The sequence below is a fragment of the Akebia trifoliata genome, chromosome 3 (genome assembly GCF_017979445.1).
Source record: "Akebia trifoliata isolate Shusen 1 chromosome 3, ASM1797944v1, whole genome shotgun sequence".
NCBI classification, from domain to species: domain Eukaryota; kingdom Viridiplantae; phylum Streptophyta; class Magnoliopsida; order Ranunculales; family Lardizabalaceae; genus Akebia; species Akebia trifoliata.
Window position 1 is genome coordinate 44239399 of NC_141377.1, and position 143186 is coordinate 44382584.

The 143186-nt window shown below is 34.5% G+C and overlaps 11 protein-coding genes and 1 long non-coding RNA gene across 20 annotated transcripts in view; 4 read left to right on the forward strand and 8 right to left on the reverse strand.

Moving 5' to 3' along the window:
- Positions 1 to 3819: 3819 nt before the first annotated feature.
- LOC147407220 (vacuole protein) lies at positions 3820 to 7682 on the reverse strand. The gene is made up of 6 exons (XM_086435678.1): positions 7140 to 7682; positions 6966 to 7061; positions 5718 to 5758; positions 5496 to 5613; positions 5095 to 5175; positions 3820 to 4180 (listed from the first exon to the last, which is right to left on the reverse strand). Exons 1-6 carry the CDS (start codon positions 7326 to 7328, stop codon positions 4124 to 4126), a joined length of 582 nt encoding a protein of 193 aa, XP_086291804.1. The 5' UTR covers positions 7329 to 7682; the 3' UTR covers positions 3820 to 4123.
- Positions 7683 to 8767: 1085 nt separating this feature from the next.
- LOC147407221 (L-Aspartase-like family protein) lies at positions 8768 to 16512 on the reverse strand. Of its 3 annotated transcripts, XM_086435681.1 has the most exons (8): positions 16368 to 16512; positions 15994 to 16249; positions 15078 to 15341; positions 13374 to 13490; positions 12210 to 12358; positions 11038 to 11329; positions 10707 to 10875; positions 8768 to 9277 (listed from the first exon to the last, which is right to left on the reverse strand). In XM_086435681.1, exons 2-8 carry the CDS (start codon positions 16177 to 16179, stop codon positions 9033 to 9035), a joined length of 1422 nt encoding a protein of 473 aa, XP_086291807.1. In that variant the 5' UTR covers positions 16180 to 16249; positions 16368 to 16512; the 3' UTR covers positions 8768 to 9032. The 3 variants fall into 3 exon arrangements, with proteins under 3 accessions (XP_086291807.1, XP_086291806.1, XP_086291805.1); XM_086435680.1 differs by lacking the exon at positions 16368 to 16512 and having other exon boundaries at positions 8768 to 9281; positions 10711 to 10875; positions 15994 to 16361; XM_086435679.1 differs by lacking the exon at positions 16368 to 16512 and having other exon boundaries at positions 15994 to 16361.
- A 9830-nt stretch (positions 16513 to 26342) lies between these two features.
- Positions 26343 to 37839, forward strand: EX1 (UvrB/UvrC domain protein (DUF3506)). 5 transcript variants are annotated; one of them, XR_015176720.1, is made up of 13 exons: positions 26343 to 26844; positions 28534 to 28650; positions 28719 to 28784; positions 31677 to 31783; positions 33088 to 33169; positions 33443 to 34162; positions 34614 to 34737; positions 34970 to 35139; positions 35362 to 35436; positions 35538 to 35630; positions 36570 to 36715; positions 37047 to 37155; positions 37499 to 37839. XR_015176720.1 is itself a non-coding variant. In XM_086435684.1 (11 exons), the coding sequence occupies exons 1-11, from the start codon at positions 26428 to 26430 to the stop codon at positions 36660 to 36662; spliced, it is 2064 nt and encodes a 687-aa protein (XP_086291810.1). In that variant the 5' UTR covers positions 26343 to 26427; the 3' UTR covers positions 36663 to 37009. The 5 variants fall into 5 exon arrangements, 1 of the variants encoding a protein (XP_086291810.1); XR_015176721.1 differs by having other exon boundaries at positions 37502 to 37839; XR_015176718.1 differs by lacking the exon at positions 37047 to 37155.
- A 1615-nt stretch (positions 37840 to 39454) lies between these two features.
- CSLD1 (cellulose synthase-like D1) lies at positions 39455 to 46477 on the reverse strand. Its single transcript, XM_086435682.1, has 4 exons — positions 44814 to 46477; positions 42792 to 43602; positions 41432 to 42207; positions 39455 to 40728 (listed from the first exon to the last, which is right to left on the reverse strand). Exons 1-4 carry the CDS (start codon positions 45452 to 45454, stop codon positions 39762 to 39764), a joined length of 3195 nt encoding a protein of 1064 aa, XP_086291808.1. The 5' UTR covers positions 45455 to 46477; the 3' UTR covers positions 39455 to 39761.
- A 1004-nt stretch (positions 46478 to 47481) lies between these two features.
- Positions 47482 to 55149, reverse strand: LOC147407224 (U-box domain-containing protein kinase family protein). Its single transcript, XM_086435683.1, has 8 exons — positions 54688 to 55149; positions 54471 to 54583; positions 53899 to 54026; positions 53324 to 53747; positions 50541 to 50681; positions 49932 to 50462; positions 47884 to 48612; positions 47482 to 47762 (listed from the first exon to the last, which is right to left on the reverse strand). The coding sequence occupies exons 1-8, from the start codon at positions 54839 to 54841 to the stop codon at positions 47568 to 47570; spliced, it is 2415 nt and encodes an 804-aa protein (XP_086291809.1). The 5' UTR covers positions 54842 to 55149; the 3' UTR covers positions 47482 to 47567.
- Positions 55150 to 57500: 2351 nt separating this feature from the next.
- On the reverse strand, positions 57501 to 80808 carry LOC147407225 (uncharacterized). Its single transcript, XR_015176722.1, has 3 exons — positions 80050 to 80808; positions 78273 to 78430; positions 57501 to 58527 (listed from the first exon to the last, which is right to left on the reverse strand). It is a non-coding gene; the product is annotated as an uncharacterized LOC147407225 (long non-coding RNA).
- A 4800-nt stretch (positions 80809 to 85608) lies between these two features.
- LOC147407226 (uncharacterized) lies at positions 85609 to 99032 on the forward strand. 2 transcript variants are annotated; one of them, XM_086435688.1, is made up of 16 exons: positions 85609 to 85852; positions 85959 to 86008; positions 86724 to 86784; positions 87269 to 87364; positions 87490 to 87639; positions 89127 to 89258; positions 90967 to 91094; positions 91240 to 91282; positions 92994 to 93077; positions 94831 to 94875; positions 95264 to 95334; positions 96595 to 96648; positions 96729 to 96834; positions 96956 to 97024; positions 97319 to 97462; positions 98608 to 99032. In XM_086435688.1, exons 1-16 carry the CDS (start codon positions 85721 to 85723, stop codon positions 98857 to 98859), a joined length of 1617 nt encoding a protein of 538 aa, XP_086291814.1. In that variant the 5' UTR covers positions 85609 to 85720; the 3' UTR covers positions 98860 to 99032. The 2 variants fall into 2 exon arrangements, with proteins under 2 accessions (XP_086291814.1, XP_086291816.1); XM_086435690.1 differs by having other exon boundaries at positions 85610 to 85852; positions 94834 to 94875.
- Positions 99033 to 100160: 1128 nt separating this feature from the next.
- On the reverse strand, positions 100161 to 102889 carry LOC147407227 (Haloacid dehalogenase-like hydrolase (HAD) superfamily protein). Its single transcript, XM_086435691.1, has 4 exons — positions 102616 to 102889; positions 101175 to 101346; positions 100609 to 100725; positions 100161 to 100451 (listed from the first exon to the last, which is right to left on the reverse strand). The coding sequence occupies exons 1-4, from the start codon at positions 102723 to 102725 to the stop codon at positions 100329 to 100331; spliced, it is 522 nt and encodes a 173-aa protein (XP_086291817.1). The 5' UTR covers positions 102726 to 102889; the 3' UTR covers positions 100161 to 100328.
- Positions 102890 to 103108: 219 nt separating this feature from the next.
- On the forward strand, positions 103109 to 114070 carry LOC147407228 (mechanosensitive ion channel protein 2, chloroplastic-like). Of its 2 annotated transcripts, XM_086435687.1 has the most exons (15): positions 103109 to 103331; positions 103604 to 103689; positions 104277 to 104513; positions 104625 to 104684; positions 105862 to 106019; positions 106524 to 106647; positions 106757 to 106854; positions 106955 to 107068; positions 108165 to 108225; positions 110668 to 110817; positions 111008 to 111118; positions 111366 to 111533; positions 111656 to 111769; positions 112635 to 112691; positions 112889 to 114070. In XM_086435687.1, the coding sequence occupies exons 3-15, from the start codon at positions 104433 to 104435 to the stop codon at positions 113828 to 113830; spliced, it is 2238 nt and encodes a 745-aa protein (XP_086291813.1). In that variant the 5' UTR covers positions 103109 to 103331; positions 103604 to 103689; positions 104277 to 104432; the 3' UTR covers positions 113831 to 114070. The 2 variants fall into 2 exon arrangements, with proteins under 2 accessions (XP_086291813.1, XP_086291812.1); XM_086435686.1 differs by lacking the exon at positions 103604 to 103689.
- A 5517-nt stretch (positions 114071 to 119587) lies between these two features.
- On the reverse strand, positions 119588 to 126792 carry LOC147407229 (O-fucosyltransferase 31-like). The gene is made up of 10 exons (XM_086435692.1): positions 126497 to 126792; positions 124669 to 124731; positions 124481 to 124562; positions 124257 to 124327; positions 123799 to 123887; positions 123504 to 123707; positions 122122 to 122392; positions 121136 to 121363; positions 120847 to 121044; positions 119588 to 119960 (listed from the first exon to the last, which is right to left on the reverse strand). The coding sequence occupies exons 1-10, from the start codon at positions 126698 to 126700 to the stop codon at positions 119751 to 119753; spliced, it is 1620 nt and encodes a 539-aa protein (XP_086291818.1). The 5' UTR covers positions 126701 to 126792; the 3' UTR covers positions 119588 to 119750.
- Positions 126793 to 136039: 9247 nt separating this feature from the next.
- On the reverse strand, positions 136040 to 137517 carry LOC147407230 (putative pectinesterase/pectinesterase inhibitor 20). Its single transcript, XM_086432823.1, has 2 exons — positions 136848 to 137517; positions 136040 to 136731 (listed from the first exon to the last, which is right to left on the reverse strand). Exons 1-2 carry the CDS (start codon positions 137398 to 137400, stop codon positions 136040 to 136042), a joined length of 1245 nt encoding a protein of 414 aa, XP_086288949.1. The 5' UTR covers positions 137401 to 137517.
- Positions 137518 to 141240: 3723 nt separating this feature from the next.
- The window catches only part of LARP6C (RNA-binding protein), a 4148-nt gene continuing 2202 nt past the window's right edge, over positions 141241 to 143186 (forward strand). Inside the window, exon 1 of the mRNA XM_086432824.1 lies at positions 141241 to 141587. Coding sequence (XP_086288950.1) covers positions 141318 to 141587 — 270 coding nt within the window. The 5' untranslated portion in view covers positions 141241 to 141317. The remainder of the gene's footprint in view (positions 141588 to 143186) is intronic.

The window sequence follows — 143186 nt, forward strand, 5'->3', positions numbered from 1 at the left end:
TACTACTCATTTTAAGCACTCCCTTCGAAAGATCTGAAATCCATTTTGCTGACGCTATCCATTATTCGGAGTTTACCGAGGATGGAGAGCTTTCATTGAAAGAGGGTCCAGAGAGTGCCACTACCTGGGAGGACTTAATGAAGGAAGATGCAGAGAAGTCCAGCGAGAGAGTTGAATTCAATGCGAGTCACCAATTACCTAAAGATGGATTCTATTTTTATATAATTTGGTGGCTATGATTGTCAATTTGAATGAGAACTCTCAAACGAATCTAATGTCTCAAATGTTCTTTACATGTATTAATTTATATTATTTTCCATTACATGAAAACTTAATTCTGTTATATTGGTTTAATAAATTGATAAGGGAAGAAACTCATTTATTTTCTCCCCTCTATTTCTCTTTAGTGCAATGTTTTAAAATAAGACAAGACATTGACACGTATGAATGGGTCCAAAGCAATCCGACTGATGAATCTAACTGATTGAACCCAATTAAAAAATATTCAATAAATATTTTTGATTTCTTCCTAAAATCAAGTAACAAAACTTTAAATACGTGATCCATTGTCACATGCTATAATGTTTTAAGAATGTTTACCCAAAAAAATAAAATAAAAAAGAAGTCTTAAAAACTAATAACAATATAATAAATAAATAAAAAAGAAAACTTTCACATATTTGAATGTGAAATTTAAATGTAAGAATTTAGCGAAGGTTCATTTGAGTATGGATCAAGAGATGGTCATGCATTGTCAGCATGCGGAACTAACAATTAAATCTTACTTAACTTTGTGTCATTCCTCAAGAAATATACTTTTATAACCCTTCCTTTATTTTTTTAAAGAATTTATATATCCCAATTGAAAATATTTGAATTTCTTCTTCTCAAATTTTCAGAAATTTTAAATTTATATTCTCAAATCTTAACACTCTTTCAAAAGTTTCAATGTACAATTTTTCTTATTTTTCAAAGACTTTGTTGTTTTCTTGTTAAAAGCATGCAAGTTTCTCATTCTAAGCTTTTCGAAAAAGAAAGAGTTCCCTTTTCGAATTCCAACATTCTTTCAAAAGTTTTGAAAATACCCATTATTCATATTTCAAAATTTTAGTTGTTTCTCTTTTGAAAGGAAATGAGTTTTTTGCAATTTTTGAAATGGTAGATTTCTCCTCTAGAGTCCAACATTCTTCTATTAGTGTTGGTGTTACCATTTCTTAATTTAAGAAAACTTTGTTTTTTCTCTTTTAAATTTTTTGTGTTTTCTAGTTCTTACTTTATTTCAAAAGTTTTAGTATTACTCAAGTTTCATTTTTCAAAAGTTCTGGTATATCTCATTTTAAAGCATTCGAACTCTCTTTCTGAGTCCCATGGGTTTTTCAATTCCAAAAACTATGTTTTATTATCTTTCAACAAATGCTGTATTATTTCACTTTTAAAAGCATTTGATTTTCTCCTTCTAAGATTTTCTTAAATGGTAGATTTGCCATTCGAGTTCCAACATTTTTTTAAAGTGTTAGTGTTTCTTGTTCTTTACTTTTAAAAAGCTGTCCTTTCCTTTTTTTTAAAAATTGTTAAAAACATTCCTTATGAGATTTTCGAAATTGATCAATTTCCCTTTCTAGTTGAAATATATTTTAGAAATGTTAAAAACATCACTGAGTACTGAAATATAAAGTAAAAGGAAAGCTCTCAAACTGTGCAGATATTTCTCTCTCCAGCGACCAATCACTATTTCTATTTTCAGTACACATGGCGTGTTGCCATTGGTTCATCAGCTTAGTACATAATTTTAACAGCAAATCGTTGTTCTTCAATTGGAATCACTTGTATAAGAATTGTGACCTGATGGGTATTATTAATTTTTTTTAAGCGTCCCTGAAGTGCTCTTCTGGCTCAGAAGCACTTTTAGAAACTTTTGCGTTAAGTAAAAAAATTTAGGGCCTGTTTGGATACCAGGAGCAGAACTACTCTTCCAAAGAACAGGAGCTGAAGTACTCTATGGAGGAGTTGGAAAAGTAATTATGTGCAGAAATGGCGTTTGGCAATCAACTCTATGAAGTACTGGCAGAAGTACTTTTGTGCTGGAAGTTTGTTTGGGAACCATACTGACTTCTCATGACTTCTAGAAAAAAGACTAGAATACCCTTATATTATACCAGTTACTGTTTTTTATCTTTTAGTGTCATAATATGCCTTCAAACTATATTGTTTTTTACATTTTAACTATAAATATTAATATAATATAATATAATATTTTAAATATTAAATATTAATATAATATGTTTAAATCCATTATACTTAAAATTAAAAAAAAAAAAAAATTGACTGACTGTTTTTGACATAATATGACATAATATTAAAAAAAAAATTTGACAGACTGTCTTTTAGTGTCATAAGATGCCTTCAAACTATACTGTTTTTTACATTTTAACTATAAATATTAATATAATATAATATAATAAATATTAATATAATATAATATAATATTTTAAATATTAAATATTAATAATATGTGTTTAAATCCATTATACTCAAAATTTTAAAAAAAAATTGACAGACTGTCTTTTAGTGTCATAATATGCCTTCAAACTATATTGTTTTTGACATTTTAACTATAAATATTAATATAATATAATATAATAAATATTAATATAATGTGTTTAACTATAAATATTAATATAATATAATATAATAAATATTAATATAATATAATATTTTAAATATTAAATATTAATATAATGTGTTTAAATCCATTATACTCAAAATTAAAAAAAAAAAAATTAATATTAATAAATGTTTCTTTTGTTTGATTTAAGGGCAAATGAATTAGAAATATTTTCATAGAAAATTAATAAAGTTAGGGGTATTTTGGTAAAACGAACCGCTAGATTTTGACTCCCCGCAAGAAGAGTTTTGAGAAATAGGTTTTCTTGACTTCTTCATAAAGAGTAATTTCTTGCTCTTGCGCGGAGTAGCTCTTCGAAAGAGTAGTTCATACAAACGCATCCAAACGACTTCTAACTCCCCGCAAGAGTCAGAAGTAGCCAAGGAGTCCTATCCAAACGCCTACTTAGCTTCTAAATGTCTAATCTTCATTGCATGATCGTCATGTGTCATGATCTCTCAAATTAGTGCTCATTGATCTCTTATCTATCAAATTGTTTTTTTTTTATTTTATAAATAAAAAAAATACAAAAGTATAAGATCTTGAACATGTCATACCTGCGATGCATCTTGTCTTTAGTTGCCCCTGACTCCGGAAATCATCAGACTCAAGATTTAGACTAGAGGTTTTGATCAACTTTGAGCTTGGGTAGATATCGGCTTTCGGATAGTTGATCTTCTTCGAGGTTGAGGTGGTGTATCTGACTGCCTTTGAGCTCAAAACCGGGTAGAAATCAACTTGGGGCACAAGACCAGATAGCTGACCACCTTCAGGCCCAGAAGCGGACAGCTGACCATTGCCTCGGGACTGGTGACCCAGTAGAGGTCACCCTCGAGCTCAAGACCAGGGTCTTCGAGCCTTGGATTGGCCTAGTTTTATGAATTACAATTTTCTTATACAAATCTAACCAATAATTGAATTAGCTTGAATTCTTTTGACATTACAATACAGTGTCATGTCTTTCTTATTGAGTTTTATTTGTATATTGAGGTTCCACCTATCTATCTATTTTAGATTAAGCAAAATCTTACATCACCCACAATTAGCCCCTTCTCAGTGGTGGATCACAGCACAATCATGGTCTGCAGTCGAGAGTATTGATTTTTTTTGTCAATGAGAAGTAAATATGCATCTCGCACAAACCTATTAGCAGGTTTAGCACAAACCTTCTGAATGATTTATATTTTACTAAATACACAAATTACAAAGAATAGGTTCTTGATAAGTATCCAATCTTAAAAAGGCATATCATAACAGAAATTAATTGAAAGAAACATAAGCAATTGCATTAGACACACTTTCAGTACCGCTGATTGTTGTTTGATAGGTCAAGATAATGAAATTTTCATTAAAACGGCGGTTGAGATGACCACAAAAGATACAGTGGCCAAAGTACATACTACTCAACCTGGAGATCCTGATTTTGGATTTTAGAGTTTGGCTATCATCATTAGTTGTTCAAGTCCTTTCTGTGATTAGCAATGCTTGAAGTTCCTCTCTACGCCGCTCCAATTCCTTCATGAAGAGAAAGTTAATAGGCAAATTGACTGAAACAAAATAGAAAAAGTAACTCCAGAAGAACTGGGCATAAAATAGTCAAACGAAAATGATGTTTTCTTTTTGAAAAGCAGCATAAAAAATTTAAAATGGTTGAGATCTCAAGCTTGATTTTGGAATGTTTGCATAGTGGGAACTATGGATAGAGAATAATTCCAAGGTCTTTAGTGAAGAAATGGAGCACATGCATTGGAATTCTTGAGGAAACTACACTTGAAGAAATGTACTAGTGCAGGGAATAAGTTTTTCTGGCCACAAGTACTACCGGGGATGCCTTGCTACCATGGAACAGAAATGATGTCAAGGTTCAAGATACAAAGGTAAGATCTACTCAGTTTCTATCCTTTGCAAAATATTGGTGTACCCCACTTTCCATCCTTTTGAGCTACTAATAAGGTTTACCTCCCACTGGTTAATTTGCACTTGGTCTCCTTTGAACATATAACTGTTTGCCCCTCATATTATAGTTTCTATTATATTTTTTTTGGCATTACTAATATAAAAAAGTTAAAGGATACTTTTCACAATTAGAGTAATGAGGATGTAAAGGCAATACAGTTCACTTATATTCTATGCTCCTATAAGACACTGAATCACCTAAAAAATAGATTCCTCATAGTCCATCTTTAAGAAGGATTTCTGAAATTGGAAGTGTCGACTATATGTGCGCTCATCCGTGAAACTAATGCAGAAGCTATAGGCATTGTCAATCTCCTAAACATATCAATCCAAAACAAAACAAAAAAATCTCCAAACCATACTCATCATTGATGAAATAAAGTCAAAACAGGTAAATAAAAAAAGACTGTAGCAAACTCCAGACTGTCTAAAGCATGCACACCTTCTGAAACAAAGGATGTAAAAAAGATTACCTCTAGATCCTTAGCTGCCTGCTCCCTTGTGATTTCTTTGTGTTGGCGAGCACGTTTCAAAAGGCCGATGCAAAACACACCCTAAGGATTGATATTTCAACATGTCAAGAGTATCCGAATTTTTAATTTTACAAAAGATAACTAGGCAAGAAGAGACAATAAACAATTAAGATTATTCAAATCATCACACATAACTAGCATTAACCAACTCCAAAAAGACTTGAAGCTAATGGAAACTTGTGAAAAGTTCTCATCTGAAATTGACTTTCTGGTGAAATAGATTTGATTGGATGAGTACTTAAAACAATGCCTAGGATAATAAAATAGCAAAAAACAACAATCAAATATCATTGTGTCTAATCTTGCGACAATTAATCCTTCTTGTCAAAACATGATCTTACAGAAATAATGTAGATCACACCACAAGCAAGAAGGAAGTAGCTTGCAATATTTTGAAGGAGCACTAGATCTTTCCGCTCTCCACTATAATCAGGGAAAGCTCTTGTCATCACAGCAACACTGAAAAAAAAAGTCATCATGGTTTCAATATGTGGTGAAATTTGATCATTAATTGTACAAAATAATTTTGAAGGTATAAAAAAATCCTCTACATAAAGACATACAAAATCTGCAGCATGCCCCTACCAGCCCAATACTCCAAAACCTGAATGTAATCATTGAATATGATGTCAAATGATGCATTTGTAAGAACCAAATGTGAAGAAAGCATATACATATGAACAATAGAATTCAACAACGTAAGAATTAGAGCCAAACATTAAATCTTTCCCAATGAAAAGAGAGATGGCCTCCACCATCTATCTGTATGGACTGCATGTCAATGTGGCACCCAAAAACACAATTAGGTGCCACATGGTTACAGAGCATAAAATTCTAAGAACTTTTTAAACAAACAATTTTGAAAAAATACTTATTTTCACCATTGGATTCCAATTTTAAATATAGGAGTTCAGCAGCCATCCATTTCCAAAGTCTTGGATCTCATAAAAAAACTATTTTTTATAGGAAAAATAATCAGACCGATTCTAAACCATTAATTGTGGAGGACTGATATGTCATTTGAACCAACATGGTAGTGGCTCAAATGAGGACCTCAGTGCAGGCCCTACATGGTCCTTCGGTCCATATACAACACACAGAAATAACACATCCTATACATATAAGTCGGGTTCCATTCACCCAAGAAATAACACATGATCTTGACCGTGGAAACACAACATCCAATGGTTGAGGGATTTCATGTGTATCCCTATAATACAGATCTCGAGGATAATTTTCATGTAACAATCTGATAGACAACCATTTGTCCTATATGGGTTAGAAATTTTGACATGTGGAGATCCTCCTCATAAAAAATCAGCCCATTTCGGAACTTCTGACCTTGTCAAAAGTGGTTAACGGTAAGAATTGATGCCAAGATTCTCCAACTTATAAACCACTTTTGATGAAATTAGAAGTTCTAAAATGAGCTGATTTTTTGTGAGGGTGATCTCCTTATTATATAAATAAAACATAATTTTGAGGTTAAACATCTTCTAATCTCTCTTATTTTATTAAAAAAATATTAACTTTTTTCATTTAAATATATATAAATAAATCATTATAAACCAACTTAATCGGTTTATCTCGTCCAAGGCAGCTAGGTCTAGTCCATGAACGAGACAAGTTGTCTCGTTCAACAATGAGACAAATAACGATGGTTTTAAATCTCGTCTGATACGTTTGACTTGTCTATCCGTCCGTTGGTGGACGTTCGTCTCGGTATCGGTGTAATACTCCTATTATGAAATTATTAGTTTCATAAATAAACACTAAAAAAACAAACATAGCGGAAATCAAACGTAACTAACCCTAGAAAACTTGAAAAAGAATCCCCATTCTGTCTCCGCCATAACCACAAAGAGAGCGATCAGAACAGCATAGCAACGAAAGATCCCATCGAAGATCTGCACAACGAAAGAAAAAATATATAAAAATTAAACGAAAAAAAAACAAGAAAATCAAGAACTGAGGAGATTGCTTACGTCCAATCGATTCTTGAAAGATCTAACGGCAGAGAGAATATTGACGAAAATGCATAGAATCGCCGTTAAAGACGTTATAACGCTGAAGCATCTACAGACGACCAAGAAAGGGTCAGTTCTTGCCCTAAGTCGAGCGGACGACATGGAAGGTTTCTGCGAGCTCCCTTCATCTCCACTGTTTCTCGCCATTAGAGAGAGTAGAGACGAAGCTTTTTAGGGTTTCTCTGATTCGTGAAGAAATATCGCAAAAGCGAAAGTAGTTAATTTTTATGTTCACTTGTATATTTTGCTTATTCTCGATTGGAGCTTTGATGTTGGAGTTTGTGAGGGGAAAAGAAGAAGAAGACATTGCTGCTTGTGCTTGGCGCGCTGGGTTTCTTTCTCCACTCGAGAACGAGATTCCTTACCTGCCCGTCAAAGAAAGAAACCGTTTCAGGTTCAAACGTGTCAATTTAAAGGAATGAACACGTCATCTTATTTTTCTTCGAATCTGGGTTTTGTAGAGGAAAGTGGTGAGTGAGGTTAGAGCGGATCCGGTCAGAATCAGATGCCTCTTTTCCTCGTAATAATAATAAATAAATAAATAAAAGGATAATGTTAATTTTGAGATGCTCCTTTGGGTCCTTTGCTTGAATTTGACCAAGCAAAATGCTCCAAAGAGTTTGACTTGACTTTGATCTTCCATCAAAATGATCAAAATGCCCCCCCCATCTTCAACATCTTGCCTAGGGGTCTCAATGGGTACCCACTTACCCGAAATTGAAAAATCCCAATTTTGATTTCTTTTTATTGGAACGAAACCATTAGATTCTATCCGATATTAGGAATCAATTTATTTTATCATTTACATTTACATGATTAAAGATTTTCTAATATACATTATATAAAGTTCTTCAAATTTTATGTAAACTAAATATTGGAACTTAAAAAGGAACATTTCTTCTTAAATTTAGTACATGAATTTTAATTTTTGAAAATAAAATTTATTAAATCATTTTTTTTACTGGTATAAATTATTATTATTAAGTTGATATTTTACAAATAATATGTTATTTTTTATAATAATTTTGAAAAAAAAATAATCCCATTCGATCCTTGAGAATCGATTTCGACGGATACCCGTGATTTTTTATGATTCTAATTTCACTTATTTTAAAATCAAAACATAAAATATATAATGATTATGGTTCTAATTTTCATAAGAACTAAACCGACACAGAACCAAAGACACCCCCAATCTTGAATAAACTTTGATGCCTCCAACCCTATAAGGAAAGAAAGAAGAAGAAAAAAATCTACCCTCATTTTCAACCTCCACGTCAAACCTAAACAAGAAGTTAGGATTTTGAGGGAGGGAAGTTCAATACCATTCATTTTTTATTTATTTATTTTTCTGAGGGGGAGGGGGTTGAAGATAAGAATTAAGAACGCTTCAGTCATTTTGCTTTAATCTACCATGAAAGACCAAAGTCAAACAGGCATGTCTCCTTAGTCATCAAAAGCTAGAATTTCCACCATTTTCATCATTATGGATTGTGTATCATGTTACGAGAAAGCATCACAACTGAGAAGTCCTTGCGATCAATAGGCTCTTCCACAACTCCATTAAAAAAAAATGGACAAAAACCTATAAAAAGAAATTGTTATTGTGCCTATTCAAAAGTAACAATACCACTACAAGAAATAAAAATGTCTTGATATGTCTTGAGAACTGTAAAACCCAAACATCCCTACGTTGCAGGTTTCCTGATAGTATAAACAAACCTAGGTGACTCTTCTTTCTTGTGATATTTGAATCCACCGACTTCCTGGGTTCTCAAAAATGATTTCTTGAAACAAACATTTGGTCTGTTTCAAGAAATTATCTTCCATCAGTCATTACTGATCTCTGTCTCAGTTGATGCCGAGTGTCTTAGACCAGAAGCCAAGTTGAGCCGCTACACATTCTGAACCTGTAGACCCATAAGAGCAGAACTTCTTGACACAGTTTTCTACTCCAAGAAACTCGTATACATCCTCCTCAAACACTGGATTTATACTTTTCAGCTCATCAAGTGTTAGGTCAAGAAGTTGGCACTTTTTAGAGACGCACAATGTAACAGACCTTCCAACGATATCATGGGAAGTCCTAAATGGCACTCCCTGCACAATAACAAAGACAAACAAAGCGGAGAAGTCATCCGAACCGCAATATTCATCAAAATGGACAGAATCAAGAGAGTGAAAAATTATAGACTAATAAAACAATTGAACTACAACATGACACTAACGGAAAGTTATCATAAAGTGGGAAATGAAGGAAATTGCAACTAGTTTATTGTTGTACAAAGGGGGAAGAAACTGAAAGTTTGGACATTTATAATTCAGAAAGTTTTTAATGTAGGATCATGGATCATGTGAAGTGGAAAACAACTCACGGTTGTTTGGTCATGGGTGCCACCATGCAGAATCTCGCACAGATCTTTCTTTTGTATAGGTTTTAGCTGTGAAGGTGGGGCCTTGATCTAAGGTCTGTATTATTACCATGCAGACTTTGCCACCTCATAGAGGTGGCACCTTCACCTTGTACAATCTCTTCACATTATATTTTGAACATTCCAGTTTCCCTAATGCACATTGTCTATTATCATTGTTCCGGAGTGCCTAGAGTTGGCGGCCACCATGGTTTTAAATCTCGCCCAAGACTGAGATGACTCGTTCAAGTCATCTCGGTATCATCCATGAGCAAGATGGATGGACTTGGCATCTCACATTTGCAGAATCTCGCGAGACAAACGAGACAACTCGGACAATATTTTGAAAATTTCATCCAAGTCAGTAAAACTCATCCAAGTCAACCGGGATTTTATATATTTTAATAATAGGGGAAATTATCAAAAAAGGGCCAAATATTTCATTAATTATCAGAAAAACACTAATTTTTTAAAATTTACAAAAAAGAATTAAAACGTTGGACTGTTCTGCGTTTTAGTAATTTGTTGGACAGTCCAGCCTTTTATATTGTATTTTGCATTAAATACCAAAAATGTCCCTCTACTAGTAAGGTCTTTAATGGACATTTTCGTCATTCAAATTCATAAAATAACATAACAAGTTGGACTGTCCAACGAGTTACTAAATTACTGGACAGTCCAGCGATTTATCTTTTTTTTGGATAAATTTAAAATATATATATATAATTAAGTGAGATTTTGGACCTTTTTGGGTAATTTTCCCTTAATAAAAATATTTATTTAAAAAAAATTTAAAAATTATTATCTAAATAAAATATGATTTTATGACTAAACATCTTCTAATCTACCTTATTTTATAAAAAAAACTATAATTATTTTCATATAAATGAATAATTAATTATAAACCAAGTTAAATGATTTATCTCATCCGAGACAACTTGGTCTCATCCATGAACGAGACCAGACGTCAAACCAAGTTTTGAAACCATGGTGGCCACATCTTGTACTATAACATAATAGGGGGGGGGGGGGGGGGGGGGGGGGAATATTAGTTTGAAGGGATGAACATTTATGTTTCCACTACATGAAAAACTAAGATTTGGAATAAACCAACTTGCCTTCATCACTAGATAATCTGCAAGTGTAGTTGCATCAAGATGCCCAGCAGGTAAAGCCTTCTGTATCCTCTCCCGATTAAAAGTTATGTTCTGTGCAAATTCTGCTGATACTACTAGCATCCCTGTGAGGGCTTTAACACTGTCAAATAAAGGCTCCTTGTCTTCCTGTTCAAGAAAAATGTGATCACTTCAAAAATTAAAGGAAAACAAGAAAGATCACACGTGTACCAATCACACATGTACCAGTGTGATTGGTACACCTGTTCTTGCAGTCTGACAAGTGCTATGAACTTCTTTTCAGTTAATGAATCTAACAAAAAACTCCACCTGTAGATCACGATTGTAAGCCTGTGGAAGTCCCTTGCAAAGAACAAGAAGGGTGACGAGGTCTCCTACAATCCTAGCGGATTTCCCGCGAACAAGTTCCATTGGATCAGGATTTTTCTTTTGAGGCATGATGCTGCTTCCAGTTGAGACAGAGTCACTTGGGGTGAGGAACCCAAACTCTTCCGATGCCCACAAAACCCATTCTTCGCCAAGCCGAGAAAGATGAATGGCTGCGATGGAATTGGCAGACAGGAACTCCAAAACAAAATCCCGGTCTGAAACTGCATCAATGCTATTTGAAATAATGAAAACACAACAAATCATTTGACGAAAAGAAATACCAAGACTTAGTGGGAAAACACATGAACAATCTTATCTCATTAGGAGTCTCTAACCCTCATTATCATCAAAACCTAATCCCAAATGCATTCATTTATGACACCAGTGATGCACAAACATTAATCCAATTGTCACTTGGACAAATGTCCTTGCAAGCACGAGCATTAATCCAAGGATGATCTTGACCATCCAATAAATGGACTTTTAAAGACTATCTAAAGTTCGGAGAAGAAAAAGCCCACTTATCAGATGGTTGGGATCATTATACGGTTGATATTTGGGTTGCCCATTCCAGATTGCATACCAACAGGATGGTCCAGCCCCCTTGCAAGTGTTGTACTGCATTAAGAAGATACGAGTGAAGCATCTATGCTTCTAGGCACACCTCCACGTCAGCTCGGTGTCAAACGCAGTGTCCTGCACAGTCACTCTAACATTGTTCTTTTTTTTAAGCTAGGACATTTAGAAAGAAAAAGATTGCTAACTTGGTCATTAGGCAAAAACTAGGGGTATAGCTATGTTTAGTAATTTTCCTAACAAAGGGAATCAAGCTTAAATCCCTATATAATTGTACTGACTCCAAGAGAGAACAATATAACGATTAGGCACTTGAAAAGGGTTTAAGCATTAACTGACACCTTAAAACCTCAGTGTCAATGGCAGAAATCTTTGAAACAGAGCTAGAAACCCTAGACGAAATGAGCAGCAGAGGAGAGGAAACTAAACCAGATACCTTTATATGGAGAGGAACATAGGGCACTACAAAATGAACAACGTTGGTTACCGTTGACCTTCTGCAACACTACGAAGATACAAACAGTTTCAGTATATACCTGTTCCTCAAGGGTGCAGTAAACCCTAAAGCTTCCGAAGTCATAGCTCTGTTAATGGGAAGGCCAGTACCCGCCAATGCACATGCACCAAGGGGGCAGAAGTTCAACCGACTTCTGCAATCTATTAAACGACCAGCATCGCGTTCAAGCTATAAACATCATTATTGCCAGAGTTAACTTCTCAGAATTTTAAATAAACAGAAACATGACAGAATCCTAAATAAAAGGAGAGGCAAATTTCTAGGCTTGCAAATGGATTTCAAAAAATGGCAGCAAGGAGGTAGCAAGACCAAATGCATGAAGTCCATATTTTTTATAGGTAAAATATCATTTGATTAAGGCAGTCGAGATGAGCAGCGAAAGGAAATATTACGAACAGACCAACTTAAAAAAACGCAATACAACAGATTTGATCCCACCTTATAAAAAATTCTTCGAAGAAGACCCCCCTAAATTCATTAAACACCTTACACAAAAAGAATAACAATCCCAAAACTGACATTACAATATTCTCAGTCATCTCGCTCCTTCCTTCAAATACACGGTTGTTACGCTCCTTCCAGATCCCCCAAGAAATTGCAAAAGGGGTGACAATCCACAGAATTCTCTTCAAGTCCCCAAACGAGTTGCCCCACACCGCCCATGAGATGGGATGAATGTAGACCTCCCATAGGTAAGTTTCCGATAACACCCTCATTCAAGACAAAGAGAACATATTAATTGAACACCAAATGCAGCCAAATTCTGACCCTCAAAAGTCTGTAAATACTGGAAATAGGTGTTACCCAGAGAGGGATAAATGAGTTCAACCAAACCAACAACCAAGATAATGCTACTTATGGAGGGAAATTTGGATAGTGTGAACAAATCATGGCATGTTTAAGCAACTAAACAAAATCAAGTTTTCTAATTGGGCTCTAGACTACCCCTAATACCTGAATAGCATAAGTAGCTTCATTCTATGTATTAACTCATTATGTGGAACAAAATTTGAAACTGATTCCAGTGTTGCTTTGAATGTGAATTAGAAAGTTATAGAAGAACTACCATAAAAAAGGTAAAACATAAACCTCTGCATTCTGTTCACTGTAGTCTGTTCAACCAAAAACAAATATATACACTTCACTGAGAGGTAAAGGAATGTATGCAAGTACTGATTCGAACCTGCTCAACATATGACAATAGAAGATGCTGCAATAGAACAGGTTGGGCCCTTTGTAAATGTGTATATCCTGGAACAATCAGGCCTTCATTTTTCTTAGCCAAAGTCACAAGTGCAACCTGTAAATTACATAACAGGACTTGTTTAATGGATGGGAGAAGGAAAGGGGAATCACTTTATGATAGAGAGAACAAGGGAGCATAATAAATAGAGTCATCTACAACAAAGTAACTAACCGTCAATAGTGACAAAGGTAGTAGGTCCTACACATTAAAACAAACCAAAGACACGAACAAGACAAATAAAACATATCCATCATCTTGTAATAGTGTGATTTGGGCATCTTCTCTAACATAGTGCTAACCGAGTTTGAGTAAACAGAGATTCTCAACGGGATATCGAAAAGATCATTTTCCACTGTGACCAAACTACCTATATGTCATCATGTTCTTTCTTGCGGCATATGCAGTCAACAGTTTGGGCCTTTATACAGCCTTTTCTCAAAGTTGTATCTCTTAGGCCCTGCTTGGTATGCTGCAATTCATTTGCAAATGCAAATAACTTTCTGAAATCAATTTTACTGGTGCTTGGTTACACAATACAAATGATTTGCATTGCAAAAAATTTGCATGGATCACCTAAATTCTTAAGAAATTTCAGTAAATGATTTGCAGCACAAAAAATACCGCATATTTTACAAATTCACAATGAAATCTTGTATTGCAAAAACCAACCAATCACAAAAATATATATATATATTCAAAAGAGATTTCCCAATGATTACCAAGCAATAGTAAATCATTCATTGCAAAGCATTTGCAAATGCAAATGATTTTTAGTGTACCAAGCAAGGCCTTAGTTACAGAGAGTTGGTGGATTAAACCAATACAAGTTTTACATGAAGTTGAATTGTTCACACAGCAATGCATCAATGCGCATGTTGTCATAGGTCCACTTAGAATTAGAGTAAAAAGTAAAGTGCTTGGACAGAAGCCAACATTTTTTTTTTTTTTTTTTGATAAATATAAATTATATAAATGAAAAAGAATAAAGGGAGGCTGAGTTAGCCCCCAAACAACTACAAAAGAGAAACAACAAGGGAAAAGAAAAAAGAAAGCAAAAATACAAGCCCAGTGGGAAGCTAATTGTTACAAATGATATCCCAATTAAAAACAAAATCTTGAAAACACACTCCCTCAAAGTCTTTACTCTTCTTTGACCAAAGGAAGAGAAGCCCCAAAATCTCTAAGATCACTGTATGAGACGAGCTCTCCTTGCAATGGAATATCCTGTTATTGCGCTCTCTCCAAAGGCCCTAAGCAATGGCGAAAGGAAGGATAGCCCAGAGAAGCCTCTTTCTAGAATAGAAGATATTGAAACTCCACCCCTCCAGAAGTTCAAAAAAAGATAAGGAAAGAGACCAATCCACCTGGAAACGAGATAAGAAGAAGCCAACATTCTCCTTCTCCTTATTTGGAATGATATTGTAATTCTATGACACTCTTGTGAAAAGAAGCAGACGATTAGTGAGTATTTGAACACTCAAACAGAATTACACGTAAGAGCACTAACTTAGACAAGGTGTATCATTTGAGGGGATAAAACATAAGCAAATTTTACTCGAGGATTTGTCTTTCCAACACAAATTAGAAACCCAAAATTACATAAAAATGCCAAGAAGGAAAATAGGGAAAGAGAGAGAGAACCTGAAGGTATTTGATATTTTCTAGGATCTCATCGATAGCATCACGGCACCACAAACGAAGATCTGTTACAACTTGATCATTCCGGCTCCTAGCAGTATGAAGTTTTTTAGCAGGTTCACCAACCATTTCAGTAAGTGCTGCTTCAATGTTCATGTGCACATCCTCCCTATCTGTCCTCCAAACAAACTTCCCAGCATCAATGTTCCTCTTTATTTCATCAAGTCCACTCAATATGCTATCCCTATCACTGTCAGTCATCAAGCCCTGCATCATGTAAAGAATTAGCAAATGCAAATCCATCTTCTTCTTTTTTTTGTAAGGGTTAGTAGTTAACAAAATGAAGTTGGGTTCAAGGGATTTGAAACTAGGACATGGGAACAACACTCCAGCATATCTTACCAACTTGGCTAAGTTGGCATCTGTACTAAGGATTTTTGCATCTTAACTTTTGTCTTTCATAGATAACATATGTAATATGGGTTTATATGAAAAATTAAGAAACCCCAAAATTTTCAACAAAATTAAGAAATCAAGATACAGTTTTTTTTTCTTCCTTTCCTTTATTATTTGCTAATTCTGCGTGGTCTAGACATGATAACTATTTTGGATGTTTAAGGATATATAATCTTAAAAATCTGAACTACTCTAGTTAACTGATTTGTCCCTATTTCCCAATGAAATATAATTAAGATAATTTAATTATGAAATTAAGGAAATCCTCTTCTGGATTTATAATAATTGGATGGTTGAAACCAAACTCAGATGTACCTAATTATCCAGTAATCGTGTTTCGTATTTCGTGTTTCTCTAATAGAACCGTTTCTGAATCTCGAACCACGCCAACACTACGAAAAATAAATATTTTATTATACAAATAAAATGATAGAAATTGAGAGAATAAGAGAAGTTAGAAGACCTGATGAGCGAGCATTTTAGCATGAGCTTTACTTCCCATTATATCTTGCTTGTAGAGAGCCTTATCGAACGAAATCGACTCGCTGAACTTCTCAACAGCGTCTGTAACACTTTCTTCAAATCGGCCGCCCCACAACTTCACCTCTTTCGACTTTTTAACCGATAAATCTGTAGTAGGTCCGTTCATGGTTTCAGAAGTACACGAAACCTTAAACTTCAAATGGCTTTTCCTGACGCAACCGATACGAATCGAAGGTCTTGCAAAAATGTTTTGTTTCGGAAAAGAAGGTGAGAAAGGCGAATTAGTTGAATTTAAATAGGATTCACAGAATGATTCCATCGAGGGAGAGAGAGAGAAATGTGTTGTAGACTTACAGATGGGGATAGAAGTGGGCTAGCGCATATGAGATATCGGGTCGCAACTGGCACGCGAGGTAAAAACAGAGTGGTGTCCCTGCTTACCAAGCTTTGTTACACATTGCAATAATGCGTTAGGGCAGCTTTTTCTTTTGGAAGTTTCAGTACTACCCCTACAACACAGAGGAAATTATAATATCTTTGCCGTTTATAAATTTATTAATAAATTTTCCTTGAGCATCATGACCCTAATCTTTATGGAAAATGCTAAAATGACACAAAGTATTTACTGCGATTCTCAGAAGTCAGACGTGGTATGTGCACATAACCATAGATGTGTTTCCTCACAATATAAGTAAAAACCATCTACGATTATGTATGCATGTCCATGTCAGAATTGTGAGAATCATATTAAATCTTGTGTCACCCCAACACGACTCAATCTTTATCCATGTTTTAAAAATTGAATCAATACTACAATCAAAATTTTACTTAATTGCTTGGAACGAGGTTCAACCGGGGTGTAATTCGGTCGAATCAAATATTTAATTATATGGGGTTATTTGGACCGAATGACCATCTATCTCTATGGACCATGTGTGAACGTGGTGCCCAAAAACAACATCAAGTACCACATGTATTGAGAACATAAAATTTTATCAACTCCCAAAAATATATAGAATTAAAAGAAGAGATCTTTTCACCCATTGGATTTAAATTTTAAATCTAGGATTTCAGTGGCCGTCCATTTTCAAATTCTAGATCTCGTTAAAATATTTATGTTTCTGTCTTTTATTTTTCAAACCCAATCTAGAACACTGACAACAAAGTTGAGCTGTCATTTGAACCAACAAGGCATTCGTGAGGCCCAAATGTGGACCTTGGTCCATGGTCTGCATGGTTTCTCGATCCATGCAACATTTTCATATATATATAATGCCCGAATGTGAACCTTGGTCCATGTTTTGCATGGTCTCTAGATCCATGGAACCTTTTCCTATATGTATATGCCCGAATGTGGACCTTAATCCATGCAACATTTACCAATATATGGGGGGTTCATGGGACAACAATTGTGATAATATATATGACAATGATTTTTGTCTTATATGGGTAAGAAGTTTCGGAATAGGTTGCTTTTTTGTGAGGATGATCTGCTCACTAAAGAGATCATCCTCACAAAAAATCAGTTTATTCCGAAACTTCTAACCTCATTAAAAGTGATTTAAACAAAATAAACGGTCCACGGTTCTTCAACTTGTAAATTAGGCTTAGAAATTTCAAAATTGGCTGATTTTTTGTGAGGATGATCTCCTCACCATAGATACCATCCTCGCTAAAAATCAGCTCATTCAAAAACCTTCAAACCCTATCAAAAACGGTTTACAAAAAATCGTTGTCATGGATGTTGTCACAATTGTTGTCCCATGATATATATATATATATATATATTATATATATATATAGAGAGAGAGAGAGAGAGAGAGAGAGTTCCCCGGAGCCTACACGGGCATCCTCTTTCAAGTTAAGATGGTAAAATGGAAAAAAATAAAGTTAGAGGTGTATTATTAAAAAAAAAAATGAAATTAAAACGATAAAAATTAAAAACAATAAAATGGGTAAAAGAGAAAATATAGTGAAATTAGAGAGGATGAAGAATAAAGAGAATAAAGTGGGACCCACAAAATTATATCTTGATGGGATATAAAACTATAGTTGATGGGATGTTTATCCTCCATAAAATTATAGTACTTATGAGCACTATCGTTGTGTTTTATTATATATCGTATATGGGCAAGATCGTGATACAATGTTTTATCCAAAGTGTTTTGTAAATTGACATTAGAAGTTTTAGATTGGACTCCTTTTTTTGTGAGGAGATCATCCTAATTAAAAATCAGTTCATTCTGAAATTTCTAACCCCATCTAAAGTAGTTTATAAAAAAAATGGACAGTCTAAAATTCTTCAACTTGGAACTTGGGGTTAAAAGTTTCGAATTATGATGATTTTGGTGAGGTTGATATCCTCACCATAGAAATCATCATTGCAAAAAATTAGGTCATTCCAAAACTTCTAACACCAATTTACAATACACGTTGGATCTTGATCCTGACCCATATATATAAAGAGTTATGGGGTTATATGGACCAAGGGACCATCCATCTCTATAGACCACATGTCAATGTGGTACCCAAATACACCATCAATTGCCACATGTATATAGAACATGAAATTTTATGTACTCTTAAAAAAAAAAAAATCCACCGTTAGATTTAAATTTTAAAATGACCATCCATTTTTAAATTCAAGATCCACCATCAAAAAATAGTATTTTGGGGAGGATTTTTTTTCAAGCCTAATCTAGATGACAAACAAGAGATTGAGCAGTCATTTGGACCAATGCGATAGTCCACGTAGACCTCGATCTATACTCTACATGGTCCATTGGTCCATGCAACTTGTTCCCATATATATATACTAGAGTTGGTCAGTGTCTACGACACGGGCATCCTATTTTGGGTTAAGGGGTAAGAGTAGGATAAAATAAAGTTACTAAGATTTTATTAAAAAAATTGAGGTTAAATGGGCAAAAGATGGAAAAACAATAAAGTAAGTCAAAGAAGTAAAAGAAGAAATATGGTAAAGTTAGAAGGGGTGAAGAATAAAAAAATAAATAAAGTAAACCCCACAAAACAATTGACTTGATGGGATGTTTATCCCACAAAATTGTAGTTGAGGTGAGGTTTATCCTCTACAAAACTATAATAGTTGTGGGGCCTATATTTGTGTTTTATTATATATATATATATATATATATATATAGGGTTAGGTTCAAACGACAACCATTTCAACACACATATAGATAACGTGTCTTGTCTTATATGGGCAAAAATATTTGGAATGGGCTGAATTTTTGTGAGAATGATCTCTGTGGTGAGGAGATCATCCTTGCCAAAAATCAGCTCATTATGAAACTTCGAGACCGTCCAATTTTTGTAAATCAATTTTGATGGGGTTACAAGTTTTGGAATGGGATGATTTTTTGCCAGGATGATCCCCTCATCATAGAGATCATCCTCACAAAAAATCAGCCCATTCCAAACATTTTTGCCCATATAAGACAAACACGTTGTCTATATGTGTGTCTCACTGTGTGTCGCAGGAACCCGACCCATATATATATATATATATATATATATATATATATATATGGGTCTCGTTCAACATCCAATGCCAGGGAGCCAATATGGGTTATAAGTTTTAGATTGGTTTGATTTGTTGTGAAGATGATATCTATGATTTTGGATCATCGATTTTTTATCGTTAATTTGTAAATCATTTTTGATGGGATAAGAAGTTTCAGATTGGGTTGATTTTTTGAGAGGATGATCTCCTAATCATAGAGATCATCCAGATTGGGTTGATTTTTTGCGAGGATGATCTCCTAATCATAGAGATTATCCTCGCAAAAATAGTCCAATTCAAAACTTTTAAGCCAAATAAGACAAATTTTGACTCCCTAACGTTGATCGTTGAACGCTACCTTATATATATAAACACAGGGGACGATACAAATATTGCGGCAACGATTTTTTTCCTATATGAGTTAGAAGTTTCGGAACTAATTTTTATTTATTTTTTATTATTATTTTTTTGAGAGGGGGGGGGGGGGATGATCTTCTCACCATAGAGATCATCCTCACAAAAACCAGTCCATTCCAAAATATCTTACCCAGCTCATAAAGTTGAAAAATTATAAATCAACAATTATTTGTAAACCACTTTGTATGGGGTTAGATGTTTTAGAATTGATTGTTTTTTTGTGTGACAATGATCTCCTCACAATAGAGATCATCCTCACTAAAAATCAGCCTATTCCATAACTTTTAACCCATATAGGACAAAAATCGTTGTCACAATGTTTGTCCTTTGAATTGTCTTGATATAGAGTTCGTTCGTGCCGTAGTGGGTTTTGGGGGGGGGGGGTTAAAATAGGAAAAAGGTAAAATTAGAGAGGTATTATTGAAAAATATTTGGGGTTAAAGGGACAAAAGATAAAAAATAATAATTAAAGGAGGGGAAGAGGAAATATAATAAAGTTAAAGGAATGAAAAAAGAAAATAATAAAATGGGGCGCCCACACAAAGAGGTGGATGAAATGCTTATCCCCCATAATTATAGTGGAGGTGGGATCTACGATTGTATTATATATATAACGAATCGAAAATCCAATGAAAATTTTCCTTAGTTTGTCGAATCCAGGTGTGATATGGGTTCAATTCCTTGATGCTTGTTATATATATAAGATTTAAAAAATTAAAAATTTCTAAGTAATATAAGAATCTAAAATTTAATATTATTTAATAAAAATTATAAATGATAACTACATTAAAAAATTAACAAGCATGATGGACAAAATTTCATGATTTCATAACATATTTTGATAACTCGCCCTTTTAATTACTAATGTTTCTGTAAAAGGTCCTTGCATGTATTAGTAATTCACCCTACAATTAAGAAGCTTATTGTAAAAAAATATTTAAGAAAATTAATGAGTCACGGACGTGCGGTTGTTTAATACTTTAATTTAAGAAGGTTTGTATGGAAATCCGTGAAAAACGAAATGATTTTGTACGTAGTTCAATACCAAAGGCCAAGGTTGACGCTGACTTTTCTTTTGATTTAAGAACCGATTTGAATAGAATTGTCAATTTAAAAGACGATCCTAAAAAATCGGACTGATCTTTCTAAAATTTTTGGTCAGACCCAATAGGACCATCGGTTTAGTCCAATTTTTAAAACACTAGTCCTAACTATCGTAATGAAAGAAGGGAACTAGAAGTGGTTTGACACCAAGATTTGGATCCCACAAAGACCATCTTTTACATTTAAACATAATATAATTAAGGTTATTTTAGTTCAAGATCATGAAAATTTCAGCACACGACCATAGAATGATATTGGTTTTCAAAATTATAAATATATCTATTTTATTATGTAATATTTAAAAAATTTAGAATTAATATTTTAAATTACAAATAAACCCTTTTGATACATTTGCATTTGCACATGCCACCTTCTAACGTGTCTAGCAGGAGCTCCACGCATCAAACTTTTCACACTCAAAAAGGATCACTGGGGAGAGATTTTTGCTCACATTTATTTTTATTTTTTTAATTTTTATAGTGCTCAAGGCTCTTTATTGCATGCCTCGACAAGTTTAACGACAATAATTTTGTAAAATAGGAATGTCGTTTAATACACGGGGACTCATGTGATTAGTGGATCTTGATCCTGTGAGTATCGTGAGCATAAAATTCTATCATTGAGGTGTGGAAATTTATTTTTAGACCCCCTACAATTGCATATCTAATATGGAGTGAGCCACCGATGAAAAAGGGTACCTACTACCATAGACTTTGCCCCTAAAAACAACATTGAAAAAGAATGACACTCAAGTAAACAATGAATTTGTAAGTTTTGAAAAACAAGGAAACCGCAAAAGAAGGATTTATGTCGATAGTTACGCCATGATTAAGATCGAGATTGAATTTTGTTGTTTTCAAATAAATAACAAATTTATTGTCTTATAATAGGATTTTTAATTTATATATATATATATATATATATATAATATATATATATATATATGAATTAATGGATTGATATTGAAGACAATAATGAATTGTTGCAGTTCAAAAGTGATGAATTCCATATTTTTTTCAAATGCATCAAATTTTTTGTTGTTGTTCTAAAATGGCAAATCCAATCTTGATCTTAATCCGGGCCTCTATAATTTGGAAGTTCATTTGGTAATTTATTTTACTTATCTCAAGAAGTTCTATTAAGTGGCGAGTTTGCAACTTTATTTATTTAAAGGTATTAAATATTTAATCCTTAAAATGCATTGAATTCACCACTCTTGAATAATAGAGAATTCATCATTGGATAAATTTTAAATTTGGGACTCGATAGACATCCATTTTCAACACCTTGGATCAAGGTAAAGAATATATATATTTTTTTTAATGTGAGTTTTTTTCCATGAAATCTAGGAGGTTGTGGTGTTGGATTTCCAATGTAATAATTCATGTGGGTCTAATAAACATTAGTAAGATTTGAAATCTTAGCAAGTTAGTAAGGTTATCCTGGCTTTTATATAACTGAGTGTAATTTTTTTACAAACTCAAGTAAAATCATTCTTACAATTATTCAAAAAATTAATGTAAAATATATGCACTCATAATCAGGACTGAAAACTAATATTACATCATTAATTGAAATTGGAGGTAGCAAACATTTCTAGCACATTATTCACTAGTCGCGATTTGTTGAATAAAAAACGAAGATGAAATATGGCTAATAAAATTAATAATTTTGTTACGGTACAGACAAAGATGCCAGACATGACTAACAGTCATCCATAATGCAATATTTTGTAGCAAAATTTATTTAATACATCCTAATATTGGATTTTCCTTGCTAAAAGGATTTTTCATAAATGACATCTCGTTAAGAAAAAAATATTTAAAAGGAAGAGATTAGTTGCAGATCACCCATTATCAATTGCACTCTATTGCTTAAAAGATTCTTCTTGCACTTTATTTGTATGATTGTATGTTAAAAAGTAAAACCATACACATGGAGTGCAACTAGTCGCTCCCATATGAAAAATGTTGCACTCATATTCTCCTTCTTCTTCCTCATTAAACATGCCCACAAAAATAGTTAGTCTCTCTACCTATACCTTACCTTCTGCTTAGAAATGTATCTCACCACTATTAGATCAGCCATCTCTTAAACAAATTACAAAGGTAGTTAGATTAATGTAAAACCTACAAAGATCCTTTACATTAATCTCTACGAAATTACTTCTCCGATTCTTGAAACTGCTTAGAAAGTAACATCTTCTATGAAATCCAATACCTTGTGATTGTCGCCTAATGAAGCACAAGTAGGATTGATCATAGAGAGAGAGAGGAATGAAAACAAAAACACGAGCAAAACAAAAGCAAAGGAACAACGGGAAGTTAAACAACCATATCACCTTAATGAAGTGCAACTTATATATTAAGATATAGACTACAAAAGAGGTATTTTGTAAGTTTGGGGTACAACCGATAATTAGTGATTTGCAACTAGTTGGTCCCTTTTAAAAATACCTTTCCACATTTTTTACCATGAGATTTCCATTGGTTGTTGCCATACATACATACATTCCAGCAATTAGAGTGTATTAAATATTTTTTTCATATTTTATATATACACGTAACAATCTATTATAATATCAAATGCCAATACAGTCTTGCATTGTGTATATGCCAATGAAGTCTTGTAATGTATGTTATTCGAGAAACATGAGAACGTAGGAAATGGGCTCCCTTTCATTCTTTTCCTCTGTGTTTGATATAGAAGAACATGGAAATGATATGGATAGCAATGAACATGAGAGAGGAGAAAAAAGAATATGAAGGGTGGAGAACATGGTTTAGAAATTATGGAGATGACGTGATTTGAGTGAGTCATCTTGGTCTCTGAGACAATCAGACGAGATACTCAACGTGAATCATTCATCTCATTGACTCATCCAAGATTCAAGAAGATTCATTCAATATTATGAAATCATTGATCAAGATTTCATAAACTCGATTGAGCCAACTGGTTTTAGTGTTATTTATTTATTATTATTATTTATATCTAAAATACTTACTTGTTTAAATGTTTGTAATCTATAAAACAAAAAAGGTTTTGTGAATGAAAAGCATCTATGGTAATGTACACGACACCACATCATTGTGTCACCCCAGCACGACTCTGTGCATTACAGAAAAAAAAAGTTATTTAAGTATATATTCGTATATATACTAAAATTTAATTTAACCCAATTTTGTATGTTTGAGAAGAAATGACTCAGACAAGTCAAAGGAATACCTACAAGGGTTGAGACGAAACAAAATATCGGGACCAAAAACCATGGTAGAGATAGAGCAAGGACAGATGAGAGAAAGAATAAAAGGAGCACATTTTCAAAGAATGAATGGGTTGCAAGAGATATGTATAGGGCAATAAACTCTTAATTACGATTTTTTTTCCAATAACTTGTTTGTATGGATAAAAATCTTGTCCAACTTCAATTTCCCAGAAATATGATTGTTGAAGAATTCCAATTGCTATTTTCTAGCCTTGGTGACACTCCAAATTCACTCCAACGCCGAAGATAGTAAAAATCCCAACAAATGTTGAATCTCCTCACATTCGTTGGTAGCTCGTATATAATTTTTTTGAATCACTAATTGAGTAATTGTATCATATGTCTTCTTGCCTATTTTGAATTTGGAAATGTCAACATATATATAAATTATATAGGCAAAAAGGTTTGAAATGGTTTGATTTTTGTTGAGGATGATCTCTTTACCATAGAGATCATCCTCGCCAAAAATTAGTCCATTCCGAACCTTTTGCTCATATAAGACAAAACATGTTATGACTTTATGAGTAGCTTTGTGTGTCAATAAGTCCTGACCATATATATATGTATAGGGTAGCGTTCTCCAACCAACACTTATGGAGTCAACATGGAGCCAATGTTTTGTCCTATATGGATTGAAATTTTGGGAATAAACTGATTTTTTGTGAAGATAGTCTATATGGTGAGGAGATCATCAGCACAAAAAGATCAATCTATTTCAAAACTTCTAATCCCATAAAAAATGATTTACAAGTTTTGAAGAGTTGTGGATCGTCGATTTTTACTACTAATTTGTAAACTACTTTTTTGCTTGTATTAACTTTGGAAACGTCGACATATATTTGTTTTAACTGATATTGTTAGTTAGGATGCGGGGGACTGTGCCTATGTTAGGATGTAAACTTCTTTCTTCTAATATGGTGGGTTGTGGCTAGCTTAAACTCATTATTACCTTAATTAAAAAGAAAAAGCAAAAGGAAGTTCAAAAGGAGAAACCAACCTTCCCAATTTCAATCATTGGATGGTATTGGAGATTGATGTTGTGTGAACCTAAAGGATCATCCAACGGTCTAGATTTTGAAAACTATTTCATTCTTCATTGAGTGATGGAATACATTGGGCTTCTTGCAAGGTTGCAAACTAGCCCTGATAACCATTTACTCCACAAATGATAACACACACCTATTGTGAAACTACAACAAATGGTATGGCTCCTAGGGGTGCTAATTGATATGGTTCAAATTAAGAATTGAAGCAGACAATTAGCTTTAAGTTGGTTTGGTTCAATTTGGAATAAATTATGATTCGATTTTTGATTTAAAAAATAAGAATCAATGCCTATAAAATACATAAATATATATTAATTTATAATAAATTATCTTAGACCATTCATCCAAAAGAGTATTTTATGACCCCATATAAAATTGAAAACTCTGAAAAGAATTAGAATTTTCCCTCTTGATTTTTTTATTTGGCTTTGAGTATGGACATATATTAATGACTTATCATATTAAATATTTAATGTTTATTATTTAGTTTAATATTTATAGTTTCCAAGCATATTTTTTAGATATTGGTAACTTATAGAGAAAACCAAATCGACCCTAATTCAATTTGATTTAATTGATTCTGTTATATGGATAATTCAATTTGATTCCGATTCTTGTTTAGTAGATTCGGTTAGGCCAAACTGTCTCTATCAAGCTGGACCCCCTTTTATCTGTGTGCTGTTCCAGCAATTGGTGAGTGAGTTTTGGCTCACAAAATTTTTCGTCACAGTACTTACAGACTCTCCAGTGCTTGACACGAAAAGCCTAGAAATGTAGTTTTGTAAATAATTGGGGATATTCAATACACGCGGTCTCACATGATTGGTGGAAGCCTGATTCTTTTAGCAAAATTTTGTGAGCAAAATTTTTGCAACTGATAGGCGTTCGTGGATCAGTGGGCCCACAAGCATTTAACACGTGTCATCCTCGGAGCTGGGATGTGGTCTACTGTGATTTAAGCCGTTCCCACCTCTCTCTCCGAAGTGTCTCATCTCATCTGTCCAACTTCTCAATCTCATCCTCATCTATTAACTGAAATCTCTCTCTTTCTGTCTCTCCATGGCGTCAATTTCAGCTCCAACATATCCTTCACCCTCCACTAACACTGATCGAAACCCTATATATTTATCCCCCAAAAACCCTAAATTCGTGGTTTCATCTTCGGGATACCCTCCGCCACTAAGGAAACTATCTTCTAGGGCTTCTGATTATGTTCCTTGTCGATGCCAGAATCGATCCGATCTTCCATCTCCACCCGAAGATTACTTCCACGGAAGATGGGATTCTTTGTTGCAGGAAACTGTGAAAAGCGCCATTGAAAGGCTCGCAAATTTCGTGAATTCTCACAGGAATCCATCAAAAAACCTTCCGAGTGTGGATTTAGCAGAGAAAACAGTGGAAGATTGGGATTGGGATCGATGGATGGAGCATTTTAACGAGATTGAAGAGCAGGAGAAGATAATTTCAATTTTGAAGGTAATTTGAACACTTATTATGTAATTTATTTTACTCCATTGTCGAGGTTTTCATGGTAGTTAGATGTTACCTCTACTGTTAAATTAGCTTGCATAGTATCGATTATAGTACAGCTTGGCGTCTTGCATGATAATAGAGTTGGAGAGAAACGTATTAATGTATAAAGTCGACCATGTAATGTCTATTCTGGGATTCTTTAGATTCTTATATGTATCAAAATAGGCAATTTTGCCACTATGATTGTTAATAAGCTGCTTGAGCGTCAATTTGTTTTAAGTGTAGGCTATAGTTGTCTAGATGGACGACTATATTGACTGACATTATTAAAGGCATGCATGAGAGAGCTGGGATAAGTCCAAGAACAAATGGTGAGGAAGCACATAAGTTCATAGTTAGACTTGTATTTTCCTTAAATCAGGGATTGACTTTTAGTCTGTATTTATTTACTCTAATTATAGATGAAGTAATTGCTCATATTCAAGAGCAACTCTCTTGGTATATGTTATTTGCAAATGTTATAGTGTAGTTCGACACTGGAGATTTGCTATAGAGTCCAAGGGATTTAGAATACCTAGAACCAAGCAGAGTGTAATTCAGTACTGATATCTGTTGAGAGGAAGGATTAGTACAAATTGATGGCCAAGAAATACCTCAAGTGACCATTTTTGTTACCTTAGCTCAAGATGAAGAGGTTTAGAAGGATGTTGTCCACAAAATTAGAGTTGGATAGTTAAAATTGAGGTGTGCTGTTGGAGTGTCATGTGATTGACCCAACCCAATCAAATTAAAAAGGAAATTTATAAGATATGACAATAAGATGGGATTCTATTTGTGACGCATAGCTTTGTTTTTTGTTTTCTCTTGTTGTTTTGGCATTTGTTTTTTTTTTCTTTGTTTGGGGGTTGTCTCAGCCGCCTTCTTTTGTATTTCCTTATCTTTTTAATAAATTTTTATACTTATCAAAAAGAAAGAAAGACTGGTTATGCTTGGTGGAGCTGAATATTGGGTAGTCAAGAAACAACATGTTCATTGATTAGGCTTGGTCCCTTAGTAAAATGAGGTTGCTGAGGTGAATTTGTGGAAAAACTAATAAAGATAAAATTAGTAATGAACATATTCGTGAAAATGTATAGCCTCAATAGGTGACGAACAAAGGGAAAGTCGATTGAGATGGTTTGGTCATGTATAACAAAGGCCAGATACGGTCTTCGTTAAAATGTATGGGAGAGTAAGATAAAAAAGAGCATAGATTGAGGTAGTGGGAGTGGATATGAACAAACTTGAATGGAAGAAGACATAGATTTAGACAATTCAATGGAGGAACAAGATTCATTTAGCTCACCTTGATTTTTGGGATAATTCTATAATGATGATGCGACGATGATGATATAGTTATAGCTTACGTGTCATTGTGTTAGGTTTTCCAAAGTAGAGTTGTTTAACACCTTTTATCCTGTCCAGCACGGACTCTAAAAAACACACGGCAATGCCAAGTTACATAGCTTTAAATGTTTACACGTGGATTCTATGTATGTCAAAATTACACCTACACTTTTGTTTGTAGATTTCTCAGAAACTTTGATGGTTGGAGAATAAAATATTTGACTGGCATGGGACTTATTTTTTCCCCGTGTTTTTTTTTCTAGTGCTTAAGTAAAAAAATTTTATTTTTATTTTTCTTCTCAACAGTCACAGGTAAGTGAAGCCGTTTATAGAGAAGATTACAAAGATGCAGCTAGACTCAAAGTGGCAATTGCTGCTGCAGCTACAAACGATACCGTGGGCAGAGTGATATCTCATCTCAATGTAAGAAAATTGTCTTTTATTCCATTTTCTTTGCCTAAATATGATTCTAGAATCTTTTGTTATCGTAGAGAGCCGTGGAGGAAGAGCATTATCAGGATGCAGCTTATATTCGAGACTATGCTGGTGCTGGATTGGTAAGTAAAGTTATCTACCATGAATGAACACATAAACTTAATAAACTTTGTAATGGTTCTCATACTTCTTGTTCGGTGCACATTTGACTGATGTGGATGCAGGGCCAGTCTCTTTACTTCCATAAATGTGATCAGTTTCATTTTGATTGTATTTGTAAAGATTTTAACAACCGACCATTTACAATATCAAGGTTGTCTTTTCCCAAATAAGCGTGTGGTCTTTTTTTCTATACTTTATTTTCTTGCAAGGATGTTTGGAGTTCTCTTGTTGATCTTGTGGATATTTGGTATACCAGCCTTGATGCTACTAGCAGCCATTTTGGTGTCTTGACCATTTGGCATAAGTGAGTATTTTAGCGAAAGGTGTCATTCTTGGGGACTCTGGAATTTTTTTGATTTGGTGGTAGTGGAATAATACATTTCTTAGGTCTAAAGGTACATCCATTTTTATAATATGATTGCCGATAAAAGGTCTTGTGAGGTCAAGGATGTTATTTATTCACTTGATGGTTACTTGGTTACATGGCTGATGGTCACTAATTGGTTTATTTATATCCCTAATTATGTAAATAAACAGATGATTAGAATTCTGATCATGCTGACAGAGCAAAACTAGAGGCTTAACATAAGTGTCCTCTTATTTAAGAACTCTCAAGGTCCCCATAAGGTAAAGTCAGGTTATCGAATCTATTATATAGTATTTGACCATTACCCTATGTCTTGTTTCCACCCCCTCTTTCTTTTTGATCAACATAAATTTTATTAAGAAAAGTGGAGGTCAAGAAGACCTACCAATAAAGAAAAATGATACAATCAAGATCTAAGCAACTCCAAACAAATGGAATCCCACCTAAACAAGAATTCCTCAAAGAACACCCCCTTACATTCCAAGAATGTTTTACACCAAAGAACAACAGAGCCTTGAGGGTAATCATAACCATGGTTTAAAGATCCGTTTTGTTTCATACGAAACATTTCGGTTTTTCAGCTGACTGAGACGAAATAAACTTGAATCCAAAATTTTCGAAATTTCAATCATTTTCTCTATGATTTTTCTTAATCCACGAATCTACACGAGAGATCTGGAGGAGAAAGATAAATGAGAGAGAGAGAGAGAGAGTGTGTACCTGGTGGTTGATCAACTTCTTTCCAGTCTTCGTCTCTCAGAAATTAGGACAGTGTTTTTTTGTCTCAAATGGTTTTTCAAACGGATGAGATGGCTTGACCTTGGTCTCCTGTTGAAGACTAGGTCATTTAGACCAACCCTCATGTTTTAGTAAATATTTGAAACATCCCTGTGTTTTAAAACTGGTGACATGGCTTCCATTGTGTGGTTTCTTTCTCCCCTTCTGTTATTTGGTCAGCTCTTGTTCCTTCTAAGGTGTCTTTCTTTTTATGACTTGCCTCTCTGGGTAGAATCCTTACCTTGGACAATTTGATCTGCCGGGGGTGGATAACTCCAAATTTTTGCTATCTTTGTTCAAGAGATGGGGAGTCTGCCAATCATATTCTTATTCATTGTTCTTTCTCCCGTGTTATTTGGATGTTCTTCTTATCTCGTTTCCAGGTGGATTGAGTTCTTCCTCTATCTTTTTTTGCACTTTGAGAGGGTTGGAGTTTCAATATTTTCTCTTCTAGAAAGAGGCATTTCTGGGTTATCTTTCTTTCCGCCATTGCTTGGGGTCTTTGGAGAGAGCGCAACAACAAGATATTTCATAACGGAGAGAGCGCAACAACAAGATATTTCATAACAAGGAAAGCTCGACTCACACAGTGATTTTAGAGATTATGGGGTTTCTTTTCCTTTGGTCAAAGATGAGAGAAGATTTTGAGGGAGTGAGCTTTCAAGATTTTGTGTTTAATTGGGAAACAATTTGTCATTAGTTCTATCTCCCAACGGGAGTGTATTTTTCTTTTCTTTCTTTATATTTTGTCTTGCTTTGGGGGCTATCTCAGCCTCCTCTTCTCATTTTCTTCATTAATATAATTTTTATTTATAAAAAAAAAAAAAAAACTGGTGACATGGCCCTTGACCATGGTCTCTTGAGGAAGATTTCATTTTTTCAATATTATTAATGTTTCAAATGTTTTAGGAATGTTTTGGTATCGTTTCGATTTTTGAAAAAATTGAAACATCAGGACAAAACGAGAAAATATACTTGGTGGTTGATCAACTTCTTTCCAATCTTCATCTCTCTGAAATTAGGGCAGTTTTTCGTCTCAAATGGTTTTTCAAATGAATGAGATGGCTTGACCTTGGTCTCCTGTTGAAGATTGGGTCATTTAAACCGACCCTCATGTATTAGTAAATATTTGAAATATCCCTGTGTTTTAATACTGCTGACATGGCCCTTGACCCTGGTCCCTTGAGGAAGATTTCATTTTTTTTTTAATATTATTAATGTTTCGAATGTTTTGGTATTGTTTCAGTTTTTGAAATAATCGAAACATCGGGACGAAACGAATTTTTAAACCATGATAATAACTTCTTGAATGGAGTGATTCTTCCCCTAAAATAATCAGTTATTTCTTTCCTTCCATATGCCCCAACAAACAACAAAAGTGATCAACTTCCACAAAATATGTTCCCTATAATCAAAGACTTTGGCCTGCCAACTTTGGAACACAGATAACATATAATGTGGAAAGCACAAAGATAGAAGCAAATAAAATGAGACCAAATGACGCGGGCAAAGGAACAATGGATTGATAAGTGGTTCACAGATTCACCACTTGCTTTATGCACATGGCAAATAAATACTGCTTTTAGTTTATACCTTTGAGGTTTCTTAGTGTTGATTCTACTTTGTAGAAATTAATATTGGATTTTGGTTGGTTACCCTATGTGGAAGGTATGTGCTTTTTATGCTAGGTTTCTTGATACACTTGCAGGTGGGATGGTGGGCTGGCTTTTCGGAAGATTCAGATGATCCCTATGGTCAGATTATTCGTATAAGTGCAGAACATGGAAGATATGTGGCAAGAGGCTATAGTCCCCGGTACGCAAAAAATCATGCTTGTTTGAACTTCATAATTTCCATGGAGAGAATCACACTACAGAATAAACTTCTGAGAATGAGAAATGGGTTCATTTGACTAGTATTGGACTATCACTTGTGGTTATACTTGACATTGTTCAGTAGAAAACATTGAGCATGGAAAAGTTCATTGAAAACATGCCAACAGGTTAGCCACATGAATTGCGATTACAAAAGCAAAGTTTTATGCTTGTGCCAATTCTTCGCTTTCGCCTGGATTTATAGCGGCCATTCCCGTTCCTTATGTGGTTGGAATTGTTAGCTATAACTACCATAAGGAAATTAATTCAACTCAGAGAGAATGAGCAGGACAGGAGAGAATGGTTCAAGGCTAAGGATAAGAAGTTTTCTGTCAAGTCTTTCTATAAATGTTTGCTTCCGTCTTGCGAGATTTCTTTTTCTCCATCTATAATTTGATCCGCTCTCATTCCTTCTAAGGTGTCTTTCTTTGTTTGGCTTGCCTCTTTGGGTAGAATCCTCACTTTGGATAAGTTGATCAGACGGGGGTGGGTTACTCCAAATTTTTGTTTACTTTGTTCGAGAGATGGGGAGTCAGTTAATCATATTCTAATTCATTGTCCCTTCTCTAGTGTTATTTGGATGTTCTTTTTATCCCGTTTCCAGGTGGATTGGGTCATTCCTTTATCTTTTTTTGATCTTTTGGAGGGGTGGAGTTTCAATATTTTCTCTTCTAGAAAGAGACATCTTTGGGCTATCATTCCTTCAGCTATTGCTTGGGGTCTTTGGAAAGAGCGCAACAACAGGGTCTTTCATAGCAAGGAGAGCTCGTCCCACACAGTGATTTTAGAGATTATTGGACTTCTGTTCTTGTGGTCCAAGTTGAACAAAGCTTTTGAGGAAGTGTGTTATCAAGATTTCTTATTTAATTGGGAGAACATTTGTGATTAGCTTTTAGCTGTGTAGTACCATTTTCTTTTATTCTTTTGTTGTTTCGCTTGTTGTGCTGTTTGGGGGCTATCTCAGCCTCCATCTCTTCTCTTCTTCATTTATAAAAGTTTATACTATCAAAAAAATCATAGAAGGTTAATGCCCTTCAAGCCATTTTACTACATTTCACTGGAAGGCCATTGAAACTTTTTGTTAACATGCGTAAACATGGTAATTAATAAGACCTTTATCAATTTACTTTCATTCAGGGACAGGTTATTCTTGAATCCTGACCGGTCCAAATACTGCTAAAGTTTGCTGTAGACAATTCTTCTCTTAGTTTGTGTATGACTTTCACTTACTGCTACCTTTCTCAGGCAGCTTGCTACAGCTACACCTGGTGCTGCCCTTTTCGAAATTTTTCTTACCACGGATGAAAAAGGTGAATACAAACAACAGGTAAATTCCAATTACCTTTGCAAATTCTGTTTTCTGGTACAATTTTAGTTGTAACTGTGCTACTTACTGTATTTGAAAATTATTTACATGATTTCAAAGGAGTAGCATAGTTTTGAATATTTCTAAACTGCTTACTAATAATAATTACTGCAACATTTGCATGACTTATCTAGTACAAATGTCCATATTGTTAGGATTATAGTTTTATTTAAATATTGAATAAGCTTTCTATCAATTCCTTTATTGTCTAAGAGAAGTTGCACACATTTTCAGGTAGTTTACTTGAAGTGGGTGAGGGAAAAAACTGGTGACTCTCCAACAAAATCCTCCAAGTTATCAGATCCTGGCAGTGGCTTAAACCCATTAAGTGATTCAACTGAAGGCAAGAGTGATTTATCTGCTGCAAGCACTGAAGATTTAGAGAATAGTGAAGATAGGGATGATGATTCTGATGTGGCTGAGGGACTGGCCGGTTTTCAGAATATTTTGCAAGATATGATTCCGGGCATAAAGCTCAAGGTCTTGAAAGTGACAGCACCAGGGAAGGTAGATATGGATGTAATTTCTAAGGTGATTGAACAGATCATGGAAGAAGATGAAGAAAAAGATTTTGAGGTAGAAGGTGTAGAGACAGATGATGAAGTTAAAGCTGGGAGTGATCAAGACCAAGATGAGATTGAAATGGATGCTGGAGTTGGAATTAGTGATAATAGTGAAGAGGAAAATGAAATTGCAGTGAAAGTTGTAATTGGTGGTCAACTGTCGGACTATGTGCCTTCCAAGGACTTAATTCGTGTTCCAGCTAGGCTAGAGAAAAGGGGCCGCTTATCATTTTTATTTTCTATAGATGAAGATGTCAGTCGACTCGAAGCTGGTGGTAGACAACAAGGTTTTTCAGATAAAAGTCCTAATCTTCCCGGTCAACGCAACTTTGAAAATGTTATGTCTGATCTGGCCAAGTTCATCATTAGTCGGGAGAAGATACCAATGAAGGTTGTTATTTATCAATTTGACCTTTTCTATCTTGAAATTGGACCTACCTACCAAAGTGCCCCTGTTTCTTGCTCTGTACATGATCTTTGGGGAAGTTTCAGCCATCCCTCCATTGCCACTTCTCCTTTTTGGCTCCCTTATAAACAGATTAGTGTCTCTTATTTTCGTTATTAAGACCCAACTCTTCTTTTAATATGAATGACTTGTGAAAATGACGACCCATGTTCTCCTGAGAACGGTGTCCTCTTATTATTGTTTAGAAAAAAGGATTTTCCAACTTTTTGTGAATGATTAAAGATCCATTAGGTTAGGGTGTTTTAGTGGTTGCCTCTTATCTTTATTATTAGTTGTAGCCATGGCAGTCCTAGCAAACAATTCTTATCATCATTTTGGAAATTCTGTTACCCTTCAGTTGACTTCTATTGATTGCTTTGTTATTTTAACTGTGCAGGTACTTAAAGATGTTGGAGAATTAATAAGTCTCACCCTTAGCCAGGCTCAAAACCGTCAACCGCTGTCTGGATCAACAATTTTTAATCGCATTGAGGTACCAGTATCTTCAGATCCTCTCAATGGTGAGTTAATTGCTGAACCCAATTGGTCTTCAGATCATTTCACTTATTATACCACTTCTCTCTCTCTCTCTCTCTCTCTCTCACACACACACACACACACACACACACACACACACATGCAAGCACGCAAGCATACGCACACACACACATTTATATGGGTGCATCTGGGGAGTGGGACCCTAACATTAACATAACTGGTGACCTTACTCAGAAATTTCTCATTTTATAACAGGAATATACATTGGCGCACATGGTATTTTTACCTCTGAAGTCATTCATTTGAGGCGTAAATTTGGTCAGTGGCAAGAGGATGGTGTGAATCAGAAGCCTCCAAATCTTGAATTTTATGAATATGTAGAGGCTTTGAAGTTAACAGGAGATCCTTATGTACCAGCAGGCCAGGTATTTCTTTTTATTTAAATTGTCACGCCGCAGTAACAATTTATTGGCAGATAGGGTGAATTTGTTTGTGCTTACAAATAATCTAAGATTACAGTAATCCTTATAAAATATTACTGGTGAGTTCTTTGTCGTTGTTCTAACAAGGCTTGTTTCGCAAAGCATTCTGTAATTCTTTGTATTCAAAACTTTGGAAACTGATAAAATATACGTGGGTCTCTACAGGTAGCATTCCGTGCAAAGGTTGGCAAGCAATATCAGCTGCCTCATAAAGGGATAATCCCAGAAGAACTTGGAGTGGTATTTGATATATTTTTATGGACAATTGCCTTTGCTCCTTGGTTTCCTCTTCTTTTTGTTGTGTTTCTTATTTTGAAAACTACTTGTTCACTGCAACTCAGATTGCTCGATATAAAGGACAAGGCAGGCTTGCGGAACCTGGGTTCCTGAATCCTCGATGGGTTGACGGTGAACTTGTTATTCTAGATGGAAAGGTTTCTATTTTTTTTTGGGTGTTATTTAGCTCATTAATTTTACTGTCTTCCATGAAATTTGAGCAAGTACGTAGTATTAAATTTTGACATATTTTCAATATACTGAAATATGTCAATTCCACAAGGTCCGATGCACAATTTGACGGGCAGTTTCTTTATGTATATATTTCAGTGGAAATCATTATTCATTTTGTGAAATATTTCCATGAATAGTGAATTTTGATGAAATAATCAAAATTGTTTTTTGATCAATAAATAATCAAATTTTAGGTATGAAAATGCAAGATTTCATAGACATATTTTGATGAATAGTATATTTCTATTCATCGATAGTATATTTCTACTGAAATATTCATAGAAGTATGCACATACAGTCATGTTCTAATTAGTTAGATATATTAGTAACTTATTCATATATATATATATTTAAAAGAAAAAAATGTATATGATATTGTGTTTTTTTTTAGATTATAAGTGTGAGAATATTGTACATAATAGTTTGTAATTTAAGAAAATGGTTTTTACATATTAAAGTATTTATGTTAATGTGGTATTATTATTCCCATTTCCATAAAGCATATTGTTGTTTTAGGTGTCGGACTCTTAGATACCGATGCTAACATGTGGCGAAACATTATTAATCTTCTTTTCCACAATTCATAGGGATTTTTGTTGCAGTTTGATGACTTAAAGAGTGTAATATCTATTTTATTATTTCCTACACTTTCAATGAAAACTTCCTCAACATTTCCTTCATTTCATAAGATTTTCATCTTTTCCTTGAATTGTATTGATTTCCACACTGATCGAAATATTTCTATTTCCTCCAAAATAGATATCTATATCAAAATTTAATACCTTGACCAAGTATACTTTCTATTTCCTTTTGCCCACTATTGGTACTCATTGTGGGACTCTTCATTTATTGGATCTTTGCAGTACATCAAAGGGGGGCCTGTTGTTGGATTTGTGTATTGGGCTCCTGAATATCGTTTCTTGGTGTTCTTCAATCGGCTGAGACTTCAGGAATAGATTCTTGCTGTACATTGGTTGGGCAAGTTTGTTCTTCGCTCCGGTTTTGTAAGGTAAGACATTCTTTTTGAAGGAGAGTACATTGTATGAACCCAAGAAACAGTATAAAAGGCATTAGTAAAGACGGAGATTATTGCTTTTCAGTATCAGGATGATTTATTGCATATATATATTGGATAGGTTTTATTGCAAGTATTGGGATTGTTTCTGCCAAAAAATATTGAAAGGGAAGTTATGTGAGGGTACTGGAGGACAAGTGATGCACATTTGTTTGGATCATTTAAAATGAGTTGTAAATTTTGGGTTGTTAAATATAAAAATTAGCAAAATAGTTTGGATTTTTTTAACAGATTGAATATATGATTGTATTTTTTTTTGGTCCAGGAGGTATTGGGGTTTTATTACGTCCTCCTTTACCTGCATCCACAGTAACTGATACGGTGCACTCCCGTATCAATGATTTAACCTTAGGTTTATCAGGGAGAATTTCAAGGTGTTTGTCCTTTTATTCCCTTCTTTATTTTATGAGACCACCATTTATTCTTCTTCTCTAGTGTTGAATTGGGCACATATATGTTGTAATTTAGAATCAGACATCCATAGCTTCCTTTTTTCATTAACTTATGGTGATTCTCTATTGAAGTAGAATGGAGTACGACAACCATCACCAGAAGAAAAAAAAAGGAATAAATTGGCTGAGGAAACAGACAAAAAATAATCTCTAATTAAGGCTTTGGCTGTGGTTGTTTTTGTATGGTTTGCAGTTTAATATCATCTCCGTAAGATATATCTTCTTCTGTGTTCTTTTTTTTTCCTTTGTTTTTAAATTACATCAGCAGAGAGAGGCAGGTGATTGTAGCGGACATATCCAGTGCTATTGGACATCTAGCACACTTGGAAGCACTACAAGAACCACTGAAGCTTCAGACACAAGGAGTACGACACCTTGCTGTACTCATCTTTTTCTTGCACTCTATTTCTCTCTATATTTCAATATTTACTTCATTTTCTGTATATAAAGCCAAGCAACTTAGGTAAATTTTTTTTTTTTTACTTTCACGACATGTAAGCATCTATACTGTAAAATTGATTTTTGACGGAATGAAAAGGACACATCCGATATAATCATAACATAGGATATTACCCTAATCAAAATGCATATATTTGTTTCATACACTATGGGGATGGTTCATTTTACTGTATTTGCTGCAGTTTTCATTTTCCTTTGTGGTGTTAACCCTGCCTTGAGAAAGTTATTACTACACAAGAATGCTTATATACAGTTTTGGTTGTTTATTTCAGTATTTTAGAGTGTCAGATGGTAATAGCTTTTCGTCTCTGCTTGCCTATCAGCATTACGTTACTCTGTATGATCTTTTGCTTCACTTTCCTGTCATGCTTGACTACGCATTGGGTATCTTATGGTGTTTGGTTTTAAGAACATTTAAGAGTTTTGGTTCCTTTGCAAAGCTATGTGTTATGGAAGTCTTTTCTTCTTTAGCTATCTCCCTCTCGGGCATTCAGGCTTGACCTTGGCAGGCCACAGCCCAATCATGATCTAGAAAGATTTTTGTAAATTTACCAATAGATCTTACACAATGTTTCGTCATGATTTGTGAGTGATGTGAAATAATATTTGCATTAGTGTAGCAGGGATGGGGATGTTAATCGGATAAATGTAAACGGTAAATTAAATTAGGAATAGTTCAAATTCTACGTAAAATAATTTAAATTGGTCTGTCAAAATTCCTATTAAGAAAAAAAAAAGTTTTAAATCTACATAAAATAAAAGAACTTGTATTGTCATCTAAACATTTTATTATTCCAAGCACGAGTATAACCCATCTATATTTGTCAGTGGCAGCAAATATTTCCTTTTCACGTTTCTTGGTCTTGTAAAATGTTGAGAATCGGAATATGAGTGAAAGACCAAAGTGAGGAGAGGGTCTGCATTTTGAGTTTTTTTTTTTTGTTAGAACTTTAAATCAAGGTCTGTTGTTTTCTGGCCCACCCTATGGTTTGGGATTTTTTAATCTACCCAACTTTTAAGTTTGAATCTTCAAAGAGCCCATGGCAGGTGAATCAGCCCCTGCTATTCAGAGCTCACTACATTCTGACCATGAACCGAGTACATCATTGAATAAAAACTTGTCTGATCATGATTGGAAAATAATAAAATATAATATTTTTTGATGCCTTCTGCCTTCTTTGGTATGTAGAGATAATTTCCACAATCTCTCACTTGATTTTCACTTGGGGCATGTATTGGATTATGTGTTGGCACTAAAGATTTTCCCCAACATACTTTGTATTTTAAAAAAAAAATTGATACTAAATTTGTTCCATTTAGGTTTGATTATTTAAGAATCTTTTCATCACATTTTTCTCTCTCTCTAAATTTTGTATTTTAAATTGGTTTACAAAAACCTGAGTTATTCAATTTCGCATGGCCTGCCTACTAAAGCAAGTACTGTCTCTTATATATATTTATAAATTAAAGCTCAAAGGAAGTGGAAAATTGATTGCTAAGATTGGTACAACAACTGGGACATACAAGCATCCATAAGTCCCTCTCCCCAATCCCCACCCATCTCATTCCTTCCCCAAAACGAGACTGAGTTGACTCATCTGAGTCATCTATTTTCGGATGGATTTTAAAACCATGAGTTAGAGTCTTAAAAAAAGAAAAAAGAAATATACTACAGTAGATAGAGTTGAATGATATAACTTGTATTCATTTTGTGGATAATCTGTGATGCTGATGCTGAAATTATCTTCACAAGTTAAAAAAAAAAAACGTAAAATAGAAGAGAAGAAGGAATCCTTCCTTCTTTAATGGTCTAATATTGCACAATTACCCTCAATTAGTGACTTACCATTGATACAAAGCTCTAAGGGCACAAAAGTTATGGTATTATCTCATCTTCCACTAGTCATTCTGCACACGAAGAGGGAGACGAAGAAAGGAGGGATCAATTCCACCACCACCATCACACCCAATTCAAGTTAAGTTAGTCTCCCGTCTCTATAAATAACAAAAATGCCTCATAAAATCTATCATCTTTAGATCTCACACCTTTACATGTGGAGTATTTCATTTCATTTTACTTCAATGCTTCCTCCAGAGCTGGTGGCAATACTATTGTCATCTGGTGGACTGATAGATATCCATAGCAAAGAGACAGTAATGGAAACAAGTCCCGACCAAACATAAACGATTGTCGGCATCCTTCCTCTCCTTCCCATCAGACCTTTAGCAAATGGGTACATGTGAGTTAAAACCCATAAACTAAAGAAGGCTCCACCAATTAGTTTGTTCCACTGTGGGATCACACTATAGATGGTCCTCGAGATACCAATCACCAAAGCTATGATGTTAACCACCAAGATTGTTATAGGCATTAGGAAGAGACTAGTCCATTTTACGACGTAGAGGTCAGCGTAGATGTCATTTTCGTCTTCAGCTGCAGACTTGGATGTTAACGTGAAGGAGATCTCTATACCTGCAATGACCTTGAGAAGGCCTTGGAGGACAGCGGCAAGATGAGCACTAGAGCCACCTATGACCCAGAATTGCTCGTTACGCCACCATTCCTCAAGAGCAACACCAGACCATTTTACTTCAAGGAGAGAGAGAAGAGCAAGGCAGATGGTAATGGTGAGGAGTAAAAGTAGGAAAGTGATGTTAAGGGTCTCGACGATGAAGTGTCCGGAGAAGAGGGAGAGAGCAGGTAGGAAGCAATAGACAACAAGGAAGATAGAGGTGAATGGGTAAATACCGACATTGAGATATGCTATGCGTTGGAGTACCTTGAGGCGTGGGCTGGCGAGGAGAGCATTGTTTCGAGAGAAGAAGATCTCAACAGAACCTGTAGCCCAGCGAAGGACTTGGTGCAGCCGATCTGTCAGGTTGATGGGGGCAGTGCCACGGAAGGCATCGCGCTTGGTGACGCAGTAGACAGATCGCCACCCGCGGTTGTGCATGCGATAGCCAGTCACCACATCTTCTGTTACTGACCCATAGATCCAACCGATTCTGTCCCCCCATTCCGTTTTATCCTCGTACCTGTGTTTCAGTCCAATTAAACAAATGTTTCATACTTCAAAAGGTGCTACGATTTGTTCGGCCTCAGCAAAGTACAGGTAGGCAGATATGCAGGTTTCATACCGATCCAATGATGCTAAGGCATCCATGGACAGACTTTCAACTACTAATCATAATTTTTATAGCACGGAGACCATGTTTCCTCAGCAAATTGTAGACTTTCAACAGGTTTCATACCCTCTTATATTCATAGTTCGCCCCCTCTCCAACAGATCAGTCTTCTGGAGTAGTTGGGGTTAACACATGAATGGTATCAGAATACTAGGTTCGTATAGGTCACAAGTTTGATTCTTTCCACCCTCATGGATGAGGGAGAGTGTCAAGTGTGTATCTTCCTCCACTCTCGGGCGTGTCATACCCCAGTTAAGCCTCGTGACCCTCTTATATTCATAGTTCTTCCCTTCTCCAACAGATCGGTCTTTTGGAGTAGATGGTTGGTTAACACAAGTAACATTGTCCACAGATGATTCAAATCATTTGATCGGTATGGTATTTCCACAATTTCCCATCTCATTGATGAGAAAATTTGATCAGAAAATTGTGAGGCTATAGCCAATTGTTTGGATCCTCATGATAGGTGTGTGTTTGACAAATATACTCATATGTCAACATAGTTTGATGAAAACAAACGAAAAGAGGAGGTTTTAAAAGTGAGGAAACATACCAACATGAGATGACAGCAACGGCTTCAGCGACAGTGGGTGCATCGAGTGGTTGTCGTGGCACCAACAACGCACCAGGAGGGCGACCATTCTTCACCGATTTATGATCAGAAAGAGGCCGACCTTGAAATTCAGCAATAGGTATTGTGTCCGTGAACATAGTCGAATTCCCAAACTTCTTAGGCAAATTCAAGTCTGGGTGGGCTGTAAGTGGCTGTGTATCGGATTCATCTTCCTCTGCCTGCATTTGTATGTTGGGTGCAGGAGCCTTGTTTTGCCACATAAAGCCCGAGTACTCATTGGCACGTGGAGGGTGAAAACCATACAATGCGAACCTTCGGAACAAGCACCCAGTCCCCACATACACTGGGCCTTGGATACCATCTAAGGCACGCATGTTTCCGTCGAAGAAAACAGTGTTGTGGTTGGCATATCGATCTGAGGGGTCTATGCCTTCGAAGCGCTGAGGAAATTGAACGTAGCAAATGCGGTCACCACCACGGTCCATCATGAAGCACATTCCTTCACGGAGAGCAAGAGAATTGTATATATAATGGTCGCAATCAAGGTTGAGGATGAAGGGGCCATTTGAGAGGATGGCCGATGCTCGAACCATAGCATTCATGGCACCGGCTTTCTTGTTGTGATCGTATCCTGGTCGTTTCTCTCGGGATACGTATGCAAACATTGGAAGGCGGATGTCAATTCCAGTGAAGTCTAATTCCTTGTCATCTGAATTGCCATATACTGGATCGTTATCGGGGACTTTGGTCATCACCTGTGGAGAGGGTGGGTTGTCAAATAAAAATTGGAAAAGTAACTCTCTTTTTCGTCGGTGATATTTTCCTAGGTGCAATCAAGATAATGAGCATTTTCTTGGAAAAATTATTTTCTTATGATTACTTTCATGTGGAATTAGTATTTTCAAAAATATTTATTATAAAAATATACACATTCTTACCCGCACTAATGCACCGGATTCCATCGGAATCCCGTTGTTCAACATGTTTGGATTTAAGAGTAATAATAAGATGGATGACTGAAAAGTCCTCCATATTGTATCCCTCCTCCTCTTTACTTATTGAATAATAAAGAAACATATTCTAAGAAAATCCATTTTCTAATGATTACGTTTATGTGAAATTGATTTTTCCAAAGAATATTTTACTCTCCAAATATACACAACCTTAGAAAATAGTTCAGCATGCTTGTTAATTAAACTCCTCTTTAAATAATGTCGGAATTATTTATCTAAATTTTACTTTTTCAGGAAAAAAGAAGACGAAAAAGAAAAAGAGAGATTCTATTGGCACATCAACTTTTATTTATAACACACCAATCCAATTGAAAGAAAAAGCTGACCTGTATAATTCCAGCGTGATCGCCCTTAGAATGATCAGGACAAGACACGTACCACGTGCCAGGCCAGTGGGTCCCATCAGCCATCCACGTGGCTTTAGTAAACTTGATTGGTTCGGTAGGTGGGACCCCACCATTCTTCTCCTTGGCAAGCTTTCTCTCCTTCATCTCTTCTCTCCCATTATACGCCTCGCATCTTCTCCTTATCACTTCAGGCAAACCATTAATCCTAACCTTAAACTCATCATACTCTCTCTTAATCCAACGTCTATCCTTCACAAAATCAGCTCTCTTCTTATTCTTTGTTGGATCACTCTTAATTGAGAAATAACTATCTGGATTTCGAGGTTCGATGTTGTGTTTTCGACAGAATGGAACCCAAACCTCTGCGAAGTTTACAGCTTCAGCCATGGCTTCGAATGTGAGAACAGCTCCTCCATCATCAGATATGTAGCAAGAAATCTTCTCGATTGGGTATTGGACGGCTAGGATTGAGAGGATTGTGTTGGCTGTCACGAGTGGGGGTTCTTTCTCTGGATCGGCTGTGGATACGAAGACATCCATGCCTGGAAGATCTGATCTTCCGTGAGGGTTTGAAGGTGAGGGGAGTTCGAATTTGTCTCGAAGGGCGGAGAGATCGGCTGAGCGATTGATGGGGTTGAGTTTGGGGAGCTGATCGAGAAGCCATGAGAAGGCGAACCAGATCTCGCAAACTACAGACAATCCCCAAAGCCACATTGCGTCTTTGTTAGGGTTTCGGACTCGCCATGTTAGAAACATAGCTAGTGCTATCATACGCATTACTACCAGAAGCCTGCATCGTCGTGCACGTTAACAACAAGGAAAATACAAAAGTCTCAAACTAACTGAAACGCATCTTTGCCTCTCTATGGTTTGGTCAATTTCCCACTTAGCGTTTTAAAACTTGATGACATGTCTTTGACCCATACTTCTTTTAAAGACTAATGTAAATGACGTAAATATCCTCATCTTTAACTCATTTTCTATCCTTCAAGCTTAAGATTCTATCTTTTTCTTCAAAACCTAAGAACAAGATATGATCTTTGTTGAAGATCTATAGAATTTTGTATAGAAAAATCAAATGTTTCTACAAGACATTGAAGATGAGATTGGATAAGTTCAAAATAATTTATCCTCCATGAAGATGAAAGAATTTTTACCTTCACATCTTCAACATTAAGATTCTTTCTCCTTCAACTTTCAAATCTCAAGAACAAGCTTTTTCAAGAAGAACCATGGATTTTTGGGTTGAAAAATTAAGGATTTTTAGTACTACATTGCATTCCAAATGATGAAATGAAGACGACGTTGAATAACTTAAAAAAATAAGTTACTCAAGAGAGTCGTGATAATCTAACTTAGGCTTGTGACATACTCAATTGACTTACCTGATGTGATAGGCTCGACAATCGTAGATCTGCTCTCTTGAGATACAAAACTACACCTTTTTATTGGGAATTGTAGTTCTGTATCTTGAGAAAAGCACATCTACAATTTTTGAGTCTATCATGTCAGGTAAGTGATTTGAGTTGCCATGTGCCTAAGTCAGTTTAGCGGCCCAAAAATAATAGATTTTATGGAGACGTTAACAACTTAAAAAAAATTGAAGGATTTTGACATGAGATTTAAGAAAAGTGCATTTAAGTCATTTTACATTAGTCTCCTGTACAATGCATGGTTTTTAAACTCGTCTGAGATCGAGACGTATCGCCCGAATTAACTCGGTATCAGAGTTGAACGAGACCAACTCACAAAGTCATTTTTGTGACCGAGTTTTACATCTCACGTTTAATTTTTCGAGTTATATCACGAGACATCTCAAACGTATCGGAAAACTCGTCTGAGACTACTCGGTATCGGAGCTGAACGAGATGAGACGCATTACCGAGTTTAAAAACCATGGTAAAATGAGAAACTATTAATCACAAACAAAACAAAACTAAAGGTTGACATGTTTGGGAGATTATTATTGTTGGAGAAAATTTTTAATGGACAGCAACCTACCTGTAAGGGCTAAGGATAGCAGCAGGAATCCTGATCTTCCTGGTAAGAGGCTTCCAAGGCTTATCAATGAAATCTTCCATCCTCATCTCCAACCCATCATGTCCCTCATATGTCTCCTCATTCTTCGACCAGAATGCATTCCCTATCCCATATGTTCCCTTTGTTTCGAACAACCAACGGTTGTGATCGAAATCCCCCGTTTGACTCCTTAACAACATTGACTTGTTCGATTTCATGACTGACATCGTTCTGTCCATCTTCGCCCCACCTCCCACCACCCCACTATTACCTCCAATGCCACTCCTCCCATAACCACCACCACTACCACCCTCCTCTTCTCCTCCTCCTCTCCTGTTTATTCCACCACCACCCCTCGGTCCATACGGGTTTGTGTCGTTGGGTTTCGATTGGGCTGATGCATCCCCCATTGGCTGGTTGTCGGGCGTTGGAGGCATTAGTACTGTATAATTTGTGTAGTCGTTTGAGCTACCGAAATCGTTGGACAAATCCAAGTCGTCATCTCGAGAGAGGCTGACGACACGCCCACTGGATGTTCTTCGAGCGAATTTTACAGTATTTGGTGGGCGTGAAGAAGTGGACGATGACGAAGATTTCTTTGTCGGGCTGTTTGGGGATGCCATTTATGATGATGATGATTTCTTTGATCTTGAAATCAGAATGGATTAATGAAGTTTTATTTTAGGAAGAAAATGATGTTCGAATATTTGAATTTGAATCCCATATTAGTAGAAGGAAACAATTGATGATCTTCATTGGAACTAAGAGAATATTGAATTTGAAGAATTAAAGCCTTAATGGTTGAAGACGATAAAGAGAGATGAAATACATTTGATTTTTGATATTTTCTTTCTTATTAGCTGAGAAATTGGAGGGAGAAATGGATGGTTGAAAATGAAGACCAGAGTTACCAACAAAACCGTTGGAGTGTTTGGGGTTTGTGGTTAGGGAGAGTTGGGTTTCTACACAAATGAAGGAGAAGAAAATAAGTTTAACGAGTCAAGACCCGTGGGAATTGTGCCACGTGTCCTTTCATTTAGACTTTATTTCTTCTTATGAAATAATATTTATTCATTTATTATTAAAATGGAAAATACTAATCCATCAACATGACCGTTGGGATGAAATTGATTCCCAGGAGTAATGTATCTCTAGGAAAGGATCTCTAGAAATCTGCTTTTTTCCTCAAATCCCAATGGTCATCTTGAAGGAGTACGAGTTGAGGCATGAAAAATCCTATTAAAATTATGGGTTTTTCTACCCTCATTCGTGGGTTGAGGCTCTCCATCAACACGTCGATCAAGGTTGGAAAGGAAACACAAATTTCCTAGGGATCAGTTTCAATCTTATACAAATTCATACTCTCTTTTCTATAGATACATTTTTCTTGGAAATGCCTCGTTGATGGAGGTCCTCAACCCTTGTGTGCATGTTGAGTAATTGGACATTTTAATAAGGAATAATGATTTTCTAACTAGAAAGTCTTCACTCGATGAATACTTAACTAACGTGACATAGATAAAGAGCCACAGATCTTCTTTCTTGGGAAACACTACACATCTTTTATGGGGATGTGATGTTATGTATCCCAAGGAAAAGACCTATGATTTTGTGTCCAAACCGCATCAGCCAAGTATAGATGGAGATAGGACTTTCTAGTTAGAAGATTAACACTCTTTAATAAAATCAGAATGAGATAAGATGTTATGTTTCTATAAAATAGGAACAATGTCTACTTGGCATTTTTCTTTTTTGGTTAGAGTTTAAAACAAATTAGCCTGCATGTCAAGTAGAAAATGACTTGATCAGGAATCTGATCTTTTTAAATTTCAACCAAAATGTGCCACATACTGGGGCGGAGCTAAGATTTTGCTCATATGAGAACAACGAAGACATAAAAAAAAATTTGTGGGGACAATTAAAAGTGAAAAAGATGGTTGTGGAGGCAATTAAGAGCGAAAAAAATAATTTGTGGGAGCAATAATGACAGATTTCTTTATCCGTCATTAAAACTTATTGCAATAGCACATTAATGATTAATCCATAGAATTTGAAAACTCTTGTGGGGGGCACAACCCCCACTCTAAATCCGCCCCCTACCAGATATGCACGCTACGTTGCTTTAGGAACATGACACATTCTGGACAGAGACTCTTTTAATAATTACTCTCGAACTGTTCATTAACTGTGCACATTCATTGCCTACGCCATCCTCAAAAATAATATCATCACCAATAATTTTCATTTTATCATTGAAAATACATAAAGATATAAATATAATAATTTTTGAATAGTGATAATAATTTATTTGTTTAAGTTTGGCAAGGCAAAATTAGTATTTTTCATTCTATGTGGATATAATTTTTTTGACGGTTGGCCTCTCAAATACCCACAGTAATGTGTGGTAACATGGACGGAGCTAGTAAGGAGCTGGTGGAGGCAAAACATACATGCTTGGTACACAACTGACGTGGGAAGGAATAAAGTCATTGATCTTTTCCTTGTGTATCGCGAAATAAAAGATTTATGATTATGTGCCCTTACCACATCAGCTGTACAAACTGGGTATGTTTTGCAGCGTCCATTAATCACGGCACGGCTGAAAAGAAAATAAAGAAACTTGTCAAGGTTTGTTTTTGCAAGAAAACCAAAAATAATAATTTATATATATATCATGAGGAAAAATAATAGATTTTCAGTAAGTTGGTGGGCTTGGCGTGGAGTGATAGGTAGGTTTCATTTACGTGCATATGGTTTGTTTTGCCAATCGTTGATGAGAGAGCGGAGGGTGTGATTTGGGGTGAGGTTCTTATTTTTCAACTTCAAATTGGTCATGGGGGACGTCTCGTGCCCTTTCCCTAGCCATTCTTCTATTGCTTCTAACTCATACGAGAACCCATCTTCTGCCACGTGTGGGTCCTTCATCACGTCCTACACAAAACAAAAACAAAACAAAAGTTTCCTAGAGATCAGTTCAATACTTACTTGAGAGAGAGATTTTATTTCTATCCTCCAATCTTAGCCGTACATTTAACGTGACGCTTAGATTTACCTGAAAAATCGGACATACGTAAACTCTCGGTACATCGCGGTCGTATTCTTCTTTATCCGCACCTCCTCGTTCACTCACCACCTCACCTCCTCCTCCTCCTCTCTCCACCAAATCCGCAGCTTTCTTCCTCATCTCTGCAAGTTCACTCATCAACATCTTCAAATTCATCTCCTCCTTTCCCCTCCCACTTACGTGTAGACACCGCATTGCAACCCTCACAAACTCCTCAGCCAAATCCAATGGCCATTCTCCTGCCACCTCATCCAATAACCCAAAAAGGACCCCACATTCCATCGCCAACATTACTTTCTCAGCCAACACAACAACCTCTTCTCTTCCAGTAAGAATCTGCAACATCAAAACTCCAAAAGCAGAGATGTCTGATTGCAATTCTGACTCATCTTCACATCGAGCGATTCGGAAATTAGTGATCTTCGCTACGAGGTTGTGATCAAGGAGAATGTTGGAAGGATTGAGGTTACCATGGATAATGGGCTTGGGTTTAGATAAGTGGAGAAAGCTCAGACACGAAAAAATCTCAGCTGTGATGCGAATGCGAGCGTACCATGTGAGACATGGAGGATGGTTTGTTGGTTTACGGTTTGTGTAGAAGAGGATGTCTTGTAAGCTACCATTGTGCATGTATTCAAAGACAATGCATTTGGGATCAGGACAGGCTCCTACAATGGAGATCAAGTGGGGTTGGCTTATCTGACAGAGAAGCTCCATCTACACACACAGAAAGAGGGACTTACTGCAACTCAATAAGAATTTCTTTATAAGTTAATTTTGAGGTACCATTACCATCTCTGGGTTTTGGTTAAAATTACAGATAATCTTTCACTTCCATCTTTATTGAGAGACTAACGAAAATGACCCAAATACCCATACCCAAAATTCAAGCAAAAATGGCATTTTTTTTTAATATTATAAAAGTCTTTCCAACCACATAAAACTAAACCTCTAGGGAAAATCTCCAATAAAAATTTGATTTTTATTCGGAAAAAATCCATCATATTCAATTTCTCTGAAAACCTTATCTTGTTCTTTGACATTGAAGACCTTGGTAACATTTTCTACCCTACATATTGAAGATGTTGGAATTTTGGCAAAATAAATAAGTAAAAGATTCTTGATCAAGAATGAAGTATTCATTTTTTACATGTTAGATCATGAGTTAGTAACTGTATCTAATCTCCAAAAATTGTTCCAATTATATAAAAATCAATCAAGGTTCTAGGATAGGTATCATTTTGTTATCGTCATCAAAAACCTTATTCCAAAAATTAGGATTTGGCTACTAAATGAATTATGTTCCTCTGTTAAATTTTATATTCTACCAATAGAAATGCATTAATATCTAACTACTTTCACCATCTTAATCCACCATCTTTTTAACATTCCTCACTCTTTTAGAACCTTCAACTTACCTATTTCTTATAATTTGACTATGTAATCAACATTCATTGAATATATCCAAATCATCCCAATCGATCGTCTATTAAAGAAATACCTCTGCGTCCGTTCATTTGTAATTTCATATTTCCTACATCTCATCTCTCATGTAAGACCTAAGTCAAAGGGTTGGTCTATCATTTTGAAAATAAAAAAGATATCTCTAATTTTTACCAAAAACTAAAGGTCCCTCAAAATATGTGATAACGGTAATAACTGTTAAGGATTCAGGAACCCTTAAAGTGATATTTACAAAAAAGTGATCAACTTTTGATGAATTTACAAGTCCAATTCACTGTTCATTTTAATTACCTAAACGTGAATGATAACTAATTCGCAGGTTTAAAGTGACTATTTCCAATTAGTTACTTTAAACCAGCGAAATAATCACTTTTAAAATCGCTGAATTCATTACCATTCTGATTTTTTTTTTAATGAAACTGTGATTATTCATGTTTTGGTAATTAAAATGTGACTGGCTCGCGAAATGGTAATTCACCCAATCCTTAAACCATTGGTCAATTGGTCATTGATGAAAATAATGTAGAGTGCTACTAGCATGCACCATTAGCAAATGGGATATAAAAATTTACCTTAGCTTGGAATTCTTCTTGAGAGAGTGAAGTCTGCATTTTGATTGCAACAGGTGCATGGTTGAGCCTTCCTTTAAAAACACTACTTTTCTCACTTCCACATTCCAATCTCATACACTCTGAGAAATTATTCGTCGCCTCTCTAATCTCATCGCCCGTAAACTCCCTGTAATTGTAATTCAAGCCCTTTGATGAGGTAGCCCTACCTATTGCTTCTCTTTCTCTACAAAACTCAATTCTCCTTCGCAACACATCTTTTTGACGTCGCAACTCATCGATCTCTCGGAGTGTCTCCGCTCTCTCGGTCACTGCCTTCTCCAGCCCAGCTTCCACATTTGATCTCGCAGAAGAGCAACAACGGAGTTTGTTTGCCAGCTCGGATTGAAGTTCTTGGATTGAGTTGAGCCTACTCTTGCTCTCCTCAATGTCGCTCGACACTTCGTAGATCTGCTCTCTTGTTACGTCCAAGTCTCTTCTTAGATCAATTTGATTGGCAATCTCTTCGTTTATACGACATTCTAGTTCTCCTGTCTATAAGAATTAAATCAACTAAAAATTATAAGGATATCAAGATGTGAACGAATTTTTGGATTGAGTAGAAATTATTACCCTTTGATTGCACAAGGAGATGATCCTTTCAGCTTTTGTTTGCCGATCCATGTTTGCTTTGGTTTCCTTTTTATTCTCTTCGATTATCTTGTGAGTTTCCTCTAACTTTGCTCTCAAAGTTTCAATTTTCTCCGTAGCCCTCTGATGTTTCAATACATATAGTTAATCAAAATTGTTCAATTATTTCACTATTTGGAAGAATAATTCAAAATATTATAGAAAAAAGAAGAAAAATTAAACCATAATGATATTGGTAGTAGAGTGGTAGTTTTGGCCAATGTTATAAAAGACTTAGGATCCAGAATAATAAAGTTATGGTGTGTACATGGCATGTTTTTGTTGGAGTTCAAAACACCTAGGGCTATTAGCCTAACAGTTCACGCAGCTAGATGTGGTTGAACTCCAATAAAAGATGTGTCACATAGACACCTAATGTTGTTACGTTGTTATAGGAATGGGACACCGTTCTAGATCAATAATCAAACAGAATATTAGTCAAATTGATTGGACCCTCATTCAATTCGGTTGCGTCGGTGTACATTCATCAAAAAACTTAAAAAGAAAATTATACTTTTTCTTAAAATAATTATATTCATATTCATAAAAGATAATAATCACAAAAATAGATGGTTCATTGGTCATACTGTTTTAATTATAATATTCAGTCAAATCTGATCGATGACCAGTTCGATTTTTAGAATACTGGTTTTGGTTGAGTGAATCCAATGTTTTAAGAATAGAACTGATTCTCAGACCAAAAATTTGTCAAATCAGTCGTACAGTGGTCAGACCCAAGTTCCATTTGGTATTACGATCTACATTTATTATAGAATTTTCGAAGTGTGCATTTTTCTTATGCACCCAGGGTGGAGGATTGAAATGCTCCTCCTACACCTCAACACATGCCACGTAAGCCAAAATCCGAGAAATTAATGTTTAAAATATCTCCTTTTTAAAATTTCGTTGGATTGTGACTTACATGGCATGTGTTAGAAGTGTGGGAGGACTGTTCAATCCTTCGCCCTAAGTGCATATGATTTGTACTCTTTTTTTTTTTTACTTAGATTATATATTATTTATTTAATAAAAATATGACATTAAATATTCACAATCAAGACTTGATTATTATATGATCTCCCCATTAATGTAATTAGATTGTGTTTCATGATAACATTTTAAAATGCTGTAAAATATCTGGTTGTTCAATAATACCCTGTCCCGATTCAGCTGGTCCCATTTCTAAAGCAATAAGTCAATCCATCCTCTTTAATGGGGTCTTTGGGTGTAAGAATAATATTAACTCATTGAGGGATAGTGCCTCTAAAATCAGGTTTTCTTGTGAACAATAAATAATGAATAAGAAAAGATAGGTCCACCTAGTCCTAGCACACAAACACCTAATGATGTTCTAAAAATCTAAGTAGTTGGTAAGTCATGCTGTCATCCGATCACTATCATATTGCCTCACGCGTTAAAAGGACAAAACAAAGGGAAGTCTATCTTCGAGTAACTTGCAAGAAAGAAAGCTACGTTGAATAATGGCCGAAACTTTTTGGGATCACCCAATTATTTTTATTATAGCTTTTTCCAAATTTCATGAGCAAAACTTTTAGAACTAAACCCAAAACTATGAGACTCAAATTGGTTGGACCATTTTGGACCCTTTAAATTTTACCTGATCAAATTGTTCGTATTACAACTTTTTCGAATTATGTGATTAATTAATTTATATATATATATATATATATAATCCAAACTAGTGGGATCGAAAGAGCCTGGACCAAGGCGTGCGGGTCTCTTCCCTTGGACACGTGCAACGCTTGCACAACACACACACCAAGTAAGTGAGGGTGTGCCCTCGGGGGTGGTCCCAAGGAATTAATTTACTTATACAACAATCTAATCCAATCAAAATAATTTTTATTTTTTAAAGTAAAATTAAGGATTTTCCCCCTAATTTGAGAATTATTATTATTTTCTTTTTTAAAGAAAATAATATTAAAGATTCTTCTCATTATGAAAGTTACCTTTGAAATGGTTGGGTTGATGGATTTTATTTAAGACAAGATAATACTAGTTGTAATACGTGTTTTTAAAAGATATGTATGTCCTATTTATTAATAGAATTTTCAATTTATAAAATAGGGTTCTATACCCTTGATTCAACTTCAGACAAATGCAAATTCCAATTCAAAGAGACAGTATGCTCCAGTTTGGTACAAACATTCTATTATCAAATAGTGAATATTCCTATGTACTAAATATTTTAAAAGAGTCGGGATGAATGCACGTGGTAAATCATACGTGATATGTATGTGGCTGATATGGCAATGGCACATAACCATAGATCTTTTTCTTCGGGATACACAAGGAAAAGATCTACGATTCTATACCCTTTCCACTTCAACCATGTTACAAACCACGTATGATTTATCGTGTGCATTCATTATTGTTCAATAAATAAATGGACTTGTGTCTTATGGTGTTTATTCATAACATAATGATGTGGTAATATCACTAACCGAAATAACATGGGGTCATGATTTCAAAACTCGTCTGAGACAGAGACGTATCGTTCAAGTTGTCTCGATATCAGACATGGACAAGACGGACGGACAAGTTAATTTTTTGGACAAGATTTAAAATCCCATATTCAATTTTCAAAATTTTGAATGAAACATCTCAAACGTATCAGAAAACTCTTCCAAGACAACTGATATTTAGCATGGATGAGATGAGACAAGAAACCGAGTTTTAAAACCATGAATGGAGTAGAAGCTTACCGCATTTGGATGAGTGAAGTCCAACTTAGGCTGCTTTGTGGGACTAAGGCTTGATGCACAATCTTCTTCCTCTTCTACTTTTGAATTTGACAACATTTGCAAGTAATTTTCAATTTCTTTGGCATAATTCTTCCACCGATCACGGGACTCACAAAGCTCCATGTGATTAGCATGATCTTTTTCATAAGTGGGTGGGCCCGAATGATTGCCTTGATTTTCTATGAACATTTTACCTAACCAACCTTTAAAACTCGCTTTCTCTTTCATCTTAGTAACCATCACTCCTTGCTCATCTTGAACATATCCATCTTCACTTTCTTCTCTCAGAAACACCAATTTCCCTCCACATATTATAAATAATTCGCAATAATCGGGTTTATGCTTGTGAACGTAAAACGAACCGCTAATTGCACTCTTTGATTTCCTAAAATAAAATAAAATTATAATAAAAATCAACATAACTAGGCCTTATCACCAATCATTTGGTTATCTGACCACTTATGAAGAGATTTTTTTTTTTAATAATAAAAGTATATAAATAAACGAAATTATTTAAGAGGGGTGAGGTCAATTACCATGATGAGGATTTCATGAATGTAATTCCCATGACCAATTTGGTAATCCGATGCTTTGATATTAATCCAAGGATGACCTTTTGAATCGGTTCCTCTGACTTTTCAATTTTAAGAATCTCAGCTCTAACCTACAAATCCATGAAAAAAAAATTTTGTTAGTAGCTCTATTTTGATTGATCATGAAGAAAAAGGATTTTTCCACCTAATGATTTTCCCCCATAATTAAAAAATATACTCCTTTTTAAAGATTTTCCAAATTGCATTAAAGTGATAAATTCATTTTCTATGAAATTCCCTACAATCATATAGACCTGAGTGTTGGATTGCTGGGGAAGTCGAAGGAGAGAAAAAATGAATTTTTTTTTTCTTTTTCTTTTTCCCCGACAATGGACAAATCACATTTCCCATCATCAAACAACAAATCAAACGTAGATAAATCACATTTCCTAGGAAATTAGTATTCCAAATGATTTTTTCCATCAATCAAACACACCCTAATCCACATAGATAGATAGATAGATAGATAGATAGATAGGAGAGCAACATTGATGAAAAAAAAAAAAAAATCAAACCTTGCCACAGGTCGCCTTGTATTTGAAGAGAAGGTTATCAATCTTCTCCTGCTCACACATCCTAAGATTCTCCAACTTCTCATCACTTACAGAACTTACAGGAAGCTTCCCAACTGAAAGAAATTAAAGAAATTAATATAACTCTCTCTCTCTCTCTCTCTCATTCTTGTAGCCTTGAAGAATAAGAAGATGAAAATAAGGGAAATTAAGAACTTACATGGGGTATTAATAAAATTCTTGGAACTGTTGTCAACATAAAGAATTACAATGGAAACTGATTGAGAAGACCAGTTCTTGAGTGCCCACTCCAATGTCCCTTCTTGCTGATCGTTACTGACGGCAACATAAACCTTCTCCAATTGAGTATCCATGCTTAATTAGAGCTTAAAAACTAGTCGTTTTGAGGTACTATATTACAAGTGAAAAGCGTCATAAAAAACTAGAAATTGAACTATTTTTTTTTTTTTATAACCAGAAACAAGAGGAGGGATGGGGTGGTTCTAAGGCAAGAATCATAAATTACATGAGAATGATTTTGTCAAACATGAACAACTGTTGTCCATCCATGTAATGGGAAAAAAGAGAGAGACAAGCACACACAGCGTGGGAAGTAACTAAGGTTTTTTATTTGACAATTTCAAAACAAGGGAATTTTATCACGTCGGTAGGACGGCCAATTTGGACTTTTCTATTTGTTTTTGCGGGCATTGCAAGGATGGTCATGTTTTGATATGGACTTTCTTGGTCTCTTCTTTAAATTAAAATTAAATTTGAATTGAGATTTAACCACACCTCATGACTACGTGTTCAAACTAGACAAATCCTTGGATAACCCGAATCTCCCTTCCACCTGTCACTATATCATTGATTATTACAAATCAAAACATCCCACAAGAGATAGATAGATGTAGGGGGTGTCAATGGATCAGTTCCGATTTGGTTCTAAGTTTGAGCAATAGTCCCACATCATATGGGTATCATAATTTGGGGCAATCCCTACTTGTAAGTCGATTTTATGAAAATGAGTTAGGCTCATGGACTTCTACATTAAGAAAGTTAGAATCATAATCAATATATTTTTTCGATTCTAATTCTTATCGGTTCCAGGTCTGATTTTTAAATAAGTTGAATTGGAACCACCAAAAATCACAATTTCCCATCAATTCCGATGCTCAAGAATCGAATGGGAAAAAATCATTTTAAAATCATTATAATAAAACAATCTTCTAAAAAATAACATATTTTTTTTACAAAATATCATTTTAATTACGATTTGATCCACTAAAAATATGATTTCAATTTTTTTTTTTTTTCAAAAATTAAATTTCATATTCTTTACAAGTAATAAACTTTAAGAAGAGATGAGTCATTTCACACTCCAATTTTTAGTTTAAATAAAAAATTGAAAAACTTTATAAAATATATTTTAATTTTAAAATATAGAAAAATATTAAAAATAATTGACAAAATAATTTCAAATATCCACGGGTACCCATCAGATAGAACCTAATGGTTATGGTTCCATATTAGACCTGCCTTTAATCGATTTTAATAAAAAGAGAATCGAAAACAAGTACCCATTGACACCCCTAGATGCTTAGAGGAACAAACCAAAAAATATTATAAATTTTAAAAAGATAGAATTTAAGGAGTATATACTATGTACTAAGCATCTATAATTTTAAATTTGAAAAAATTAACTCAATCTACAAAAGACCTTCGATTTCATCTAAGTAATGAAAGGGATTGGTGCATATTCAGAGAATCAAACGAAAGGAGTAGTCTCATTAGTCAATATACTCATGAAAGGAGACAACACATTTAATAGATGGGTACCCATGCCTTTCCCATGAATAAGAGGGTAGAGGCTGATATTCTTGTTACCTGTTGACTACGGGATTAAGGTTCATATATTTGAAGAAATTGGAGTCAAGATCCCATGGGGTCGCATTTGTGTAAATAAAAAAAAAAAGATTTGTGGAAAATCATCAAAAATCAAGATTGAAGATAAGGATGCATAAATAACGTAAGGCTTAAGTTGGGTCAATGGCAATTTCAGATCGATAAGCAGTTAATGCCTGTAGGTCGTACGTTTGACACATAGTATGAGTCTCTATGAGTATTAATTCCTTAGGGTTCACTCACGAAGGCGCATCCTCACTTACCTTGCCTAGTGCATGTGATCTCATGGGCCTGGTCAACTGTTGATAGGGATACTCGATTATCCCCCCACCCCAAAACAGAAAAAAAAAAAAAAAAAAAAGGATTTTCAAAAAAGAGGTAGGCTAAACAATTAACAAAATTGAAAATAATGGAAATACGATGCATCATTCCAATTAATTTCAAAAATAATAATTTACCATTTTTGAAAATAAGGGCCTACTTGGTATGAAGCAAATCATTTACATATGCAAATGATTTGTTGGAATCTAATAAATAGATGCTTGGTTACATTCTGAAACTTTTTTGCGTTGCAAATTATTTGCATGAATCTCTTAAACCATTCATAAATTTCAGCAAATAGTTTGCAATCCAAAAAATATTGCAAATCATTTGTTGTACAAAGCTTTTGCATTTGCAAATAATTTGCATGGTACCAAGCAGGGTAAAAAATAAAATGAACAGTAATTTCAATATTATTTATATCCAAAATATCTTTTATTTTTCTTTTTTTAATTGCTTTCCTTAATAACATAGTAAGATTTTAAGCCTTACTAAAGGTTGTTTTGCTCAAATGGATTACTACATCAGCAATCCGACACCACAACCCTCTAAATTTCATCGAAAAACTCATATTAAATATTAAAAATTCAAAAATAATTTCTTATGAGCTTGATCTAAGCTTTTGAAAATCGACAACTAGAAAATTCCCAAAGTTAAATTTAAAATTCAACAATGAGAAATAAATTTCTTCAGATTTTTTTCTTTTTTAAATTTATAGAATTTTATCCTCTACAATCCTAGATCATCGGATCATGCTTTTGGAAGCCGAAAGGTGTTTCTGAGGACTTTTTTTCTTGGTTTGATTCATTGACGGCTGCAACAAGCAACAAATGGAGAAGAATTGTGAATATTTGATCGGTAATTTAACTGTTTTGGGAATTGTTCAATTTTTAGCACTTTTTGGAAATTTCCACTAAAAACTAATTAAAACAATTAACTCAGATGAAAATTTCTTACAACTCAGTGAGGTCTAAATTCACTCGGAGTTTCGTCAAATCAACATTGAATAGAGTCAAAATCCGTATAGGTACTAAATGTGCCCAGCTAACTACACGACATTAAGATCATAGCTTAAAGTCGCATATGAGACTATTAAAGTTTGACAATTTCAATTGCTTATTATATTTTTATTATTTTCCTATATAAATATGATTTATGAGTATCAACCTTGCTCACCGTCTCACAGGGGACACTTATCATTTGAACACAATATTTCGTCAAATTATAAAAATTGTAAGAAAAGGCAAGCGTGCCCTTCAATTATTATTATTATCACTTGAAGGTGGCATGTGCAAACCCACATATATGAAAATGACTTATTTTAAATTTAAAATATTAATTAAGGGATTATAATAATAATAATAATAAATCTAATTTTCAAGATGGTTTTTTTTATTTAAAACATCGTATACCAACGGTCCATCAGACAGTCCATAGGACAGGCCCATCCCAAGTTTCCCAGTCATACCCGACAAGACTAATCCATGACTACATGCACCAACTCACACAACACATGTGGCATTTTAAATAAGAAATGCTCCTCAGTTTTGAATTCACAACCTAGAGGAGCAAACTCTAGTTGTTAGTCTTACCACTAAGACTGGACTACATAGTTGCAATTTTCTTGATTTTTCATCAAAATGACCCTAATAATACTAAATTCAAATATAAAAAAAGTGGGAAGCATTTATGTCCCCTAAAACTTTGGTGTCCAACCACTTCTACCTCACCTTCTCTCATTATATTAGTAAAGATTATTTTGCTGATTTGAAGTTAGGACTACAGATTGCAACAACTTACACATATCACTTCGATAGATCAGGACCATTGATCACTGTAAGAAGATAAATACATATTACAACTCTTAGGGCCTGTTTCAAAAATACAAAACTACGTGGGAGCGCAGAGATTAACACATTACTTAGAGGTGCAAATTTAGCATTTTCCTTGGCAAAAAAAGCTTGGCATCAACTTTGAGAAAATGAACAATAACGACAACAAATTTACTGGGAAATCACTAAAGGAGTTGAGTTACATCATGTGTGTGAGATGTGTAGTATTCTTATAGGGCTTAGGCAAGGCAGTTTCAAAAGGGACCTTTCCGGATGCGGAATGGGCTTGGCCTGAAGTGCTGAGGTGCGGAGCGAGAGGGAAAGGACCTAGGTCATGCTACTCGACTGAGCTCACATAGGATTTCTTTTTTATGTTTTTGCTCTGTGAGGTTCCTTGAGGTTGTGAAAAGAGAGTCTAAACTCTACCATTGATAGCGGATTTTTCTCTCTCCTTCGCTGACGTAGACAATTTGCCAAACCATGTAAATCTTGTGTATTCGTTTAGCTTTTTTATCTTTATTTTTGTTACGCTTCCGCACAACACATCAATAGAGTGATGCCTTACCATCGGACTGTCATGACCATTTTTTTACTATAGGGAGGATGACAATGGCTCTATAAACTTTAATTAAGGCTTTGTTTATTAGAAGAATGGGTTGGTGTTATTATTACAAACAAACAAAAAAAAGTGATTTTAAGCCTGCAAAGTTGGTCCAAACTCCAGACTAATAAATCATGGGTCCACTCTGGCCTGGCCCATAATAGACATCACTAGTTTACCTTGGTCCACTCTGAGCCTGTATAAAAATGATCCAAATATATGCACGTGTATATGTGTTTGTGCATTTGTTGTCAATTTCTGGCTTTACATTTAAAGAGCACCATAAATGGTGGTAATGGTTAAACGAGTGGGTACAAAAAGGTGGAGTCAATGTCCAGAAGGCAATCAAAAAAACAACAGATGTACCAAACCTTAACCACCTCAGCCATACTTCTATTACTTACTTTGCATCGAATTTGAATCAGAAAGTAACAGAGAGAAGAAATTTTGATTGTACTCTAAGGATATGCAATTAGAAAGTAACAGAGAGAAAATTTGAAATAAATGCGGTTGTGAAAAACAAGTAATATTAAAGGTGATAAATTAATATAGTTTGATATTGCAAAAGATTGAGAAAGATTAAAAAAGAAATTGTCGATTACGGCAATAAGAGTAGATATATGAAATGGGCAGGAAACAAGACTTCTTTCTATTAAAGTAGAACTGAAGAATATGAATCAAAACTGAGAAATGACATCTTCTCCCCTCCCAAGATCCAAAGAGCCCTACAAGGATTAGGATAGTTATCCAACTCCTAATTACAGTTGGGAAACATGTGTAATTTATTTAGGTCCATGGAAGCCACGGGTATTATTAAAGATGCCTATAATAAAAATCCTATCAATGGCTCCTATTTCATCGAGCAAAGAATACTATGCTTGTTTAATGGGAATGTCCATGCAACACAAGACACCATCAAAGGGGCATCTCGCAAAGTACCCACCACAAATACGCTTCATGCAGGACCTGAATAACATTTGATAATGCAATGCATGATCCTCTAGAAGATATTTCATTTTGATCTTCACAGGAAGTGATAAACAAAAGTCACCTATGTAACCCGTATTAAAACCATCACTCTATAAAAAGGCCAGCATTTCACCGAAAGACAATGAGCACCTTAAAACCAACATACATTTTTTCCATGAAACTACTTGTGAATGGAGTTAATCAAAGTCAATGATTAGGTACTGATTAGGAACCACTGCAGCATACTACGCTGTCGAATAAGGGATTTACCCAACCAAACGGCATGCATACGCCCTAGACACATTGGCATCCAAATTGAAGTTTGAAGGCGAAACGATAGATGCAAATAATCACTAGGTGCTAGAGGGTATTGAGAAAGATGTGGCAGATGACTGGTGCCACTCCCTAATTGAGAATCATTTGAGAATGATGTGATTACGTTCCGTTTAAGCTCTTGCAATCTTATATCTTATTTGATAGGGGGCTATATATCATACGGTCCTGATGGTGTCTTAGCATGATTATTAATCAAATAAAGCTAAAGTGGTTGTCATTGTCGTACATGATGAAACTTGTAGACAAACACTCGACATTCCCTTTATCGCGCATCCAAAGGCAAGGCTATTATAGGAAAAACATGATGCGACAGGCACAAGTAGTCCAGGAATTATGCCTATCTTGCCAGACCATCCCATGCCTCTCTTAAAGGAGGGGAAAGATTGGCAACTTCCCATCATCAAGTTTCTTCAAGAAGGGCATCTTCCACCAAGAAAGTTTGAGATACTAAAGCTTCAGAGGTTTGTAAAGAAATTTTACATAAACGAAGAGATGTAGTACAAAGGAGAAACTTCGAGATGCTTACATGGGGACAAAACAGTACATACCGTGATTGAAGTTCATGTGGGACAAGTTGGTGAAAATCAAGGGAAAAGAAAGTGGTTCCAGCATTTGTTACAGAAAGGAGACTATTGGACATAATTTGCACAGAGGTGTGTCAGTTGCTAAATACACAGAGATCTAATTCATGTCCCAACAATTTTGAAGCAAGATATCTCTACCCCTGGACTTCCTTGCTTGGGGACAAAACTTGATTAGCACCATCAACCCTAAATCTATTGAATGTTTCATATAGATTCTTGAAAATGTTTCCTAAATCTAGTGAATGTTTCCATAGATGCCATTTGGAAAGGGAAATCCTTTCTAACAGATTTCACAGTCTGTACGAGGTGTGCATGAAGAGACTGAAGTTCATGTGGGACAAGTTGGTGAAAATCAAGGGAAAAGAAAGTGGTTCCAGCATTTGTTACAGAAAGGAGACTATTGGACATAATTTGCACAGAGGTGTGTCAGTTGCTAAATACACAGAGATCTAATTCATGTCCCAACAATTTTGAAGCAAGATATCTCTACCCCTGGACTTCCTTGCTTGGGGACAAAACTTGATTAGCACCATCAACCCTAAATCTATTGAATGTTTCATATAGATTCTTGAAAATGTTTCCTAAATCTAGTGAATGTTTCCATAGATGCCATTTGGAAAGGGAAATCCTTTCTAACAGATTTCACAGTCTGTACGAGGTGTGCATGAAGAGACTGAAGTTCATGTGGGACAAGTTGGTGAAAATCAAGGGAAAAGAAAGTGGTTCCAGCATTTGTTACAGAAAGGAGACTATTGGACATAATTTGCACAGAGGTGTGTCAGTTGCTAAATACACAGAGATCTAATTCATGTCCCAACAATTTTGAAGCAAGATATCTCTACCCCTGGACTTCCTTGCTTGGGGACAAAACTTGATTAGCACCATCAACCCTAAATCTATTGAATGTTTCATATAGATTCTTGAAAATGTTTCCTAAATCTAGTGAATGTTTCCATAGATGCCATTTGGAAAGGGAAATCCTTTCTAACAGATTTCACAGTCTGTACGAGGTGTGCATGAAGAGACTGAAGTTCATGTGGGACAAGTTGGTGAAAATCAAGGGAAAAGAAAGTGGTTCCAGCATTTGTTACAGAAAGGAGACTATTGGACATAATTTGCACAGAGGTGTGTCAGTTGCTAAATACACAGAGATCTAATTCATGTCCCAACAATTTTGAAGCAAGATATCTCTACCCCTGGACTTCCTTGCTTGGGGACAAAACTTGATTAGCACCATCAACCCTAAATCTATTGAATGTTTCATATAGATTCTTGAAAATGTTTCCTAAATCTAGTGAATGTTTCCATAGATGCCATTTGGAAAGGGAAATCCTTTCTAACAGATTTCACAGTCTGTACGAGGTGTGCATGAAGAGACTGAAGTTCATGTGGGACAAGTTGGTGAAAATCAAGGGAAAAGAAAGTGGTTCCAGCATTTGTTACAGAAAGGAGACTATTGGACATAATTTGCACAGAGGTGTGTCAGTTGCTAAATACACAGAGATCTAATTCATGTCCCAACAATTTTGAAGCAAGATATCTCTACCCCTGGACTTCCTTGCTTGGGGACAAAACTTGATTAGCACCATCAACCCTAAATCTATTGAATGTTTCATATAGATTCTTGAAAATGTTTCCTAAATCTAGTGAATGTTTCCATAGATGCCATTTGGAAAGGGAAATCCTTTCTAACAGATTTCACAGTCTGTACGAGGTGTGCATGAAGAGACTGAAGTTCATGTGGGACAAGTTGGTGAAAATCAAGGGAAAAGAAAGTGGTTCCAGCATTTGTTACAGAAAGGAGACTATTGGACATAATTTGCACAGAGGTGTGTCAGTTGCTAAATACACAGAGATCTAATTCATGTCCCAACAATTTTGAAGCAAGATATCTCTACCCCTGGACTTCCTTGCTTGGGGACAAAACTTGATTAGCACCATCAACCCTAAATCTATTGAATGTTTCATATAGATTCTTGAAAATGTTTCCTAAATCTAGTGAATGTTTCCATAGATGCCATTTGGAAAGGGAAATCCTTTCTAACAGATTTCACAGTCTGTACGAGGTGTGCATGAAGAGACTGATCATGGTGTCAGAATAGTGGAGGCGTGAGAGATCACATGGGAGACATACACAACAGGTGGCGCAATTACATTGGGGAAAGGGAAGGAGCATGGAAAGGGAAGTCATTGACAGTAACTCGTGTTAAAAAGAGCCATACTACCACGTAGGATCTTGTATTAAACAGTCTAAAGATGACATTTAGTGATGGGGGACTCCTTCCCTAGCACTATAAAGGGAGTTTTGGGTCAACACATAAAGCACCTTATCCATCCCATGCATTTTTGACGACTTTGCTAGGGATTCAATCACCCCTGCAAACTGAACACGAGAAATACTAGAAGTCAGATAGGAATATCTCAAAACAAACAGTAGCTTGTAGGGAGCTCTAAATGGCTAACACAGTTGTGAAGCCAAAGGAGCTGGGTACAGAAACAACCGTGGAGGCTCTGGGTGAGATTTTACGATGCTTTCCATGGACTGATAGGGATATCCTCATCGTTCTAGGGGAGCTGAGGCAGCAACCCATGGGCTGTAACCACCTCCAACAGTAGAGATCCTAGAGTAACCAGGGGGTATTCTCCTTGGCAGCCATGAAGCCTTGGAACTCTGATCCTTTGCAGTTACAAATGGAGAGTGTTATGCCTGAGTAGGACTATAAAAGAGAAATCTACTATTTTGAAAATTTTAGAGAGAAGAAACTCAATTGCTTTGAAAAGAGAAATAACAAAACCTTTGAAATATCAGGAATGGGTATTTTCGAAACATTGGAACATGAAAGGAGTATTCTTAATTTTTTTTTTTAAATCATAAAATGAGAAAGTTGAACACTTTCCAACAGGAAACAACGAAGTTTTGTAAAAATAAGAAAAAGGTAACACCGACACTTCTTAAAGAACTTAAGACTAGAAAGCGAAAATCTAACAAGTATGGAAATTTGAGAAGGAAATACTTGAATGCTATTAGTTGGAGAATAAAAATTCTTTTTAAAATTAAAGGAGTGATGAAAAACACTATAGAAAGATTGTTAGTTAGAACATCAAAGGAGAACAATACCAATTTAGAAAATACCAATAAGAGAAAATCAAATGTTTTCAAAAGGGAAAAAAGCGAGCATTAAAAATAAAAAGAGGGATAAAAAAATTGACAATTCTAAAAGGTATTTCAACTAGAAAGGGAAGTCGACCAATTTCGAAAATCTGATAAGGAATTTTTTTTAACAATTTAGAAAAAGGAAAGGACAAGGTTTTTTTAAAGTAAAGAAAGGGTAACATTGACACTTCTAAAAAATGTTGGAACTTGAATCGTGAATCTACTATTTTTGAAAATCTTAGACGGAGAAAATCGAATCCTTTTAAAACAGAAATAACAAAGCAATTGTTGAAAGATAATAAAACATAATTTTCTCAATTCTTAAAGACGATGTGACTCGGAAAGAGAACTCAAATGCTTTAAAATGAGAAATACAAGAACTTTTGAAAAATGAAACATGGGTAACACTAAATCTTTTGAAAAAACGTTAGAACCAGAAAACACAACTCTTCAATTTTCGAAAATCTTAAGAGGAACTCGAATAAATTTTAAAAAGAGAACAAAATTTTGCTAAATCTAAGCAAGGGTAAAACTAACACTTCTAAAAGAACGTTGGACTATAGAGGAGGAATCTACCATTTCGAGAACCATACGAGAAGAAATTCATTTCATATTAAAAGAGAAACAACTAAATTTTGAAATATAAAAGAATGGGTATTTTCAAAACATTTGAAAGAACGTTGGAACTCGAAAAAAGAACTCTTCCTTTTTCAAAAATCTTAGAATGAGAAACTTGAATGCCTTTAAAAAGGAAACAACAAAGTTTTGGAAAAATAAGAAAAATGGAACATTCAAACCATTGAAAGAGCATTAAGACTCGAAACGATAAATTTGAGAAGGACAAATTTGAATATTTTCAATTGGGAAATAAAAATTCTTTAGAAAAATAAAGGAGGGGTTTTAAAATTGAAGACTTTTAGATCTCCAAAGGAGAACTCTATCATTTTAGAAAATATCGAAACAGAGAAAATCAAATGTTTTCAATTGGGAAATATGCGAACATTTGAAAATAAAGAAATGGTAAAATTGACTTTTCAAGTAGAACAGTTTAACTAGAAAAGAGAAATTTTGACCAATTTCGAAAATCATATATGGAAAAAATTTAATGATTTAAAAAAAGAAAAGGATAAAGCTTTTAAAATATAAAGGGTGAGATTGAAACATCAAAAAAATGCTAGCATAGAGAATCTACCAATTTTGAAATTCTTTGAAGGAGGAAAGCAAATGCTTTAAAAAGGGAAATGAAAAAGCGTTTGAAAGATAATGAAACAAATCTTTAATAATTTTAAAAAAATATTGTGACTATGAGGAGGAACAAATCTAATATTTGAAAAATGGAAATTGGGTAAGGCAGAAACTTTGGAAAGAATGTTGAAACTCGAAAATTTGGCGCAACTTGAAAGAATTTAAAAGAGAAGCAATAAAAGCTATTTAAAACAAAGAAATGTAGCACACTGACACATTTAAAACAATATTGGGCTATAATAGAGAAATCTACCATTTTGAAAATTTTACAATAAGAAACTCAATTGCTTTAAAAAAAGAAACAACAAATCCTTTGAAATATCAGGAAGAGGTATTTTCAACACTTCTTAAAGAACTTTGGACTAAAAAGGGGAAATCTAACAAGTATGGAAATTTGAGAAGGAGATACTCGAATGCTATTAGTTGGTAAGACAAAATCAAATGTTTTCAAAAGGGAAATAAGTGAGCTGTAAAAATAAAGAAAGGTATAAAAATAGACACTTCTAAAAGGTATTTAAACTAGAAAGGGAAATCTACCAATTCCAAAAATCTCATAAGGATTACTATTATTATTATTTTTTATTATTTTTTAATTTTAGAAAAGGGAAAGGACAAAGCTTTTTAAAAGTAAAGACCAGAAACATTGATACATCAGAAAAATGTTGGAACTCAAATAGAGAATCTACCATTTTCGAAAATCTTAGAAGGATAAAATCGAATGCTTTTAAAGAGGGAAGTAACAAAGCATTTGTTGAAAGATAATCAAATGTAAATTTGACAATTCAAAAAAAAAATTGTGACTCACAAAAAGACTCGAATGCTTTTAAATGAGAAATACCATAACTTTCGAAAAATGAAACTTAGGTAACACGAAAACTTTTGAAAAACATTAGACCTAGAAAACGCAACTCTTCAATTTTCGAAAATCTTAGGACTAACGTGAAAGAATTTAAAAGAGAAAAGGCAAAGTTTTCTTAGAAAAAAGAAATGGTAACACTAACACTTTTAAAAAAAAGTTGGACTGTAGAGGTAGGAATCTACCATTTCGAAAATCATACGAGAAGAACCTCAGTTCCTTTATAAAAGAGAAACAACTAAATTTTGAAATATAAAGAATGGGTAATTTCAAAACCTTTGAAAGAACGTTGGAACTCGAAAAAAAACTCTAGCTTTTTAAAAATTCTTAGAATGAGGAACTTGAATACCTTTAAAAAGGAAACAACAAAGTTTTGGAAAAAGAAGAAAAATGAAACATTGAAACTTTTGAAAGAGCGTTGAAACTCGAACATTTGGTGCAACTTGAATGAATTTAAAAGAGAAGCAATAAAAGCTTTTTAAAAATAAAGAAATGGAAACACACTAACACTTCTAAAAGAACATTGGACTATAAAAGAGAAATCTACCATTTCGAAAATTTTACAAGAAGAAACTCAATTGCTTTGAAAATAGAAAACAAAAAACCTTTGAAATATCAAGAATAGGTATTTTTGAAACTCTTGAAAAAACATTGGAACACGAAAGGAGTACTCTTTATATTTTGAAAATCATAAAATGAGAAACTTGAACGCTTTTCAAAGTGAAACAACAAAGTTTTGGAAAATAAGAAAAAGGTAACACCGACACTTCTAAAAGAAACGCTAGACTAGAAAGGGCAAATTTAACAAGTGTGGAAATTTGAGAAGGAGAAACTTGAATGACATTAGTTGGAGAATAAAAATTCTTTTGAAAAATAAAGAAACGGTGAGGAAAAACACTTTAGAAAGATAGTTATTTAGAATATCAAAGGAGAACTCTACCATTTTAGAAAAGGTATTTCAATTAGAAAGAAGAAATCGACCAATTTCGAAAATCCCATAAGGAAAATATTTAACAATTTAGAAATAGGAAAGGACAAAGCTTTTTAAAGGTAAAGATGGGAAACATTGACACTTTTGAAAAATGTTGGAGCTTGAATAGCAAAACTACCCTTTTCAAAAATCTTAGAAGGAGAAAATCAAATGTTTTTAAAAGGGAAATAACAAAGCATTTGTTACAAGATAATAAAACATAATTGAGAAATACAAAGAGAACTCTTTCTTTTTCGAAAATCTTAGAATGAGAAACTTGAAAATTTGAGAAAAATGGAACATTGGAACTTCTAAAAAAGCGTTAAATCTAGAAACGGTAAATTTAGCATTTTTGAAAATTTGAGAAGGAATATCAAATATTTTCAATTGGGAAATAATGATTCTTTTGAAGAAAAAAAAAAGGAATGGGTTTAAAAAACACTTCTTCAGGACTTCTAGATCTCCAAAGGAGAACTCTACCATTTTAGAAAATATCGAAAAAAGAGAAAATTGAATGTTTTCAATTGGGAAATAAGCAAAAATTTAAAAATAAAGAAAGGGGTCAAATGGACTTTTGAAAAAATCAGTTTAACAAGAAAAGAGAAATCGACCAATTTCGAAAATCTTATCTAAACAATCTTTAATGATTTAAAAACAGAAAAGGACAAAAAGCTTTTTAAAAGTAAATAAAGGGTAACGTTCAAACTTCTAAAAAATGCTAGAATAGAGAATCTACCATTTTTGAAAATCTTAGAAGGAGAAAAGAGAAGCTTTAAAAAGGGAAATGAAAAAGCACTTGAAAGAGATAATGAAACATATCTTTGACACTTTTAAAAAATATTTTGACTAAGAGGAGAAACAAAATAAATTTTGAAAATTGAAATTTGGTATGGCGGAAACTTTTGAAAGAACATCGAAACTCAAAAATTACATGGAGCTTGAATGAATTTAAAAGAGAAGCAACAAAGTTTATTAAAAACAAAGCGGGTAACACACTAACACTTCTAAAAGAACGTTGAACTATAAAAGAGAAATCTACCATTTCAAAAATTTTACAAGAAGAAATTCAATTGCTTTCAAAAGACAAACCACAAAGCCTTTGAAATATGAAGAATAGGTATTTTCGAAACTTTTGAAAGAACATTGGAACACGAAAGGAGTACTCTTTATATTTTGAAATCATAAAATGAGAAACTTGAATGCATTCCAAAGGGAACGAACAAAGTTTGGGGAAAATAGGAAAAAAGGTAACACCGACACTTCTTAAAGAACTTTAGACTAGAAAGGAAAAAATCTAACAAATGTGGAAATTTGAGAAGGAAACACTTGAATGCTATTAGCTGGAGAATATAAATTCTTTTGAAAGACAAAGAAGGTGACGAAAAACACTTTAGAAAGATTGTTAGTTAGAACATCAAAGGAGAACTGTACCATTTTAGAAAATATCAATATGAGAAAATCAAATGTTTTCAAAAGGAAAATAAGCGAGACTTAAAAATAAAGAAAGGGTAAAAAAAATGGGTAGTGTTAAAGGTACCCCACACCATAGCCAATTTTTCTTGTCTTATATGGGTTAAAAATTTAGGAATAGGATGGTTTTTGGTGAGGAGATCGTCCACACCAAAAATCAACCCATTCCTAAGTTCTAACCCTATCAAATGCTGTTTACAAAAAAATTGACATTTTACGTTTCTTCAACTTGTTTTGATGGGTGGTTAGAAGTTTTGGAATGGGCTGATTTTTGGCGAGGATGATCTCCTCACCATAGAGATCATCCTCACAAAAAATTAGCTCATTCCGAAACTTTTAACTCATATAAGACTAAATAATTTGGCCATGGTGTGAGGTGCCTTTAACACTACCCTAAAATAATTGACATTTCTAAAAGGTATTTCAACTAGAAAGGAGAAATCGACCAATTTCGAAAATCTAACAAGGAAATTTTTTTAACAATTTAGAAAAAGGAAAGGACAAAGCTTTTTAAAAGTAAAGAACGGAAAACATTGACACTTCTGAAAAATGTTGGAACTCGAATGGCAAATCTACCATTTCCAAAAATCTTAACAGCAGAAATTGAATGTTTTTAAAAGGGAAATAACAAAACCTTTGTTGAAAGATAATAAAACATAATTTTGACAGTTGGGTTGTGACTCAGAAAAAGGACTCGAATGCTTTAAAATGAGAAATACCACAACTTTTGAAAGAACGTAAGAACTAGAAAACACAATAATTCTTCAATTTTTGAAAATCTTAGGAGGAACTTGAAAGAATTTAAAAGAGAAAAAACAAAGTTTTCTTAAAGAAAGAAATGGTAACTCTAAAAAATAAGTAAAATGTAACATTCAAACTTTTGAAAAAGCATTAAGACTCAAAACGATAAATTTAAAAAATTTGAATATTTTCAATTGGGAAATAAAAATTCTTTAGAAATATAAATGAGGGGTTTGAAAAAACATTTTTTGAAGTCTTTAAATCGCCAAAGGAAAACGCTACCATTTTTGAAAATATCAAAAAAGAGAAAATCAAATGTTTTCAATTGGGGAAATAAGCGAATATTTGAAAATAAAGAAATGGTAAAATTGACATTTCAAGTAGAACAGTTTAACTAGAAAAGAGAAATTGACCAATTTCGAAAATCTTATATGGAAAAACTTTAATTATTTAAAAAATGAAAAGGACAAAGCTTTTCAAAAATAAAGGGTAAGAATGAAACATCCTAAAATTGCTAGAATAGAGAATCTACCAATTTCAAAATTCTTTGAAGGAGAAAAGTGAGTGCATTAAAAAGGGAAATGAAAAAGCGTTTGAAAGATAATGAAACAAATCTTTCATAATTTTAAAAAAAAAATATTGTGACTAAGTGGTGGAACAAATTAAATATTTGAAAAATGGAAATTGGGTAAGAGGAAACTTTTGAAAGCACGTTGAAACTTGAAAATTGGCGAAACTTGACTGAATTGAAAAGAGAAAAGCTATTTAAAAACAAAGAAATGTAACACACTAACACATTTAAAACAACGTTGGACTATAAAAGAGAAATCTACCTTTCCGAAAATTTCACAAGAAGAAACTCAATTACTTTGAAAACAAAAACTGCAAAACCTTTGAAATATCAAGAGTAGGTATTTTTGAAACTTTTGAAAAAACATTGGAACATGAAAGGAGTACTCTTTATTTTTTTTAAATCATAAAATGAGAAACTTGATCATTTTCCAAAGGGAAAGAAACATGTTTTAGAAAAATCAGAAAAATGTAACATGGACACATCTTAAAGAACTTTAGACTAGAAAGGGCAAATCTAACAAGTATGAAAATTTGAGAAGGAGATACTTGAATGCTATTAGTTGGAAAATTAAAATTCTTTTGAAAAATAAAGAAGGGGTGACGAAAAACACTTTAGAAAGATTGTTTGTTAGAACATCAGAGGAGAACTCTACCATTTTAGAAAATATCAATAAGAAAAAATCAATTGTTTTCAAAAGGGAAATAAACGTGCCTTAAAAATAAAGGGATAAAAAATAGACATTTCTAAAAGGTAATTCAACTAGCAAGGGAAATCGACCAATTTAGAAAATCTCATGGAATTTTTTTGGAATTTTTTTTTTTTTTTTAAATTTAGAAAAGGGAAAGGACAACGCTTTTTAATAAGTAAAGAAAAAGAAACATTGCCACGTTTGAAAAATGTTGGAACTCAATTAGAGAATCTACCATTTTCAAAAATCTTAGAAGGAGAAAATCGAATGCTTTTAAAAGCGAAATAACAAAGCATATGTTGAAAGATAATAAAACATAATTTTGACAATTCAAAAAAAAATTGTGATTCAGAAACATAACTCGAATGTTTTAAAATGGGAAATACCATAACTTTTGAAAAATGAAACTTAGGTAACACGAAAACTTTTGAAAAACATTAGAAATAGAAAACACAACTCTTTAAATTTCAAAAATCGTAGGAGTATCATGAAAGAATTTAAAAGAGAAAAGGTCAAGTTTTCTTAAAACAAAGAAATGGTAACACTAACACTTCTAAAAAAACGTTGGACTATAGAGGAGAAATCTATCATTTCAAAAATAACACGAGAAGAAACTCATTTCCTTTCAAAAGAGAAACAACTAGATTTTTGAAATATAAAAAATGGGTATTTTCAAAACTTTTGAAAGAACGTTAGAACTCAAAAAGAGAACTCTTTAGTTTTCAAAAATCTTATAATGAGAAACTTGAATGCCTTTAAAAAGGAAACAAAGAAAAATGGAACATTGAAACATTTGAAAAAGCGTTGAGACTCGAACATTCGGCACAACTTGAATGAATTTAAAAGAGAAGCAATAAAAGCTTTAAAAAAAATGGAAACACACTAACACTTCTAAAAGAACATTGGACTATAAAAGAGAAATCTACCGTATTGAAAATTTTACAAGAAGAAACTCAATTACTTTGGAAAGAGAAAACAAAAAAACTTTGGAATATCAAGAATGGGTATTTTCGAAACTCTTGAAAAAAACATTGGAACACGAAAGGAGTACTCTTTATATTTTGAAAATCATAAAGTTAGAAACATGAACGCCTTTTAAAGGGAAATAACAAAGTGTTGGAAAAATAAGAAAAAGGTAACACCAACATTTCTTAGAGAAACATTAGATTAGAAAGGGCAAATTTAACAAATGTGGAAATTCAAGATAGAGAAACTTGAATGCCATTAGTTGGAGAATAAAATTTCTTTTAAAAACTAAAGAAACAGTGACGAAAAACACTTTAGAAAGATAGTTATTTAGAATATCAAAGGAGAACTCTACCATTTTAGAAAATATCCACAATAGAAAATCAAATGATTTTAAAAGGGAAATAAATGAGCTTTAAAAATAAAGAAAGGGTAAAAAAATGACATTTCTAAAAGGTATTTCAACTAGAAAGGAGAAATCGACCAATTTCAAAAATTTCATAAGCAAAAAGTTCAACAATTTAGAAAAAGGAAAGGAAAAAAGCTTTTTAAAGTAAAAAACGGGAAACATTGACACTTATGAAAAATGTTGGAGCTTGAATAGAGAAACTACCTTTTTCAAAAATATTAGAAGGAGAAAATCGAATGTTTTTAAAAGGGAAATAACAAAGCATTTGTTAAAAGATAATAAAACATAATTGAGAAGGACAAAGAGAACTCTTTATTTTTTGAAAATTTTAGAATGAGAAACTTGAATACCTATAAAAAAAGAAACAACAAAGTTTTGGAAAAATAAGAAAAATGGAACATTGGAACTTTTGAAAAAGCGTTAAAACTTGAAACGGTAAATTTAACATTTTTGAAAATTTGAAAAAGACAAATTCAAATATTTTCAATTGGCAAATAATGATTCTTTAGACAAAAATAATAATGGTTTTAAAAAACATTTCTTGAGGACTTTTAGATTTCCAAAGGAGAACTCTACCATTTTAGAAAATATCAAAATAGAGAAAATCGAATGTTTTCAATTGGGAAATAAGCGAAAATTTGAAAATAAAGAAATGGTCAAACAGACTTTTCAAAAACAACAGTTTAACTAGAAAAGAGAAATCAACCAATTTCAAAAGTTTTATATGGACAATCTTTAATGATTTAAAAACAAAAAAGGACAAAAAGCTTTTTAAAATTAAAGAAGGGTAACATCGAACTTCTGAAAAACGCTAGAATAGAGAATCTACCATTTTTGAAAATCTTAGAAAGAGAAAAGAGAAGCTTTAAAAAGGGAAATGAAAAACCGTTTGAAAGAAAATAAAACATATCTTTGTTTTAAAAGAGAAACAACAAAGCCTTTGAAATATGAAGAATATGTATATTCGAAACTTTTGAAAGAACGTTGGAACACGAAGGGAGTACTCTTTAATATTTTGAAAACCATAAAATGAGAAACTTGAACGCTTTCCAAAAAGGAAAGAACAAAGTTTTGGGAAAATAAGAAAAAATGTATCACCGACACAAAGAATGTTAGACTAGGAAGGGAAATCTAATAGGTATTTCAACTAGAAAGGAGAAATCGACCAATTCTAAAAATCTAACAAGGAAAAAAGTTTAACGATTTAGAAAAATGGAAGGACAAAGCTTTTTAAAAGTAAAGAATGGGAAATATTGACACTTCTGAAAAACGTTGGAACTCAAATAACATATCTACCATTTTAAAAAAAAAATCTTAGAAGGAGAAAATTGAATGCTTTTAAATGGGTATAACAAAACCTTTGTTGAAAGATAATAAAACATAATTTTGACAATTGTAAAAAACGATGCGACTCAGAAAGAGAACTCAAATGCTTTAAAATGAGAAATACACAAACTTTTGAAAAATGAAACTTAGGTAACACTACAACTTTTGAAAAAACGTAAGAACTAGAAAGCACAACTCTTTGATTTTCGAAAATCTTAGGAGGAACTTGAAAGAATTTAAAAGAAAAAAAACAAAATTTTCTTAAAGCAAAGAAATGGTAACACTAACACTTCTAAAAAAACATTGGACTATAGAGGAAAAAAATCAACCTTTTCAAAAAGCACACGAGAAGAAATTCCTTTCCTTTCAACGGAGAAACAACTAAAATTTTGAAATATAAAGAATGGGTATTTTCAAAACTTTTGAAAGAACGTTGGAACTCGCAAAGAGAACTCTTCCTTTTTCGAAAATCTTAATATGAGAAACTTAAATGCCATTAAAAAGGAAACAACAAAGTTTTGGAAAAATAAGAAAAATAGAACATTGAAACTTCTAAAAGAGCTTTAAAACTCAAAACAGTAAATTTAACATTTTTGAAAATTTCAGAACGACAAATTCAAATATTTTCAATTAGGAAATAAAGATTCTATAGTAAAAAAAGGTAGGGTTTTAAAAAACATTTCTTGAGGACTTTTAGATCTCCAAAGGAGAACTCTACCATTTGAGAAAATATCGAAACAAAGAAAATCGAAATTTCAATTGGGTAACACTAAAACTTTTGAAAGAACATTAGAACTAGAAAACACAACTCTTCCATTTTTTTAAATCTTAGGAGAGATTTGAATGAATTTAAAACAGAAAAAAAAAAAAAACAATAGTTTTCTTAAAACAAAGAAATGGTAACACTAACACTTCTAAAAGAATGTTCCTTATAGTAGGAGAAATCTACCAATTTCAAAAATAAAACAAGAAGAAACTCATTTCCTTTTAAACGTGAAACAACTAAATTTTTGAAATATAAAGAATGAATATTTTTTAACAGGGAAACAACAAAGTTTTGAAATTTTGAGAAGTAGATATTTGAATATTTTCAATTGGAAAATAAAATTCTTTTGAAAACTAAAAGAAAGGGTTTTTAAAACATTTCTTAAAGACTTTTAGAACTTCAAAGGAGAATCTATCATTTTAGAAAATATCAAAAATTGAAAATGAAATATTATTAATTGGGAAATAAGCGAGCTAAAAGATCATTCAGTTTAGAAAGGAGAAATATACAAAATTTGAAAATCTCAGAAGGAAAAAACATTAATGATTTCAAAAAAAAGAAAAGGACAAAGCTTTTAAACATTAAAGGAAGGGGTAACATTGACACTATTAAAAAATGATGGAACTCGAATAGACCACCTACAAGTTTTGAAAATCTTAGAATGAGAAAACCGAATACTTTCAAAAGGGCAATAACAATGCGTTTGAAAGATAAAGAAAAGATAATTTTGACAATTTTAAATAAACATTGGGACTCAAAAGGTGAAACTCTCATTGCTTTAAAACAAGAAACAACAAAACTTTTGATAAATAGAAAATGGGTAACATGGAAACTTTCGAAAGAACATTTGAACTCATAAGGAAAACTCTTCCATTTAAAAAAATCTAAACAGGAGGAACTTGAATGCATTTAAAAGATAAAGAATAAAGTTTTCAAAAAATAAAGAAAAGGTAAAATTGATGCTTCTTAAAGAACGTTGAACCCTAAGAGTTGGAACTTGAAAGGAAAAGTTCAACTTTTACTAAAATCCTAGAATGAGAAACTTGAACACTTTTCAAAGTGATATAACAAAGCTTTATAAAAGTAAGCAAAGGTAACACTGACACTTCTAAAAGAACGTTAGACTTGAAAGGAGAAATCTAAATATTTTGAAATTCGAAGATGAAGAAACTCGAAAATGTTTACTTGGAAACTAACAATGCTTTAAAAAATGAAGAGAATTTTTTTTCAGAAAGACCGTTAGAACTTCGAAGGAGAACACTACCATTTTAGAAAATACAAAAGAGTGAAAATCAAATGTTTTCAAAAGGGAAATAAACAAGCTTTCGAAAATTAAAGAAAGGGTAAAAATGACATTTTTAAAAGAAAGTTTAACTAGACAGGAGAAATCTACCAATTTTGAAATTTTAAAATGGAAAAAATTTCAATGATTTCAAAAAAGAAAAGGACAATTTTTTAAAAGTGAAGAAACAGTACAATTGACACTTCTTAAAAATGTTGGAAAATGAATAAGGAATCTTCCATTTATGAAAATCTTAGACGGACAAATCTAAATCGTTTAAAAAGTGAAACAATAAAACGTTTGAACAACAAAGAAAGAATAACTTATGACAATTCTAAATATATGTTGGGACTAAGTAGGAGATATATTCGACAATCTTATAAGGAAAAGCTCAGTTGCTTTAAAACAAAAAAAAATGACTTCAAGTTTAAAAAAATAGAAAATGGTTAACATTGAAAGTTTTGAAAGAACGCTCGAACTCGAAAAGACAACTTCTCTTGTTTTAAAAAATCTTAGGAAGAGAAATTTAAATGAATTTAGAAATCGACCAATTTCGAAAATCTTAGAAGGAAAAACTTTAATGATTTCAAAAAGGAAAAAAAAAAAAAAAAAAAAACTTTTTACAAGAAAATAAATGGTAACATTGACACGTCTAAAAAATGATGGAACTTGAATAGAGAATTTATTATTTAAAAAAATCTTAGAAGGAAAAAACAAAATGCTTTCAAAAGGGAAATAACAAAGCGTTTGAAATATTTAAAAAAATGACTTTCACAATTTTAAATAAACATTGTGACTCGAAAGGAGATCTATACCATTTTCTAAACTCAATTGCTTTAAAATGAGAAACGACATAACTTTTGAAAAATAGAAATGGGCAGCAATGAAACTCTTGAAAGAACATTCGAACTCGAAAAAACAACTCTTCCATTTTTTTAAATCTTAGGAAGAGGAACATGAACGAATTTAAAAGAGAAACAAAAAGTTTTCTAAAAACAAAAAAAAATGGTAACACTAACACTTCTAAAAGAACGTTGGACTATAAAGGGGAAATGTGCCATTTCAAAAATCTCATAAGAAGAAACTCAATGGCTTTCAAAAGAAAAACAACAAAACTTTTGAAAAATAAAGAATGGATATTTTTTAACCTTTTGAAAGAAAGTTGGAACTCGAGATGAGAACTCTTCCTTTTTGTCGAAAATATTAGAATGAGAAACTTGTTGAACGAATTTAAAAGAGAAACAAAAAGTTATCTAAAAACCAAAAAAAATGGTAACACTAACACTTCTAAAAGAACGTTGGACTAGAAAGGGGAAATGTGCCATTTCAAAAATCTCATAAGAAGAAACTCGATTGCTTTCAAAAGAAAACAACAAAACTTTTGAAAAATATAGAATGGATATTTTTTAACCTTTTGAAAGAAAGTTGGAACTCGAGATGAGAACTATTCCTTTTTTTGAAAATATTAGAATGAGAAACTTGAATGTTTTTAGAAGGGAAACAATAAAGATCTAAAAAAACAAGAAAAGGCAACACTGACACTTTTCTAGAACGTTAGACTCAAAACGATAAATCTAACATTTTTGAAAATTTGAGAAGGAGAAATTACTTGGAAAATAAAATTAACGAAAGGGTGAAAAAACAATTTTGAAATACTATTAAAACCTCGAAGGAGAATACTACCATGTCAGAAAATATCAAAAAGAGAAAATCAAATGTTTCCAAAATGAAAACAAGAGAGCGTTTAAAAAAATAAAGAAAGGTCAATACTACTTATATTTTTTTCAAAAAAATGCTTTAACTAGAATGGAGAAATCGACCAATTTCAAAAATCTCATAAGGAAATTTTTTTAATGATTTCAAAAAAGAAAATAACATAGGTTTTTAAAAGTAAAGAAAGGGCAACATTAACACTTCTGAAAAATGTTGGAACTCGAATACATAATCTAGGAGAAAACCGAATGCTTTTGAAAGGGAAATAACAAAGCATTTGAAAGATAATGAAACAAAACTTTGACAATTTTAAAAATGTTTGTGACTCAAAAGGAGATCTATACCATTTTCGACAATCTCAAAAAAAGAAACTTGAATGCTTTTAAAATGAGAAACAAAAAATGGAAATTAGTTAGCACTAAGACTTTTGAAAAAACATTTGAACTCGAAAAGACAACTCTTACATTTTCGAAAATCTAACATTTTTGAAAAATCATAGAACGAGAAACTTGAATACTTTCAATTGGAAAATAACAATGCTTTTGAAAAACTAAAGAAATTGTGACAAAAAACACTTCCAAAATATCATTAGAAATTGAAATGAGAACTCTACCATTTTAGAAAATCTCAAAAATTAGAAAATTGATTGCTTCAAAAAGGAAATAAGCAAGCTTTTGAAAACATTAGCATGTCATCATAACACTAAATCTGTTGAAAACATTAGCGAGGTATGCTCTTGCACTCAATATCTCCCTTTACAAATGGCATTGTAATATTTGGAAACATGAAAGAAACTAATATAGGATGCTTTAAAAAAAATATGGAGCCCAATGCTAAAAATATAACTGACGCACTTCAATTAAGTTATGACTGTCACCAAGAGAACATCAATGATTTGTGAACATGATGTAAAAAACCATACATGCCTTGCAAGTCAACCAAATCAAAGGCCAATTCTTAACTACACCACATATCATTGAGAAGAATAGAAGACGAGATTATATTACAGGAAAAAAATATTAGAACTGCTCATTAAACTTCAAACAATAGATAGATGCATAAATAACACAAGAATAGGTGAAAGGAAAGTGAAATACCTGTGATTAGATAATGCGCCAATGATACACAATCCATAACTACTACAAGTGCTTTCAACATTATTGAGTGCAGCAGTACATCTAGGTAACTCTACTGCCAGTGTAATCACATCAAGGGAAATAGTTCTCAATAATTTTCCCTTGGAAATACTCCAAACCTAAGATAAGTTACATCGCATTATATAGTTAGTAAGAGCTATAATAAAGACATGGTAACTAATAAAACCCAAAATATTATAAAAGAATTTGAAGAAATCAGCGTAAGAGAACCAATGAAAGGGACAACTAGATCTGTCAAATATAAAACGAAGTGCTAGAACGCAATGCAACAGTCCAATTCACAAGCAAAGAAATTATGAAACAAATGATTGATTCTGACTGCAAAATGGCCATGCATCTGAAAGTAATCTCATGTTCAATGTAGAAATCCCATGTTTTAGCAGTCTGACCATTTAAAGAAAGCAGATGCAAGATTTTAAAAAATGACTACTTAGAAATGTGTTTATGATGGTCCATCCTAAACCCAATGTTGAGCTATTTTCCAGATTATGTTATTAATGTATGTCATGCACATGTGTATACTCATGTTGTTACAAGCTAATCAATGTCACTTCAAACAAACTCTATAAATAGCCTTCATTTGATCTCACTCACAAGAAAGTGGTTCAAGTACCATTCATATATCCAAGGCTCATGATATTCCTCAATTAGACAATTAACTAAATTAAAATTAATCTATCAGCAATAAAACTCCATCCAACATTATGTATTATAAAGTAATCAATGCAATAAACTATTACACCCCAATTCCCTAAATTATTTATCACACCCCAATTAAAAATTAAACACGCCATTCAAACATTACAAAGGTTTTGGCTCAAATTATTATCTCAACATCATAACACTTGTTCATACAATTCCAATTGTGTTTACAATTATGATTAGGCTCATATAAAATCTTAAACCCAAAAATCAGAGATATAACGCCCCAACTTTTTATTCATTCTCAACCATTTATTAATTATATTAATTTTTAATTGGGATATTATAAGTAAAATTTGGGGTGCCAATAGCAGCTCTCTCCATATGTATCAACCCAGTTTTTACCAATTTCCCAGACATTGATGAATAAGAAACTCAATAGTATACCAAGGTCTTCCAATTAATAATGATTAAGTTAGGCCCAACTGCAGCCCACTACACAAAATCCGACAGAACAGAATCAAAATAATCGAAAGTTCTGAAGAAGTTGTTCAATGCTGTCAATTTAAAACTAACCAAATATCATGGGCTTATCATTCAACTTGAGATTTTTCCACTCTCACAAGTTCTGAAGAAGTTGGAAACTTCTAAAAAGGTTCGGACAGTGTTTGAACATTATGTACTACTCTGGAAAAATCTAGATGGTCCAATAGTATTTATATTAGAGTCTAGATAGTTATGGAAATTAGAGAATTCTAAAGTTTTCTGACTGCAAGATGGCTATCTGCAGCTGAAAGTAATATCATGTTCAATGCAATTTATTTCTGTTCTATTCTATAATATCTACAAGATCTGGAGAACTAATGGGGCCCAGAAGAAATTGAGCTTCCCCCACATATAGGAAGAACAATTGACGTCAACTTTCACTATTTCCTCTCTACTCTAATGGTTTCTAGATGAAAGATTAGATTAAATTGGATTAGAGATTTGATTTCAGGTTCAATTTGGATCAATAAATTACAATAACAAGGTGGCTTACAAACTACATAGAAATAAAGAGAAATGGAGAAAGTACATTCTTTCCATCCACACCCTTGTACACAGGCTTCTGTCTCCCAAAATAACCCATAAATCACTTATTTCACGGATGATGGAGACGAAGGCTTCTTCTCATAAGGAGTAGAAGGCGAACGAATAGTGATCTTGGGGGTTCACCATTATCTTCTCCACCAACGACCCCCAATTGGAAATCGAATCCTCTGTACGCTCCACCATAGTTGGCTAGTAGAAGCTCAATTCGAAACCCTAACTCTCGCCAAAAAGACTGATAATGATTCCAAAAATGCCTTGAAACTGACGCTAACTTTCACTATTTCCTCTCTGCTCTAATGGTTTCTGGACGAAAGATTAGATTAAATTGGATTAGGGATTTGATTTCAGGTTTAATTTGGATCAATGAATTACAATAACAGCCTGGCTTACATACTACATATAGACAGAGAAATTGAGAAAAATCGAAGAGGGTTCCGTACATTTTCCTCCGCTTAAAACCTTGTTTCTGTCTCCCGAACAACCCATAAATCACTCATTTCGCGGATGATGGAGACGAAGGCTTCTTCTAGTAATCTGAATCGAATGAGTAAAAGGAGAACGAATCGTAATCTTGAAGGTTCTCCCCATTACCTTCTCCACAACGACCCCGAATTGGAAATCGAATCCTCTGTATGCTCCGCCAATGTTGCCCAGCGGAAGCACGATTCGAAACCTTAACTCTCGTGAAAGTGACTCTAATAAAGATGCCAAATGCCTTGGAACTGGTCTCTCTCTCTCTTAATCTCGTTACTGTGACTTCTGGTTGGGTACCTATTTGGGCCTTTTATAGGGAAAAAAATCGTCTTGGTTCGGAGTTCGAAATTAGAAAGTTAGGTTCGGAGTTCTAAAATTAGAAGGTGAGGTTTGGAAAGTTGTAACGAACCTATTGGTTCGGAGTAATTTGAAAATAACGAGCCTCTTGGTTCGGAGTAATTTGAAAATAACGAACAATAACGTATCCCGCGCTCCTTTGCGTGAAGGACGTTGAAATGGACGGTATGCATTTCACGGTATCTCTTTTTTTTTTTTATGAAGTCGGTTAGACATACGTGAAACAAATGTTGCACGTGGCTATAATCGATCGGCCAATAGGCTCATGTACGTGGCCAATATTACCATGACGAGTATAACTGTTTTATCACATTTGTACTTCTATTTCAACTAGGGGGTAAAACTTGATCTGGTTCAAATTAAAAATCGAAGCAAACCAAATCGATAGTTGTGGATTGATTTGATTTGATTTGGAACAAGTTGTGATTTGGTTCTAGGTTTAAAGAATGGAGAACCAATCAAAATTTGGTTCGATTCTTGGTTCAAGACTAGTGTAGAATCAAACTAATCCGAGAATCGAACCTTATATATTAAATAAATATATTTATATATTTATTATAAATTATTTTACGAGTTAGGACATAGACTAATGATTAATATATGGATAAATTAATGATTTTTTATGATTATATTAAGGATATTTTACAAAATAATTCCATAGGTTTAGGTTTGTTGTAAAATTTGATTACTTTTTTTAATATACAAAAAAGGTCAAAATGGTACAGTAACGCACATGAATTGATTAAAATACTCTTTCATTAACTTATCAATATTTTCAAGCTCTCCCTTTGTCTTCAATACTCTAGATCGAATCAAAGAGAATGAAAAATCATATCACTATTCATCTCTCTTTTCATCATGTCTGATATCTTGGATTATTTGGAATATCCTCAAGAAATAAAGAAAAAGAAGGTAGGCTCTTTATCACGTTCTACCAATCCCTAATCTTCTTATTCCTCAAGAAATGAAGATGAAGAGGTTTTTCATATAAGAGTTCTTTCTCTTTTCTAATTTTGCAAACAAAATATCAAGATTAATTATGTTCTGAAACAAACGAATTTGTTTATTCCATTTTTCTTATTTCTTTTGTATTTTAGTTGAAGAAGAGTTCCAGACGAAATCAAGGTTCAGTGATTTATAACTATACATCAAGGTTGTACATATCCAACATATAAAATCGTCGAACTTCGATTGTAACTAAAATTATCTAAAATTTGTAGAAATTATTTTTAACGATTAAAACACCATCTTTTACTTAAAACACCCTCTTCAAACATTGCGAGGTTTGACTCAAATAATGATCTTAACATTACAAAACACTATAACACTCATTGAAACAATTCCAGTAGTTATTTACAATTATGTTTAGGCTTATATAAAATTTTAAACTCAAAAAAACTATAAGTCCAACTAAAAAACTATTAGCACCTCAACTTTTACTTATTACAATTATTTTTCAATGGAGTGTAATAAGTAAAAGTTGGGGTGCCAATTGCAACTCTCAAAATATATTCGATGGGTGGCACATTTTATGCACATGTATTTCAAATTTTAAGTTGGCAATATTGTAATAGTTGAGGTTCAATTGATTGACATACGTCGGGTATTGCTTTTGAGTGTCGAGGCTCAACACTAATATCATTTTTTAAGAGAGGTTCATGTAAAACAACTAAAAATTTACAAAAAAAAATCGTTGGAATCACTCAACGTCATCCCAATTTGATTGTCTTAGCTCTCTTAAGTTTTTTTTTCATTCCCTCTTCATAGTTCTCATTCACCTGTGTTTTGACCATTTTGATCTCATTTTGAAGGAGTTTTGAAGATTGCCTCACTTACTCAAAATTTATTGTCAAAAATAATTCAAGAAAGGGTTTCTTTTACTCATTTTTCATTTTCTAAAGAAGGATTTTACAATAAATCATCAATTTGCCAATTGTGCATACATTTAGAGTGATTTTAAGAAATCAATTAGTAAAATTAGTATCGAGCCTCGTCAATTTTAAGTTTCGGAAAAAGCCTATAGCATAATCATAGGTTTCATACAAACCTGGGACATAATGTTTAGATTGCATACAAAACTTTGCATTATTATGATAATTTGTATTTTAGTAAATATTTGGCAAAAAAAATATTGCTTCCACATTAATAACCAACTTCGAGCTTCAATGTTAATGTTAGATCTATTGCAAATCTTAACTCTGTAGATGAACTCCTACACTTGATACCGACACATATATAAGTTGAATGTGAGTTATGATAATCTAATTTTTATTTTTACATTTACTTTTGGTGCATGAGCAATTAATATTTTCCATAGGGAGTAAGTTTAAGCTGAGTAAGTTTTCAGAAGAAGATAATAAAATTTCCTATGTTAGTATGGTGACCAAAACTTAATTGTTTCCTTTTAGATGTACAATTTATAACATATGTCATTTCTGTTAATAATATAGAGAAATTATAGGGAACATTAGATTTTACGCCATTATAAATTGTACCATAAAAAGTTTAAGGCTCAAGGGATTCAGTAAGAAGTATGAAACTAATCCAACATAAGGATGGATAGATGGTGATGTATGTATTTGTCTAAATCAACTTAATATATATTCTAATGATTTGATTATCTTATTTATAAGTTTTTTAATTAATTGTTTATAGGTTGTCAACGCATGTTTTATCCTCAATGAAGGATAGAAAAACAAGTACAAAACCTCATTTTTTAAGACGTTATTATATTTCTACCTATGTCTTGGTTTGCATATCTAATAGTTTTCTTAGATATAACTCTATTAATTAGATGCTAGACAAAATCAAAGTTTCTATCAGTTCTGAAAGTAGTAAATTTTGTTGGCAAGTGTCAAGGTTCAATAATTACATTATTGTCGACGTTCAACAAAAAATATTCACGAACCTTGACTATTTATAAGTTTCTGTTAGTTTTGGAAGTAGTAAAAATTCTTGGAGGTGTCAAGGTTCAATAACTACATTATTATCCAAGTTCAACAAAAATAATTCATGAATGTCAATTAACATGATATGTTGGAAAGAGTAGATTAAATTTCAAGAGGAGTTTGAAGGGACAAAAATTGATGGTAGATAAAGTGTAATTTTTTTTATTGGGACAAATGATTCTCTAAGCATGGTTGTTTGAAGCAAGTGAATTAAAAAAATTTGAAGTACAACATTATGGATTGTGATAAGGTATGAAGTTCCTTAGTATTTCAAGTCAATTTTGCTTCATTATTACATTATAAGCCATATCGTTAATCGATGAATATTATTATTTTTCCAATGTTAAAAGTTATGTTGAAATGAATTGGGCGCTTAAAAATTTCATATAAAAAAGAAGAAAGTGGTCGTTGTGGAAAGTATGAAGCATCAAGCAAGCAATCGATATGCTACTCAACTTTGAAGATTGGTATGCATTCAATTATAGTCATTACACTAAGAAATGACACTAAGATTATTGAAGTGTAATTAAGATTATATTATTTATTATTTTTCAAGTTGAAATGCTACAAAAAAATATTATATAGTTTGGGTGCGATCAGAAAGTTTGTTGAGTCTTGAGCTAACTAAATGGTTGTTAATTATGATTACGCTCCAAAGCATACCAATTCATATGCCTGTGGAATTTTCATATTGAGATATGCTAATGCTCTTAAAAAAAAAATACTATTGACAAAAAATTTGATATAAGCATAACTGTTTATTTTGTTTATCTTTTTTTGAAATTATTCAAGCTTATTGTATATCTAATAGTAATTAAAAATATTTATTCTCAGACCCAATACAAGACAACATGCTACAAGAGCGTGAATTCATTTATCTATGAATTGTTGAAGTAGTCAATAATGTTTCTTTTCTTTTAATGGATATGTAAGGGATGAATATAAGGAGAGAATAATGACTTTTTTTAATTTATTGTTAGACAAATATTATTTGAATGATATATAAGGCTAATTATTTTCTTTTATCAATGCGGACCAAGTATTTTCTTTTATAATTGTTGAAATAAGAACAATATTTTAAATCTCCATGTAAACAAAACAAAAGTATGATATGAATATAATACTGCTTTTTTGTTTATTGGGCAAATGTCAAACAATATAAGGTATCAGATATGGTGAAAAGAGTGATGAAGAGAAATGGTTCTTCAATCTTTTTTTTGCTTATTATAAAAAAGTGTCCAATTTTGCAATAAACCTAAACCTATGGAATTATTTGATAAAATGTAAAAAAAAAAAAAAAAAAATTTAAATTAATATCTTTCAAAATATTTTATTTTGCATTGGTATTATTTATCTTTGAGTCGTTTGGATTGACTGCATTTCACACTGCATTGTGTGGACGTGGACTCATAAGTACAAATGTTTTTCGCTTATATCTGAGGAAAAACGCCTTGAGTTGGGTACATAATTTTCACATGCAGTGTGAAACATAGTCACTCCAGCATTTCCTTGACCACACCCCCAGTTCGACTCTTTTCTTTTATCTCTTACGAGTCGTGCACGGAACCATAGATGCTTCTACTAGTATCTCTAGATGAAAGCATCTCTGATTCTGTACTCATCTACGTCATTAGTGTGTGAAACGATGTCAATTTAAATGTTACTGAAGCATTTTCCATCTCTTAATTATCCTTTGGCCTTATGTCCCCATCTCAAATGAATTTAAAACCATTCTCTCCCTCTAACATCCCACGAGCTTCTCGCGTCACTCACAATGCCTCTGTATTCTGTACAACAAGAAAGCTGACAGCCTCATCGCAACTACTACACCATAAATACTCCTAAAAATCGAGATGTCCAGCGAAGGAAATCGTCATGGCTTCTTCTCATGGTCCACCAGACATCGCCATGGAGCTTCACGCCCTCAACCGTGCCAAGCTCGTCCACTCCTTTCGTCAGTCTCTCAAAGCTTCTTCTCGTCCTCTATTCGGTTTCATCCTCTTACAGGTTCCATATCGTTCTTCATTTCTCTTCTTCAACCACATTTTAACCGATAATTCGATTGGAATTGAGAGCCCTGTTTCATTTTATATGTTTTTGGGTTATTTTATAGGGCGGAGAGGAGCAGACCCGCTATTGTTCAGATCATGTTCTTCTCTTTAGGTACAAAAATTCCTTACTTTCTTGTCTTGAATTATATTTATGTTCCTTTTTATTTATTTATTTATTTTATAATCTTGTCTTAAATTTGAATTAGACCTATAAACAAATAAATTGGAACTACTAATTCGAAAATTATGAGTATGCATTTGAAGCTTATTTAATTAGTAATCGTAAATAAGTTGATTTTATGTAAAACTATGGCCTTCTGTAAATCCAATTCATCCAAGTTCCGACACCAACTTATGATCAATGGGTCGCTTGAAGTTCAATTAGTGTCCTTCGAAAATTGATCGAACTTCAAGTTGTAAGTAAAAGACTAACAGACAGATCTACAAGATATGTTTCTACTTTTTCTTAAAATTTGAAAAATATAATTTTTATTTCTCATACAGAATTACTACTAAGTTACTTGATCCTAAAGGGGAGAAAGCTAGTCAAAATTATTTATTTTTGATCAAGGCATTCATCCTTAGATGATAATTTTCCTTTTGCTTTAGAAGGTCATGGAGATTGATATTGTCATATTTTGTTCGTTAGGGAGAAGTACTTCATGAATGAAATTTATTTTATCTGTAGTTCAAATTGAGAACAGGTAAGACTTTTCAAAAATAAAAATAAAATTGAGAATAGGTAAGGGGATACGGTTAATGTCTTCTCGGTAATAGACCATTGGTGGTTGTGTTCACTATCTGAATCCGATATCTCCATTTTGCAGGCAAGAGAGCTATTTTGCATATTTATTTGGAGTGAGGGAGCCTGGTTTCTATGGAGCAATTGTAAGTTTTTGTGGAGGTTCTTGGTATATACACAAACAGTATCTTTCTTTAATATCATTAAGAATATCTTGATGAGAGTAAATGTATTTTCTCAAACATAGTATACACATAGGTATTTAGGTCCTTATCACTATATAAAAAGATCTGTCCTTTTAAATAAAAACAAGTCATCGATTCTCCACAGAAATTGTCTTGGAAGTGCCAATGCTGAAAATTATGGTTGAATAATATCGTGCAAAAAGAAAAAAAAAAATCTTTAGAAGAATAATTTATAATTGCTAATAAACTAAAATTTGAAAATTTAAGAATTTATGGTAGCAAGTAGTGAAGATGTGCACGTGTGACCAGCGTAAATATATTCTTGTACCTTGGCAACCTTTACTTTTTTCCTTCCTTTGTTGTCCTGACAACATATGCATGTTGTGTGATGAGGATTATATACTCTTATGATGAACATGATCTGAAATCTTGTTATGTTTTTAAGGATGTAACCACTGGGAAGTCTATTCTTTTCGCTCCAAGATTAACGGAAGATTATGCCATTTGGTCGGGGAAGATAAAGCCCTTATCTTCATTTAAGGTAATAATTTATTTTTGTAACTCTTTCAATGCCGCAACTAGTAGTTTCTCTAATGTCTATATATAATTATTACTTTAGGCAATTAGTACACCACTGCTTAACGCAATGAACACTATGTTTTGCAGGAAAGGTATATGGTGAGTCTGGTCTGCTATAATGATGAGATTGATCAAGTTTTGAAAAGTCATTATCGGGGTCCTGGAAAACCTCTAGTGTACCTCTTAAGCGGGCTTAACACTGACAGCAATAAGTTCTCAAAACCTGCTGCGCTTGAGGTACAAATCTCTCTCTCTCTCTTCCTTGTTTTGCATTACATACCATCTGGTCTGGTCGGAAATAAATTTATCTGTTGGACCTTCAATCAGAAATGGTGTACAAAAAGAATTTGTTTATTTTGCAATGCTACAATGTTGAAAATTGAAAATATCATGATTGTTGATGGTATGTTTTACATGATCCATAATGCTGACAGGGCTTTTTTTCTTCTTGATAAATAAAGGAAATTTATTAACGAGAGGTGTAGTTTGTGCTTTACCTTTAAAAAAAAAAAAATTGAGACGACGAGATGGTCTCAAAAGTGAACAAAAGAAGGACTAACAATCTTTTTTATGGGAAAAGAGTCACCTTTTGAAGAGCTTAAGTTTAATGTGTTGGGATTACTTTTCCATTGGGGAAAGGTTTCACAAGAGTTTAAGGGCATTTTCTTTGAAGATTTTGTTGTTCGATGGGATCTCGTTTGTAACTTGAGAGATTAGTGATAGCTTTTTTGGTTTTCTTGCTTTTACCCTCTATTTGATAAGCTTTGTAATTTTGGGATCTCTTGTCCCTTTTCTAATGAAATTTTAACGTATAAAAAAATACAATCTATTTTATGATCCAAATCCTATCTAAAGAGGAGGTCCTCAAAGAAGACACCTCTAAACTCTTTAAACAACCAATAAAACACAAAGCCCAAGATACAAATAATGACTTCCTGAAAAGATTGCTCCTACTATTTGAAGATCTGCCCATTCCTTTCCTTCCATATGCCCCAACAACCTGCAAAGGGTATAAGCTTCCAAAAAATCTACTCTCTGCCAGTCACAACTGCAGACTTCCAGCTTTGAAATAATTGAAGTACTGAGCGAGGAAGACATCAAGAAATTTGAAACCAAGAGAGAAAATGGGACCAAACTTTATGGTAAAAATCGCAGTGAATAAGAAGATTTGACGTTTATTAAGGTTACTTCAATGCTTTAGATTAGAAACCTTTTAAGAGAAAAAAAAAAAAGACACTGGAAATTTCCTGAATGTGGCAAAATACTGTGGATTGCTTCCTCAGCCAAGTGAGAGAAACAATTTCAAAGTTACCCAAGCTGCTGTAGGCTGTAGCAAAGTGCAAGTATTTAGTAAAGGTCGCCACGAGCAATGACAGTCAAGTAATTTACAATTATATTGTCTGCTAATTCCACTAACTGGAGAGATCGCATAAAATATATGGTATAGTCAAACTAATAAAGTTTGAGTTGCATTAGATCTCTGGAGCGATGGTTTGTTAGGGCTCAACTTTCACTCCTATCATCATATCTATAAAAAAAATACTCAAAATGCTTTGGTTTGAATCATCCTTGTTGACCATTTGATGTCTTGTCAAAAGTTTCCTGTTTAGTTTGCAATTTAAACTACCACTTGTTATCACATAGCTATTGATTTAGTCGTCTAGAATATATATTAGCTTATTTTCTTATAATTTGCTGAAGTTCGGGATGCTTTTTTATAACAGGCTATTGAGGCATTTGAGACAGATACAACCTCTCTTCATCCTATTCTTACCGAGAACCGTGTTTTCAAATCAGAACTGGAACTTGGCCTTATTAGATATGCAAATGATGCCAGTTCAGCTGCTCATATTGAGGTGTTTCTTTTAAATAATTCTGGAACTATATTTATTCAGTTTATTTCTATTGGACAGATTAGCAGTATATATTTGTGCTACCTTTGTTTATAAGAAGATGTGGATGCGGAACTTAATGCATCTTACTTCATCACTTGTTTAGTTCAGCTGGCCAGGATCCTCTGGAAGTAATTGGCTCTGATATCTGCTCTGAGGGGCTAAATTGGTGTACTATGATCAGGTCTACTCCCAGTGTCTATAAAGCTCAAGCAGAAAATGACAATGTCAAGTTCTTCAAGAGCTGTCCATCTCATAGAACCTCACTGTGAACCTAGGAAACTGGGACAACCCAATAGTGAAAAATAAAAATTTGTTAGGAAAGTTGGATAACCTGATAGTGAGAAGCAAAAGCTAAAGTAGCTTGTTTAGCTACATGAGGCTCCATTGTCAAACCCTAATCCCAAAAAATTTAGGGAAAAATAAGGTTCCATGGTACATGTGTAAAATTGTATACAATCAGTTGATTACTTCAAGATGTTCTTGCAATTGAGCAGCGTTAAAGCTTTATAAGTATATTGCTAATGGGTGAAAACCAATCCAGGGACTCTGATAAGAATTGATAACACATAGATGCAATTCTGCGGGGGCATTTTCCCAAATAAGGTACATAGAGAAGTAAAAAACCATGGTAAAAGATAGTGATTTATGAAATATACGTCAGAGATGGAAACACATTTGTTGGAAACTGTCAATGAGAAATTTGAGTTGGCAAGCAATACTTCCATTCAAATCTCTTTGTTTACAACATGCGTCAAAATGGACGCTTTAAAACCTTACCTGCTTCTAAATTTTCATCACTAAGTATGAGATATACATAAATAACTAAACCAACTATAATATGGTAAATGGAGGAAATATTAATTCCTACTGAAAATCTGTAGGGCTGAAAACATATTCAATGGTATATTCTGTTTGTCTCTAGAACTACTGCCTAGGTTGGTCACAATTTCCTTGTGAGCATCCATTGATGTAAAACCTATCCCTTTTTTATCATCTTCTTTCATGTAAGTACCACATTGTCTCTCCTCTTACCTCCCAAGACAGTAGTTAACATTGGAGCTCCTCTTCTTGTCTTCTATATCTTTTTTTTGCTTATCGTGGGTATCCCCACCCTTCGGGTGAGACTAATCCCACTGTCACACACATTGCCCCCTTGGAAAGTCCTACATGCAACTGGTTGAGTGGAGGGTCAGAGGGATTTGGAGGGTAGCCCCAAGGAATTTATTTCTTCGTGAGGTTACGAACACTTGACCTACTCTTCCTGAGGAGCTTATCAGGGCTTGGCTTGCTACTAGGCCAACCCCTTGGGGTTCTTTCTATATCATCTGGCTCTTAACATGTCAAAATTTCTTTCAAGCTAAGATAAAATACTTCTAGAAGGAAGTCTATAATCCAAGATAGATCAAATGTGCCTAATGCTTTTTATACAAAATTTGCATTCCATGGAGATCATTGCCATGTTTGCTGTTGTTGCTAAGAAGCTGATCAGTGCACTTGACTCTAAGTATCAACATTGAAGGTCACTATGGCCAATCTATTTCACTTTGAATGCACAGGTTCAATAAACTGAGATAGTTCTTAATGGAGTTTGTAGTTTTCCACTATTAATAGCCACAAAATTTTATTAATGATTGTATATGTTTGTTAAGCTTCTTAGTTTTGTGCGCAGGTCATGCAGAAGTCAAAAATTGGCCTGAAAGAATATCAACTGGAGATGATCTTTCTACATCATATATACATGCATGGTGGTTGCAGACATTGTTCCTATACTTGTATATGTGCTACAGGTGAAAACAGGTTCGTCCCAAATCTATTTATTATGACCCCCTTTCTTGGTATTACTTTGTGATGGATAGAGTTCACATGACATGCTTGTATGATTTTAGTTTGCTTGTGTCTTCCCTTTAATGTATGTGATGGCCATGAGAGACTTTGTTTGCAGTGCCATTATTCATTATGGTCATGCTGCTGCTCCTAATGATCGGGTAATCAGACCAGAATTCTTCTCGTGCATCTTTTATATTGTTTACGATACTTTTTTTTGATGAGTATATTGTTCATGATACTTGCTTCAGCAATTCCACACGTTCCTTCAAACTCAGTCCCTTGGTTGCTAATTTTCTCCCTATTCTATCCCCATATTGGTGGCTGTTTTGCATGAAATCCATATATATGTAAATTATCCTTGCATCTCTTGATCAATTTTGAGTGTCTACTTGAAAGTAATGTGATCAGAATTGAATTGATTAAAAAAATTGTAAGATGTAGGATTATAAATTATCCAATTCATTGAATCATAAAATTCATAATATTTTTTTATGATTCGAGATATATGAAATAGCCACCTTTCAAAAAATAAATGAAATAGACAAAAAATATTTTATTAAATTTACATTATATGCAGTACCATTGTTACCTAGTTCGGCCCCTACTACACTGAACCACAAACCGGTATGCAGCAAACCTTTCTTGGTATGGTTTGATCAGGTTCGTGGAATTCAATGAACTATGTGCCAGAAGATTGTGTACCCATTCATGGCAGTTCATTGAATTTTCTTATTGGTTTCAGTGTCCAATATATATAATTCAAGCATGTGAGCAAGTTACAGCATTGTATCTTCACAATTTGGTTCGCCCAAACATTTTCTTTTCTGATAAAAAAATGTTTGGGCAAACCGAATTGTGAAGATACGATGCTGTAATTTGCTTACATGCTTGAATTATATATTAGGGGACAAAATTAGCAAACTGAGAAATGTACATGATCTCATCCAATCCCCCTAGGTTGGCAAACCTCAGACCCAAATTGAATTGACCAAACTGGGTAACATTGTACCCAAGTCTAACAATTCCACAACCCATCATATAATGGCAAGGTTTTTTTACTAACACTTGCAAATAATGCCATAACACTTGACCATCTTGATATGTACAGTAGAAAATTTGCTCTAACCTACAAAATATATTTTCTCAGAAATCATGGGATTTTTATCTGAAGCTATACAAATTATTTGCATTAAGATTGGATAGTAATCTTATGTTTCAAATCATAAATTGTTGGAATTTGTGAACACTCATGTCATCTAGTTCTCTCCTACAGGCTATAGCCCATAGTTACCTTTTCTTTTATACAGTTAGATTTTTTGTTTTGGTTCATTTCTTTTGGAGTTACAGATTTGATTAACTTCACTATCTTATTCAGCTTAGGGTGAAAATACCATAAGGTTCTGCCATCCTGATATTGTATCTCAAATTGTGACATGCGACCTTTCCACATGTTACTGGATACTTTTCATAAACATCTTCTTTTCTGCTTAAACATAAACAAACACGGAAAAAATGGCTTCTAGGCCCCCTTCGTATTGTGGGGGAGGGTGCGGGTAGTTAAACATATCAATATCTTTTAAGGGAAAAATGCTGGAGGCATGAATGACTGGTGGTAGGCAGGGATTAAACAACTTAGGTTATACCTCTATAATTGGCAACATTTGCAAAATTTCCACAAAAGCAACTAAAAAAACTGAGAGCATTAGACTGATGGACATTAGGAGTATCATAGTATGTTAGAATTCACATCATTAGTTTAGTACGTAGTAGGTCAAGTTTTCTCCAAGATGATCATTATGCTACATTTGCATTCATGGACCCTTTTATACTTGGGTTATAATTTCAATCTCACTTTGCTTACGTTAGCAGACACTAGAAGATGGTGACATGGCATTGATGGACATGGGAGCAGAATACCATTTTTATGCTTCTGATATTTCATGCTCATTTCCTGTGAGTGTGTTGCCCCTATTGCTTCATGAGCTCCTTTTTTTTTACTATATGATATTTGGTATCTCAACTTCTCAGCATAGTTGCATGCTTGATATGAAAGTTAGGAAAAGCCTCATGATTTTAGTAGTGATTGTGTGTACAAAGATGGATCACTTGCTTTTCTTTTCCTTTTGCATCTATGTAATCCTGTGGACCAAGTTCCAACTGCGATATCTGTCCATCAACCCCTATAGGTTCAAATATCTGCAATTAACTTCACATCACTGTATGAGGTATATTGTGTGAATCTTTGAGGAAGATTTTGGCACCAAATTATCCTGGCATTGTGTCCATCCCTCTGAAAATATCTAAGTTAACACATCTCTAGTTGGATAGGTATTCTATAAATGTAACCCCCGGTGAAGTACTTCATATTTATTTGGAAAAACGTTGATTTCCTTGAGAGGATATTTTGGATCATGTCTTATCCTTTTAAAACCCTCACAAATTAATAATTCCTAGAACTGGAGAGTATCATATTTCCAGAAATTTGTTCATTGATTGGAAGTATATGCAATTATCAGAATATAAAGAAGTTCCATGCCTAAATCATAATAGAATAATGACTCGGATAGTCACTTCTTCAACTCCTTTCTTTAGCATCGTACACTTTTGAATTCCAACCATTGGCACTTACACGATTTATTTCGAGCGAAATTGTGTTGCTTTTGAAGCTTTGGATCGATGGTTCCTACTAGGCTGACATCCTTGTTGCCACAAAATCAATGGGAATTCTGCAATCAGGTTCAACCAAGACATTCCTTGGGGACAACTGGACTAACTGGGAGAAGATACACAAGGATAATAGATGACGTGATGCCTCTCCATTATGCCCAGAGAGTACAGTTTTCACACTGAACCTGAGAATGTGCTGGCTTCGACATTGTGATGAAGTGATGACGCTTATTAGATCTCTCTGTATTTGAATTTACCAAAGGGTTACTTAGTAGGGTAAGCTAGTAATCTTAAAATTAATTATACACGTATGTATATTCACACAGTCACACACTTACATATACACACATACACATATAGGAAGATGCTAAAGTTATTTACAGAATCCATTGTACAATTGTAAAAGTAAAACCTTGTTTTTCTTGCACTCAAAAAAGGAAATAGGAATTCCTTTTAGGAAAATTTATGCAAAACACAAGGTTTCGGAGGTTGCTAAGGTCCCATTGAAGTCTTGGACTTCAGCATTCTCCATATTATCCCCTGGTTCTTCTTTAAAACACTAGTTTCCTAGTTTCTGCTCAAGCACTTGCTCCCACTTTGTTTAACTAAATATAAAATAATTTGTCGTTATTTTAAGTCTGGGACCTCAGCATTCTCCATATTATTCCCTGGTTCTTCTTGAAAACACTTGTTTCCTTGTTTCTGCTAAAGCACTTCCTCCCACTGTGTTTAACTAAATATAAAATAATTTGCTGTTATTTTATATGTAACCGCTCTAGTCTCTAATTGGACATGTATTGATAGTTGTAAAATATCTTGTTTATTTCTGATAATTCATGTGTCGGCTTCATGAATTATCATAATTGAGATTATCAGTAGTGTGGTAACAGTAACCCTCTTGAATAGAATAGATGTTAAAATAGAGTGAAAATTGCTGCAGAGTCTTATGTTTCAACTATTGTCAGCTTCATTCATTTCAAATTTTCTTCTTGGTAATTTATTGATTATACTAGCACTCCTGAACTCTTCTATTGTGAAGCAGGTAAATGGAAAATTCAGTGATGATCAACGTGTTGTGTATAATGTAAGTGTTAAGCCTTTGTTTAGTTGTCAATATTGTGGGATAGAAGGATAAGTGAGATGGATATTTTTCTTTCAATTGGTTGGATGATTTGTAATTTTGAATGATCCAATGTTTGGTTCAACACCAACTATTTTCTCTTTGGGAGTTTCTTCAGATCTCATCTATATAGGATAGTGATGGAAGCAGGGCCTGCCACCTGATAAAAAGTGAAACATAGTTGTATGCTAGCGGGTTAGGTATCACCTTTTGTCACCAATATCAAGATTGTATAGTTATAAGGGGATTAAACACTGGAATTTTGGCTTCCCATGTATATTGTTTTATTTATCATCTTTTTTGTTTGGTGGATATTGTTTAACAAGGTAATTTTTTATTAATTATTTATCAGGCTGTTCTGAAGGCTCATAATGAGGTTATGTCTACAATAAAACCTGGAGTTAGCTGGATAGACATGCATAAGTATGGCTTTACGCATCTAGATTTTCATTCCTCTTATTTAAGAAATTCCATGTATGATATAAATGTGCCTAGCAAAAAAATAACGCTACAATATAAATGCATCGATTTATGACACTGTTGTCTGCATTACTTACTTTTATTTTCCTTATTGAAATGGCTGTGAATAATTTTGCTCTAGATTAGTTGTCGAGCTTGTCAAGATCTGCGTGCCTACCTAGGGCTGTCAATGGATTGGATCAAACCGAAATCCAATCTATTCTGATATGATAACTTCGGGTCTGGATTGGTGTTTTTGATTTCGATAAGGATCCAATCCATTATCTTACTGGATCGGGATCAACCATGTCCCTGATCTGATAACTTCGGGTCTGGATCGGTGTTTTGGATTAAGGATCCAATCTGATATTTTACTGGATCGGAATCAACCACGATCCGATAAGGACCAGATCTGATAATATGTTAGAAAGTATAGAAATTATATTATATATTTGTTGAGATATGTAAAGTTTATTTAGATTTTGTATAAAATCGGGTTTGTCCTGATTTGGACCCGATCGTTAATGGATCAGATCTGGATCTTAATACTGAGATCCGATAAAAACCCGATTCAATATTATTGGACCAGTACCGGATCCGATCTGATCCTGATTGGATCTGTACCAAATCAACCCTTATCCGATCCTGACCCAATCCATTGACAGCCCTATGCCTACCTACATATCCGTGCAATTTGTTCAATTGTTGTTAAAACTTTAATTCATGTCAAATATGCGGTATAGTAAGAGTGGTAATATGGTAAGCTTCTTATGCACTAAAACCATATAAAATTGTATGATTCTTGCATAAACTAAGACTTGTTTGAAAAATTATCAACATCTACGTGACATGTGGATACAACCGTATCTGGCACCGTGTCCTTGTCATACAGGGCCTTGATATGAGCACCTACCCATGATCATGCATACCGTTCTGAAAGTAAAAAAATATAATTAATATGATGCTTTAATTGAAATTAGGAAAATACTGAAATGACAAAAAGTATTTGCTGCGATTCTCACAAGTCTGACGTGGGATGTGCACATAACCATAGATGTGTTTCCTCGCGATACGAGTAAAAACCATCTACGGTTATGTATGCATGTCCACGTTAGAATTGTGAGAATCACAGTAAATCCTGTGTCAACCCAGCACAACTCTTGAAATTATTAATGTTTACTGTGACACTAGATGATTTTCCATAATTTTCTCTGATGACAACAGGTTAGCTGAAAGGAACATCTTGGAGTCCTTGATAACGGGAGGAATTCTTGTTGGGTATGTGTTCTGTGCACGATATTTGTTTCAATAGAAGAATCCAAGTATGGGTATGTGATAGCATGGATTTTTTTCCCCAGGGAGGTTGACAGTATGATGAATGAAAGCCTGGGTGCAATCTTCATGCCCCATGGCATTGGACATTTTCTTGGGATTGATGCTCATGACCCAGGGGGCTATCCTCAGGTCAATCATCATTGAGCTTTATGTGGTTACCTGTGAAGGATTATTTTATAGGGAAAGCCTTCAAACCTTATCCTAGTTTATCTTATCTTCAATTTTTAATTTGTCTTGTTTATTGAAATAGGGGACAGAGAGGCCAACAGAATCAGGGTTGAAGGCATTACGGACAACTAGAGAACTTAAAGAAGGCATGGTAAGTTGGAGAATATGATGTTCATAACTCGTAATCTGTAATCTGTAATCTTTAATCTGATTTGTTACATGTAACATGATAACACAATACAAGGTTTCCACATTATCAAACTGATCCTGTAGTTCAGTACTAAAAAAAATGCTAATACAATTACCTTTTATTAATATATTTTCACACAAATTAGTTGACTAGCACTGAACTATGTGGGCATAATATCCTTACAGTGAAAATTAACTCTTTCAAAATATTTACTAGATATAATTTGGTTGTTTAATAAATTTCTCTGGGCTGCAGGTAGTTACAGTTTCCCCAGGATGCTATTTCAATGACATTCTTCTAACACCAGCAATGGATGATCCCAAAAAGTCTAAGTTCATCAATCGTGATGTGATTGCAAGATTTAGGAAATTTGGAGGCGTTCGCATTGAAAGTGATGTGGTATGCATCTCACTGAAACAAGTTTGCCAGTGGTTTAAAATTATGGAATATACTTGCATCGATAACATATATTTTAGTAAGTAGATAGACAATATCCATGAAAAGAGGGGAAACATGACTTGTTTATTTTATCAATTAAAAACAAGGAAATATTTAATTAAAGGGGGAAAGAATAAAAGGAGAGGAATTAAAAATAACAAAATGATGGGTAAATAGCCAAAAACAAAAATTAACTACAGCAGTAGATCTACACCAAATTATGTACAATTCCTATATACTCCTCCCTAAACAAGTTTTTCTCCCAAGCTATGTTGCATTGGCAAAGGTATTCATGTCTGTGTCAACATGGATATGGAGTGTCAAACTTGACGAACACTAAAAAGTAGGTTTCATGGGTCACCAATGTATTTTAAACAACAGACATCTAAATGATTATCTTTGTATAAATAGGGAGGATAATAATGGATTACGTAATGGAGTTCTTATGATTTGTACCTATAACAATAATAAGCTGTAAATGAGAAAAACATGTAATTGTATTTGCTACAGTGAAAATTTTCAATTGAAAAATCGTGGCAACTCCTCTTTGGAAAATGTTAACCAATATCCTGCATGTAATGAAGGAAAAACAAAATATTGAGTGTCCCGCCAAAATTTATAGTTTCAGAACCTGACAAGGTATTTTACCCATTGAGAAGAACCATTGCATCATGCCCATCATCATTTGCTGGTCTTGGTACACCTGAAAATAAGATTTTTTATAGACAACCATGACAACATGAGGACACAAATTTATGTCATGATGTGGAAGAATCTCGATGTGCCCCCCCCCCCCCCCCTCTCTTATCAGATGGCCAAGTAATCGCACATATTCAAGGCACCTTTTATCACATGATTTTGAGATTAGAGATAGTTTCTTGGATTTTTTTAGCCCATGGAGTAGCACTAAGATTTCAGCTTCACATGATTCACATTCCTATAACAGACCTGGGAAATTGTGATTAATTTTTCCTTACTAATTCTTGAAAAAACCACGGATTCAGAAGGACTTGTTTCTGATTGTTGGCTATGCCCTGTTGTTATTGTCAAATCTTTACTCTTCCATGGAGTGAGTGAATACTCAGTATATGTTTCTGGTTGTTCAGCATGTGACGTCAAATGGATGTGAGAACCTTACGGATCTGCCACGGGAGACATGGGAAATTGAAGCTGTCATGGCAGGAGCATCATGGCCTCTGGACAACGAAACCATCCTGAAGTACCAGAATGTGCATTCATCTGCGACATTAGATGAAGCTCCGGCAACTGACCAACCCCTACCAAATGAAGCTCTGGCAACTGCCCAACCAAATGGAGCATCCTCGTTATCAGCGGGATCTATGGTGGCCATAGACTAGATATTTAACCCTGCCGTGAAGGTATCTTTGCTGAGACACAGTATAATTGTGTTCTGCAAGTGATTTTCCGAAACCACCACATTACACTACTGTAGTTATGATTGTGAGATTGGATTCAATTAGTGTCGGAATCTGTCAATAAGAATGTTAATTGAGCGATCAATTCCTAATAATCTCAACTAGCCAAAATTTAGTCAAACCGAACAATTGCTATCTGGATTAAAGGACTCTCTCTCTACAACATCTAAAACTATTAGTTTATCCATGTTGCAAGTTTCAGCAAGTAATCATGCAGATGTATCAAGACTGCTTGTTTCTTACATGTAGTTGGAGGTATGTTCCTATATTACTTGGAATTCTACATCCACCTAATTCTTAAACAGAGCAGCTTGGTACTGCATTGGAAACAAAACAACTGGAAATTATTGTTTAGTTTGTGGTACAAGACCAACAGTTTATTTTTTATTTTTTAAATTTTATTTTATAAATATAGCATTTATTAAAGGGAGGGCAAGAAGTCCTCCAAAGAAGAAAACAAGCTAATCCCTCCCCCTACTGATAAGAACCTACCCAAAGAGAGAATCCTCAAACAAAAGCCACTAAACTCTCTATGTTGCTTACATTAGAAAAACAAATGGCCCACAATTGCAATAACACAGGCAAAGGAATGTTCCTTGCCCTGAAAAGATCAGCCGTACCTCTCCTTCCAAAGACACCAACAACTGGCAAAAGGAACTAGCTCCCAACAAATCCTCTCTGTCGGAAAGGCCATTGGTCTTCCAACTAGAGAACAAATGAATGGGGAAGAAACCAAGGTAAATGGAAAAGAGAGAACATGAGACCAAATGGCCCAAGCGGAAGGGCAATGTAAAAGCAAGTGATCAACCGACTCCCCACTTGGCTTACACATAAACAGAAATCCACTAAAAACATGGCTCCAACTAGAAAGTGATCAATGGTTAAGAGTTCAACACGCGTTATTGCTAAATAAATAAGTTTTTGCTCCTTACCTATAAAGAGGAACGAATAACTGTTGCTAAACCAACAATGAGTCGTGATTTTCTGATGTCCCCTCTAACACATGCCCCATGACGTGGCATGGGCTAGAACCATAGATTTTTTCCCTTGAGATACACAATTGTACATCCCCATAAATATGTGCATTTGTTTATCCCGAGAAAAAGAATCTATGGTTCTAGAACATGCCACACTAGGGGGCGTGTGTCAGGGGGGGATAAGAAAATCATTATTCACCAACAAAATTTTTATAATTCAAATATCATAATCTGAACTCTCATGAATTGCAGTTAACTTGTCCATCAATTGCAAATTTGCGTTCCAAAACCAATCGTGTTGTACAATAATAACAATAATTCAACTTAATAGAATAACAGAAGATGTAATTCTATAATCCCACACCATCTTGAATTTTGTTCTAGCTCCGAGCAAAGGAAGGGGAGGAAAAAAAGTCATTTCCTGTTGCTCCTGTTAGATGAACCCGAACTCTGAGCTAAGTTTGTCAGTCCCTGCCTCAAAGCTCCAAGGTTTACCCCGTTACCCACTAAAATGCTTGTTGCTCCCATTTTAGAGACCTGCCAAGGCCATAAAAAATTCAATCAAATGTGCCATGATATTCTTTTGGCTTGACGAGAAGCCCATATAGAACAACAAGGAATTCGCACACCAACAAAATGAAATATAAATAAAATAAAATAAAATAGGAAAACACAAGATAGAAGACATCATTACCGCTTCAATGTTCCTATCCTCATCATCGAAAAAGAGCATTGAGTTGAAGGGAACCCCAGTTCTTCTATAAATTCTCTGGAAATGTTCCGTCTTGTGGGTCCGACTAGAGAAGATCTCCTGCACCATTTACATAACAATTACTTGACATTAGAGGAAAGGATGATGTAAAACTAAATAGTGGGACTAAGTCTGGATACCCATGTATCAAAAAAAAAAAAAAAAAGTAAATAATTGAAAAAGGGATAAAAATAGAAAATAAAACTAGAAGACCATGTTTCAACTAGAGAGGATCTCCTGCACCATTTACAGAACAATTACTTGACATTAGAGGAAAGGGTGATGCAAAACTACATGTAAATAATTACAGAAGGAATAAGAAAAGAAAATAAACTAGAAGACACCATAAACTATAAGTCCTATTATTTCAGAAAAAGCAAGACTATATATAGTTTCAAACTGAAACTGAAAATGGAGAGCATTGCTTGTGGAAGAAAGCATTGACATCTAGATTAAAAAGAGAGAAGGAAGAAAAGAAAAAATTAAATAGAAAAATCTCATTGGCTCACCTGGGCAACAAACATGGACTGAATTCCCAATTTGTCAAGAAATGTCTTTGCTATATCAGGAGTTGGTGATCTAGAAGCGATTGCCATGTCAATTCCCTTGTCCTTGAGTGCATATAATATGCCCTTAGCATGTGGATACAAAGAAGGCATTTCACGTTTGGAGCGGCATTCACTGGATAAATAACCAGGTTAATAATTTATTTTTCTGTAACAATTAATTTATTAAAACACAAAAGGCAGATGCAATGATTTAAGAGGTCAAAGAGAGCTATCAAAGAGACCAAAACCAATGACCATGTTAATAATAAGTATCAAACATGAAATTTTTAAAGATATTTTTTACTGGTTAGTGGAGGCATACAATGCCAAGGGTATTTATTTTTTTTATTATTTTATTTTAATAAATATAAAAACTTACATTGATAATAAAGGAGAAAAGGGGGCTGAGATAGCCCCCAAACAGCAAGACAAAAAAACACCACCATACCAAGGGTATTTATTTGTTGACTGGACAAAGTGTTGGTTATAGGGAATGATGCATATTGCATAAAGACTTATCATTATAGAGAGCGAACCAAATCTTCTTACCACTCTTATGACATATGAAGTGAGAAAAGGAGTTCAGAGTTCAGACAACCATTGAGAGGTGAGTGAACACACACTCGAATTCCCAACACAAAACTAGTTATCATAATCAGATGCTGAAACTAATGTAAGAACGTTAGAAAAAAATGGTGGTACCTACATGCACAGTAGGTCCGATTTTTCTTAATGTCATTAACCCCTAAATAATCTTTCAAATATTAAAGGATGTTAAACCAAAACAGTAGATATAAAGAGTGACAAATCTGCAAAAGTGCTAACATTGTATCAAAGGTGCTCCTCAGATTCAGTATAGCCTTCTAGATTAAGAAACCCAACTTGAAGAACTCTAAAACGATTCTAATTTTGCAATAGTATCCAAGTTTATTGAAGGTAATGTTTAATTGATTATGGAACTAGAACTTTAAAAGCTCGAACTCCATTATAGTACCGATGTAATAAAAAAATTCTCAATTTTTTCCACATGGGGTACCAAGGAGTCGTTCTTTGGTGCAAGGGTTTTAAAAGGGCAGGAAGAAGGCCAAAAATGACATGAAAACACATGCTTTTAACATAAGATGCAGATCTATATAGAGTTAAATTGCGAAATCGGGTGCACATCGCTAGTTCATGGATCAAGACAAATAAAAGCCAAATTTTCAATATTTTTTTAACAAATAAGAGAAAGATGCGGAGTTAAACATCAAACAACTGATACAAAATCACAAATTCTCAATTAAATTCTCCTAAGAGATATCAACCAAACAAAACCCTAATCAAAGCAAGATTGAAGCATTATAGAGAAAAACTCAAATTATAACTAATAGGGGAGTAGGGACTAGGGACTAGGGAGAGGTACCAGTAGAAAGGCCATAGAGTGTAATCGAGATCGAAGACGACCAAGCGAGGCAGGACTTCGAAGAGACCTATTATCTGCAAAGCCTCTTCCTTCACCTTCTCGTCTCCCATTCTCTCTCTCTCTCTCTCTCTCTCCCCTTCTCCTCACAGATAGGTTCTCTTGAAGTCTAGTCTCCCTTGGTTTGCCACGCCTACCAATAATATCATTAGTTAATCGTCCTTTTACGAGTTCGAGACGAGTTCCCGAAAAGAAGAAGTAAAACTAAGGTGTAGTAGCGTCGCATCGTGAATGATGAGATTTCCATTATATAAAGCTGGTGGCCCCTTTGATTTTCTTTTATATAATCCACTCTCTTAATTTCTAAACAGTAGTCAATCGACGGTTGATATCGAAAGCGTGTGCAATTAAATACGTGTCAACCATTTATCATTCACGAATGGTGTTACCGTGCACCGCACGCTTGCGTCGTGTCGTGAAGCGGAAGCTTCGAGTAATGGACATTTGGTGCGTATGTTAGTAGATAGAAGACGAAAAAGGCGAAGAAATTTGTATTTTTATGACCACGAGAGGGAGGGTAACCATTAAACTTCCAGGTGCAACCATCTTCTCCTGCTCTGGGTTACGTGTTACCTCTCTCTCTCTTTCTCTCTCTAAAACCAGTTTCCATTAAAGGAAAGTTTGGAAATTTGGGATTCTCCATTAGAGCTTCTCGAGAGGTAATTAATTGAGTTTCCACAATAATTCTATTATTTAGTTCAGTTCGTTAAGGACAATTATCGATTGCCGAATTTTGATTTAATGGATAGTGTTGACGTAACTGCGGTATTTTGTTCATCTTTAAAAGCGGAATCTATTAATAAGAGTATTTCATTGATTGGGTTGCTTTTGTTTAAAAAATTAGGGTTTCAGTTCAGCTGGTAGGTGTTGTTGCTTCTCTGCTAGATATATTGTTTCACCTTTAAATTCTTCCTGAATTTATTGGTTTTAGGTTGGGTACCTATGTTTTAATCAACAGAACTCCTCAAAGATAGTGGATGAAGTATCTCTAGATTTTTTCAGGAAGAATCAGCCAAGGTAAGGAACAGCTTAGGACAAATGCTATTTCCATCAACCTAATCTTCTTTCATTGAAGTGATATCGAATCCACTTGTCGGTTCCCTCTTTCAAGTTTTATATCAGTAAATTTAGCAGTTTTTTTTTTTTACTTCCCAAGCTTTTGCCCCAGCTTCTCTCACTCAAAATCTAGTCTGGGTAGAACTAGAACACAAAGGGCCTAATAGCCTTTGCTTTTGTTGTTATTGTACGAGATTGATCTAAACATTCTTGTTTGCTGCCTTTGCTAGGAATAGAACTTAGAGAACCAAAGTGAAGGAAACCAGAAGAATAATATTCCCCTTTTGCACACTTCTCCTATTTTCTCAGAGAAACATATATGTCAAGTAGATATCGTTCTCAGAAATTTTGACTTTTTTGCTTCCTTAATTTTGGCGCTAAGTTCAGTTGCTCCTTCATTTTTATTTTAGCAATGAACTGCTACATGTAAAAAAGCAATTAAGTGGTTTGGGTTAACATTATCATCATTGGATTTTCGATTGTTCGAGAACTTGTGTTTGTGTCGATAATCTTTTGCTGCAAACTGATTTTTAGTTTTTCTTCAACAGGTTTCTGAATTTTGAAGGTTTTGTTGAGTGAAGATTTCTACCTTATCTTGTTCCTCTCTCCTTGTTCACTATATTCCTTTAGAGTATAAGGGTTAACTGAGATTGAACAGCATTATGATCTTGTGCTACTAGCGGCAACCTGTAACATATTTTCAAATGATGGCAGTTGCTGGTTCTTTGCAATTTTCCCATAATATGGGAATTTGCAAGAACCATGGACGCACTAACCATTTTAAGGTACATGTCTTATTTTTTTAATACGTCTCATTCTCACTAGATTTATTTATTTCTTTTTTTATTTTTGTTGAATTTATGTGGATGCTGATTGTCTCTAAATTGTTTTTTCAGAGTGTTGTGGGAAGAGGCCGTTTAGGCTTGTTGCATGTCGCCCTTTCATCACGTGGTTCGGTATGGTTTTTATTGCCTTCTAGAATCCTATTTATTGCTCGTTTGTTGTACTATACTTAGCTCTTGTATTACTATGAGCATGCTGGCACCCTATGCCCATTTTTCATATTGCACATATTATGATATATCTATGGGTGCTGGCATTGCTGTTCACTGTGTCAATTTTTTTCATATTTTGTATGTTGACCCTGAAACCAGAGTATTCAGCAGAGTTTGTCTGTTTTTTGATGTTAAATAACGATATCCTGTACAAGTTATGAGTTAGTAATCCAATTAGAATTTCCTGTATTTTGCTTAGCTAGACTTGGATATTGTTGTTGTTGGGCATTATATGTGGGAATATATTTTTTTTCCGTCCTTTCAGACTTATCTACACACTATCAACTTTTTGGTGCAGCCCCCCTCTCCTCTCCTTGCATTTTTAAGTTTTAATGTTTCATGATTAACTCAACTTGGCACAGAAAGTGCCAGCTAGCTTAGTTGGTGAAGTCTTTGGGTGATGATACCAAAGACCTGGGTTCAATTCCTGCCAGCACCGAGTTACTGAACGCATTAAAAACAGGCTTTCCGATATTAAAAAAAAATCAACTTGGCACAAACTAACAACAATAAGATGCCAAATTCCCCCCCCCCCCCCCCCCCTCTCCTGCTTCCTTGTGCGTAGATACTCTGCTTCAGCCAGAGATTATTGTATTCAGAGAGTGTTTTTAGTCACTTAGGATGGAGTCATGCTACGTTATGTCGTTGTGCTCAAAGAAAGTTTGGATTACTAGCTTGTCAATAAACAAAAATTGTATCCAAATTTTTTTCGAAGTGTTCCTCATTTGGAAGAGATAGTTTTTCTCTCCTTTATAGGCATTGTTTCTTCTTTGTTTGATTCATGTTGTTTGTTATTTTGAGGTTGCTCTTTGCCCTATCCCTTCAGGACATAGGAGATGGTATATCATGTCTTAGACCATTTTAGTATGAGTGAACTGTAAATTTTTATTTATAATGTTTTAGAAGCACGATATATGGTCTGTTAAAAAAGTTCTCAAACTCTCTGCATTTTAATTTAAAGAGGATCTTTTGATGGGTTCCTTGGGCCAGTCTTCATACCATTTTAAATTGAATGGCTTGACAAAATGATTCTAATATAGGTTTTCTGACCGATGACCATTGTTTGTTACATTTGCAGCGACTGGATGATTTGAGTCTCCATCTTTCAGACAGTGTACTCAGGCCATTACATTCATTACCCTCCAGACGTGATGTTTTCATGTGCCGATCTTTCCTGGTGCCAGGTCAAGCAAATAAGATTCCCATTCTGAAAACTGCTGCCGTGGCTGTGGCAAGGTATTTCTTGCTTTTGAGTTCAGTATGGATGCAAAATCATTCTTGTGCACATGCAGATATTTATGGATGTAGATACATGAACTCATGCTACATACAGAGGAAATTTTTCTTGGATAATATGTCCTCAACTTATTTGTAACATGTCCTCTAATCAGCTTTTGACGCGGAGTAATATTATTTGATAATGATGCTTCTTCAAGATTTACCCCTCCCCCTCTTTATTTTGGTAATGAGAGAAAAGGAGTAATATATTATTTTCACCTATTAATAATATATCGTTTCTACATTATATAAATACTTACTTTCTATATTCTTTATACAACACAAGTAATTGTAAGAAATTTCCCTCTTAAGAGGAGGTTTTTAAATTTGTATTGAAGGAATCAAGGACTAACTTGTTTCAACTATGTTTTCCATAGTTTCTACCATGACCGTAATCTCTTCTCTATTTATTGCTTCTCATTTTTCAAAATGAAATCCAGTAAGAGTCATTGTATTATGCAGGTCATATAGTACCTTCCGTGGAAGTTCTCTTGTGCTTCAGCTGGTACCTGCAGTTGGTATCATAGCTTTTGCCGTATGGGGTTTGGGGCCCCTCATGCGTCACTGCAGGATACTATTCTTCCATGTATGGGCTCTTCCTTTCGATCACATGTTTCTTACTTCAGTTCCTTTTCATATGCCTTCTAACCTCAAAATGGACCGATACATGGTCTTTTTCCCCTTATTTCCTGCAGCGGAGTGATAGTAGTTGGAAGAAGAGTAGCACGCACTATGTTATGACATCTTATCTTCAACCCTTGTTGCTGTGGACAGGTGCAGCACTTGTCTGCAGGTATCTACAACATGACCCTTCTGAAGTGTGAAAAGATGTCTCTTCCACTCCACCACTTTATACCCATCGCTTCATAGTAACTAATTTGGAATTTTTGCAGGGCAATTGATCCGGTAGTTTTACCTTCAGAAGCTAGCCAGGTTGTTAAACAGCGTCTTTTGAATTTCGTAAGATCATTATCAACTGTGCTGGCCTTCGCGTACTGCCTGTCAAGGTGAGTGTCACGGTCATTGCTCCTGAGAACGTTATTTCTCCATTTCTTATGAGGAAGTTCATTTCATATTTTTATTCAATTAATAGCACAATAATTGAGCAATTGGCATGCTAATTAAGGCTTTGATCATCATCATTATTGAAGTCTTATCCCAAACATTTGGGATTGGCTGAATGAACCATGTTCCTCCATTCAATATTGTATAGATCCATGTCTTCTGTTATTTCAAGTGTTTTCATATCTGCTCTCACCACCTCAATCTACTTCCTTTTGGGCATTCCCTCTTTTAGTTTTTCCATCCTACTGGTGTTTAATCAGCCTTTGTCACACATGACCTTCTTTTAGTTCATTGTCTATTGGATTACTCCCACATTTTCACGGTTGCATTCATTTCTAATTTTATCTTTCTTAGTTTTTCCTCATGTCCATCTCAACATCCTCTCTACTATGCTCAGTCAATTCCATTTTGTTTCTTGATTACCCAATTTTGATGATGATGATGGTGAAATGTTTCTCAATAATAATTATTTGGAAACTGTGGCTTTATTGATGTTGTAAAGTGTTTTGCGTAGCGTTTTTACTTGAGAGCCCTAATGTGTTTTACTAGTTGATAGTATTTGGCTACATTTCTAATATATTATTTAAAGTTATTGTACTTCTTTGCGTTCTTTTTAGCACACACCCACACACACACATACCCTCATGAAAAGTTGACTTGAAGTAGAAAAATCTGGAATGTATTAAACCATTAATTCAGGTCAAAATTGTCATGTGGTTAGCGATGTTAGAATGGACTTGTTTTCAGCAATGATGACCATCTTAGCAATGGCAACTCACTGAATAGTTGGAGCATCCAACATGATATTCGTGTGGACCTTTACAAAAAGAAAAATAGACTATTCTTTATATTCACCTATTACTTACATTTGTTTTTAGGGTTTTATTGTAATAAACTTACAAAATTCTTTTTGCTCTTTACTGTGTTGATTTTTAGTTAAGTGATTCTTTAGTTTCAAATCATCATGACTGTAAGGTTTGTTAGGGATTGAGGAGTTGTGTCTATAATAGCTAAACATGGTCATATTCTTTTATGCAGCTTGATTCAACAATCACAGAAATTCTTTATGGAGAGGATTGACTCCAGTGATACGAGAAATGTATGTTTCTGTTGCTTTAGCATTGTGCAATTTGCAACCATGCTTTTGTATTCTTTAACTTTAGATGTATTTGAGCATTGCCAAAGCACTGGAGATTTCAGTAATAGTTACAATCAGAAGTCTTCAGGTTATAGTTTCTTTTGAATTCTCTAGTGGACAGAAGCAAGTAACAATAGTTAATGATGGTTTTGAACCTGTCGAATTTCTTATAGATATTCAGTTGACTCTCCTCATTTTTTAAACAAATGTGTGGTGTCCTAACTCCTAATATGGTATCAGCTCACGAGTGATAAGACTTGTAAACATTATTGTTTCTTTGTGGTTTCCACAATAAACATCGCATCCAATTCACATGCCTTGTGGATATATTAATATATGAAGTTTCCGGTCACCTGAGCTTGTACCCCAAGTCCTATTGTTTCTTCAGACAACTGTAGTTGGGGCCTTTCCGTCTTGGTAGGTGAAACCTCCATTAGTGGTGATGAGAGGGGTCTGATTGTGAGAAACGATTTCTGGGTATGTGAGGAGAGTGCAAATTGAATAAAAAAATCTCTGTGGAAGATACTTTAATAAAAGATAATGAGCAAAGCCAATCAATCATAGGTGCATGCACTTACTGGAGAGGGAGTCCAAAGCATGTTGATAGTCGTAAAGACACTCTCAAACTATATACACCGACCGTAACAGAAAGGAACGTAAACAAACCACTTCTGAAGAAAGATGGGTGTGGAGTTGGTCAGTGGTATTTGGTAGGATCCACTTAGTGAAAAGGGATGCAATGGGAGAGGAAGGTATCTGAAACTTAGGGAGTATTAGAAAAAGGGATGGAGTAGGCCCTTAATTTTTCTGGAGGGCCCTATTGCATTAAGTTGGACTATTTGGGCAAATATATTTGTAGGGAGAAATGTTGATGTGGTTGATAATCAAATGGAGGCAAACTGGAATCGAGGCATGATTTCATTTTAATTGGATTGGAGGCCTTCGCAGATTGTGGGCAAGCTCCAAAATCTTGCAAGTTGCCCAAAGTCGGTTCAAGAATGGGACTCAAGGCTGCTTGGGAATGAAAGATGGACCAAAGCAATTGTTTGAAATATTTAAGAGTCTGGTTTTCTCTGGAATAACTTGGAAGTGATCTTGTGTAGAAGTTCTGGCAATGTAGCTAGGTTTGAGCTCATTCCGAGCGATGAAAATAGATGCATATGCTTTGTTGGCAGCAATTTTCTAATGCGTCTAATTTCAGATCTGCAATCCGTATCCATTGGATTTGCTCAGATTCATTTCAAGAGATGGTTGGCCAAAAAGTTTAAGTTTGGTTTCAAATTGAATTACATCTTGATACTGTTAAACGGGGATGATTTTGAATTATCTGATCGGAGTTATCTCTTTTACCACTATCCCTGAGCCTATAAGAACCTCAAGTCACAAATGGGTGTGAACAACCTGGCCCGTGAGAGGTTTGGAGTTGAATTCGGCTGGCCTACTCAAATTATAAAAATAATACATCAGGACCCGTTCATTTACACCTCTTGCAACAGATGATATCTCATCAAGGTTTGGGAACTCATGAAGTGTAGTTGAGGCAGTTCAATGTACAAGGTGTGGTGTAACCCTTGAGACAGTTTGAGGCATAAGCCCCAAATCTTGTTTTGATATACTCCAACATTCTGAAAATCAAAATATTTTTAACTAAATTCATTGTAGAAATAAAAAGAAATGGATAAAATAAGCATGCTATATCTTTTTTTTTCTCTTTTGATTCACTTAGCGAATGACACTTTTTTTTAGCCAAATGGCTGCTATCAATGTCATTAACATGATTCAATCTTTAAATAACCATAAATACTAAATATTGAAATAGTGGATCTTAGTCAAGCTAACAAGCCAGAGAGTAATTCGTGTTAGGCACCTCGTCTCTGTTGGCACCAGCTTATGTGTCCATGTCCTCGTTGCATAGCTGGAGTTTGAAAGGCTAGATTTGGGGTTTCTCTCAAACAAAAAGAGCATGAAGTTTAAAAACATAGACCTTAATGTCATTTTGAGATGCTATAATAGAGGTAGGTGTATTTTTGTGAAGAGGGTAAAAGTGATTTTTTGGAGAATTGGGTCACCAATTGCTCAAAAATGTGGCCATAGCTTCAACACTCCTCCAAACTATAACCTCAAGGTGTACTCCTCATCTGGCTTACACATGAGCCTTAGCATGACCTGTTGACATTATAACCTTGAGGCCATAATCTGGCGCTTACTCTAAAATAGCCTCATCTCCTTGAGTGCTCATTTTTAATCATGGTCTGTTATTGATGCTAGGCCATTGTACTGGAAGTGTATTTTGCCATTCCTGCAAACTTTTATCTATCCAGTTGTGAGATTTCACTCTGCTTTATCTCAAGGATAGCACAAATTTGATTTTCATTCTACTAAAAAACTCTTAATTTCTGGCAGATGGGTTTCCAATTTGCTGGGAAAGCTATATATACTGCAGTATGGGTTGCTGCTGTTTCATTGTTCATGGAGTTGCTGGGTTTCTCTACACAGAAATGGCTTACTGCTGGAGGTCTTGGAACAGTATTGCTGACCCTCGCTGGTCGTGAGGTGCACTTCAGTTCTTTTCATATTGTTCCCTTTTTCATGCATGTCTCTTTTTTTTTTTTTTTTTCGAACAATCATGCTTGAGAAGAAACACCTTTCACAGGCAATCAAGAGATTCCCTATTTCAACCTTTCTGTTTGCTTGGTGGACCTTGGACTTATGTGAGGCTTGATTGATGCTTTAATTTGTTCAGATATTCACAAACTTCCTCTCAAGTGTGATGATCCATGCGACACGACCATTTGTTATGAATGAATGGATCCAAACGAAGATTGAAGGCTATGAAGTTTCCGGTACTGTCGAGGTTAGTATGAAATACCACCACCTCTGAAAAAGGAAAAATATACAGAGAAACAAGAACAAGAAGAAGTTAATCTATTGCTCTCATACACTGATGGATCTCTTGTTTTGTTGGTTTTCATTTATTTCTTGTTTATTGAAAGAAGAAAATACTGTTTACTCTTATCTGTGCTCAAATTTGTTTGAGTTGAAATGGGTTATATATGTTATAAACAAGCAATTCTTATGTGTGTATTATTTTATTGTTTCAGCACGTGGGATGGTGGTCACCAACGATTATAAGAGGTGAGGATCGCGAAGCAGTTCACATTCCAAATCACAAGTTCACAGTCAACGTTGTGAGGAATCTTAGTCAGAAGACTCATTGGCGTATCAAAACCCACCTTGCCATCAGTCACTTGGATGTCAACAAGATTAATGTGAGGAGAAATCTTGGTAACCTAATTGTTAACAAACATTACAAGGCATATGGAAAGGAACATATTATGGGTTTTCTTCCTCTCTGAACAAAAACTGTTTGCTGCCTGTTTTCTGTCTGCAGAATATTGTGGCAGATATGCGCAAAGTTTTGGCAAAAAATCCTCAAGTTGAGCAGCAGAAGTTGCATAGAAGAGTATTTTTGGACAATATTAATCCTGAAAACCAGGCTCTTTTGGTAAGCCTTTTTTATCTTACTTTTTCTTATTGATGATTTAAACTATTAATGCAGTTGATTTATTCTCCAGTACCAACAGAGATGATTTCTGGACAAATTTAAGGCAGTGGGCTATATGTTTTTTCACAACTCTAGAATTTGTTTACTTGTAAATTATTTTATGAGTTCTTTGGTAATGGAAGGAGACTCATCTCGTGTTCCATCAGGACTCAGATATAATATTTGAATTATGCCGCAACTTCCGTTTTTCCATGTCCTCTTCCAAGGTCTTGTTGACTCATTGACAAGGAGTTTAGTATATAGAGATTTTTAATATAGATCTTTTATATTTTTATATTCTATTATTATTATTATTATTTTGGGGGGTGGGATGGTTGGGGGGAGATAAGCAAAGGATATAAACAAAAACAAGAAGAACAGAATGAGGTCAAGGAGACCTCAGAAAGCATATTTAATGAGGACCCCCTCTCCCCCCCTCTTTGCAACAAAAAAAAAAAACGCAGATGGCTATCCGTGCTTCTCCCACCTAAACAAAATGTCCTCGAAAAATAGGCCTTAAGAAGCAAGGAATAACTTGCTGCCTAAGTACAAAAAGCCCACAATACAAATATCAGAGTCGGAATTCTTATCAATTAATAAATAAAACGTAAGTACTTGCAAGCTGGTCTTTGTGTTCATTTTTCGGCAGTGAATTGTGTGGTTGACCCTGTTCTGATGTGTGATTTATCTTGACAAGTACACTATTTTCTAGCTTCATCCTTAATATGTTGGTGGTAAATGCATTAATATCTACATCAGTGTTCTGTACCAAATTTTACTCTAGGATCAACTGTTGAATGTGTTATTTTGCTAAATTGTGTTACAGATTTTGGTGTCTTGCTTTGTGAAGACCTCACATTTTGAAGAGTACCTATGTGTGAAGGTATGACGATTTTATTTATTACTTAAGTTCAACCTTCAATTCATTAAGAAATGGTGTATTTATTTTGGATATCAGGGCATAGATACTTCTAGCATTTGTCTTGTAATTGATTTTCCCTGCATTGTTTAGTCTGGTATAACTAGTTTTTAAAATGAAATATTAATTCAAATAAAATCATTTGATGTTCGAGGAAATAGGAAGCCATTTTTTTGGATCTCCTTAGAGTCATCAGCCATCATCGGGCACGACTTGCCACTCCCATCCGTACCGTCCAGAAAATATATAGTGATGCCGACATGGAAAATATACCATTCTCAGATGGCATTTTCACCCGTCCCAGAGCAACTAATGACCGTCCATTCCTATTGATTGAGCCTTCATACAGAATTAATGGTGATGATAAATCAAAACCTCAAGCTCGTTCAATGCGTAAAAATGAAGAACAAGATACTAAAGTTGCATCCAAAGCAACATCCGAATCCAAGACAGATGGTAAGGTTTCAGAAACATCATCCGACTCCAAGGCAGACAGTAAGGTCACAGCCACATCCAAGGCAGATCCTAAAGTCACAGCCACATCCACAACGACATCCGACTCCAAGGCAGACATTAAGCTTGCAGCAACATCTGATTCCAAGGCAGACCCTAAGGTTGTAGAAAAGTCAAAGTCTGATTCCAAGGGCCTGGGTCCTGTTCCTGAAGTTTCAGTTCATGACGTCTTTGACAACAAGCCACCCAAGAAAACTAGTTCTGGAGATTCGCAGAAGAAGAATACCAAGATTGATGGTGTCCCAACTTCAGTAACTGCGTCCTCTCCACCCAAATCACAGCTTGAAGGCCTTCCTTCAGCCATCTCGCATGCAAAGCAAGAAAGTGAGAGGATGCCAGTTGCACCACCTTCAAATGTCAGGCCTGCTTTGGAGGAGAACATTGTTCTTGGTGTTGCTCTAGAGGGCTCAAAGAGGACGCTTCCAATTGAGGAAGAGATGACTCCATCCTCAGCTCCTGTGGAGACTAAGGAATTGGCAGGTTCCCGGAATGGAAATGGGTCCGGGTCTGTTGGGAAAGATAAGAAAGGTGGTCAGATTCCATACACTCCTGGTTCAGTGGCTGGCGAACAGCGGGATCAGGAAAGGTGACATACTAATGTTTCAATTTTTTCTCTCTCCTAACAGTGATTTAGTACAATAAAATGTATGAGAAGCTGTGTTTTTGAAAGCTGATATGATCCAGTGTATATGTTAACTCATTTATTTTTCCATTTTAAAATGTTGGATAGTCACTTTAATTGAAAGAGTTGGGCAACACCAAGTATTTGTACTTGAATTGTTTCTTTTGCTGTAATTAAGTGGTGGTTGCAAAGCTAGTTATTGTGGTTGTATTGACGGCTCAAAGTTGTTAGTTTTGATGCATCACATAGAGAGTGGAGTTACTAAGTAGGGCTGCAACTTGGGCGAGCTAACCCGCTCAACCCAATTGATGGGCTAGCCTGGGTTGGGTTATATGGAAAATGAGTTGAGTCTGGGTTAGAAAATCTCAACTCGAATTCAGTTCAGGTTGAAGTTTTGGGCAATCCAACTCAAATCGAACCCGATGTTATTTATTTACATATAAATATTTTTATTTATTTAAAAAAAAAAAAACAAATGTATATATATTACCTAACTTGGCTAATCCGAGTGCAAATTTATTTATTAATGATTTTTTATTATTATTATATTTATTTTTTAAGATATAAAATAAAATTTATGTGTGAATTAAAATAAAATTAGACTTGCTAAAAATTACCTAATTAGGGTTAATTCAAGCTCAACCCAATTTTAGAAGCTCGATCCTAGGTTGAGCTTGGGTTAACGAGTTCTAATCTGATAGTCGGGTTGAGTTGAGCTCAAATTGAGGGTTCTACAACTTGGGTTGAGCCTAAATTGACTACCCAACCCACCCAGGTTGCAGGCCTACTTAAAAGCAGGTAAAACTCCATGTTTGAATTTGGAAGTTCTTGACCAATATGGATGTTAATTAACACTTTGTTTGGATTGAGAGAAGTGGAGAGAAGAGAAGAGAAGCTAAGCTCAATTTCTCTCCACCATGTCTAAATTGACAAGAGAGAAAACTTTGAAATTTTAAAATATCTTAAAAAGAGATTTAGGGGCAAAGTTGAAATTATAAAATATTTTAAAAGGTTTTCACTCCTCTCCTCTCCTCTCCTCTTTGCTTTTGGAGAGAGAGAACTCACCTTTTTTCTCTTATCTTCTCTCCAATTCTTTTCTCTTCTCTCCCACTTAATAATCCAAACAAGAGAAATGCAGAGAAACTCATTTATTTCACATTTAATGAATGATGATTATCCCCAACCAAAAGGAATGAGAAAAAGATCCAAGTTTTATAATTTGTGGGATGGGGATTGTCATTTTCCCAATCCATTCACTTTTCCCAATAAAAAAGTATTCTTTTAGGGAGAGTTTCTTTGATTTTATATCCCAAATATAGATTCCATGTTTGTACTACAGACTCGATCAAGATCTCTATCTATATAGATAGAGATCTTGATAACTATATTCTTTAGAATATAGAAGAAATTTTTTTTGTAAGTACGATGTAAAGAACTTGCAGATTCAAACAAACTAAATTTGTACAGTAAAAGATAATTTGCTATTCTTATTAAAAACTAAGAAGCTTGATGTAATCCCTCAAAAATTGTATTTTGAAACAATCAATCGGACCCATATTCCTGTGGCAATCAGAAAGTATCAGCCTCTTGTTAGAACTACGAAAAAAGAAAATTAGTCTGAATTATTCTATATAATCGTTATCATTTTCAATGGTTACGAAGGAATTATGGAAAATTACCAAATCTAAAAATTAGAAGTCACCATCAAAGTTTAATGTGTGTGGGTACATCAAAGCTCCCATACGATTAGTGGACCAAATGAATGTCCCAAGTCAAGACATTTTTTAGGGGAATATATATATATATATATATAGGGTCCCGTTCGCCACCCTTAGTTTTACCACACACTTTAACAAACGCGTTTTGTCTTACATGGGTTAGAAGTTTCGGAATGAGCTGATTTTTGGTGAGGATGATCTCTATGGTGAGGAGATCATCCTCACCAAAAATCAGCTCATTCCAAAACTTCTAACCCCATCAAAATTGATTTATAAAAAATGGACGGTCCACGATTTTTCAACGTGTAAACATGGGGTTAAACATTTTGGAATGGGCTGATTTTTGGGGAGGATGATCTTCTAATCATAGAGATCATCCTCACCAAAAATCAGCTCATTCCAAAACTTCTAACCCATGTAGGACAAAAAACGTTTGTTAAAGTGTGTGGTAAAACTTAGGGTGCTGAACATTTCCATATATATATATATATATATATATATATATATATATAGGGGGCGGTTCGAGGGACGTCCTCAAAACCATCTGAAAAACAGATGTTTCTCAGCTGTTGGATGGAGAGAAAATAACGGTATAAGGGCGTTCTCACGTCAGTTCCATATAAGAAACAAGTTTTAGCTTATTTAAAAAAAACTCCCTTATTTTATTTTTTTTTAAAACAAACTCACTGCTTCTCTTAACATATCCTCTCTCTCTCGACGGAAAACCCCTTCGTCTCCACTGAACTCACTGTCTCTTCTCTATCAATCGACTGAACTCTCATGCTCTCTCTCTCTCTCTCGACAGAAAACCCTTCGTCTCCACAAAAAATCGAATGGGCCAACTCGGTTGACCAACAATAGATTTTAGATAGACAGACAGAGAGAAAAGATCTGAACTTACATGGAGTGGGAATGTGGCGAACCTCGAGAAAGACATGAACAAGATAGATAAAGCTAGAAGAAGGCTTGGTCGCATATTGCTTGAGTGCCCACAAGAGAGCTTCCATGCTGGAATTACTCTTTCCAACTGCAATGTAAATGTCTTCTTCTCCATTTTCAAATTCTTCCTTGATTGTTGCTGGGATCCCAAGTTTAGTCTCAAAGATCTCACTACAAGGCTCCTCTTCAATCTCACTCTCTATTCAAATAAAGTTGTCCGATTGGCCACTAAACACCGTGATTTCTCCATCTTCTGTCGAGAATTGGGTTGGGTTATCTTCTTCTCCATTTTCAAATTCTTCCTTGATTGTTGCTGGGATCCCAAGTTTGGTCTCGAAGATCTCACTACAAGGCTCCTCTTCAATCTCACTCTCTATTGAAATAAAGTTGTCCGATTGGCTACTAAACACCGTGATTTCTCCATCTTCTGTCGAGAATTGGGTTGGGTTGGGTTTTCAGTGTTCGAAGGAGTGAGTTTGTTTTAAAAAAAAATAAAACGAGGGAGTTTTTCTTAAATAAGCTAAAACTTATTTCTTATATGGAACTGACGTGAGAACGCCCCTATACCGTTGTTTTCTCTCCATCCAACAGCTGAGAAACATCTGTTTTTCATATGGTTTTGAGGACGTCCCTCGAACCGCCCCCATATATATATATAGGGAAATGTTCAGCGCAAAACATTTTGACAAACATTTTGGCAAACATTTTGGCGCCGTTCGATTTAACGTAAATGAACGGATCAGATTTAATTTTACTGTTTTATAAAGTTATAAGTTAATTACAGCGCCGTCCCTCGTTTTCATCATATTTAGTGCGACGCCCCTCTCCTCTTTCAAATCGAACGAGGGTTCTGTTACCTTTCTCCTCTGTCGAACCCTCTCTCTCTCTCTCGCACTCTTGCTCCAGCTCTCTCATTCTCTCTCGGTCTCTCTCTCTCTCTCGCACTCTCGCTCCAGCTCTCTCATTCTCTCTCGTTCTCGCTCGGTCTTTCACTTGCTCTCGGTCTCGCTCTTACTCTCTCATTCTTTTTCGTCGATGGAGTTGCAGAGACGTCGAGGTTCCGGGCATTCGTGCTTCGTCGATGGAGTTGCAGAGAGGTCGAAGTTGCAGCGGTTTGTGCTTCGTCGAAAGCGAGAGGGTTTGAGAGAGAGTGAGAGTGAGAGAGAAGGGCGTTGAGAGAGAGAGAGAGAGAGAGAGAGAAGAGAGAGAGAGAGAGGTTTGAGAGAGAGTGAAAGAGAGAGAGAGAGAGAGAGGCGTTCTGTCGATAACGAGAAGGTTTGAGATAGAGAGAGAGAGTGAGAGAGAAGGGCATCGAGTGAAAGAGAAAACAGAGAGTTAAACTCTCTGAATTTTTTTTTTTTTTTTTGATTTTAAAGAGAAAGGGATGGGGCACTAATTTTGGAAAACATTAAGGATGTCAGTGTAATTTTCGTATAACTTATAAGTTATACGTTAAATCAAGTTTGAGCCGTCCGATCTCTCTATATTCGACAGTAGAAAAATGTTTGTCAAAATGTTTTGTGCCGAACGGGACCCATATATATATGGGGGGCGTTCAAGGGCCAACTTTTTGGCAAAACATTTTTCAAAACATGGGTTAGAGGTTTTGGAATGGGCTGATTTTTGGTGAGGATGATCTCTACGGTGAGGAGATCATCATCACCAAAAATCAGCACATTCAAAAACTTCTAACCCCATAAAAAACAGTTTACAAAAAATGGACGGTCCACGATTTTTCAGCTGGTAAACATGGGTTAGAAGTTTTGGAATGGGCTGATTTTTGGTGAGGATGTTCTCTACGGTGAGTAGATCATCCTCACCAAAAATCAGCCCATTCCAAAACCTCTAACCCATGTTTTGAAAAATGTTTTGCCAAAAAGTTTGCTAAAAAGTTTGCCCTTGAACGACTACCCTATATATATATATATATATATATATATATATATGGGAAATGTTCAGCACCCTAAGTTTTACCACACACTTTAACAAACGTTTTTTGTCCTACATGGGTTAGAAGTTTTGGAATGAGCTGATTTTTGGTGAGGATGATCTCTATGATTAGAAGATCATCCTCCCCAAAAATCAGCCCATTCCAAAATGTTTAGCCCCATGTTTACACGTTGAAAAATTGTGGACCGTCCATTTTTTGTAAATCAATTTTGATGGGGTTAGAAGTTTTGGAATGAGCTGATTTTTGGTGAGGATGATCTCCTCACCATAGAGATCATCCTCACCAAAAATCAGCTCATTCCGAAACTTCTAACCCATGTAGGACAAAAAACGTTTGTTAAAGTGTGTGGTAAAACTAAGGGTGGCGAACGGGACCCTATATATATATATATATAAAACCCAGCAAATTTAAACTTCTCATGACATGGCCTGGCCTTGGGGGAATTTACATCACTTCATATAAGATGCTCGAATCAAACTCACTCATAGACTCACGGCTTTCACTTCAGCCCCTTGGATTAAAGTGATCATGCTAAAAATGGCAATTCAGAAAGGACCAATTAACCCGAAACCCCATGTGCCAGGCCGTTTACCACCACCACACATTCCCTCCTAAAACCCACTTGTTGAATGAAATCACTAACCATAGCCATCGTTGATTGGATGGTTGCACCTATCTGACCACTGAATGGTGGGCTCGCTCCCTCCTCTTCCTCCTCACCTTTGGATGTGTGCACAACTGCTATTTCTGGAGCTTAGCTGAGATTCACAAGACCATAACGTACACCCAATCTCATCTATCTATTAATTAAAATTAGAAAATAATACATGACCATCCATTTCATATTTCCAGAAGAAAAAAAAAAACTTCTTTACTGTACATGGACAAACATGCACAAGAACAAATAAAGAGAAATTCTATTGCCTCACCAACTTTTGCTAACACCACCCCAATTCATATGTAAATCACCAAAGAATTAGCACAAATCTTGGGGTGGCATTAGCATAAGTTGGTGGGGGCAATAGTAGCTCTCTAAATAAAACCTTCAGTCTTTCCTTGAGAACTCCAATTCATGTGCATTAAAATGGAACGATCACACACACACACACACACTACGTATTTAGAGGGATACTGTTCAGGCAAATGTGGGGAATAAGTTGCTAACAATATCACAAATTCGATCTTTACTTGCGACAGCATCACAAGCCAAAAACAATAGGCATAGTTGCAAAAATATCACGAACAGAAGTTGCCATATCCTTACAAGGGCAGGTTTCCCCCTAAGCCTGGCACATGCAATCAGGAACAGGATATGTATATATGGATTGCTTCTCTTTCCTTGACCTGATCTGCCCTTGTCTATTTTTGTGCCCATCTCGAACTGCCTTCTGGAATTCTGACCAACCCATGCTCTTATTCAAGAAAAGCTGACCCAGCAAAGCCATGTTCGGCCTTATCGTCTTCAAATTCTCATATGTTCGATGCCCCACCTGATAATATCACAATTTTTTTTTATATCAGGTTATGGTGTTTATAAAAGTGAATAGTGGATTAGAATTAATTTACTATTGTCATTAAATGTATTATATTATTATAATTTCACACGTAGCAGATCAGATCATTCTTTTGGCCTATTGGTGGTGGGTCCTATGTTGCGCCACTAGGGCTTAAGTGGGTCAGGTCGGGTCAGATCTAAGTGTCTCTATATCCAAATCCAATTTTTTTATCTGAATCTGACTCAGATCCTACTAACTCAAACCATATCCAAATCATTTTACTTTGACTTAATCTGGAACTAACCCAACTGAATTGCTTGATTCGGATTGGTCAGTCAGATAATTTTGAATCATTCAATATTTTTCTCTTAAATTTCTTTTCTAATTGCTATACTACTCTATTTTACCATTATTATTCTTTTATTTTATAAGAATTCATGTAATATTAAAGTAGGAGAAAAAGAATATTTTGAAAAACATAAAAATATAATTTTTCAAGCAATATATCATTCGGATCTAGGGATGTATCTGTATCTGACCCAAATCCAATTCGGATCAAGGGACATCAACCCATTTTTTATTCGGATCTACTCCAAGGTCCAAAATTCAGATCACTCGGATTTCTGATAAAATCCGAACCATTTTATGCCCAATGCGCCACGTGCATAAACTATCACACATTTACAGTCCATAGGACTCCTCAAGAGTATATATATGAGTGCTGATTTTCTAACTAGAAAGTCTTCACTCAGCTGACATGGAGCGGACACGGAACCATTGATCTTTCCTCGGGATACACAACTGCACATCCCCATAAAAGATCTGCAGTTGTGTATCCTGAAGATATATATATATATATATATTAGCCAGAAATATTTACCAAGGCATTGTGCATATTTCCAGGAGAAGCAGAGATGAATATGTCACTGTGCATGCTCACGTAGTAATCAACTGCGGCTAGTAAAGAGGCCTTGCCCTCAATTTTGGCTAATTCCTCTTCAGAAGTGAGGCTTTTCTTGTCTTCCATTAAAGGGAACAGCTTGCGCAAAGTTGATATCCTTGCTTCCCCGCCGTAGACCTGGAAGGAAACATGAACCCCACAAGTGTTTCAAGCTAAAACTACAGAAATGTCCCTTAACTACAAAAATGGTAAGTATGCTGAACTGAACCTTGTGTGAGGCAAGATAGAGGCGAGTACTGTTGTTGAAGCCCAAAGCTGCAAGCAGCAATCCAATCTCTTCTGGGGTCAATGGGCAACGCCCCTGATTTCTCAACTCCTCATCTGTGAACTGAGAGTTTAGGACCCTCCCCTGCCAGATCACTTGCCGGTACTTCGCGAGAGCCAGTTTTTCAGCTTTACCCCCACCAAAATCACAGGCCGAATGAGCAGCCATATCCTGTACATCAAACGGGTTAAAGAAGCGAATGCATGGACGGACTAACTCACAATCCAAACTGAATGGAAAAATGAAGAAATCTTCAGATGCTCCTCATGTTGTAGGCAGTCTGGATACTTCAACAAAATTGTGGTAAAATGCTGGTGAACCGTGAATGCAAGGATCTTTACCCTGTTGGAAAATTGTGCAACCCAACATTCCAACCCATCAAATTATTATTTTTTCTGAAAAAATAAACCATCAAATTATTTTTAGTGGATAAAACACAGTGAATGGTGGTTAACAGGGGTACTATGATAATTGTCACATCCATCTGTCTCCCATGTCCACTGCTTCTGTATGGTTGACTGTTCTTATGCTCCACATTCATGTTTTCAGATATCCTCAACAAGGTATCCATTTTATTCATAGTAATAGAGTTTCCCTGTGCTTGGGCACGGGCATTTCCTCTTTGGGATTAAAGGGGTAAAAGAGGAAAGATGGTAAAGTTAGAGGAGTATTATTGTAAAAAGGGGGAGAGGGGAGGAGAGGAAAGACAATAAAGTTGAAGGGAGTGAAGAGGAAAGGCAAATGAGTGGATTTGAGTGGACCCCACAACAAAACCGTAGCTGAGTGGGACCCACTGTTGAGTTTTATTGTATAGATTGAATAACTTATGCTTATGATGTCAAAGTTCCATCCCCAGATATTAAATCTAGGAATTTCCACAAGAATCCAAAAGAAAAATATAAATGATTTACAACAGAACCAGACCATACCTTATCAAATCGAAGGTGTAGTACTACAAACTTCCCAGCTCTCTGCATGTCTTTCTTATCTGTTGTCTCCCTCGGATAGCCCACACCAATAGATCCAGTCTTTCTAGATGGAAATCGGAGGCGACTGACAAGAGTGTCTCCCAATGTTTTGATATGAGGAACGAAAACCAATGCTTGAAAGTTCGCTTTACAGCGTAAACGTTGAATGTCCATAGGCAAGTTGTCAAATGCTAGACGGTGAGAGAATGGGGCAATAGCAGCAATCCCATAGCTGAATCAATTTCCAAAGCAACCCACATTGTGCAAATCAGTACAATTATGAAAAGGGATGTGCTATGGCCAAGTATATCAAAGGCATTGCAGGATATTTCAGTCAGTGAAAATGGCTGCAATATATTGAATGACCTTGGTCATAGCACACACCTTGTCAACAAGGAATAAACACTAACTAGACATGCACAATAGTCACCATAGTAAGGGTATTTTTTGACATATGTAGACCAGTTTACACAAAACAGGAATGTTTCTAGCTAAATCCTGCAGAAAATAATGCTTTAATGCACCTAGGAAATTTGCAGCTTAAACTTTATTATTGGGCTAATTTCTCACTTGGGATCAATCCGTTTTGGTATTTAAACATTCAAGAAGAAACAAATTCCCCTCGGTAAAGCCAGACGGCACACCCTTACTTTTTGGAGCTCACTGGTAACAAAGAGTGAGCTGATTATTACATTATATGAATTGTTGGGTACATCAACCAAGAAGAATGTTAGGTGAATGATTTCCTTAAAAGATCTCAAATAGCAATTCCGGAATTGATACCCAATTGTTTGCTCACAGCACTCAAAGGATCCAGGATCGACAAATCACATTAGCCGGTGTGTATTGATGGCATGCTCAAATTTACAAAACTACCTTCATTAGGTTGCACGTGTCATGCAATGGAGAACCTTTGAGCACTTGTGAGGAAAAAATCTGAGTAAAAAATTTCTCATCACAGTAGTTTTCAACAGGTTGATTACTCCTACATCTTCCATGTGAGGAATAATACCCAAACAATTTCCATGAACATACAATGAATTGCAACAAAACTCTATTCAACAGACGGGAGGCTTAAGAACAATGACAGCAGAACTAGAAAGTTTCTGGTTGATCCACTGTAAATAGTATAATGGAAAAACCAAGTCATTTTAGTCAAATATAAAACCAAGCTGTCCATGAATCCATGCTGTAGATGTTTAGAAGACCCTTGCAGCCTAGATAGCCAACCCAGCTTAATAATCACTTACAGAAGATCAAACTAAGAAATGCAAAGACATATTTGGACCCAAAAGTCCAAAACTGAAAGTCTCAACCATATAAAGATCCATCTATATACTAACCTCTGTAATACAGGCAAGACATTCTCCAGATACCAGTTAGCTGAAGCATGGAGAGGAGCGGTTTTGATTCTTGTAGCTCGAATAGCTGTAGCATAATACTCCCTTGTGCTCCATGAGTATTCTTTAGGCAACTCTTTAACTATAGAAATTTCATCCTTCATGACATCAATAAAATGGTCCACATTGAATATATCTGTGAACGAACTGCACAAGCAAATTCAAATGTCACGATAAGCATCTTTTGACAAGGAAACTAGACTACAATGAAGGATGTAAAATAATTTACTCAAAATACCTTGAATCTTGCCAAACAGGATTCACTTCAAGGTGAGGGATCACAAGTGTTGCATTCAAAATTTTAGCAACAGCAACTGCATCACAAATCTTGAAATAAAATTGTTACAATGTTGCTCTTTTAGTATACAAGATCAACAAAAAACTGCAAAACTGCAAAACATTTAGGGATGTTTGAAGAACTTAATACGGTTGGGAATATAACTTGGTGAAGAAATCAGTACAAAAAAGAGAAGAAAATATATATCTTGACACTATGATAGAGTTCAAGGCGTGATGTGACAGTCAACGTATTTTAGCCAAAAATTTCTCCCCTTCCAATTGAAATTGTGAGTGCACAAAGGGTTGTTTTAAGAAATATATCAACAGGGGATTAAACTCTTACATAAGATGCTTGCCAGAAAAAAGAAGACATAAAAACATGAATGATTTTGAAAATAAACTCCACCAATTACTCACCCCCATTCTCTGCTGGTTCAATCCTCCGTCTAGGAACACCTGGATATACCCTTTAGATATCCTTGTAAACTCTACAATAAAAAGAAGCAAGGAGTCCATAAGAGATCAATATCGCTGAACAAAAGTTAATCCAACATTATTTCCATTGCTTTTCTGCATCCCATTACTTTATTTCAGATATGCCAACCAAATCTTAAATATCTGTTCTCGTTCTTATCACTCACCATGGGTATTTGAAGACTCAATACACGGTTTCCATCCTTGGGCAGCCAAGGGAGACCAGATATCTGATTGCAGCCCATGTGACTGGATGCAAGAGCACATTAAACACACATGTTTTAATTCTACTACTATCGGAACAACAATTTATCAAGAAAACACGTCATTTCTTGGTGCAACACCCCATACTCACAATTTGGCGTTGCAGAGCACCCTTGATTAAAGGCACATGCCTAGGTTTAGGAGCATTCCATTCCTGCAAAATAATAATATCTCCGTTTAAATGATGTAATAGGCAGAGTACATAAATCAAGCTTATGTACATGATCCCTGACTTTCATAGTCATAATTTATATATGAGCATGAATCTGTATATGGGTCCTTTTAATTAATGTAGCTGCAAAAGTTAGCTGTTAGCACACTTCAAAATTTTGAACTCGTAGAAGTAACCCCATCAAAATATGATACACAACGTGGCATACATCATAACAATGACTATACCTTGCAGCATTCACCTTTGCCTTCTTGCACATTCAAGGGAGAAACCAAATGTTAAGGTTCCCATAAAACTTAAGCTTGGATCAACATGACAACCCTGAGATTCCAGAAATTGGAAAACATCTATACATATGTCACCATTATCATTACATAAGATGCCTCATCAATAATTGGGGTTGACAAAATGAGTTCTCTTATGACATTCAATTCTATCTAGAGGTAGGTCCTCCATTGGTACGTGTATCTTCAAAACTTTCACCCTTTTCAAGCCTTCACCCCACACCAAAGCACTTCATAAGAACAATTACATAGACCTAACACTAGCCTGATTTTTAAAATTTTCCAAATTTCCCTCTTGCCTACTTATTCTTGAACCCCGACTTGGTGACCACGCAAGATGGAACCCAAAAAAGGAATTTTAGTAAGAAACATGTAACTCTTGCCAATATTTCTCAAACCAAATAACAAGACAGCCATTTTTTTTTTTTTGGATAACATCCCAATTTTTTTGGTTGCACGTTCTAACCCAATGGCAGTTTCCCAATGTGCAACAAGATAAAAAGACAACCATATAAACCTAGGCTAACATAAACAAATATTGCAGAGTGTTATAAACCTAATTGCTAGTATTAGGGAGTATAATAACATTATATAATAATACCTAACTATTATGAAAATCAATCAAAAGAATTCATCGATTCAGGAGTACAATACACTCAAACTGGTCTATGAAGCCCAACTACTCTTTTTTTCTTTGTCCTTTTTTGATGATTAACGAGGCCCAATTACCTTGAATCAGCCATCTTCTTCTCCATTTTCTTATTTTTCTAAGTTACAACTAGTATGTACTACATAGTAGTAAGGTTAGTTCTTGAGACTATACCATTAGGAATTTAAATTGTGCTGGTTTAGGATTCGTCCTAATAAAAACAGTACGTTCATTTGAAAATCAACCAGAAAATTAATAGAACCCTCTTGATTTAGGAGGCGGACCCACTACCTCAAGTCAGCCATCTTTTTCTTTTGTATATTTCATAAAGATCATACATGAGTGTTACATTGAGATTAGCTGGGATAGAAAGAACATAATCTGTATCAACTTTCTAATAACATTGTAACTAATCAAAAAATACTTTCTAGATTATTAGTCATCGGGCCACCAGATTCTGCTTGTCTTAATTTCTCCCAAGTTTTTATTTAGAAAATTATTTAATAAACTAAGTAAAATAGGATAATGGGAATTCTCGAGTTATTTAGCAAAAAAATTGAGACTTCTCGGGTGAGCCTGGACTGACAGTCCCTAGTGATCCACTTCTTCCAATGTTGTTCGATCGCTTACTTACAGATGAGTTTCTAAACGATTGTGAAATTTCAAATATCCAACCCCCTTTTTAAAAACATAAAAATAAAAATAAAAATTAGAACAAAGGCAGTGTAAAACTCCACGAGAAGAAAAATTATACAGAAATAATAATAGAAAGAAAAGCAAATTTAAAGGATGATTGAGGGAACAAACGACGTACCGAGAAGATAGAAGGGGAAGCATGGCCTAATGGACTAAATAAATTGGGGAAGAAAAACGGGAGAAGCAGCACCAACAGAGCTGCTAATATTCCTCCTCTCTGAGATGGTTGAGGGTTGAACATCCTCCTCACCGTGCGACTTTCAGATCTAAAACCAGTGGAAACCCTAGAAGAAGATGAAGAAGCAGAGTAGTGTTTGTTCATGAATCATGGGAGAGGAGAGAGAGAGAGAGACAGACAGACATCTCTTTCTCTTCAAATGGACATATCTTCATCTTTCATTTTAGAAAGATGTGAAGGTGTCGTCGTTCGTTGAGTCTTTGACTCATTTCCATACCAAGAAAATGACTTCATGGTCAGTTGTTTACTCAAAATCTCAACAAAAATAAAAAAATAATTTATCAAATAACATTCCTATTATTTTAGACATTGATGAGAATTTGTATTGATTCAATTTTAATTAATTACAAGTACTTGAATTTTATGTTTTGTTATATGCACATGACATCATGCAATTGATTAATCGACTAAGGTATTGTTTGTTAAATTAAAAAAAATAAGTACTAAATAGCATTAAGCACTGAAACTTATAAGCATTGAATTTAAGTATTGAAAAAAGTTGTTTGTTTAGATGCACAATCATATTTGTTACACATTATTGAAATTGATAAATTATCTTTCTTACCCTTACAATCATATTATACATTATTTGCATGTTTCAAATGCCTAATTCTTATTAAATATAATAAAATATATTATTTCTTATAAAATTAAAATTATATTAATTTTTAAATAATAAGTAATACTCAAAATTTCAATTTATAAATAATAAATTTCAAATTAAAAACAATAATGTCATACAAGTCATCAAAATTTGAAATCAACATTGAAAGAATTTAATTTGTGAAGAATGATTTTTGATGGAAATGAAGGATGTGCAATTGTAAAAGCATCGAATTAATAAGAGCAACCCACACCATAGCTAATTTTTTTGTCTTATATAGGTTAAAGTTTTTGGAATAAACCAATTTTTGGTGAGAATGATCTATATGGTCTAGAGATCATACTTATAAAAAATCAGCCTATTCCGAAACTTCTAACCACATCAAAACTAGTTTTAAAAAAAAATGAACGATTTACAGTTCTTGAATTTGTTTTGATGGGTTTGAAGTTTCGTAATTGACTGATTTTTTGTGAGGATGATCTCCTCATTATAGAGATTATCCTCACCAAAAATCAACTCATTCCAAAACTTTTAACCCATATAAGACAAAACAATTTGGCAATGGTGTGGGTTTATTTATTTGTGAGGTGTTTATATACTTATCCATGGGATATAAGAGGTAATATCCTTTTAAGTATAAGGGCATACTTGTCCATGCCCAAAAAACAAAGGGTATGCTTGTTCGTGTAAGAAAAAAGCGAAGTGCTTACCGCTTTAGTACTTTTTTAGCATCAAAATAATGCTTAATTTTTTTCATTTATTTTCAGCAATAAGCATTGAAAATATGGAGTAAACAAATGCGTTATTTTGACAAAAAATGCTGAATTTTTTTTTTCCAGCAATAAATGCTAAAAAGTCAATTTGGGATTTCATCGAACCTCAAATGACCAATCACACAAAGTCTTCGAATAATAGTTTTATAAATTGAGGATGCCCTTGATGCACATGGATTTGTGTGATTGGTCGCCTATAAAATTTGTGAAATCTTAGATTAACTTTCTGTGAGCACTCAGATTGTAACTAAGACTTATAAGCACACTCTAAGGAAGAGGAAACTAGTTATAGCCAAAATAATCAAAGTATACACTATGTTGGATAATCTATTTTCCCATCGCATAATGCATGCAAAAATGTTAGTCACACTGGGAACTTGACTAAGTAAGTAAATTAAAATTTTATGTTGTAAGTCTTTTATTTGAAACAAAAACATTATGATTTCTCTCTAGATTTTTTTCTTTTTTAGTGGCAAAATTTATTTTATGAATAACTTAATACCATATCAATCATGTGATTTCTCTTAAGATTTTTTCTATTAATAGGGTGGACTTAAAGATCTATCAAAATCCTTACAGATTTGTCTATCTATACAATCGGACTAAAAAACTCATTGAGGTGTCATGAGCAGAGAATTGAAGATTCTTTCACTCGGGATACACTATTGCAGATGACAGGTCGGTCAAGTCGATTGTGTATCCCGAGGGACAGACTCTACGATTCTTTGCCCATGCCATGTCAATGAGTTTTGAGTCCCCCCATCAAGTTGAGTTCAAAAATCAGCACTCTACTTTTAATTAGCTCTCACATGGTAGATACATCTCCCTATGTTGATGCATTTCTCCCCTTAGGGCATGTGGCTCCATCTATCAACCTGTACTTTGGTTTCAATGACTATTATTTAGTTGTAAGATGTTTTATTACTTACCTATCAAATTAGAATGTTGCAAGCACCCCAGTTCTAGTTATTTTCTAGCCAGTGAGTGACTTATTTCCATTATGTCCACGTAGCGTACGTGGTTACTTTGCTCTGAACTCACTTGAGACAACCTTTAACCACATTACATGTTGTCTGGTTGAGACTGATGGACTTACATGTTTGTAAAGATCTATTTTCTTAGGAATCCTTGGGAGTATCTTCCCATTCAATCTAATGTTTGATGCCGTATCAAATAGCATTTTAGACCAGACTTTTCCTTTCAACATTTGGCGTTCTCGATTTATAGTTCACAAATAATTACATTGGTCATTATTGATTAATGAATTGTTTAGCTTTCATTAACAATTTTTCGAGATCATAGTCATTAATTGGTCTATTAGGATTATCATCATTTTATGTTCTCAATATTGGAGTCTAACATCAAGCAGTGTTATAGGAGATCAACGGCAAATTTACAATGAGAGCAATGGGGACAATTTACCCGTACAATGGTAGAAAAAAAATGTCATTATTACTTCACAACGATTTTTTAAAATTTATAAGGATCTTAATTGGCCTCACATGGACAAAATCGTGACTCCGCACTTTTAGGAGATTATGCCTAGTGTACAATTGAGATAAGTGAATAATTTATATCAACTACAATATCTACAATATCAAGAGGACGAGTCAATAAGGTTAATCATTAACGGACTTGAACAATGAAAGTACTAGTTTACTAAGTTGGTTAAAAACTGTAAGAACAATTCGAATACACTTTTACTCGGACTCTGTATCCTCGCTCAACTATCACTTTGGAGAATCAAAGGCCTCTAAAATCACTCCAACGCACTTTGTATTAGACTCTCTACTTGAATTGTTTTGGAGAAAGGCAAAAGAAGAGAGTGAGATTCCCTCTCTTTACCTATTAGTAGTAAAAAAAACGACGATAATTGAGAATCATTTTATTGTAGCTAAATTTTGTATAGAATAATGATGAATGCATGCAGTTTTTGTATGTGGTTGGGTACGCAGCTGATGTGACAAGGGCACATAATCGTACATCTTTTTTTGTGTATCCCAATGAAAAAGATCTATGATTTTGTGCCCTTGCCATGTCTGTTGCATACCTAATCACGTATTAAAAATCATGAGTATTTGTCACGACTCTTTTGCATAGTATTAAAAAAAATTAAAATATTCATGGAAGGTCAATTTGATTAATACGGTTGAAGTGCAAATCCCTTAAATAGACAAAATGACTATTTGCGTTTAGAGTTGCTCTCTTAAAATCAACTTACAAGCCATTACCTTAGTTAAATAAATAAATGATAATAATAAAACTTTAAACAACTCAAAAAATGATTAAAAAACTATAAACTTCAAAAATCATCTTTACCCACCTCCTTTGCTTTAAGCAAATTAAGATTAAGAATATATGTATATGATGATGGACATGAAAAAAAAAAAAAACTCTCTTTTTTTTTTTCTTTCTTTTTCTTTTTGACCTTTAAAAAAAAATGGAAAGTTCAGATTTTGGGAAAGGTGGCTATAGTGAGCTTAAGAAAGATGATCACAACCTGTAACAGAAAAGAAAAAGAAAAAAGTTCAGCATTATTTTTCCTTACTAAATCACTTACATCCATGAAAAGCCTCATCATCTTAATGTATGATATGCTACTGTCCTGCCCACAACACCAAGGCATTATTTTTGTTGGCCATACCAGAATAACAAACAGAAGAAATTAACCCAAAAAAAGAAAAAGAAATAACAGAATAAAGAGAACCCATTTCACATTCAGCAACCAATCAAGAATCCTTAGCTGCTGCAGGTGGGTTCCAAGGAGTTTGCTTTGTTCCTTCAGATATTTCTATTGGAATCGCTACTGGAACAGAGTCTGCTGCAGAAGCACTAATGTTGGTGGGAGGAGGGGCTGGAGGGTTGATCCCTCCGTCGATGCAACTAGAGAATTTCCTCTCGAACCAACCTTCGAAATCGAATTGGCCATAGCCCATGATTCCCCTTCCAGAGCAGAGCCGTCCGATCATACCAGCCACAAATCCCAAGAAGGCGATCACAGCCACAACACCGATGGTAAGGCCGATGGATCCATGGCCCGAGTCCGAGTGAGTTTTGTATGGTTGCTGTGAAACAGCCATGGGTGGCGATTGCTGCTGCGGCTCTGGTGGTGCGAACATTTTTTCATAAAAACCCTTGAAAAATCTACTTAAATCTTCTTCTCCTCCTCTTCGAAATTGAGAGCCAAAATTGAAACTGGTTTCTTTTAGTTTTTCAAAGATTTTTCTACTTGGATTTAAAGGTTTTTTTAATAGATAGAAATTTATAAGAATTTTGAAAAAAAAAAGGGGGGGGGGGAGTAAAAATATGATGTAGTTGAAGAAGAACTGAGGAGGTGTGCAGGTGTTTCAGTCCCAGAAATTTATGGATTTAGGGGTTTGAGTTTTGGAGGAGTAAAAATGGTAGTTTTACTGGTTTTTCCGGTTTTATCAAAACAGGGGAGGGTGAAACCTGGTTTCAAAACCAGGTATCTTTTATCGTCTCGCCTTCTAGGCTTCAACGGATACCGAGTTATCTCGTTCGCGTCATCTCGTCGGTTTTTTAAAGAAAGTATTTATTAGTCGACTTATTTCAACACTGTGCTGACGTGGCACATAATGTAGAGAAAACCATAGTTTTTTTCCTCAAGATACAACGTAAAAAAATCTACGATTCTCTTAATACTGCCACGTCAGCAAAGTATTGAGTGCAATGTCTGAAGGAAGTCAGTTCAGCATTTTCCTATTTATTCATTTGTATGATATTTAAATAATTAATTTCTTTCCTATTAAAAGGGAATTTGAATATACTTGGTCACAAAATCGTATAAAGACATCATATTTTTATATAGATATTAAAAAATTATTATTATTATTATAAGAAAATTAGAAAATGATTATTTCGTGAAATCATATATAGACATCATATTTTTTTTATAGATAATAAATGTTTAAATTATTTTATATTAAAAAAAAAGTAAATTGTTTGACCTGGCCAAGTTCTTATTAACTCGGTCAAAGGAGTCAATGTGTTAGACGATGCATATTATCAAGCTATCTCGTTTGAATAATCTCGTATTAGATGAGATAAGCCACTTAACTCCGAGGTCAGGAGCCAAGAGTTTGAAGATGAATGGTTTTGGAGAGAAATTTAGAGATTTGTAGTTGGAAGTTGAAAAAGGATATTTAGGTTATTTCTGAGGCAATCCCATCTTCAAAAAATTGAAAGGGGGAGAGAAATGGGATATGTGATTAGTTTAAAATATAAGCGTGTCTCAAAGTTGTGTGTGGGCAATTGCCCCACTGTCTCCTTACTAGTTCTGCCCATGCTTAATTCGATTTTCTAAAAGGGAAGTTATTTATTAGAATTGTTTTAATAAATAGACGGTTAAGAGAGCACTTATAAAGACCTAAACAGAGGATGATTATATCGCTATTGTTAGGTTGTATTTTTCAGCATGGTCTCTCCGTTATTAATAGAGTACTATTGGAAGAATGTACAAATAAACCATAATAAACAAAAAATCACGAAAACTTTGCTCACGATTCAAATGTGCATTCCGCTCTCTTTATTGTCTCTTCAGTCGCTTCGATTCTCTTCGCTCCTTTCATAATTGTCTCTAACCTTCAAACATCATTTGATTCGATTCAATTTAGGAGTATGTATGGCACCTAATTTGTCTAACCTTCTAATGAACTCGTGACTCTAATCACTAACAAATTAGTTTTCATCGAAGATTTCATTCACTTTTTAGTTACTTGAGTTATATGGATTTCAATTTGTATTGAAAATCAGAGTCGTTTACCTCGCCAACCTCCGCTCCTCATGATTCATACTAACCATACCCTACTTTCTTCAGCATTTTTGATGATAGGTTTTACAACTATCATCATGTAGTGATGCCTCACAAGCTCTCCTTCTATGGTTCCAACTTTGGATGGTTAGTCTCTATTGACAAGAGTTTGGTGGGTCGCCTTTTCAATCCCTTGTTATCAATTAAAATGAGATGCAACTCCCCATTTTGGGGCCTTTAAGATCCCAAACTATCTTCAACCCTAAAGTGTCCCACAGGCGGGCTAAAGCATAAGGTTACTTAGGCCATTGCCTAAGGTCTCACATTGAGGGAAAGCCCTTAAAAACACTTTTTTTTTTTTTTTATATAACGAAGGGTATCCGGGCCAGTTTGCGCGGACCAGACTAGTCTCTACGCCCCGCACTCAGGCTATACCCCACTACGTGGAGCGGTGCGTGGCCACCAAGGTTTTTTTATGAATAGTGGGATTTGAACTTGAGATCATAGAAAGAGCAGATTCCTTGGTCCCAAGTTACTACCATTCAATCAATCCCTTGGTGGTTAAAAAAAACATTTTTTTTTTGTAAGATTTTGATGAAAATTCCACCTTAAATTTTTCTATAAGTACCTTTTTTCCCATGTTGAGAAAAGGCCTGAAAAGGAATCTTTTGAGGGTGGAAATTCTACACCCTTTATTGTATTTTAATAAATCCTTGTTCCACCTCCAAGTTAGAAAAGGTCAGTCGCCCCAAACCCCAAAATAAAAAAAAAATTAGAATTTTCCCAAAAAGAACAAATAGACATTAATTAAGATCTGTTAGATCCGCACTACATAAGAAATTGATAGTTTTCGAAAAATCGATTACTCATTGAATCTCCATCCCAACCATGTTAAACTTCAAGGTAAAAAAAATAAAAAATAAAAAACCCCTTCTCCTTCTTTGTTAACAAAGGTTAAAAAATAAAAAGCAATCCCATCCACTCTAGAAAAAAGTAAAGCAACATAGTCGTTTTTACCTAATTTCTTCTCTCTTAAGTTTTTAACTCACCTCTCTCTCTTTCAAGCGCGAGACACTATTATCTCTCTCTCTTTAACAATTTTGAAAAGCTAGATTGAAATTGAATTTGGTTTAAAGCATGTAGACACATATAAGGTATTTTTATTAATATTAATTTAATTACAAATATTTTCATCAATCTTTCTATCTTCATCTTCATTTTTTATGTATTCAATTTTTTTTAATTTTTTTTTTATTACATGCTACCAGGTTTAGAGAACCTCAAAGTCTTACTTTTATTGCTAATCATTGTAAACTACATCCGGCAATCCCCTCCGTTTTACTAAGTACTTTGTGTAGGGTTAGACAGCATGCCTACTCACTCTTTGGTCAGCTATTATGTACCTTACTTCCTTATCGAAGTAGTTATGGTCACAAGTGCTCCTTGATTACCACCTGAGATGGATCTTTCATCTCGATCAATGTGCTTCTTAGATTTTTTTATTTGTTTCATAGGAGTATTTATTTTGTTTGTAGTGTTCTTCAATTTTTGTTTTTGAATATTTGTCTTATGTTAAATAGTCTGCTATTTCTAAATTTCAAGGAGACACAATTACATTTTGTCCATTTAATGAAATATAGATATCAAGATAACTGCATTAATTATTTATTGGAGATATATATTGGACGAAATCAACTAATTGGATTTGAGGGCCAGGTAATTAAAAATCATAGATACCCCCAACATTTATGTGTATGACAGTGCTATTGAAAATCATACTTTTATTAAGTTTTTGTAAGACATCAGGTCATGAACAACTTTTACTATATCTTTTAACATCACAAGGAAAAAAAAAATTTATTTTAACAAAATAATATTAGGAAATCCCCATTGTTTTCATTATATGGATAATTAATAAATATTATTTATATTAATATAAAAAATGCCTCATTTAGAGTTTTCACCTTAGGCCCCCACTTGAATCGAGCCAGCCCTGTATCCAAGGGAGTTCTGTCCACCAATCGGGCGTCAACCCCTGACTATAAAGTTGTAGCAATACACAGTATATCTCAAATAATGGTTATGAAGTCAAGTGATTAAAATTGGACTCCAGTTACATGGGACTTGTCTTGTTCTTTAGACGATCTTAAACATATACTATAAAAGTAAGATTTATGGAGTGATTTTTTGCTCATCGAATTTCTCATCACAGTGCTCATAGACTCTCTAGCACATGCTACATCAAGCCTAACGAGGGTAATTTTGTAAATTGGGATGTCATTCAATACGTGTGCGCTCATGTGATTGGTGGAGGCCTAGATTCTGTAAGCCAAAATTTTGTGAGCATTTTTTTTTTTGAATAATGGTTTTCTGCCCCCCCCCCCCGACGTGGCATCTGTTAGAACCATAGATTGTTTTCTTCAGGATACACAATGACACATATTTATGTGGATGTATAATTGTGTATCCGGAGGGAAAAATCTATTGGTTCTAGCTCATGCCACATCTGGGGGCATGTGTCAGAGGGGGCGTCAGAAAATCACAACTCCTTCTTTTCCGGATTTATGTTACAAACCAAAGGGAGAAGTTCTGGCTTAATGTTAAAAATCAGTATGGGTGATTTAGATATTCCCATCAGGGTTTTGGTGATTATTCAAGATACCATGTGCTTTCAAACTAATGCATAAACATGTTTGACCGAGGTCTTCTATAAGATAATAATAGAAAATAATCTAATGCTTTCACACTTTTCTACCTCTAGCCTAGACTCCAGGATTTTTTCTCTCAAAAATCTATCCTCTTCAATCAACAATTCCACTAATGAAGTGGATGCATGACATGTAAGAATGTAAAATCACCTCAAAATTGCATCAAGTCAACTCAGTCAAGTTTCAAGTTGAATCAAAGGAGTTCTAGAGCTATGACATGAAATCCTAGCAAGTTTACACCGACAATGTGGTTTAAATCAACCCATTTATTAACAATTCTTGAATGTTACATGGAAAAAAAATTAATCATCCAAAGGATTAAAAGAAGATCTCATTCCACTCATGAAGTGGATGCATGACATGAATGCAAAATCACCTCAAAATTCCATCAAGTCAACTCAACCAAGTTTCAACTAAATCAAGTTGTTTTAGAACTATGACATGAAATACTAGCAAGTGTATACCGACAAGATGGCTTTAACCAACCCATTTATTTGCAATTATTGAATGTTACATGAAAAAAAAAAAAGCACCTAAAGGATTAAAAGAAAGATCTCAAGGAACTCGTCACAATAAGCCACCATCATAAGGCACACCAGTTGTAGATAACCAAACATCTCCTAATATAAAGTTGGACACAGTAAAGTTGACTGCATCCGCAGAGCCTATTACATGGTAACCAGGCCAAGTCACTCTATTACTAGTATTTGATCCAGGCCCTGTATTATTGTACTCAGCATAGTACAATGTAGCCAGGGCAAAATCTCCGGACCATTTATCCCATCCAGTAGGATCTATCAACCCATCTATGAAGGACTGCATGTAAACAGTCCTAGAGTACTCCTTCCATGGCCTTCCCAAGTATGTCTTAGTAGTACCATTACTCGAAGCTAAATCATTGGTCGCTCTGACACTACAATTGTGTATAGAAGTCCCTGTATTCTGGTTTGGATCCGTTCTACCTTGGGCCGTGACCTCATTAGCTTGCCCTTTAATGGGTAGTCTTGCGTATATATTGCAATTTTGGAAAACAACGGCCGCATTACCAAATATGAAATCTACTGTGCCATATATGTCGCAATTTCGATAGAATTGTCTTAGAGAATGTGTGTATAATGTATCTTGGTATCCTTCAAAACTACAATTATAAAAGGTGGACGTGTCAGCCCCATTTCGAACTGCAACTGCTTGACCCTTGATTGCCCCCGCGGTGTTCCTAAATGTTATATTCATGGCGACGAACCCTTGTCCAACCACAACTGCAAATCAAGGTGTTAGAAGTTGGAAGAAAATTTTAAATGACTTTAAAGTAAAGAAGATTAGTGTAAAATCTATGCAAGTCCATGTAAGTCTAAAGTGAGCTAAGCCAGCTTACTAAAGGTTGCAGAATTGAATGTAGTCCACCCATCAACCACACTTCGATTGCCCGTGATTACAGTTTGATTGATTCCATCTCCGATCATCATCAAGTTCTTCTTGTTTTTTATGATATCTACGTACTCCTCATAAACCCCTGCAACAACTTTAATAAGGAAATAACCGTTGATAATGTCCGTGTTGTTTGGAGCAGCGTTAACAGCATCATTAATGGTGGTGAAATTTCCGCTCCCATCTGGGTTCACGACAACAGTTTTGTTCACTAAAACACCACTTGGATTCTCTAGAAGGATTTTCCTTCCTCTCTCCCACATCTTACTCTTCCTTGGACCAACCCATGCACGTGTGAACAATGCTAGAGAAACGCTGTACATCTTAGTTCCATCAGAAAGAGGGGTGTGAAGCTCATTTGTGGTTCCCCAAGTTGAGTTGGAAACTTGAAGGCCATCCAAACATGTTTGTTGGTTGGTTAAAATTGCACTAAGCAAGGTCTGCACGTCATCGTTGGTCTTCAAGGTGCCAAGGTTTTTCGAAGAATTGAGTGTTTCCATTGTATTTGATAAGAAATCAATGTTGGTTCCTACTAATAGCTGACAATCTTCGAGAGCCTGAATCACAGACTTTGGTAAATTGGATTGGTTTTGGAGGTATTTGCTGATTAAATCAATGAAATTTTGGCTTTTCGATAAGGACTGTTGGATCGAAAATCGGCAATAGTCATGGGGGTTCCATGACACATTATGAGGGAGTAATGATTTGCAAAAACTAGGATAAAAGGTTGAATTGCAAATATTTTCTGGTGCAATAGGCTTTGTAGCAGATGCTTCTGAAAGATAAGGAGAGAAGAAGAAGATGTAAACGACAAAAAAAGAGATGGTGAAGATGAAGTATGAGTTCTTAGAAGTCATGATTTTACAATGTTTGGTTTACTCGAAGAATTGTGGGTAAGACTCATACATATATATGTGTGGAAGAAAGTCAGATTCATTAAAAATAGTGATGTTGTTGTCCAGTTAAGCCAGATCAAAGTTGACCAGCTTGGCTGGTTGGTGGTTGAATGTCGGCAAATGGGGAGCTAAAGATAGTTGTTTATGGTTTTCAAGGAGGGTAAAACACACGAATTGGAATTCATGAATTCGAGGATTTGAATTCCTGTGTAGTTGAGGTTTTTAAAACATTTAATTTTGTTAGCGTGATTAATGAGAGTGCTCAACTTGTATTATTTATCTACATTTAATATAATCTAGAAGATGTCACGAATTGGAATTCATATGTCTTCTGAGGACTTGAATTTCCATGTGGCCGCGAGTTTTAAATCATATATTTTGCTATTATGATTAGTGAGGGAGGTCAACTTGTATTAATATTATTTATCAGTAGAACGACTTTAATATAATCTGGACTCATCATCGTGACAATGTAACTTAATATAAAAATTCCTTGAATTTTTCTTAGCTCAAATAAGGTTTTATGTCCATATGTTCAAACATACAGCTGAGATGGGTTTTTATAACTCAGTTTGACAAACAGCTTTACCACATATACAGTGTTGATGACTCCTTGATTGTTGATTTTCAAGTTGATGACACCTTGATCTCAATCTTTCATAAAATTAACAGAAGAAAATGACTGAAATTTTTTATTTTATTTCTACAAAACCTCGTCTTCAATCTCGGAGGTAGATTTTTAACGTTTTATCTTCAACTCTAGATTTTATCTCCTTTAACCTTCAAAAACTATTTAGGTTTTTAAGATAGTTGTAGGAAGAGAAGTCAAGGTTTTTTGAAACAAAATCAATATTTTTGGGATTAAGTGTTTATATTTGGGAGAAATATTTGTTTTACCAATTTTCTTACTTATATTTTTGTAAAAGTAAGAAAATTTATTAGGGAGGGAATTTTTGAGTGGGGTTTTGGTGGAGTCTTAGTGGGGTTAGGTTAGTGCTTAAGAGTTGCAATATGGATGATTCAAGTTAAAAATTTATTCTATAAAAAGCTTTATATAGTTTCCTCTCTCTCCTTCACTGATCAATTGGATAAATTCAAGATGAATCTCAACGGAAAAAAATCCTTCTTATCATCTTTGCAATTATGGTGGGGACTGATGAAGTGTTGTATGAATCAAGGAGCGATTTGACAAAGATTAAAGTGGACAACTTCATCATTTGTAGCTGTACGTGTTGAAGTGGACGAGATCCATAGTTGAAGTCTGTGATGAAGATTAATGCTACCTTATTGTTTTGGTCTTCATTCATTCCATTCCAGAATTTAGAGAAACTCGTTTTGAGGAATTTGTATTTACTTGGGGGACATTGCAACCATAGCATATTGTCCCTTCCTGGTTCAAACAACGAACTCATTGATTGAGCAAACAAAAATTCCAAACTATTGCAACAAGCTTGTTACTTTATAACTCAAAACGACGAGCTCGTTGTTTGGTGGTGTCTCAAAATAACAAGCTCGTTGGGCTTAGACCCATAGCTTAGTTGGTTCAAGACTTTGCAAAGCAACTTTGAGATTGTAGGTTCAAGTCCAGCTTAAACCTCGAAACAAAAACAAACAAACAAACAAAAAACTATGAGTTAGTTGCTACATGGCCCATTAGATCACACGAACTCCAACTTAGACATATTTTGTAGCGTTCCTAACCCCACACTTGTTGGATATTGTCCATTTTGAGTCGAAGCCCGTATAACTTTAAAACACGTCTTACATGATAGGGTCAAATTTGTCTTTATAATTTAGGCTTCAAACGTCTATCCCATCGATATGGGATGAAACTCACAACCCCCACCCCGTCGTTCCATCTAGTGCAGAAGATGGCTCCACTTCGTCCCCTCAATCTCAACAAACCTTTCCTTGTCCTGGATGGCGTAGTGGTAGGATCGTGACATATTTTCTTAAATCTTTTATACAAATAGCGTTATTGTAATTAGTTAATCATCCTTATTCTTTAAGGCTTCTTATAATTTCACATACGTACGTAAACTTTGAAATGCATTTTTAGGATTATAATTACAAATTTTATATCCCTTTAGATACCACTTATCTTTATATAAACCCTCATCATTAATTATTATATCTTGTATTAGTGAGAAATGAACCAACCTGACTTGTGTTGGACTTGTGTTGAACATTTCATGCTACGGGAAAGTTGAGCTGAGTATGGGCGAGGGTTGGTGTTTGTCAAGTTTAAGTTGGACTCGAATTGATCCCCAATCTAGTCCAAACCACCTGAGTTGCAGCCCTAATGCACGATCACCAACTAATCGTCTACAGTAAGGTACATAGTAATCCCAAGATGACACTTTTCATAATCATTCCCGTTAATTATGGACACATTAATTTACATGTAGCCCACAATATTTATGATTATGAAAAATAAAATAGTAAAATACAAAGGTAAAAGTAAGTAATTTTCATCTATCATAACTTAATTATATCAAGTTATATTATTTTATTGTCGGAACATATTTCTCAAGACTACCAATATAGAGTAGGGATCAAGCTAGAAAGGCTGACAATATATATTACTTTCAAAAGATGGTATTAAATATTGGGTAAATTTTCAAATAATTATTGAAGCTTTCGGTATTTCTGAAATGTTGACATAATTATCACGTAATGTTGACAAAATGTTATTAAATTATTAACATTACTTGATGACTTTAACAACATTAGCAACATTTCAAAAATACCAATTTTTTTTGTAATTATTTGAGAATTTATCCTTAAATATTAATAAGGGTGCTAATGTGATGGGTTTTGACAGAAATTTAAACCGGTTATTTTAAGGGTAATTATAAAAACACCCCCACCAAGTAATAAGGACAACTCACCCCTAGCCGAATTATTTTATCCTATATGGGTTAAAGAATCGTAAATTATTCATATCTTTTGTAAACTAGTATCGATGGGGTTAGAAATTGCAGAATAGACTGATTTTTTTTGTTGAGGATGATCTCATCGATGTAAAGATCATCCTCATCCTCCCCAAAAATCAGCTCATTCAGAAATTTTTAACTCTTATAAGACCACAAAAAAAAAAAAAAAGCTATGGGGTTGGTTGCCCTTATTAACTGGTATGGTGCTTTTTATAATTACCTTTATTTTAATAGAGCCTACCAAAATATAATCTAAGCCCGATCAATTTACTAACCGGGTCGGGGCTTTTATTAAGGGAAGAATAGTAATCGAAATATTTAAGAGATTAAATGACCAAAATACCCTTGGAGAAATCAAACCTTACAAATTCCGGTCAAACCCACTGGCAACGGTCATGTGTAACGAAAAACTGAAAAATAACGAGGGAGTCTTCAGCAGATCCAACAAAGATGTCCGTACATTGGCGGGGAATGTGGATTCAATGTTAAAAGCGGTTATAAAACAGACAGAGAGAGAGAGAGAGGTCAAAAAAAACTCCTGAAACACACAAACACACACACACACACACAGAAGCCATAGAGAAAATGGAAATGGCAGAAGAGAAGCTTAAAGAATCCACAAACAAATTAAATGCTCATGCCCCTGAATTCGTCCCAAGATCGCAAACCCAAACAACACCCATTTCAGGTTATTTCTATCCATGCTTCCACTTTCTTGGTGGTAGTAGTGGTTCTGACTGGTTTTATGTTGGGGAGCAAGAACCAACCCATTTGATCTCCAATTCCAATGTCACGCTACCCAAATCTTCAAAGAATTTTCTCAGTCATGATCTTCGGCAGAACATCATAAATCAGGTATTTTGTTTTTGGTTCTTCTAATTTCTCTGGTCCTCATTCTTAGTTTGGTCTGACGATGGATCTTTCATCTTTTTGTGGTTTCTTGATTTGGAAATTTATTATTTTTTGGGATTTTTTTTTTTTTCATCTTCGATTGATCTTTCTTTTTTGAATCATATTGAAATCATCACTGTTTTGGGGAAAATTTCGTGGGTCTATTCTTAGTTCGATATTTATCCAAAGGTGCATCGCGAAATGGTGTTTGCTACCTAGAATCCTTTTCTCTTTATAATTTCTCTCCTCTTATACTAAAGCACTCATAGATTGAATTTCATCGAAAAGGGAAGAAATATGACTTGATGTCATTCATAAATTAGATTCCATTGGCTTCACTTTTCTCAGAACTTAGGGATATGGTGAAGAAGAAATGATTTTATTGGGAATTCTTGGACCAATATTACATGAACCCTACTAAGGTATTCATAGAGATTACATCAACCAAGATATTAGAAACTAACCTAATATAGATCTATTAATTATCTATAATTCCTAATGTAGAATATCTGAATAGAACCTGCTAAATATTTTATTCTCAATCACAACCTTAACCTTCCTTTTATTATGAGATACATTGACAATGATACAATGTATCTCACGCCTCATAATATGATGCATCCTATTCTCTTGCATATGGGAGCCCATTGAGATTTGGCGAATTTCAAAATAGAGATAGGGGCATAGATAAATAAAATGTATAAGAACTTATTGGTATAGATAGAACCATCTACTCTCTTTTTTTTTTAAATTCAGTTTGGTTTTCATGGTCATCTCTCACATATGGAATTCTTATTATGGCTAGTTCCCATTAAAAAGAAATATGGAGGTTGCATTGCATTTGATCAAATTACAAGTAATGACCTCATTCTTCTTCCCTTGTATTTATAGGATGTCAATCATCTTTGTTAGCTATCCATGGATTTTCCGAGATCCTCTTGACTAGGGAACTATTTCACAGATTCCTTTCTATATTGGTTTCCCATCCCGCCCCACCAACAAAGATGGTGGGATTCTTGGGATCCGATTTCTAGTCGGTATTATTAACTGCATCAATGATTTCTAAAATTTGGATCAAACACTCATCCCACTCAGTGATTGATGGGACCTGAAATGTCCCAAACAGACACATGTCACCTCAAACCCCACACAATTATGTCGATATGTGTCTCTAGGTGACACATGTAAGTTGGGGATTAACTAATATTTTCTTTTCCCCAAACCACCAATGCAGTTTTAGTGTCCAAATATGGGCATTCGGGGACAAACTCCCTGTTGGAAAATTATTTTCCAATACTAATTAGAGGAATCATATCTTCAGTTTCCTTCTTTAAGAAAGAGGCTAATTGCATGTTGTCGCAAAGATTTTTAATTTGAGATCCCAAACTTCAATGTTGGGTCTCTTGAGTGACTGGTTTGTTTGACCTATATGTCTATGTCCAACAGAAAAAATATGTATGAATATTGGAGTTGCAGTGTTCATGCAAATGCATTCAGAGATGATGAGTTTCGATTATAACTCTATTTATTATCAAAATTTCCTTCAACAATATCTTATAATTC

Excerpts from the sequence above, each read along its gene's own strand:
- LOC147407220 (XM_086435678.1), bottom strand. The coding sequence starts at position 7,328 with ATGGCGAGAAACAGTGGAGATGAAGGGAGCTCGCAGAAACCTTCCATG. Across the intron at positions 5,614-5,717 it reads AGGGGCATGCTGCAGATTTT|TGTTGCTGTGATGACAAGAG; the intron begins GTATGTCTTTAT and ends TTTTTTTTTCAG. Across the intron at positions 5,176-5,495 it reads GTGTGATCTACATTATTTCT|GGTGTGTTTTGCATCGGCCT; the intron begins GTAAGATCATGT and ends ATCAATCCTTAG.
- LOC147407221 (XM_086435680.1), bottom strand. The coding sequence starts at position 16,332 with ATGGAATCATTCTGTGAATCCTATTTAAATTCAACTAATTCGCCTTTC. Across the intron at positions 13,491-15,077 it reads AAAATATCAAATACCTTCAG|GTTGCACTTGTGACTTTGGC; the intron begins GTTCTCTCTCTC and ends TGTAATTTACAG. Across the intron at positions 9,282-10,710 it reads CAGATTATCTAGTGATGAAG|GGAGTGCCATTTAGGACTTC; the intron begins GCAAGTTGGTTT and ends GTTATTGTGCAG.
- EX1 (XM_086435684.1), top strand. The coding sequence starts at position 26,428 with ATGGCGTCAATTTCAGCTCCAACATATCCTTCACCCTCCACTAACACT. Across the intron at positions 28,651-28,718 it reads GAGTGATATCTCATCTCAAT|AGAGCCGTGGAGGAAGAGCA; the intron begins GTAAGAAAATTG and ends TTGTTATCGTAG. Across the intron at positions 34,163-34,613 it reads GGGAGAAGATACCAATGAAG|GTACTTAAAGATGTTGGAGA; the intron begins GTTGTTATTTAT and ends TTAACTGTGCAG.
- CSLD1 (XM_086435682.1), bottom strand. The coding sequence starts at position 45,454 with ATGGCATCCCCAAACAGCCCGACAAAGAAATCTTCGTCATCGTCCACT. Across the intron at positions 43,603-44,813 it reads GCTATCCTTAGCCCTTACAG|GCTTCTGGTAGTAATGCGTA; the intron begins GTAGGTTGCTGT and ends ACGACGATGCAG. Across the intron at positions 40,729-41,431 it reads GTTGCTGTCATCTCATGTTG|GTACGAGGATAAAACGGAAT; the intron begins GTATGTTTCCTC and ends ACTGAAACACAG.
- LOC147407224 (XM_086435683.1), bottom strand. The coding sequence starts at position 54,841 with ATGGATACTCAATTGGAGAAGGTTTATGTTGCCGTCAGTAACGATCAG. Across the intron at positions 50,682-53,323 it reads ACTTCACTCATCCAAATGCG|AGGGCTACGGAGAAAATTGA; the intron begins GTAAGCTTCTAC and ends TTGAAACATCAG. Across the intron at positions 47,763-47,883 it reads ACGTATGTCCGATTTTTCAG|GACGTGATGAAGGACCCACA; the intron begins GTAAATCTAAGC and ends TGTTTTGTGTAG.
- LOC147407226 (XM_086435688.1), top strand. The coding sequence starts at position 85,721 with ATGGCTTCTTCTCATGGTCCACCAGACATCGCCATGGAGCTTCACGCC. Across the intron at positions 85,853-85,958 it reads TCGGTTTCATCCTCTTACAG|GGCGGAGAGGAGCAGACCCG; the intron begins GTTCCATATCGT and ends GTTATTTTATAG. Across the intron at positions 96,649-96,728 it reads ACGGGAGGAATTCTTGTTGG|GGAGGTTGACAGTATGATGA; the intron begins GTATGTGTTCTG and ends TTTTTTCCCCAG.
- LOC147407227 (XM_086435691.1), bottom strand. The coding sequence starts at position 102,725 with ATGGGAGACGAGAAGGTGAAGGAAGAGGCTTTGCAGATAATAGGTCTC. Across the intron at positions 101,347-102,615 it reads ACTCTATGGCCTTTCTACTG|TGAATGCCGCTCCAAACGTG; the intron begins GTACCTCTCCCT and ends TTATTTATCCAG. Across the intron at positions 100,726-101,174 it reads AGTCCATGTTTGTTGCCCAG|GAGATCTTCTCTAGTCGGAC; the intron begins GTGAGCCAATGA and ends TAAATGGTGCAG.
- LOC147407228 (XM_086435687.1), top strand. The coding sequence starts at position 104,433 with ATGATGGCAGTTGCTGGTTCTTTGCAATTTTCCCATAATATGGGAATT. Across the intron at positions 104,685-105,861 it reads CCCTTTCATCACGTGGTTCG|CGACTGGATGATTTGAGTCT; the intron begins GTATGGTTTTTA and ends TTACATTTGCAG. Across the intron at positions 111,534-111,655 it reads TGGATGTCAACAAGATTAAT|AATATTGTGGCAGATATGCG; the intron begins GTGAGGAGAAAT and ends TTCTGTCTGCAG.
- LOC147407229 (XM_086435692.1), bottom strand. The coding sequence starts at position 126,700 with ATGAACAAACACTACTCTGCTTCTTCATCTTCTTCTAGGGTTTCCACT. Across the intron at positions 124,732-126,496 it reads CTTCCCCTTCTATCTTCTCG|GAATGGAATGCTCCTAAACC; the intron begins GTACGTCGTTTG and ends ATTATTTTGCAG. Across the intron at positions 122,393-123,503 it reads GTCTTGCCTGTATTACAGAG|CTATGGGATTGCTGCTATTG; the intron begins GTTAGTATATAG and ends AAATTGATTCAG.
- LOC147407230 (XM_086432823.1), bottom strand. The coding sequence starts at position 137,400 with ATGGAAACACTCAATTCTTCGAAAAACCTTGGCACCTTGAAGACCAAC. Across the intron at positions 136,732-136,847 it reads ATTCAATTCTGCAACCTTTA|TTGTGGTTGGACAAGGGTTC; the intron begins GTAAGCTGGCTT and ends CTTGATTTGCAG.